This window comes from Erithacus rubecula (genome assembly GCF_903797595.1).
Source record: "Erithacus rubecula genome assembly, chromosome: 2".
Classification (NCBI taxonomy): Eukaryota; Metazoa; Chordata; class Aves; order Passeriformes; family Muscicapidae; genus Erithacus; species Erithacus rubecula.
The window spans coordinates 43,096,539-43,220,405 of record NC_136685.1 but is presented as its reverse complement, the minus strand read 5'-3'; the positions used below and the strand labels follow the sequence as shown (position 1 = coordinate 43,220,405).

The following is a 123,867-nucleotide window of genomic DNA, read 5'->3' as shown; positions in this document are numbered from 1 at the left end:
TGCTGGATTCACAAAACTTCTGGAGAAAAGAAAAGAAATGTTGCCACATAAATGTCTTTCCAGAAAACAAGCAAACAAACCAAGGATCCAAGATCTCCATCGTGGCGCCTCTCAGCTGACCTCAGCCACTTTGCACGAGGAGGGAGTGTAGCCTGGATCTGCTGTAGTTGTATCACTGCAGATGAAAAGCAAAGGCAAGGTTTCCTCCTAGCAGGGTTTTGTCAGAAAGGAAGGTTTGCTTTCTGTACACACAGGAGCAGTGCCTGAGGGATGGGGCACGTTTTATTTCCTGGTGACATGTTTGAGACATCCTTTGGGTGTGAGAAAATCAGGTAAGTTTTGAAGAAAGGAGACTAAGAGTAAAGCAGGGAATATTAACTACAAATGAAGGGGACAGTCCTTAAGAGGATAATTTTCTGCTTTTAAATCTGGTGCCCGTATTAAAATTTCCCCCAGCAGCATGTGCATGACTGATACTTATTCAGCTGATAGCGCAAAGCAACAGTGACCCTGGCACCAATGCCGAGGCAATATTTACAAAAGGATGAACTATTTTCGAACAATGTCTTCAATGTACTAAGCACAAACAAGCTTTTCTTCAGCATCAGGCATGCATGTTGACTCGTTCCAACGATTCTGTTCATGTACAAATGTATTCATTGTGGACAATGCAAGGAAAATGTCATTCTCTATTTATATCCCCGTTTCCCTTTGTCCTCTTTACAGTATCTTGGGGCAGTGATGCAGAGCAGAATCTTGTTCTAAACTCCTGCTTATTTTCCTCCCCATCTTCTTCCGAAGCGCTCACAGTAGCAGAGCTGCAGCAAGTTAAAAGGCTCCCTACAGCAGATTTTTTTTTCTTTTGAGACACAAAGATCTGTTTCTCTCCCTCCGCTTTCCAGCAGAGAAGATCTAAGTCCTGCCTCTTGCTCCATCACTCGGAGCACATAATGGTCTTGGCAGCAGAGGATGTGGTGGTAGCAGCATTTTGAGCCATGTAAGTGGATGCACCTGGCACAGCAGTGTGAATAAGTGATGTTAAGGCAATTCTCCCCCAGCAATATATGAAACCATCCACTTCATGAACAGCCTCTCTGTGATAAAGGCTGCCTTTCTGTTGACTTGGATAAGTTCCCCAGTATGGTCAAAACAGAATAATGGAGAACTTTGAAAGAAGGGCCCTTGTACAGAAAATAATTAATCTTGCAGCAGAGGGGCAGAGAGAAAGATTTTGTGACACTTGAAAACAAAAAACAAATTCCCAAGTCCTAGGACTAAACTAAAAACCACGAGTGCAGTTCTCACAGGGTGTTTTCATTGTAGAACAAATAATCTGTCCTGAAAGCATCATTCTTGGGCAGGTTGGCAACCATTTCAGGTAGGAATTAAGCACACTATTTTAAAAGACATTTCAGTAAAATTCTATTTTGCCATTCAAGCATAGTCTGATCATCTTCAAGGTGGAAATGTTCCCTTCTCTCAACTGTGGCATTCCCTTCTGATAAGCTTCACTTTACTGGTAAAATAATATGCATTGTCTTAGTACTATAATAATATCTTTACAAAAAAATCAGGTGATAAAACTCCTACAATGAAAATAATTTAAATTGAAAGCTCAACATTAAATAGATTTTGCCTTTAATAGATTTCTGCACTCTTTCCAACTGTGTGCATACAAAGAAAATAGTCACGCATGCCTCAGATGCAACACTGAAAGGAATATAACACATTCCACATGTTCTAAGAAATTGAAAAACTCACATTTCTGAAGGAAGAATATGTGGTTGTTTTCCATTGTGAGACTCCTGAGGCCTGTGCACTCACTTGAATGGATCTCCCAGTAAAGAACATCCCTTATACACAGGATTCACATCCAATTCACAGTCAAGCATCAAAACATTCACTGATGATTATAGATTTTATTAAAAAGTCACTCTTTTCTTTCCCCAGATAAAATATCTCAATCAGGTTGAAGTAATTTTATTCTCTGAAAGAAGAGTTTGAGACTTAATGAATATTACCAAATGAAAAAAATTTAACCACATAATGCATTTTAGATAAAGGGTATATATAACACCAAATAAATGAACTCTTCTTGTAATTCATACTTCTAATAATGAATGATTTCATATGCTTTAGCACATAAAAGATTAGATAGCTTGAAAATTAGAGCAGTCAAACTTTTAGCACAGTGTGAGATGAAGATAAGGAGTATTCAGTCACCAAAAACATCTTTCCTTCATCACCATCTAACTCATCCTTAAGGAATTTTTTAAATTACAATTGAGCAATTCTTAACTACTGTACAAAAATAACTTCTATTAGCTGGAAAACATTTTAAGATCTTTCAACTTTAGGGTATAGAGATAAACTGCCATGTGAAGGCTTGCCTTATCACTCCCAGGAATTGAAGTTTGACAAAGGTTGGTAATTCTGACATTTGGAGAGATGATTAAACCCCCTAAATGATTGAAAGCTAAACATAACCTTCAAGATTAAATGAAGATTAAATGATCATCTATTATGGATGTATGCAATATATATGATTTCAAAAGTTAGCTGGCAGCAATCATTCATTCTCATTTTTCATTAAATTTTTAGAAAGTAGCATTCCCCAGAGTTAATACTGGCCTCTACAACTAAGGATAGTATTGAAATATAAATAATTTGGTTGTAATTTAGTTTATTGGGTTTTGGGTTTTTTTCAAAAAATTCTATGCCACATTACCATGTTTGAAATCACTCAGACAAATAACTGATCAGTTCCTGAAAACCTTTGGAAATATTTTAATATGATGTGAGTCTTTAGTGAGCAGCAGGAAGAATATGCTCTCTCAGTAAAATCTTTTAAACTGTTTTCTCAGTATGCAATATGTGTCAATATAGAAGATCTTTTCTGCCAAAACATAATTTTATCTAAGGGCAAGCCTTGGAAAATGCCACTTATCAGGTTCTTCTAATCAGATGATGTACAATGAATGACTGCAGCTAACAATATTTTATGCTTTTGTTGGTACTGCAGCAACTGGTACTACTGCTTTTTGTAATTTCACATTTCTTAGCAACAAAAAAGTTTAACTTCTGTTGTTGGAAGCTATGCTAGGATTATTTTTCACAGCCTGCTCAATTTGCCTGCTCTTACATCTGACAATCACCATAAGCAATTGAGAAATATTTTCTGCACAAGCTACATTAAGCCTCATAACAATTATTGCTATCTTGGCTGATCCACTCAAAACTGTTTCTCCACTTAATCCAAAAACCTAAAGCTCTTTCTTTTCAGGCCTTATCCTGCCTTATGGAAAGCATGTCTTAGGGAAGACACCTATAGTCATGGTCATAATCTGGGTACAGATGCAATGAGAGTTATTGAAGGTATATAGGGTCACTGTTAGATAACAAATCCTCTGATTATTCCCCTTCAGTGCTGGGTCCCACCCCTGGACACTGTACTTGACCTACAGACAGTACTAAGCCTACAATAAAAGCATGTGGTCACCATTTTTAGAGACAAAAAATTGCATATGAGATCACTGTAACAGCAGTTCTTATGATGTCACCACATCTAGTCTGGGCACATACTGAACATAGATCTTTTTACATTCAGTGATAGTCCAGTTTAGCAAAGGAATTTAGGATTAATTGGATATGAACATAAATCCTGAAATGAGATGAAGGTTTGAGAAATGAGAGACTTCATAAGAGACATATAAGGTTCATCATCTGAGAAATCCTTTTGAAAGGGTGAGTATTTAGCACTTCTCATAGTAGTTGTGAGATCTTTGTTTTGCTCAGAATAGATTCAGTAATTTTCAGGCTGTGGTGTCAGTTCAGTGTCTGAGCCAGTGCCTTGAACCCAGAGCCATTCCTGTTATTTCTATTTGGAGTAGGATGCATCCCCAGGTAACACAAATACCCAGCACCTGGGAGACTCATTTGACACATCCACCCTTGTACTGCCTGTGGGCTGCAGGACCTTTCCAGTCCTGTGAGGGCAGAGGAGCCCTCCTGACCCAGGTGTAAACCAGCATGGAAAACCCAGCCCTGCATTTGGCCACCACATGCCCGTGCTGTCCCTGACCAGTGTGGTTCAATAAATGGATATTCTTTATTTCCTGGCTTTCATTGAATTGGAGACACATCCTATAGTTGGCTGTGATTTGTATTTCCTTCAGCACCTGTAGTCTGTAGTATGCACTTGGCCACTGTCATGTGTAAGTGTGTATAACAACTGGGCACTGTGAGAAACTTGAGCTTTGGACAGGTGACATTTTTGATGCTGTGGAACAGATGCAAACCCCCATAATACAAACTAAGTGGTTGTTTTTACTGAGGCCACGAAGTGCAAACATTTTTTATTTATTCCATAATCCAACTTGTAATTTATACTTCAAAGTCAGATAACCACAATAATTTTGCCAGAAATTTTGCCTTTCTGAGCTGGCTGGCTCTATAGATAAATGCCACACAGCTGAACTCTCTATTCATAAAGCAAAGATTTTCTTCAGCAACTGTAAGCACCTGTTGTTTGGGATCTGTGGGAGAGGCTACATGACCCCAAGCAGGGTCCATAGCTCTGCATGGGAATTGCCTGCACACCTCAGTCCCACTGCTCAACAAGCACTACATCTGCTTGGGTTTTTGTCACCCTGACACACCCACAGTCCTGGGCCAAATGTTTCTTAGACACAGGGGGATTAAGAGTTGGGGCCAGACAGGCCCTAATCCTTCAACCATTTGGGAGCATGTTCATGGGGCTGAACAGAAACATTGCACCCCACTTCTAGTCTGGCAGAGCTTGAACAGCACCACTGACTTTCTGCTCAAGTCCTCAGGTGAGCACTCCCACTCTCTCCAGGCAAAGTGTTTTAAGTGATGGATGAATTTAAAGTTTTATTTACACTACAGAAGCTAATAAAAAGGAGTGAAGTTTAGTTTTCATTTCAGTTTTAAGTGACATTTCAAAGACTGTCTAACATTTAAGCAGTAATCATCTAATGGTTAGAAGGGAGAATAAAATGCTGGTGTAAACTTTGGAAGCTGGTAGTTTTCAGAAATTTGGTAACCATCTCCAGTATTACCGTCTAGTATGGGTCAGATGTATTCATGCTGATATATTTTTTATCCAATAGCAAGATGATTTATTCATTAAATTGGTATGTATTTTGATGTATTCCTGGGAAATAAAGCCTCTAGCCCATAACAGTGACAGGTCACTGAAAGATGGCTTTCATGTACTCAGGCACTTCACATGTTCTAGGTCAAGCACCCTTGACACACGTCCTTGTGCAAAAACTCCTGTAAGATATTTAATTCACTCCTTAGACAGAGGCATTACATATGAAAGCAAAATTGCTTCCCCCCCCTCTTTATATCAGTAACTACATGAAGGTAAGTTAGAGCACATGGTTTTAATTTAGCCTTTAGTGGTTTTATTTGGCAGGGGAAAAAAAACTGTTGAGCACTAACCTTGAATTAGAAGCTGACCTCCGAATTAGTCAGCCTTTTTCTTGTAAATGCATTTTGTAGAGTATAAACATGAACCATCTATTTACATAACGTTAGTGACAGCCAAATGATTTCTTAGGAGCATTAATGCTGGAAATCCCAAACACTCCTTCCTTGCTGGAGAATGCTTTATAACTCCTGAGAATAATCTCTTCAGCAAGTAAAAAGATCTGGCAGATCTTTTTCCGACCGAATTTAGGATTTCTCTAGTATTTTACTAAGAAACCCCAGATAATAATTATAAACTGCTGTTAAATGAAGTGCAGGTCACCTCCCAGGCTGCATGTGGAAAGTTCTGGCAGCGCTGGTGGTGGTGCAGCCTGCTCCAGTACTCCAGTGGCTTTATAGGAGACACTGTGAAAAAGCAAAGAGCAGCCTGAATCCAGCTTGGCACTGGGGAGCCCTGGTGCAGAGTGCCAGTGATGGTCCTGAGGGATGTCCAAGGGCAGGGACCCCATGGTATGCCTAAGTTTCTCCACCTGTCCTGTTTCTGGTTGCTGGGAGCCGAGGGCAGTGAGGAGCAAGGAATTTCAGGCCCCTAAAGCTGAGATCCTGCTTCAACCCAAGGGAGCCTCCAGCAGACCTGCAGCCCCCCTCTGCTTCCCCAGCTGGAGCAGCACAAGAAGGCAACTCAGCAAACTGATGGGTCCTGTACATGTGCTGCTGCCTCTGACATGTATGCAAGCACTGCATCCTAACTGAGCTCACAGCAATGCCCTAGAGTTTTTAGGGGTTTTTCTCACATCCAGGTAAAATGAAAGCTATGAAATGCCATCAGGCTTTGAAGTTCCTGTGTTTCTTTGAGTGTGAGCTTTACTGGTTTTAAGAATAAAATTTTACAAAATGGATATATTAACAAGGATGGGAAACGAACCTGAAAAAGATCAAAATAATTTGTGTGAAATATTCTTCAAGCCATGAGGGCATTTAACAGGTTTTCAGAAGCAGAGAAGTAACTTGGCTCATTTTAGTTTATTTTTGCCAGCTTTAAAGAGATAGTGTTTCATGGATGTCATAGTTTTCCCTCTTATTGTTGAATAAACAGCAGAATGTCCTTTTTTTTTTTTAATTGTATTTTCAGCAGGCATTTTTATTTCTATTATTATTATCGTTATTATTATTACTGCAATAAGAGCACATACGATAGCATAGCACTTCTAGCTTGCTCCACATTTGTCAGCATGCCCTGCCATAATGTGCCATAATAAGTCTCTAAATGAAGATGGTATTTTTCATGCTTTCAGCAACAGCAGCAAGGTACTCTGCTCTTTGCTGTGTGTTGTTATTATTAGCTCTCTCATGATCGAATTCCAGCCTGGGGCACTGCTTGTGTGATGGGGCCGAGCTCCGATGGCAGGTTTCAGCCCGTGTTTTGTCTGGCTGTGCTTGCCCTATCTAATTCCTGATAGGGAACACAAAGACTGGCCTGATCAGAAGGGAAGTGCACAGCCATTTTAGGTATTCTCAAATTACTGCTTAGGACTTGTCTTCAGACTAGAGTAAAGTGGGCTGTTTAACATAAAAGGTGGGAAGGGTTCACTCCAGGCAGAGGTTTATCAGTCCCAGCACCCTCTCTAGTAAGTGAGAATAAGGAAGGAAGCATCTGAAAGCTCAGATAACCAGCAGCAGACCATTTTCCCCTGCCCAGCACTGTTTTGCTCACTGGCATCTTTCATGGGGGTGCCACCAGACCACTTGTGCTTAGCATTTGGGGGCCAGGTTGCAAGGGCCACAAGACAGTGTTCCTTTGTCAGTGTTGTGAAAAGTTCAGAGTGACCCTGCTGCCCTCTTGTGCAGCATTGAGCCTTTCCCAAAGGTTTGGCACAAATAGTGTCACTCACTGCCAGCAAAATAAGGCAAACACCTTCCTCTCCCACTGAGAGCAGGAACATTGACTCCTGCAGGTGTAGCTTGTCCTTTCTTAGCCCTCCTTCCTCTGCTGGCCTGCAGTGTGCAGCAGAAAGAATGTCCTGTGGGTAGGCCAGCTCTCTCCAGGACTGAGGGGTGACCTGCATTTATTATGCCCATTCAACAGAATCAAAGAGTCACAGAATGCTTTGAGTTGGAAAGGACCTTAAAGATGGTTTAGTTCCAACCCCCCTGCTGTGGGCAGGGGCACCTTCCACTATACCAAATTGCTCCTAGCCCCCTCCAACCTGCCCTTGGACACTTTGAGGAATGGAGCATCCATTCCATCCATTGCAAAGGGCAACCTTTTCCAGTGTCTTACCAACCTCACAATGAAAAATTTCTTCCTAATATCTAATTGAAATTTATTCTCTTCAGTTAAAAGCCATTCCCCCTTATCCTGTAACTACATTCTCTAGTAAATAGTCTCTCTCCATCTTTCCTGTAGGCTCCTTTTAGGTGATGTAATGTCACAATTAGGTCATCCCAATGCCTTCTCTTTTCCAGGTTGAAAAATCCCAATTCTTCTAGCCTTTTCTCATAGGAAAGGTGCTCCATCCCTCTAATTATCTTAGTGGTCTTCCTCTGGATGCTTTCCAACAGGTTGATATCCTTCCTGTTGATACTCATTTTGATCATTTTACTTGCTGTATTCAGTCATGAAAGCAGTCCCTTGAAAAGTGGAAAAAGCAATTTTTCCATCTCATTTTAGAATGACTTTAGGGAATACAGCACTGTGTGGCTGAGGTAGGTGTCCTGCTGAGACAGGGGGATATTTCTCATCTTCAATAAGTCCTATAGAAGTTCCCTGTCTGCCTTGTGAACTGACTGGTCCTGAGCTTAGACACACCTGAGAAATGAAGTATTGCTGCCTATTTCCCTTTAGCTGGTCAGTCTTGAGCTATACAGGGAGTCTTACAGGCTACATGCTCCTCCTCTGCTGAAAGAGCTTCTTGTCCAAACAAAAAGGATTGAATGAAAGTTTTAGTGTGATTAAAACACATTTCTCCAGGGAAAGCCTTTGCCTGGCCAATCAAGGATTTTTCTGTTCCAGAATAAATTAGGGATCGCAGCAAAAAACCCCCAAACTTTTCTAGGTAGTTATTGATATAAATAAGCAGCAGGAAAAATTCTTATCCATTGCCTGGCTTACTTTCTGTCCAAAACCAAGTGTTCTGCTTGCTCTGCTTTCCAGTAAAATCTCTTGCACTAACTATTTTCCTATGTAGGAGGGCAAAAAGAAGTGTTGGCAAGAATCTCTCAATCTGTCTCATCAGCACTATCATTAATTGAGCATTTTTGGTAGTGGATTGGTTCTTCTAAGCTCAGGAAGTGAGGTATCTTTATTGTGGCTCACATGATGAGCAGGAGCATGGCACAGTGGGGCTCAGGTGAGCTGGAATATCTCCTGCCATGTTTCTCTCTGTGGCTTTGGAGGGCAGTAACTCCTCCCAAGGACCCCAGAGCCAGGCCATGGCTGTCACCAGGCTGTCCTTTGCTTTTCTTTAGCTCCTTCAGGTTACAAAGCTTTGAATTTTCTTCCAGCTCTGTGGTGGGCGACATGGATGGCAACTTATTTATGCTCCTGTTGTCTCTAGAAAGATCCAATTGGGTTCCTCCTGGCATAGTTAACACGCCTACTGCCTGCCAAATATTTTTTTTAATCCTAAAAGCCTTTCTGTTGCTAGGTTGAAATTTTTTCTGCCTTTCAGATATAAAGTGACTAATGGGATACATTTCATAATACATCAGCAAGCATAATACTTGTTATTATCATATTTTAGTGCCCTTTAAAAATTACCAACCTGTACTGGGAGGATGGGGTAGTATGTAAATTGTACATCATAAAGACAGTAGGGCAAATTCTTTGTTCTTTGATAATCACATTTTATAATTAGGGATTAGGGAGATGGACTTAAGAAGTATTGGTGTGAGGTTTCTTAACCAATGTTTTTCAGTAGATGAGCAAATATCCAACAGTAATCATCAGATGTTAGGACTTTTGTGGAATTTAGATGCTGTAAAACTCATCCTGGTCTAGTACAAATCTCTCTCAGGTTTCCATATTCACAGGCTGGGAACACATCTTCTACTATCCTGTCTGGATAGCTGCTGTTTTTTCTCCTCCTGCTGCTTCATCTTCTGGTTCTGTATTTGTAGACAAGATAGAACTTCAACCCATAGGAGAGCAAACAAATGGAGAAGTCATGTGGACCAAACAGAGTAGTGGACACTGACTGTGGATGACATCTTGGGATAACATTGAATGTACATTCCAATGAAAAGTGATGAGGCCATTTAATCAATAGATGTTATTGCAATCTTTGTCCTTTCATCTTCTGATAACAACTCTTTGTGCCTGAGATGCAGAAACAGTCACTCTAGGTCCCTCTCAGTCACAGCTGGGATAGTTCTAGCTCCTGAAAACCCACAGGAGCCATGCTAAAAGAAACAGGCTTACAAGATTGATCTATGGCTTAATAAAGCAAACGATTTCCACTTATGCAGGTTCATGGATGTTAATAACCTCACACATGGATTCCAGAATAAATAAGACTTGTATCCTTCTTGACTCTCTGGGGAGCGTGTATGTGGAATGGTGTGTTCCCTAAGTATGGGAAAAAGGGAGAGCCCAGCTCTGGGGAGCCTGCCTCAACCTGCTCTGCCACACTTCTCTTCTTTTTGTATTCTTAAATATTCCATCGATTGATAATATCAAGTGAGAAACTAACATTACAGAGGTTTCTCCATGCAAGCACATTTAAAACACCAGGCAATTTCAGTTAGCTACAGTGCAATGGTTTTGGGCAATGAAGACGTAAGGTTTTTGTTACTGAAGCTGTTACAGAATAAAGCTTGGTTATAATATGATCTGAGATGTCTTGCTGGTTCTGTTATGCCTTCTTACACAGTAAGTGAATTAGCAGAACGGCTTGTGAAGACTCCTCTTGAGCATTTGTTCACTCTTCTTAAAGTGATACCAAGAGGTCTTGTTGTAATTTTTAATTATTTTCTAGCCCTGCAGTTGAAGGTAACAGATTTATTTATTGTAACTGATAATAACGAAAGGATAAATGAACTCTGAGCCTAGTTTGGATTTTTTTTTAAAAAAGTGTTCAAATCTGTAAGAAGTCTAAATTCACATAAGTCTAGAAAAAATATACTGGAAATTCTGAAGTTAAAATACTTTATTTTAGTAATACAGAATAATTTGGGTTGGAAGGGACCTCTGGAGCCCTCCTATGGTAAAACCCCCTGCTCATAACTAGACCAGCTTTAAACTACTTCAGGCTCCACGGTGCCTTGCTTGACTGAGTTTGAATAAAATTGAGTTGGGTTTTTTTTATGCCTTCTTTTACTCAAATAATTTGCAAAATAAAAATCCAGTCTTAATAAGAACAAGGGTTCTGAAGTATAACAAGAGTTGCCTGAAAGTGTAGGAATTTCGCTTTCAATGGCAAAATTTTGTTTGCCACACATCTCAATAGTAAAGAGAAATTTAAAAGTCTCTGTTTATAATCCTGAAGAAATAAAAGCATAGAAAAAGTCAAATCTCATCATTATTTTTAAGGCAAAATTGAAGTGATGATGACATTCTTAGCTGTGAAAAATAAATTTCTATGTATGACTTTAGTTACGTGGAAAAACTCCTATGCAAAGTCATTGGGAAAAAAATCAAACAAAAATCCTTAAAATATATTAAATGCACTGTGTACTTTCACAGGTTTGTAATTATCAATCTCACATGTGCATGGCAAAACTAAGTGCCATTCAGTGGATTCATTATGATGACTCAAATCTGCTTTAGGAAGAGGACTATACAGAAGAAAGGTTCCTTTCTTTGTGTTTTTAACAGTTTTGCCAAAGTTTTATTAAAAAAAAAAAAGTGTTGTTGAAATTTTGAGGGTTTTTATAAGACACCAACTATGTCAGACCTCTTTTCAATGCTACTTGAAGCAGACATATCTGAATTAGATTTTCCAGCTCTTTTGTTTGTTTTTATTCAAGTTCTGCAACTGTTAATATAAACATTTTTTCTCTGTTAACTAAAATATTTTCATTTTAGCTGAATGTCCTACTTCAACACTCCAACACCATATGAATGAAAGGATATTTATCAGCCAGCTTGCACATTCTGGTTGAGGAAACAGAAGCCTTAGCCAATGCTCTGGTCTTACAACTATCATTCTCGTTATTCCTTATACTTTCCTTCCTACCCTTATCTGTTATTTCTCTCACCTTTCATGACACAGAAAATGTGAAGCAAATATTGCAAGGGAGATTCTGCATTTTTTTCTGTACCATGTTGTCTTGCCCACACACATTTGGAAGGATGAATAACTAAAAAATGTTTCAACTGTCCAGGCTTCCCATCACATACACATTTATAGTATTGCCAAAAAGACAACTAACTTGTGTTTAACCTCTGAAAACCAAAGCATTGCAGCTGAAACCATCTTTCACAACATTTCTATACAGTTCACTTCTTACAAACACATCCTACGCAGAAAGCATGGAGGAATAAGTAGGTCTTGAACTAAAGACCCATCTGAAGCATTTTCAAAGCTAGAAAGAGAGAAGCAAGGCATGGGATCAGGGCCATCTCACGTGAGAGCTGAGGTTCAGTGTTGGACCAAATCCACAGCTGCTGTGAGTTGTCCCGGCTCCACTGGCTGTTTAAGCACAGCAGCTTCCACGGGGTGCGAGTGCCAGTCACCGGCGCTCTGCTTTGGGAGCTGCTAACCACAGCTCAGGCCCTGGACTGGATCATTTCAGCAAATTCAGATGCACAGCTCACTGTACATTTGGAAAGGTCTACGTGCCCACCTCCTGTTGTTTCTGCCACCTGTTTTGGCAGAAACAACAAAATAGGTTTTGTGTGTGTGTCTGTGTGTATTGCATAATTCACGATCCAAACTGAATCCAAAATATTTGGATGGCGGCCCACCCCACATTTGCTTGGTGGAGCTGGAGACAGGCATGCCAAGAGCAGCACCAGCAGCTGGTGGCCCAGGATGCTCTGACCCCTAGGCTGGAGACACAATCCAGAGACTGCAAGAAAAAGGATCCTGTTTTTTTAAATCAGCTCTATAGGCAGCTGAGGTTTGTGCTGATGAAAGCAAAGCAGGGGATCACTTTCAGCCCAGATACAGACCACCTCTCCTAGTAAAGCTCTGCAGGTCATTCATTTCTTGCAGCATTTCATTTTGGTGGGGACCAGGAAGCATTTCACAAGTCACTGCTGTTGTACAGGTGGAAGCTCAGCTTAACCACGCCTGAGAGCAGCAAGGTAAGGACTTGTAGTGTTTTAAGCACAACTGTAAATGTCCTTTTGCCTTTCAGTGCTGCTTGCAACCCAAGATTTCATTTGAGCTGGTATAATATACACTTGCATCATTAACAATTACCAGTCACTGTTCCATTTGGATTTCTCTTGCTAATTAGATTCACTCCGACAGTCTGTATGGCCCATAAACACAACCCCAAAAGGAGTATCTTCCCACAGTGAACAGAATGAAATATGAATAATCAATTTAATAATTGTATTTGACTTAGCTTCTCAACACCAACATGTTAATCAAGAGCCTGCCAGGCTCCCTGGTGGGAGAGTCCAACTCTGCTCCCGACCGCTCTCACGAGAGGAGCCCGAGCTTGCCTGACTGCTTTGCCAAGGCTGCAAATGCTTACACAAGCATTGAGAGCCACCACTTTTAATTCTTGCAGTTTTGCATGAGCACCCAGCTCTTCTCTGTCTCACTTACTCTTCCCTCACATTCTTGCCTTTCTCTCTCACCTCTCTAGAAAGGCAGCAGTGACAGCAGACAATATTAACTCCTAGAGGAGCTGAAGCAATTCCAGAATGCAACCTTGCAGTCCCAAGCACTTCTGCTCCCCTTGCTGACCTGAGTATTCAGGCAACAAACCTGGGCTGGAAGCCATTTCTTGGCCACTTGCTGGGCTGTGTCTGACAGCTCACTACAACAACAGCCCCTCTCCCAGTGCATCTCCAGCAAAGGCAGCAATGTAGCTTCCAGACCCAGGTTGCTCCATATCTGACTGGCCTGAGGCATAGCCAGAGGGTCAGGTTCTGCTCCTACCTGTTTGGTTAGGCTTCACCTGGAGCCCTCCTGCAAATTCCCTTCTCCACAACACATGTATGAAAACTCTGGTAATTGCTAGGCAGAGCAAGATATAGTTGGTTGCTTTGGGTATGAATCATGCAGACAGGCAGTTGTTTTTATTCATTGTTTCATTGCTTTTCCAAGCTTTAAGGAAAAACATTAAAACAAATGCAATTGCACGCCACTGCAACTGCTCCTCACAGAACGTCACTGTCAGAGTAGGACCCCTGATGCTACAGCTCAGCTGCCAGGGACTGGGGGTGGAAGAGCTGGCAGCTCCAGGACAGAGAGTGGAATGTTGCTCCCAGGTCCATTTGGTACCAAAGCACAGGGAGGCACCACTGAGCTTTTCTCCATCCCCCACCCTACCCCCACTTATGCTTCTTGTTCCAGGGGCTGCTCTTGACCCTAATCCAAAGAAAATAGATGTGGATATGCTAGTGGCTGGCAATAATTGGGGGCTGGCCGTAGGCTGGAGCAGGGAGCACATGGATACTTGTGACAGCAGGAGGGTGCCTGTTCCATCAAACACCATCTCCATCACCACGTGCATGTGCTCCAGTAACTTCCATGGCCTCCTGGGAAAGAGGGTCTCTGGTCTCGTGGTCTCCCTTGCAGGTCTTCTTTGCTGCTCTGCTGTTAACACATCTTCCCCAAAAGAAGGGTTAGGAAAGGAGGAGGGTTGATCTGGGTACTAATACTTCCTTGTCTTAGCTGGAAATAGGTGCAACATCAGAATCAATGTGGCAGCACAAAACTCCCCTGTAAGTATCTAATGCTGATTTTTCTTTTTCCTCAGTTCTTTTCCCAAGTGATTCACTCTCTGTTAATAGCAAAAGCCACCTCTGACATCAGTTTTCACCTGCATGACTCTTTGTCTTTTACTTGAATGTCACCCTCCTTTTATTACAGCCATTCCCAGGTGCCCTGCTCATCCTGCCTGGCCTGCAAACCTCCTCCATGCCATCAGTGCCTCATGGCTTTGTGCAGCACGTTTCATCAGCACAGTGCTCACATGGCCAGGAGCATGCCATTAACGCAAACAGTGAAACAAAATTGGTCCCAAAATTCCTGTTTGAAGAACTCTCACAGATAACTTCTGACCTGAGATCTCCAGCCTCAGCACTCATTGTCTCCTCCTTTTACCAACAACACAATTTCTCTAATAATCTATTTTGTCTCCAGCAACATCAGTGGTTTCTCACTTGACATCACAGCAAATACATTAAAGTAGTCTAGATAAAGAAAATCTGGCAGATATCACCTGTCTGAAAAATAATTGTTTTATCAAAGAGAACCATCGGGTTAGTCTGGCAGGATGTGCCTTTAGTTGCATTTCATCCCATTTCTGATGTGCCTTTGCATTTTTAATTAACTTTCAAGGCACGTTCCAAAGCCCGGCATACCAGTGAGGTCAGAGTTACAAGGACGCCGATGGTTGGCTGGATTATTTTTTAACCCTGCACAACTGAACACGTTGTAATGGATATCCTGCAGTCACGGGGTCCCTCTCTGCCTTGGCAGACCCATAAAAACAGCTGCCAGTAGATGTGCCACCTCTCACGCTGGTCCTTCCAGAACTCCTGGACAGGCATGACCTGCCTCCCTGAGAGGAACACTGCCTGCTCTTTGAGCACAGTAACAATTCTATTTCCACACCCCTGTTCCCATTAACCAGCCTCCTTTTACCCCTAGCATTTGCCTTCCTTGAACCAGAGCAGAGGTAAAATACTCCTTTGATTGCAGGCCATGCCTAAATTATCTTTAATCTCATTTACTGCACAACAGTCTTTGCTTTTCTTCCTTTGTAACATTGAAGTTTTACCCTTTTTTTTTCTTCTGGGAATGCTTTGCAAGTTTCAGTTCAGGTTTGCTTCTGATGCTTACACTAGTATTTTTTGGGCTCTAAATGATAAAGTCCTCTTTCTGCAGGGCTCTCCAGGATTAGCCAGAGAACTGAGCACCCCAGTCACATGGAGAGAGCAGGCAGGGTGCAGGATTCCTCACCTCCACACCTCTGCCCATGCCTCCCCTGCACAGAGCCTCCACTTTCTCCACTCAAATCAGCTTTGCTGAGCAACATTGCTCCACTTGTCAGCTTGCCCGCTGGCAAACCGAGCCTCAGACTCACACATATTTGTGTTTATTCTCTCCATTTGCCTCAGACAGGGAGAGCTACTTAGTTCAAAGCTCTGCTCTGTGACTAGACCTCTAGTAGCTTAATTGCACATCAAAACAACATTGCTTTGTATGACTTCACTGATGAAGATGTTAGTTGGTTGTCAAATCCAAGGATATCTGGGCCCTACCATTCCTTGCTTGAAGCATCATTGAGTAATGGAGTCTCCTCAGATTACCAAAGCACTGAACAAAGATATGAATAATCTCCAAAAGAGTTTTTATCTCAGCCAAAAACATGAACAGCAGCTAAAGGAGTGAAGAGAAAGTGTACTTGTGACCCAGCAGATTTTCTCCTGCTGAGTTTCAGAGGCCATGGGACCATCAAAAGTGCAAAAGTTACTCAGCAAAGCATTGTCAGAAACTTCTTTGCTAGTAAATTTGTGCTTATCATCCTGATGTGTTCTAAGGCATGTCAGAAAATGCTCCTCACTACCTGAACAGCAGCAGATCAAATCCAAAGTGTATCAGAGAAGGTTTTGCTTGACTGTTCTCTCCAGGGCAGATGTGTGTTTGTTTGCACGCTCTGCACTAAGGACTGTCTAGCCTTGCCTGCATGAGACTGGGATAAGTGTCAGCAGTGATTCTTTCAAGATCTGCTCTTAATTTCATCTATCCTATCAAATACTGTTGTCCTCCAAATCCTGCTGGATGTGTCAGCCTAGCAGGTAAAAATAAGATCTCCTCACAAGAGCAGACACACCACAAGTGCTGTCATGAAGAATTTAATAGAATGGTTTGGGTTGGAAGGGACCTTAAAGATCATCTGGTTCCAACCCCCTGCCATGGTCAGGGACACCTTCCACCAGACCAGATTGCTCAGAGCCCCATCCAGCCTGGTCTTGAACACTGCCAGGGATGGGGTTTTCACAACTTCTCTGGGAAACCTGTTCCAGTGTCTCACTACCTTCATACAGAAGAATTTCTTCCTGATACCTAATCTAAATCTGTCTTCTTTCCATTCAAAGCCATTTCCCCTTGTCTTTTCTCTTCATGCCCTTGAAAAAGTTCCTCTCCAGCTCTCTTTCAGCCCCTTTTAGGCACTGGAAGGCCTTGTAAGGTCTCCCCAGAGCCTTCTCTTTTCCAGACTGAACAATCCCAAGTCCCTCAGCCTGTCTCCGTAGGAGAGGTGCTCCAGATCCCTGGTCATCCAACCATACATGACTGAAGAAGTGAAGTCAGTCCATGCATCCTACAGCACATCCTCCAGGGTGCTATAGGACACATAAAACATCTGAGATGTTCCCACCTGAATCCAAGCCTTAGCAGAGACACCCTGGCATGGCCAGCTCCACGTCTCTCATTCCGCACTCAGCAGCCGGATTAGAAACAACAATTACATTGTGAAATGTCATGGGTCTACTGGGAAGCAAAAACACATCAATATTGTCTCCTGGTTGCATCGAGCCATGATGATTTTGCTTGACTGCATGCCTGGATGAAACAACAGAGGACACAAACAGAGATGGGGCCAGAGCTTGCATGTACACCACTTTTATCTCCCTGCCTTTCCAGAGCACCCATGGCAGCAGCGTCTAGGTGATAAATCCATCTCTCTGCAAAACAGGAAGACCGTGGGCTGGCTGGCTTCTGTGATGAGCAATAAATTGCAGGGGTTTTACCTGCTGCCAGCCTCGCTGTGCACTGGGTAAGGCAGGTGCTAATGCAGGGTGCTGTGCTGGCCGGCGATAGGATAATTACTGTTATTGCATTAGCAGAGAATAGCCGGGACTGAAGAGCCGCGGGGAAAAGAGTCCCGAAATTGGAGCACCGAAGGCACTGCTAGCTTTGTGCACACAGAGGAGACCGACCTATAAATAATCTGACCTCTTTGTTCCAGCAAAGCGGCACAAGAATTAAGACCCCGGTTCAGGAAGAAACTTAAAATGCATGACTAAACCCGGCATAGCTGAGCAGACCTATTGACATGGCGGGGCCCCAAGGCATTTCTGCTCTGCCAGACTTTGTGCTCACCTGTGAGAGCGGCTGCCCGAGGTGTCCCGCTGGCAGAGCTGCTTTCCAGAGGCTGTGGGGGGCCAGCTTAATTACTGCAGGTAAAGGAGCAAAAGCACCCTGCCAAATTTCAAGTGGGACTTCTCAACAGTCTCTACCCTTCCTCTGCTTTCTAAGTTACAGCTAAAGAAAGAGAACTCTGCTAACCTCGGTCACCTGATAGTAGCTGCCAATTTGAAAATTAAAAGCTGATATGTAGAGCAAAAATATGAAGTGTTAGAACATGAGTCTAAAAAATGTTAGCCCAGAATTTTTCCAGTAAAACAAAACCAAAACAAACCAGAGACTAAGAGAGATTAGCCAGCAGCAGGGCAGGTCATCTCTAGGTTAGCTCACCCTGCATGTATATCATCTCTCGACTTTTGGGAGAAAACCCTCCCAAAGATCTGCTTGTTCAAATTAAAAGGCTTGTCATTAGGCTCAGAAAGCCCTTGGAGTCCTTGATAAATTAAAACTAGAACTACTTGTGAAAAGAAAGGTTTGATGGTTGCCTGAGTTGGGAGTAGCACTATTTACAAATATTTTTCCCCTAGCTCTTGATCACAGAGACTTAGAAAAAGAATATCTGAAAATTATTAGAAAATCTATTTATATTATAAACCCTTCCCTGCTCTTTTAATCTTTTAGTAGAGAGAGAGTAAATAACTATTTTCCTCATGCTAGAGGTGGGGAGTAAGCATGGAGAAGGTGCAAGACTGACTCAGCATCGGCTACCACCAGCCTCTGGCCTGGCCCCCCAAGTCTGAGATCCACAATAAACACGTGTGTCCCAGGGAAGACACATGCAGGGTGGGTGTAAGAGCATTCTGTTCCTTGGGAGGTGAGTAACAGGGTCAGGTGGGGTATCAGACTTGATTGTGTGCTGCTGGTTCAGCAACTTAGCAGCTGGCTGGCAAAACAATAACCCAGCAGCCTTTTTCCCCAGGTGAGAAGGGAAACAATAGGGAATGCAAAGTGATCTGCCAGAAAGTTTGCAGTGGACATTTGGACAAGTGCAGGAAGTCCAGCTACTCTCATTTGTGTTGTGACAACAGGGAGCTCTCAGGTGCACACCTGTCCCTTTTGCCTGCACTGTTTTTTGTTTCATCCAGGGACAGCAAGGGTGAGGAAAGAGCCACATTCTTCTCTTATGACTTCTTATCCCAATCCACAGCACCTCTCCACCAGCCTTCCCCATGCCCCACACGTATACACAGCCCCTAAAGCAAGCACTTTGAGACTGGAAGTGTAATCCAAGTTTGCACTATAATCCTTCCTGGGTAGCTCAGTCATTAGTTACTGTGGAGCAAGAAGGAGCTCACAGGTCTAGTAGAGACATGGTGCTTTCTGGTGGCTTTTCCCAAGCTCCCAGGACCCTTTTGGCTGCTGTCCTGGGTGTCTCCCAGCCCCATCACAGTGTTACCTGACAAACTCAGTGGCCCAAGGCTCTGCAGCCACAGGTAGTGTGCTCCCTGTGGTTACACCATTCTTGCTGGCACTCATGATGTTGAAAGCTGTATTTCCCACCTGCTTCTCACACTCCTCCCATGTGCACAGCCCCAGTGTCCCAAAGAGCCACCAGGCTGCCAACAAAGGCAAGAAGCAAAGTCCATCTTTTTGTTCTGAGGCAGCGCAGTGCCTGGCACAACTATTCCTGGTCACTGACTCGGGGCACAACCATCTTTGAAATAAATAAAGTGAAGGAGAACATCTCTGGGCCTATATTTGACACTTGTATTCCCACACCACTTGGCTTTATATAAGCATATGAATTGGTATGGTGGTTATTTTGACTCATCTGCTTAGCAATCATTTTATTTTAATCAATATTTATTTAACTCACCAGCTAGACAAAAGCTCCCTAATTTCTTCATCAGATTTAATTGATGTTCCCTGACAGAATGAAGCTAGACTGGATAAGACAGTACAAGCTGTGCCAGTCCTCTTTGGTTTGCATCTCTTAACAAGTCCTGTGACTGTGGCAGAGCCAAGGTACATCTTACATCTCGCAGAGGAATTGGGACTATACATGGCTGCATACCCTGGGACAAAGAGCCAAGAAACACACCAAAACAGTGAGCTTTGACACAATAATTAGCATATTTATTCTCCATGCAAATTACCTCTTCATACATTGTGAAACACTTTGCATTGTCAGAGGACTTCTGAGGAGCCTGGGGTTTCTCACAGGCACCACAATAATTAAATACATGTCTTCAGTTGTAAGATTAAAATACAATTCAGGGTGAAGGATCATAGAAAGAAACATGCACATTGTACAGATAATTTTTATCTTCCTGATACTCCCATCCCAAAACAGGCACCATAGATTATATTCCTGAAGGAGCTTTCAGGCCATGGATACTTCAGCCTTCTTAGAAGAAGATTTTGCTTTTTATTTGAAGGAAATGATCTGTACCTTGTGTCACCTCAACCTCATGCCAAGGGTGAGGAGTGGCTCAAGATGAAGTATTGAATCACAAAGTTCAATCTCAGCCCACTGCTCCACTTGTCTGGAAAGAAAGGTTCACTTTAGCAAATGCTAAAACACACTGGCTTTCAGAGGAACTAATTTTTCAAGTGCAGTCACAAGTGCAGGGGGAAAAATGAACTCTCACACTTACAACATTAGAGTCATACAGTAACTATGATCCTGAAGTCAACACATGGAAAAGCTTAAGTGAAGCAACCTGTAACTTGCTGCCCAGATTAGTTCATGCCCAGCTCTCTCTGCCAGCATTTAAAGTCTTTGTGAAATGCTAAAGTGTAAAGGGTAGCACCATCACCCAAGGCCAAAGTCAACTGATATTAGGAATGGGTACAGTAATTTTACAACCATTAACAGCATTAATGACCCTGTGAGCCAAGAAGGAAGGCTGCCAATAAAACCCAAAGCTGCCTCTGTAAGGAGGAAAAATTGCCTTGCCTCCACAAGCATACTGCACATTGTAAAAATCATGTCAATATCTCAACTGCAGGCTGAGAGGGCAGAGCTGTCTGCAGGGACAGAGACATTCTGTCCAGAGACAAATGTGACACCATGAAGCACCACCAGGACACCTAGATCTGGGTGTAGGTCAAGATACATCAGAGCAGGTGAGCCCTACAAAGGGAGCTGCTTCACCACTGCAAAGTTTTAGGAGCAGGCCACCATCCTCTGATGAGGGTCCTGAGATTCCTTGAGGAGACCAGAGCTCATGGATGGTGCCCTTCCCTTTCCCTGTGGCAATGCCCTTTTTGAGCTCCTCCACATGCTCACACCACCACAGCCTCTTGATGAAAAACACCAGCTGCCAGCACATTCAAGGGCTTCAGGTAAGGCTGGGGGGGAAGATTGGAAAAGGTCTCAGAAAAACCCAGACCCCACTCCTAAGAGCTCCAGACAACAGGAGACAGAGAAATCTCATCTTCTCCAAAGGCACTCAGGCCTGCTCAAGATTTCTTCAGGGTTGGTTTTTCTACACAAGCAAGAGGTACAAGGTCAGACACTCCTTGTACAGCAGCTCTTGAAACCATTGCCTGGTTTTGGTCAAGCATGGCAGGACTGAGGATCTCTAATCACCCAGTTCCTGGGAGTTTTCATGCAAACATTATCCTTTCCTGGTTTGCACAGGAAGGCACGACCTGAGGAGTCAGGGTGCTGGCAGAGGACATGGAAGTGCACATAGATTCACTGGGTCTGTTCCCCGCAGCAGAGGAGCAACTGATTCCATCTGGAATTGTGGGACTTGCCTGCTCCAAGGCCAATCCTGAATCCCAAGCCTGCACATTCAGAAATGAGGGGAGATCCCAGCCCTGGGAGGTTGAGTGGCACCATGTGAAACAGCTTTCATTCTGGTCCAAGTGCAATCCAGCTCCTCCACTCTGTGTCCCAACAAGTCCTGCAAAAGCTGCCATCCTCAAAAACTGCCTGTAATTGCAGGCTGTGTTCAGAGGGAAAGGGGAGGGACTGGATAAAAAAAACCAAACCACCTTGGGTCTTTAAAACAGAGAAAACACATCCAAGTCAGCTCAATAGCCTTTCACAGACTCAGTAAAAGATTAATCAAATCATCCACAATGAAAGCAAGTTTGGCATCCTTGTCCCTGGGCTAGTGGTAGTGCAGAATCCTCATATGCAGCTTCTTACAATTGATGTTATTATTTGGGAAAGGTCTCAAGTACTGCCCTGTGAAGGGTGATAGAAAATCCACCCCGAACCCAAAAAGATGCATGGGCAGAATTGTGATAGAATTTTTCCTGCCTGTGAACAATAATTCCTCCAATTAGTGCTCTATCAGAACTAATTTAACCCAATTTTTCCTTTAAGCTACAGGAAAGTAAGTTCAAGTAGGTTTCTATGACATCAAGGACATCTTTTAACCCAACTTTTGCTCCTGCTCACCCCACTCCCACCCAATGCTAATAAATGGCTTGAAACATGACACAAAAATAAATGTCTTAGCATATCAGTTGGCTTCTCTCACTACAGCAGCCCTTATCAACATCCAGCAGCCCTATTAATGCAGTCCCCTTCAATCAGCATGAAAAAGTAACACTCCACAGATCTCTGATCTGTCCCTTCCCAGTATCATAAGCCATTTCTGGATGCCAAATAAAGAGCAGGAACTCTTTTAATGCCAGCAGTTTGCTCCTTTACATCTGCCCTGCATGCCCATGGTTGACAGCCCTCACAGCTTGCTCCATGCAGACCCCTGTCTCACATGAAGCTGGCCTTCCCTGGATGCAGCTGCTGGAACTTGTCCCACTGTGTTCCTTCCAGTGGCAAGGCTGGCACAGCCCTGTGCTTATTCCCTTTTTCCAGCACACACCTTTAGGGGAAGGTTCACCTGTGTAAGTATTACATATATTGCACTGCTAAATGCAAACTGCTCTGAAAATATCATAGATTTGCCTTAATTCTACACTACACATCCTTGAGAGATGTGCTGGAACAAAATGCAAGAAAACTATTCTCCATGAACTGCCAGGACTTTTGTAGGAAAAAAAAAAAAACAGTGGAGACCTAAACCTACAGAGCCTACTGCAAGTAGAAGTGTCTCAGGAGTCAAACAGTTCAGGAGCTGGGAAGTGGACACCTTCAATGGACATTAAATTTGGCTTACAAACCAGAGAAATCCAGGCTTTGGCAGCTGTACCTCTGCTCCTTTTAGCATGCTTACCATGTTGTAGTCCTCGTTGGATATACTGGCAAGCCCTTTACTAACATTTTCCCTTGGGTTATTTTCATTTTATAGATGGTTGTATTTAAGATTCCCAAGAAATTACAAAATAATGTAAACAAGTGTTTTGAAAATTGTTTGCATCTCTCCTTTTCCCCCCATGGAACTGGGATGCCCTTGAGATATTGTATCCCTTAGCCAACAGACTGGGAAACAGGATTGGCAAAAACAGAAGAAGGATGTTGCAACACACCAGTTGAATCTTTTCCCTTGGGGTTTTGAGTTTGATCTGGCCAGAGAGGCTGGCAGGAGGTGAAGGGGACAACCTCTCCACTTTTGCAGGCTTGCAAGGAGGAAGTCTGTTTTCTGCAAATGCCTCCTGGGCAGGGCTTACACCAGGCTTGAGAGGTTATTTGGGGTCCACAGGACACCCCAGGCCTGTGTTTTTCCCCTGAGGCTTCATGGCCCTCCTTCAGGACATGCAGGTCAGGTAGGGAGACACAATCTCTGCAGACAACTTGTGTTGCAAGACAGAAACTGCAATGCATGGTTGCTAGCTATGAAAAACTATCCAGGGAGAAGGTTTCTCTTACGAAATGCACCTCCTGATCATCCTGCAGAAATCATCCTTGCCCTTGCTGGTGCTGCCATCCCTCAGCTTTTCAGTTCTACCTTGGACTCCTTACAAGCCTTTGAGAATATCTCCACAACAGGCTGCTGAGCAGTGCCAGCTTTCCTGCTTTTCCTAAAATGAGCACTTTCAGTTGGAGGAAAGGAAACCCCAACACCTATCTCAGCTTCACAGTATTGGTGCAAATGGTGTAAGCTTTACTGAGGCTTATCAGACAATTCTAGCTAATCTAAGGTCAATTTCTATAGCCAGAGTGTTAATTTATTATTCTTTAGTTCACTGTTTGGTGACCTTGACACACAAAATGGTGAAATGAATGGTGGAATGAACTTCCCTTCAAGTATTTAGCCATGTGCACAAAGGCAGAGAAGTTTGTACTTCCCTGACAACTTTGTTTCTCTATTTCCAACATCATTCTCCAATGTCTGGAGAATGATTACAAACAAGAAAGGATCATTCCACAGCTAAATAAAAGTATAGGTACTTTTTGTAGGAAAGGAGGAAAAAGCAGGCATTTTTATATTGCCTTTAAGAAATGTTACCAGTGTAGCAACGGTCTAAATTTGGACCAGACACCTAGAGCCCAAGCATGTATTGCTAAATAGATTCCCTTTTTGTAGGCTTCTAGTTTGCAGTAGTTGAACATGAAAACAATTTCTTAATATTCTTAACATTTAACTCCCCCACTTGGTATAACTACAATTCAAAAGGTGCAAATTGCTAAAGTTTGTGGAGAGACACTTATTTAGCTGTTAATATAGGTAAAAACAGGTTCACAGTGACCTGTATGTGAAACTCTTTTGTTTCTTGCTATCTGCACACATCATCATCATCAGGGCAATTGGTGGTGATAAAGAAAACTGTAAGAGAAAACTTATTTCAGAACTTTTGGCTTTGATGTTTACAAGGTCCTGTGTCTGTCACACATGGGCATTCAGTCCACAAAACTTCATATTTATGTGAGGTGAACACCCTTTTCTTGGGGAAAAGGAGCAAACCCCTCTTGCCAGCCAACTTATTAGGGTTTTGTCATTGTTTTCATGACATGATTTAGGCATGACTGGGGAGCAGGCTCCTCAGGAGCCACACGCACCTGGATTACACAACACACAAGAAGCTTGATAGTGTCATTACCACACCTCTGTTTTTTTATCTACACTTCCTCCTGCTTTTAGGTTGGGTCCAGTTATTCATAGGGAACACCTGGCTCGGCACAAGGAAGCACTAAATCCTTTACCTTCAAAGCACACAGCGAGGAAGGTCAAGCATTACTCAGGGATTTCTCACCAGATCTTCTGATCAGATCTTATTTCTACAGTAAAATGCATCATTTTTGCACGTTCAGCTCTGGAGCTCTTGATTAAACCAGTGAAGCTAAACCACCTCCCTGAATGTCACTAGAACAGGGAAACATAAAAAGCAGCACTTAAATGTGCCATTGAGCAACTAATCCCAGTTAATCCCAACAGCCCCTTGCAGGCAGGGACCAGTCATCTCCTGCAGCCATGGGCCATGCCAACAGCTCCACAGGCAGGAATGGCCTCTCCTCACCTGGGACACAGGGTCTGCAGTCCCACAGCATGCCAGCACTCCTCAGCATCCCACCAGTGGCACCAGAGAGGAGCAGCCAGAGGGAAATTCAGGGTAGCCCTTGGCACATGGTTTTTTTGCTCCTCTCCTGAGACCCTGAGCCACCCACCCCAGCACAAGGGAGCAAGAGACTAGTTTATCATTATTTGGAAGGGATTGCTCTAGTTTTACTCATAGGTAAGGGCAGTTATAGATGAAAGAGCAGCAAGGACAAGGACAGACCCCTGGCATGTCTCTCCAGGTCTGTGCCCTGGGCAGGGCAGGCAGATATGATCAGCAGCACCATAAATCACATCATGGCAAAGGAAGAAGAGAAACAGATTGTGAAATGAACTGTAAAATAAACTTCTAATGTAAACATTGAGCAGGCAGGGGGTTGTTTTTTCTGTCTGGGAGCCCAAGTCTGGTACAGTATATTGGCTGACTGTGCTGGGACCTTGTTTGGTGAGGTTACTGCTGGCCCTATTGCAGGGCAAGGAGGCAGCCACCACTATTGTTTGCCAGCAGGAGGGGAGACTGGTGCTGCCATGAGCATCTTCTTGTCCTCTGGCATAATTTTCTTGCTCAGAGCTTTGCCCACAGCTGCCATTATCCACTGTCTGGTCCTCCTGCCCCAGAAAAGCACCCTCCCACCTGCCTTGGTGGCCTGGCAACAGTGACGGGGACACCCCAAAAGGCTTCAGGCTGCACCTTCCCCCAGGGCCTGGGTTTTCTGATAAGCAGGTGCTCACCCAAAGCTGCCTCTCCCTGAGATGTCCCTGCCCACTCCAGTCCTGCTGCTCACAGCCAGTGGGGCTTTGCTCCTTGCACCTTCTCCTGGTCTGGCCTGTTGTCCCTGCCAGGAGGGCCAACACGTGCCCTCAGCAGGGAAAACGGGACACCTCCAAAACAAACCTGACCCACTGCAGGAATATCTACATTTCTGGTCCAGAAGGAGTCAGACTCCATGATCCTGATGGGTCCCTTCCAGCTCAGCATATTCTGTGATTGTACTACATCAATGCCTCCCTGGGGTGGGGGCACACCCAGGCTCATGCGTCAGCACAGAGGGACAACATTGCTCAATACCTGTTACAGTCAAACAGCAGAAAAGATAACAGTCTGCTACTGTACATAGGGACCTGTGCCTCAGGTAGGAGAGGACAGAAGCCTCTGTGATTTTCTTTTTTTTTAATCTTGTTTTAAAGCTGCTCTAAATCCTTAAGGCAAGTCCTAGGAGCATGAGGTTAGAAGCAACCTCAGGAGATCATCCTCCTGCTCTGAGACAGGGCCATGGAAAATCCAGGCAAACTTTTTGCTCTCAAAAAGCACCCTTAATGAAGAAAAGTCCACACCTCTAGGAAATGTGTTAATTATCCTCATAGCTAAGAAAATATAACCTAAATTTCCTGAAGATGAAACACAGCTATGTCCTCTCCTTAGTGGGTATGAAGGGGGGTTTAAGTAATTTTTTACACAATATAATGCAAAGGTATTTTGTATCTTCTCTTAACTTGCTCCAATAAATTACATCAGCCTTTCCCCATTGGTCCTCATTCTCAGTGCCTCTGCTCATTCTTGCAGCTCTTCATTCTGGTTTAAACACCAGAGAGGGTTCCAGTGCCACAACTCCACAGCCAGAGCTTAGACAGCTTCTGCCTCATTCAGCCCACAACACATTTTTTCCAGGGCTGCTGCCTGGACCCCAGTTGGTGTTTGGCAGCTGATCTCTTTCCCCAGCACAGAACCTTGGTGTGCTGAATCTCACCTGGCTGATTTTCCCTCCCAGTTCCTGATGTTGGCACATCCTGGTGCCAGTCCTCATTCTGCACAAGGACCTTGCTGGGCTGCCTGGCTCACCAGCACTCAGAGGCTGATGCCAATTTTTGGGTTCCCAGGGCCTCCAGCCAAGTCCGGGTGGGGCATGTGGCAGGAGCACCAGAGGGACAAGTGTGGCACAAGATTGGGGTCACAGAAGGAGGATAAGAGGGACAGTTGGGAGGGGAGATAGCACATGAGTCCTACTTTCAGAAAGGCAAGCTGATAGTCATTGAAGTGTCTTGGTGAAAAAGCAGTTCCTACCCCCAAATTCTTTTTCTCTGGTCAAGCACCTGCTGGTTTTTGGCCAGGTGGAAGCTAGAGGGGCTGAAAACTGACAACTGGCCAAAAGGTTTGTGGGACACAGTGGAGAAATCCCCAGGATGTAGGGATTCATGCTGGGAAACAATGACCAGAGTCTGCATCCCATAATGGCCTACCCAAAATTTGGAAGTAAACTGCTTAAAGACAAAGTACTTCAACAGTTTGTCATAATTCAGGTTTCAGATAAGAAAGGTCAAAACAGTGTAACTCTGCCCCACCTTTTTCTTCAATAATTTATTTTGCCAGACTCTTATCATTATCTTATGTTTCGGGTGCCAGATTCAACCCACATCTAACATTTGTAGTACAGATTCATCCTGATACTCTCAGCACATGGGTCATGTCTGAGACAAAGCTAGACCAAAAAGAAATGTGTGTACAGATGTTAGATAAGTCACCTTTAGATGGTCTTTCCTCAACCATGAGCTCATCCAATCTGCTTGTACAGTAAATCTGACCTTTAAATTACTCTTGAAATGCTGAAGATGGGTCTACAGAGGACAGTCAGCTATAGCAGAAAAGAAACAGATAAGCCTTTTGCTAGCTCATGGATGAGGTGATCAGCATAAAACATCCAAATTCTGATAACCTTCAGTTGGAAGTTTGCAGATTCTTGGCTCACTGAAATAGAATCAAAGTTTTTCAATTTTATTTTGGGGATTATGGCCAAAGGTAGACTCACAGGTTGAGTGTGCCAGCACCGCCAGAGAGCAGACACCACTGTCAACTCCATAGCTGGTTGCTCTGGGCTGTGCCTAAATTGTACAAAATTACTTCATAATATTAATTTCTCACAGAAAAGCTTGGCAGAGCACGAGCAAAGAGATACTGTCACAGTTAAGACAGACAGGGCTGGTATCACCACCAGCCCTTGAACTGGCATTCCCACCAGTCCTCTACTCACAAACAGTGCATGCCTTTTTTTACAGGCCTTTCTCTCATGCAACTCTGATTCCTTCCTTCATAGACCTCTGACAATTCTGACTCCTTCTCTTACTGGCAGCTTCACCCAGTTCTGATTTCTTGTCTTACAGGCAGCTCCATGCAGCTCACACTCCTTTCATTCTGCATGGCTGGTTAACCCCAAGCTGCCCCTTTTCCACCTGACCCTGACTGTCCCTCACACAGCATCTTCTCACCTCACCTGTCCCTTACACAAAAACAAGTCCCTTACCTCCTCACAGCACAGCCAGCAGCCTCCTGCTCTTGCTCCAGCAGACTCTGAATTTCAAGCTCCAGCTGTTAGTGCCTACAACTGTAGCCAGCTACCCCACTCCTTTATATCCCCAAACTGATTGGGCAGACACAGATGTTTCCACTCCTTGGTAATCAGTACAGCTGCAAGCCATTGGGGAAGATTCCCTCCTGCACTATTCTTTCAGCCTAGGTCTCCACAAGGTGCTTTCTAAAAGACCAAGGCATTCATTTCTTTCCCATTTTTTCATCTGTAGGAGTTTGCTCTGAAGTGGTGGGCTTGTGTCCCTTTGAGCTGCCATACCTGCTGAGACCAGAGATCATTTGTAATTTCAGCTCTACATCTCCTTACCTCAGCAGACCTGTGAGTACAGCCACCAGACTCACTGGCTGCAAACTTGCTATTCCAAGTGAAGCAATGTTCAGGGTTTAGCCCAGGTTTGGAAAGGGTGGCTGATGCAGCTAGAGCAGCAAATTGTGGCTGCAGACTCAGGTGTAGCTTGAGGGAGCAAAGCAAGGAATGTTTCTTCCTAGTTTAGCTGGAATGGTGTTACTTGTGCTGGCAATGAGTTCTTACCAGGTAACTGTTACCTGGGCTTCTTGCTTAAATAAAAGCATCATAAAAAAACTCCACGTCTACAACTTACCCTACAAATGTTTTAATAATTGACCGTAGAAAAACAGATAATGTAAAAAAGTCATAGAATGAAGAAAAGGGGGAAAAAAGGAAGAAAAGAAATGTTTTTTTTCCAAAGAAAGATTCATGAGGATTAAAAGATAGGATCATTGCTGACAGCAATGGAAATCACTGGTGACTTTAGGTATGGATTGAAGAATAACTGAAGGGAATGAAAAAGTGGTTCAGATGCCCCCGTGCATTGCATCATTTAAAGAGTTGAATTTAATGAAACCATTTCCACTTGTTGCTTTATTTTTCATTCCTGCATGTTCACATCTCTTGCCATTTTCTCTGCACACAAGGAGAAGCCCCCTTGGGTGCATGGTCCATGAGATCTGTAGGGTGGGAGCTGGCCACCCCCCTGCTCCTTACACATCCCTTTGTGTGGGAAAACCAAACCTCAAGAGTCCCCTGCTAACAGCAACACCATGTTGTCAACCCAGAGGCCCTTTCTTTGTAAGGGAGCAAACCTTTGGCAAGGGAAGGTGAAGACATTGTGGAAAAGCAAAGATGTTCAGGTAGGGGATTCAGGAGGCTGGAAATGCAGCTGCAGAGTGTCAGCCACATCCCCAGGACCCAGCAATTCAGGGCACTTTCTGCAGGCAACTTCTCACCTTGACATGCTCTGGTGAAAAACCAAGTGAAATGGGCTCACCCTGGAGTGCTTGTTATGGGTGGGGAGAAGGGAAGAGAGCATTTGTGATGTTCCAGGGAAATTTCCCACCTGCCTGCTCCTGTCTGTCACTTGGTTAGCACTGACCCTTCGGTGACAGCCACTGTACCCAGGCTGCAGAGCAAACACAGCTCCACTGCACATCCATGCCTGGCCCTCCCCTCTGCTGCCCTCTCCAGAGGCAGAAGCTTCAGAGAAGACACCCAAAGGCAGCTGCAGTCCCCAGGAGGAGACTTAGATCCAAATCTGAAAGTCACTATAATTTTATAACCACTCAGGCAGAGTAGAATTTTAACTTGAATTGTGGCTTTTCCATGGGACTCTGCTAGGCTGAGTGACAGTGCCTGGCAAAAACTTCTGTATGAACGAGACAGTCTCTCCATAAATTTTGACTAACAGATGCACACTGAGGTTGATAACACAATTTGATATTGCAAATATGACTCTCCAGAGAAGTGTGAATGACAATGGGTTTCATTTAGTGAATAAAAATACTTTTTTTTTATTTTATGCCTTTTATGAATTGCATCATTGCTTGCTAAGCAGTGACTTTTCACCAGGACATTTATCCATTAATTAGTTAATGGTGTACAAGCCTGGTTAGCCTTAAGAGGAGCCTAATAGAGATTTAAGATAAAGCACTGGTGAAATACAAATGTTCTACTGAAACAACAAATGCAACACCAACACCAGGCCAGTCATTCACAGCAGAAGCTTGGAGAGGCTGGACCTGTCCCTCGAGGAGGGGAAGGGCTCAGATCAGCTTCCCCTGCTGCTGTCCAGGGAGCAGCTCTGAGGTGACTCTGCCCATAAACAGTTTTCCTCCATCTTTTGCTTTGGAGGTCAGAGGTAGAGTTCACCTGCATTTTTCAGCTAGCACTTTCTAACTAAAGCCATCCTTTTCCAAGGAAGGAACAGCAAAAGGAACCATTGCCCATGCAGCAGGTGAATCCTCAGAGAAGTTACCAGACGTCAGAGCAAGGTGCTGGCATCTGGGTTTGCTCCACTGATGTCCTTCTCTTCCTCCCACACTGGACCAGCCATGGCATCTTTCAGGGTTTACAGTGGCCCTCAGTGCCAATCTTCTTCTACTTCCTAAGTAGAGGCAAAGTCTGAGACATTCCTGTGGTGCCAGGGCCCACAGGTACCAGCACAGCCTCAATGCCCATTGCAGTGAGCACTGCTGGAAGGCTAATCCCCAGGGAAAGGCAACACATGGGAATTGCTCCGTGCATCAAATTTCAGCAAAAACAAAGTTTTAGGGTATTGCCTCAAAAAGAGTGAAAATGGAGGGAAAATACTCCTGATCAACATTATATTTGTCTTGGAAGTTGGAAATATTTTTATGAGATGTCATATATTTTTACAGTTTTTCCCCCATTTCACCATGTCAGTGATAGGATATAGACATCTTTAAACCTGCATAGCATAATGTAACATTAGAAGAATGTTACAACAGTTAACCTGACTTACACCAGTTGTTTCCACTGAACTGGGTCATTTTATCTCATTTTGCAGATGAAATAAGATCCTTGGTATGTCATCAAACCATCAAAAAATAAAAGCAGAAGATGCTTTGTTGTCGCAAGTAAATGTTCTGACATATGCAAAACTGCTCATGTCATGAGTATGCAAAGAAAATCCAGGTGCAAAAATAAGACTCTCCAAATTGGAGAGTCTGAATTTTGTCAGAAAATTCCAAAGTTTCTCAAAGATTTAAATCGCAGTTTAAAAAAAAACCACTTTTTTTTTTCCCTGCTGTTGTTGTTGTTGCTGTAGTGGAATTTTCTGTGCTTTGTAGTTATGTGATAAATACATTTTCATTTAAAAAAATTCTACAGGCAGAGCCAGTGGGAAAACAAGCTCTGTGGTCTGGGTTGGGCAAACAGAGATGGCATGAGACAGTGCAGAAGCCGCTGGCAGTGGGATCAGTGTGTGTACCAGCAAGAGCAGTATCTACGCCATCTGTCTTGGGCTCCACTTCATCCAGGAAGTCATCTCCACTTCCTTTTGAAGGGAGAGATTCCAGTCATGATGACTCCAACCAGTAAAAGAGGTATACTCCCAGATTTACTTATCTCAGCTTTCTTGAAAGAATCTCTAACTTCCTTGGCAGCAGTAACCAAGCAAGAGCTGTAAAATACTGTTTTCCCTGGTCAGGCTGAACTCACGACTCAGCATATGTGGTGGGGAGCTCCTAAAATAACTCTCTGTTGCCTCACTAGCCTCAGCAGCAACTTGAAAAGTCTTCTGCCTTCTGGGACAACTTGGAGAAGTTTTAAAATGTTTGGACTTATTTTGAAAGTTCTGTGAAAGATAAGAATGATCTATTCCAAGGCCAGGTGAACTGAAGGTCACAGCTAAGGTCTACACAACAGACCCCAGTAGGTCCAGCACAAGAACTCGCTCAGGATCTGATCAGCTCATCTTCATTGCTGTGGCTGCCCCTGCCTAAATTTGGGTTAAAGCTGAGTCCCTTTGACCTGGCACCTCACTGAGCCAAACAACCATAAATAATAGTTTGTCCCAAATACCAGTGGGGCAATGCCAAGGCAGGGGGCACAGGTCCTTCCCTGGCAGAGCCTTGTTGGAGAAGCCTTCTGAAAAAAGCCAGCAGAACAGCTCTGCTGCTGAGGGGAAGCTGAAGTTGCTGCAGGACAAGTGCACTCTCACTCCAGGAAATTTAAGGCACACTTTCTCCAGGTCAGAGACTATTTATTCTCTGTCTGGATCTTGTCACATTTCAGACTATCTCTAGTTAGAACAAAACCTGAACAGCTCTTGCTATATTTAACAAGGGATATCCCCAAGCTGCTCTTTATTGCTGCAGTACTTCAGCAGAGCATTCCTTGGGCTCTGCACGGACAACATTGTGGTTTGTGCCCCTGGAGTAATGAAAATCCCCTTCCTCCAGTCAGGAAAGGCTCCTCTTTGAAAATATAATTTCTTCCCGAAAAATGACTCAAAAAGACAGTATACATCTCTGGCTTCCCATCAGGGTGGGAGAAGAGTTTTTTGGTTGACATGTCTCATTTCTGAGCACGCTCTCCAGTGCCTCAGCCAGAGCCCTCAGTATAACTTTCTGCTGAGTCAGGCTGCTGGTTTATCCCAAATCCCAAATGGGTGGTTTCAAGTACTCCAGGCATTTTTCAAAGACAGTCTGAAAACCAGCCAAGCCCATGGTGGGGATGTAACCCTTCTCCCAACAGGTCTGCAGCTGGACTGGTTCTCTCCCAGGTCAGGCAGCTGCAGAGAGCAGCTGCCACCCCCAGGGACAACCCCCTTCTGTCCCCAGATTCGAGTGAACTTTGTGGTTTTTCCACAGCAGCAAATGATCCCCCTGGGGGTTATTTGACACCAAACTGCACTGGCTTGGCTGAAGGATTGAAGGGCCAAGGCCCATGTCAATATGCATTGACAGACATTAGTGGATGCAGGCTGGAGACCCCTCCCCAGCCCCAAGGTCCCCTCCAGCCATTTTCACTTGCTGCTTGAAAGTCACCCCTTCCCCAGCTCCTGTGTTTACATGTCTGTCTATGACAAAATAAAACAGAGCAAAGGCAACTGTGCAATGTAGAGATCCATTATGCTTTATTTACATGCGTCACCATCTCTTTTACAAACTAGATTACAATTTAAAATGGAATACACAAGGCAATATCTACTAACACCAAGTGGAGTAAGCACTGCGTCTCTACTTCATTTGGAAAGGGGCAGCTTTTGCTCCAAAACAAACTTCCTTCCAACCTCTGAGTAGCAAGGTAATATATTCCTCCAGGGCAGCATCTCTTTTCTTAAGATTTTTTTTGTTGTTTTTTTTTTTTTTTCTTTTTAAATATAAAATCCTCAGTAAGACTGCAACGTGAGAGTGTCTGCTTTCAAATGAAAGTACAAGATAGCCCAAATGAAAAGTATAAACTGTTCAGCTCTTCGGTATGTAAAGACGGCCATGCGCGATAAGGCTGTGGATTTAATATTCTTCCAATTTACATGGCTTGAAACAGAAACAGATAAAACAGTTTTACAGATACTGTATACATATTTTTTCCAATCATGCAACTTTTTAAAAAAAAGTTAAACATGTGAAGCCAAATGTACAATCCATTTTTTCCAACCCATAGTTACGAAATGTATCTGGTCCCCCTTCGCATCTGTTGGCAATTCCAAAGGTATATTGTGTACTTGAAACACTTACAGGACACCAATTGCCAAGCAATGATATAATTTTGGAGAAATACATGACCTAAAAGGTAACTTTTTTAAGCAATGGCACAAAAAATTCTGGAGTTGAGCAGTGTTTAACTATCCAATTACTCTTAAGAGATTTTTTTTTTAGAAAATGCGACTAGAAACTGAATGAATAAATAACACCTTTAGACATTTTGTTTAGACCAAGTGTTCAAAAGATACCCATGTAATTGTGACCTTGACCTTCATCTGTTTTACATGATTTCACAAGGAAAACTCCTAGGCATAAACATGTTCAAAGACTCAAAGGCCAAATTTTCATAAAGTAGGTTCCCCAAACTAGCTATTCAAGGCTTAATTTTGACACCTAAATAACTGGCCCTTTGAATTCAGGGAGATTTATTTAGCACCTCTGGAGTGAAGGGCCTTTGCTGGGTACCTCAGCAGGTGTAGAGGGAGATGACCTTCCCCTGGGGCTGGGGGGGACCTGTCACCTCCCCTTCCTTCAAGAAGCCATGAGGGCAGAGCAGCTTGCCCCCTGAGACCATGCTGGAGTCCCCAGTGTTTGGTGCCTGACATCAGGCACTTCTGCTTGAAAATTTTGGCCCCAAAACTGAGCAACAGAAACCAAATTAAACTGAAGAAGCTATCCAAGTCCATCCCTCTTCAGTGAGTGCTGGGATGTTCTCCAAAGCAGGGGCCCAAGCTGTCCCAGCCATGCCAATGGGAATGCTCCCCTTGACATTGCTGAGAGGCAGGTTAAGCCTTCCAGCCCTAATGCTTTTATTATTTGTTTTAAAAAAAACTTCTCTGCCATTGAAGAGCTGTCTCTAAACCAAATGTTTTTCCTCCATTTTCTGAACAGAGCAGGACATAGTTTTGTCTCTCATTTCTGCCAGTGGAAAGCAGTTCCTCTGAACCCAAGCAGGCTAAGTTGCTGGAACAGAGAAGAATTTGCAGTAATTTCATTAAAGCTTTCAACAGGCCTTCCCTTGCCTTTGACAAGAACTGAATCTGTACCAAGAAAAAAAATAAATTATGGAGTTTTGTCACTTTGGCCATACCATCAAGTCAGGTTTTACACATCTGTCAGTGATAGTGATCTGTCTTTGGGCAGCACCATGGGTCTCACTGGAGACTCATCTGTGCAGGGATCAAAAGCTGCACTTCAGCATGAGAAGCCACTGAGTGCACTCTGCTGACAGCCAAAACATGGCCCCAAAACAGGACAGCAGCTGCAGAGATGCCTCAGCAAAAGAAACATCAGAGGGAAGTCCTTCAGCATACACTCACATTTTGGGGTGTACCAGGAAGTTAATAATGGCACATGCTCAGAGGAGGCCAGTGATGAACTCTTGACCAATTTCAGTGAAAGGTGCCTGCAGCTGGACTCGGGTAAGCAGGGTACCCAGCTGTGCCACACAAGCATCCTGGGAAGCTGGACATGGGCAATGTGCACCAGCCAGCTCCAATGAATGCAAAAAACTAGGCCACATGCTAACAAACAGAACCCCTCTGTGCCAAAAGAAAAGAGAAGTTTTTTTAAAAGGCAAATGATAAATCCTTGGCTGCTTGGAAGAGTTGATATGTTACAGGCTATGCTAACCACAACTGCACAGAGCCTACACAGTCATAACTGGGGGGAGAAACCAAGAGGTGCATCTTTATGAGAGAACAGCATGGGGGCTATGGTACAAAACCAAAACTTCCATCACACTGGGAGCTGTTGTTTCACCAAAATCACCTCAGGGACCTGGAAAGCAAGGAGTGAGGAAGGGCCCATGGATGAGTGAGTGTTGGTGCATGACTGTGCATGTGCGGCGGCTGTGGCGAGAGGGAGTCACTCCACATTGCATGGGACACGGGTCGGTGGGAACTCATGCACTGAGACTTTGGGTTAAAATGCTAGTTTTGTTTTCCTAACATCCATGCATAATGATCCATTTCTGTACATAATAAAATATATTTATATATTTATATGCATAATGCTTTTATGCAAAGGAAAAAAAAAACTTCATATATCGCTTTGGAGAATTATGCATACACTGTCCTATTCAGAACCTCTTCATACCAAGTTCCTATGTACCACTGGTGTTTTCCCCTCTTTTTTGTATCCCTCCCCCCAGATACTAATAAAAAGTAATCAATCTTTCCAGATTATAGAGAGGATCTATACAGCACCATACCTTTTATTCATTATTATTATTAATTATTATTCATTTTACAAAAGAAAATCTTAGAAGCAAAATATATAAAACTGCCTTGTCTTTCAGTGCCATTTATCCTGCTACAATCTATGCTTATAGGAAAAGCCATTTGTATGATACTGTCACCTTGCCATTCCCACTCCTGCTTCTTCTGTCACAATGGATTATACATATTGAGAAGGAAAAAATAATCAAGGATATGTCCAAAACAACAACAATAAAAATAAACAGGATCACTAACGCCATAACACACCCTGCAGTGATCTGTGCCTCAGCTGCTGGCACTGTCACTGCAAGTCACCTGCCGATGCCCAGCCACTACTTTTCCTTTCATTTCTGTGTTTTCAACCACATCTCTACAGGTGACTACATCCAGCTTTTGTGGCAGCTCAGCCCATAGCTCCTCACCAGCTCTCTGGGGCAGTGAGGGCAGCTTTGCTAGGTAAGGCAGGAGGGGAGCCTGCTCCAGTGGGCAGGAAAGGGCTCCTGCCTCAGTGCACACGGGGGCGATGGCACCGGCTGTCAGTCCGTCCTCGTGAGGAAAGAGGAAAACTCACCAGCTTCCCTTGCTGTGCAACCAGCTCTGGGTTGACCCTTATGGAAAACAGGGGTGTACCATTAAACTTAAAGAATAAGAAAGAAATCAACCAACCAACCCAACAAGCAAACAGGTTACACACATCCCCTCTCTGGAATCCAGCTGGCTGACAGAACTACCAAACGCAGCATCTTCAGAAAACCCTGACACCTGAGCGGTGATGGGTTACGGTCATTCCCACACATGTGCACAGTGCCTCAGATTCCCCAGGGAAAGCAAAAATGATTAAAAATCTACTGAAATCAAACTGGAGGCTGTAGGGGGGAGGGTGGGCAGATAGGGGAAACCTCCAAAAAGAAAAGCCAACTTAAAACATCCCATAAACCATTAATATATTGAAACACCACATACTCATTGACAAGTAACTAGTGTAAAGGCTACACAGTGTGTTCTCAACAGGATGGTGCTGAACATTGTCTCCACAGCAGGTGCTTGGCCATCCCAGAAAAGGAAGATTTTGCATACTTCAGAATGAGTTCAGTTTTCAACAAAACAAGAAAAAAAAAGAAAAAGAGGGGGGAAAAAAAGTAGGTTCTTCACTCCAGTAAGGGGCCTATTAACAGTCTGCTTCATTAGGAAAATAATGCAGGGTTCACAAAGGTCGTAAGCTGTAAACAGTATCACTGTCCACTTGCTGACAGCAGATTTGGCAAAGGGTTCTCTCTCTACATCTCGTGTCAGTTTGAGGGCCTGGAAAAGAAAAAAGAAGAAAAGACAGTGAGATTATTGCATGTAGGGGAAAAAAACCCCACAACAAAAAAGGCAACCAAGCAAACCTCCAAACAAAACAGCTTACAGTGAGGAGCAATTTTAGGTGTGTTTGCACCCAGGAGCTTCAAACATATAGCAAGGAATAAGATGACCCTGCCTGAAAATACTTTTCCCTTGCCAAGGTTCAAGTGTTTCTTTGATGGCTTAGCTGCTCCCAAACAGGACAGGAAAAACCCTCTCTCTGATGAAAAATGATGGTCAAGTCTGATTTACAGAAACCCAGTGCACTGTCTATTTGTTAAGTATATTTTCAGGTAGAAGCAATGAAGGATCTTCCAGCTTTTTTCCATTTTTCACTATCACCTTTTCTCAGCATCACCAAAGAGCTGAATAAATCTTCTGTACATTTTTGACATCCACCACCACCCTTGAAGGACAGATGAAGAGGATGCTCAAGACAAACAATAAAGAGCAAAAAATTTCAGTGTGGACTTTGGAATTTTCCACTTTCCTGCTCACACAACACACCAGCAACAGTCAGGGTCCAGCTGGCTTTAAAAACTGGGTTAGGGTCTATCTTTTTCTGTAGCCAAGAAACTTCTCTGTGGAGAGAGAAGCGTGGGGAAGACACACTGGACACAGCATGGAGATGACTATGAAGTAACAGGACAAGTAGGTAAAACATTGAGTTCATTTCAACCAGGGGGACAGAGTTTTAAAGGTACTCAGTGGCTTAAAGACATAGGCAGGCACCACATGGGGTTTTGAAGTATGTACATTTAAACATTCCCATGAAATCCTCTCATATTTTCAGTAAGTCCACTTGGTAGACATCTGTGTTGCTGGGCATCTAGCTTCTGGCTCTGAAATGGCTTCTGAAAAATTATTTAGTCCCCTCACACCACTTACTACCTTTTGAGGATTTTACCCAAGGCAAAATATTGATGACTTTTTATACAGTGCAGGAACAAGGGGACACTGGCTGAAATCAAAAAGCCATTGAGTTGATTACAGGAATGTCTTTACTTTCAAAGGACCCTGCCAACAGGCACCTCCATGAAAAATGGTGAATTTAGTGGAACTACTGGTTTAACCAAGACAGGCATCTCCTGCAAGGAGGATCACTCAAAGACTGTCTCCTGTCTAAGGTGCCAAGTACTGATCCTATGATAACAATTTATTAAAATGACCTATTCTGATAATGCTAAATGATTGATGGAAATTTAATCATTTTGTCTCATGGTTATTAGAGCAACAGCGTGACAGCTGCTCCCTGCGCCATTAGGGGAGAACTTCATTCAGCACAGCTTAGGGAGCAGACAGATTGTGCATTTCACCCAAACAAAATTTGGCTTTAGCCTTAATTACGTGGAGGGGTTGGGGAAGACTGTTCTGTGAATAAAGGGATTTCCAACTGGATCAACATATTGATTTCTTCATTTTCAAAGGACAAATTAATGCTGGCCATTCATTAATGTGCCTGCCTGGCCAGGACTCCATTTGGTGTGCCCCCATGGCCCTAACAAGGTCAGCAGAAGACACCCAGACAGGCCTGGCAGCCCCCAGTAAAACCTGGCCAGTGGCTTGTAAGCAGCTCAAACAAGTGCAAGCCCATTTCTCTGCTTCTTAAAGCCTGAGCAGCAGAGTGGGCTGGAAATGAGTGACTTCCCAAAGCACAGCATCCTCTGAAGGCAAGGCTCGGGTCCTAAATGCCACAGCCCAGCAAGTCAGCTCCCACCCAGGCAGCTGCCAGTCATGCTGAGTGTGGGCTTAACTGTGGCACGTGTGAGAAGCCTTGCTGACATGAATAAAGTACTGATTAAAAATAAAAGAGTACAGAAACTCCCAATAAAGCACCAGAGTATTGCTTAACATTTAAATTAAAAATCTATGTGAAATATTATACTATGAAACTGAGTGATGAGAGAAAAACTGGAGGACAGGTTAAGTTGAGCATTTTTTGTGGAAGTGGCACTGCCAAATATTTTTTCTTCTGGGACCTGTACTTCAGACAGTGCCAACATTTTGGAGACAGATGCACAATTGAGGTGTGCATCACACAGCAGAACCAAACTATGTTCCATTTTCACAGCTCTGCTTACATGGATTTTGCAAATGGATTAAAAATGAAAAGAGCCAGATCAAAGTCTTAACCTGCCTGCCTTCGTATTACTCTGTTAAAGTCTGTAACAGACTCACACAGTCTTGCTTTCTGTCCCACCACAAAAAAGCCTGAGTTAGCAACCTGCTACCCCACAGTGATGAAAACTGTATCAAGGCAGGGAAACAAGTGCTCCAGCAACATCTCTGTTTATCACAGAATCATAGAATGGTTTGGGCTGGCAGGGACCTTACAGATTGTCTAATCCAATTCCCCTGAAGTGAGCAAGAACATCTTCAACTATATCAGGTTGCTCAGAGCCCCACCTAACCTAGCCTTGAGCAGTTTCAGGGATGGGTCATTGACCACCTCACTGCCCAGGCACCACAACCTGTTGTAGTGTTTTACCACCCTCATTGTAAAAAATGTTTTCTTTATATTTTATCTAAATCTACCCTCTTCTGGTTTAAAACCATTACTCTTGTCCTATTGCAAAAGGCCCTGCTAAAAGCTTTGCAAACAGTCATACAGGAGATGACATGCCCCTTTTTTCTGCCCTATTCTCTTCCCTCACATCCCCTACCTTGCTACTGACCAGTTACAAATGCTACTCTCATTCTACTCCACGGCCAAGTTCACTGGTTCTAATACCTCCCCAGTAACATTTCTACATCTCTGTCTCACATCATTCTACCACTTAACTGGACTCCCAAACCCCATGCCTGGACTCCCAAGCTTGTGCACCATCAGAGCAGCTCTGAAGAATCATTTGTCACCTGTTGTTTACTCCCCTTGATTGTCAACAATGAAGCACTGAAAATTTCTTCAGAACAGAAAAGTGACATGGCAATGCTCCCTAGAGTGGGGCACAGATAATGTGTCCTGATTTATCAGTGAGCCAACACAGCAACCAGCACATAAAGTTTTCTGTTGGAAGAAAAGCTGTGTGCTCCATTACACAATAATGGTATGAGCAACCCAACATGGACCTCCTGATTTGGCTGGAAGGTTTGTTGAGTGGATCTCATCTTGGAAAATATCACCCTTTAGAGGTCTGTAAAACAAGCATTCTCCCTGGGTACCACTTTGCAAAAACTCTCCAGGGATAGGAAATTCTAGTAACTCCTTTTACTGTCTAGACACTTGGGATGCAAACATTTTCAAGGAAAGTTGTGTCCTTTAGTGACAGATGTGCATTTGTTCTGGTGCCTCTGCCCTTCGATTTGTCATCGCCTCTAGCAACAGAGCTTCCACTCCAAAGTGGGAGTAGGCTCAAAAAGTAAGACTTGATTATGTGTGGTTATAAGTTAATATGCTGCCTGAGATTTCACAGCCAAAGACAGAAAAATACACAGAATTTGTTTAAAAACAAATATTACTGTGGTCTTTCCGTAACGACAAAATTACTGCATGAGATTTATATTTCAAGCACAATAAAAATTGGAAATCTCAAAGCCACAATGACACTCTACAAGCTTAGCACATGCTGCACTAGGATGGCCCTGTGCTGAGGGACAACACTGACTGAGGTGAAGGGACAAAGCCCAAAGACAAAAGAGCTAGCAACTTATTGTGACTTTACTTCCTGAACTTTCAGACATATTGCAACTTCGCTTTAAATTCTTTAAATTCTGCTCATAAAAAATAGATCTTTCCCAGCCCAGAACTGGGGGCACAGAATAAGGATTGAAGGATGCAAAGAGGAAGAATGCTAGCAGAGAACCAGGACTTATGGGAGCTAAAATGTTGCAGTGCTTGTAGCTGCACAAACATGTAAAGCACGAAAGTGTCTCTTCCTTCTGCTGCTGGTCTTCTTCCAAGGAACACTGCAAGCCATAGGAGGCAACCAAGTATTTTGGAAGTAAATGTAACTTAAGACAGCAGATCATTCTCTTATCCTGTACCAGCTTCCTGGAAAAGAAGGTCAGAACTGTAAGGAGCTGCCACAACTATTTATAAGCAGGTTATTCTGATATCCCACTGATCTACTGAATCATTTAAAGTCCAGGCTGGAAGGGATCAGCATCATTTTGGTCCAACTTTCTATTCAAGGCTAGACCTTAGGTGAGATTATTCAGGATCCTATAATGTATGGAGTATTTCCAGCACAGGAGAATTCACTGCTCCCCCGGGCAGTCCATTTTACCCACAAAAGTGGGTAAAGTCCCTTCTACCCATTTTACAGTTGAAAAGGAAACTGTGAACTCAAGCACTGTTGATATACAATTGCTGTTGAGAACCATCACATCTAGCTGGGTTTAATCCTCTGCCCTGGCCAGCACAGGAGAGCATAGATGCAGGACAACTTCTCTTCACAAGGTCATCAGGTTTGTTACTTGACAACCTTTTGATCAATTTTATCCCCTGAATCTTGTTCAGGAGTCCAATCCTGCTATTTATGGGTGACACTGCCAATGACTGAGACATCAGCCCAGGTGTTCAACACAGCCCTTTTTAGGCAGGATGCTGCTGGACTAGAGGAAGAAGGCCAAAAATACTTTCAAAATATATATATATATATATATATATATATATATACACATTTTTTAGGGGTAAAGCCCATCAGCTGGAATAACTGATCTTTCTTTAGACACTCAGGAGCACTGGGAATGAGATGTCTACTGTGGATCACAAAATGATGTGTAACTACTGCACCTGTGCAAGACCAGAGAAGGATTTTGCTCAAATTTTTGAATCTGAAGAAAAATCGTCACCTTTTAAAGTGAAAGGTACCTGCATGGCTAGAGACATCCTGAATTATGAGTCTATAGTGCTACAGAAATATGCCATGTACCTGTTATTCTGAATGTGCTCACAGACAGCTTCTTTTCCTTTGTCAGGTACCAAGCCTATTTTAAAAATATCTACCCTGCTTCCTCTGCAGTAAGTTGAAAATGAGAGACCCAATACCATGTTGATAAAAGGCCACATATCTTCTATCACAAGTGGCAGAAAAGGCAAAAGAGGAAAAGTCCTACCTCAAATCCAGATTTTATCTATATTTGTATGTAGGTAAAAGCCAGGAGATGTAGGCAGTGCAAGGAAAAAACAGGACATTCAGCTGAGTTGTAGAAGTGGATAAGCACAAGCCATTCTCCACAGCATCATCTGGGAAAAGTGTCCTTTTTCCTGAAGAAATGGCAGACAGCCATGGCTGCACAGCAGCTTCCGCTAGGCGAGCTGTGTCCCCATCCGATTCCTGCTCAGCAGATGTCCCCTCTGCCAGACTCCAATAACTGCCCCCCTGTGCAGCAATCTGAGTGGAAAAGCTGATTAAACAGCTCTGGCAGACGGGACCAGAGGGGGCATTCCCACCACCCAGCCACAGGTACATGATTTAACGGGGTCAGCGTCCCCACACACGGCTCGGGACTTGATCAGGGACAAGGATGATGGAACATCCTGCTGGAGATCCTTCACCATCGGCACCAGGAGCCCAGGGTGGCTCCTTCCTTCATCCCCTTTCCCCAGGCCAGGACAGAAAGGCTGGCTATCAACCACAGTGCTACTCAAACACGCACTCCCACTGCCCACACTGTACCTGTGCTTTTTGGCTGTCATCAACACAAGACTTAAACCTCTCCAGCTGTCAGTTCATCACCTGGGCTGAGTGCCCAATTGCTACGAAAAAAAGATCCTGACCTTTCCTCAGCTGCATGACGCTATGTTTCTAAAAAGGAGCTCTTATTACGCACTTCTTCAAGAAAATATGCTTTCATGGGGGCTATTTAAAAGTCTGGCTCAGAGGAAGGAATGAACAAAGAAAAGCCACCTGTAACCAGCCCAGTTATCAGGCAAACCACATATCGAGGGACCAACTCTGATCTGCAGCTCTAAACAATCATTATGGCTCATTCACATGAGACAGACGATTTGCAAAGACTCATTCTGTAACAAAACCTGTGCGCTGCTGATCCAAGGAGGAAAGCACTGGGGAGACCAGTTGATGCGGGCTGTTCTAAAAATATCAGTTTGTGCTGTCATCTGGTGAGAGTATGTCATCCTGTAATCTTAGCATCTGCAGGGACAGCAAGTTTCTGCCTAATTATTGCTGCTGAATCACATGACAAAGCATGAGGTTCTAAAAAATACATCTATATAAAACACCAGCAGGAGAACACCCAAACCACAGGATAAGGCCACTGTCCTGGCTTCAGCTGCTTTACACTCACAACACAACACAAGCCTGTGGAGGCAATCCTGGTTCTTACAGATCTTTTCCCTAGGTTAATAAAACCCCAAACAATAAACCCAGATTAAAAACATACCAGAACAAAAAAGCCCTACTCCCAGAAGGAGTGAACAATTCATTGTGTTTGTGTGTGAACTTCTGCTGTCTTAACACAGCAAAAGTCACAGCATCCCTGCAAGACCAGGACTGGCTGGCCTCTGTATGCAAGGGGTTTTGATGAGCTTCAGTGGGACCTCATGGGTTTGCCCAATGGGGTTTGCCCAGATTCCTCCCCTCCTCCTCCCCAGCAGCCATGAGCAGAGAGATTTTTCCTGTGCCACTGATGTGTTCCCCAGCCACTGAGGAGCCTGTTCAGGGCAGGGCTTCCTTGGAGTTGAAGGGATCCCTGTTCCCCACAAAATACATTTTCTACATAGATATTTTTGTTCAAAGACTAAACTTGGCATGTGTGGAGTTCAACTAGTCACAAAACCACCTTTCAAAATCTAGGCTGGCAGAAACAACATTTAAATGTTACAAGTGCCACCACCTTAACCACTAGCCTAGTAGAAATGGAGCAGAAGAATGTGCTGCTCTTGAATTTCCCTTAGATTTTTTACAGGCAGACAGCCTCACCTCAGCTCTATATAGGAAACTTGGCAGCCCTATCCCTAAGACCTCATTTTTGAAAATAAGAGAGAAGCAAGTGCAGCTGTGGTCCTGAGGCTGTCACAGGTCACCAGGTAAGAGGCCCAGTAACTCAGCTTTTATGGACAGAAGTTTTCTGGCAGAAAACAAAAATCATCTTCTTTGTGGTAAATTGTACAGAACTCTCTGATTCAAAACACAATCCAAATGGAAATCTCTGACTACCTACGATGGCATTGTAAACATGAAATAACCCTCAGACCTATTTGTCTTATGTATGAATTGTACACAGAAAAAGCCTGAACACCAATTAACAAACTGGCAAGTAGTCCAAGCTGATATGAACTAATGAAAGACTAACAGACCTTTTGTTAGGTTTCCTAAGATTTTTTTTTTCACCAAAGATGTTAATAATCGAGTGTGAACATTACATGATACTGCTATTTGCAGCTTGTGTATTCTGCAGTAAGAAAATGTGGGACCTAGATGATACTAGTGGAAAATGAGTGACTTTAACTGATCTGTCGAGTATTTTACATGTAATTTTCAAATAAGTCAATGTGAGTCCTGCATAGCTCTGTTACAGAGCCCAGAGGCATCCTGATAAATGACACATTGAAATCTCTATCAGAAGATGCAACTTAGGTGAGTTTTTCAGACTATGACACCAACTCAAGAAGTTCCTGTCCTGCTCATGCCGAGCCTTTCTGCACCCCATGCCCAACCCTGCCAGCATTGCTTCCTGCATGATTACACTGTAAACTGGATCACTGAAACAATCGAGGTAAAAGCAGCTTCTTGCATGGGTTTTGGTGCTGGAGAAAACATTTGCCCATGCAGCAACTGCTCCCCAGCTCCTGACCTTTCAGGCAGCAGCACAGGCCCTGAATATAGTCTTCCCTGATGCTCTGTTTTGGGGTTCCTCTTCAGCAAAAGCCAAGTCCCTTTGGACTTGTCAGGTGAGACGGACCCCAGAGCAAAGTGCAGAGCTGTGGGAATCCCAGACTAAGAGAAGGACCCATTAATCTCCAAATAAAAGGTATTCTAGAGACAGGTGAGGGAATAGTGATGTCTATTTATTGCTAAACACACTGAAATACCAAGGTGATGATTGTCTGAGTGGGTGGAGGGCATTAACCAGTGCTTTTGGAAAGCACATAGAGATGGAGGAACAGAGGTCCCAGGCAGTAAAAGAGGAAAAAATATGGTTGAGTGAACACAGCAAGAAAAATAATATATTTTCTCCATTCTGTCTTGCAAGAGACAAAAAACCAAACCAAACCAATTCATTTATATGCCTCAATGAGGGCCTCTGAAAGGCTGGGCATGGGCAGCCTCACAGGTACAGGCTGGTGGGGTGGGATTGGGCAGGATTCTTTGCAGGGACCACACACAGGCTTGTGTGCAGCAAACGTGCACTAAACCTGCAACAGTGGCATCTCCTGCAGGGTTTTTTAATTTCCCTATGAAGAAACTGTAGTTGATTTTCTTCCAAAGTAAACCTCCCTCTATGCCTAAGTATGTGTATTTGCCTTCTTTCTTTTCTTCCTGAAAATTGACTCCAATGTTTTTCTTATTTTTAATAGAAAACACAGCACTTGCTATTCCTAGGTAGGCCAATAATCCATTGTAACTGCTTTTGCCTGCCTGCAAACACACCTGGCTACCCTTGTGAAACGGATTTAGCATAAGCAATTGCCAGGTTGTTCTGCCGAAAGCGTTCCCTGGTCTTTGGGCTTGTAAAGGTTCATTACTGGGGTCATGAACATTGCTGAGAGAAGATTTTAATTCAGGGATCCTTAAGCTGCAGTGGAGAAGTAACCAAGAAAAGCAATTCAGAATGATGGTATCTGATGTCACGTGAGAAGCCGTTATCAAAATATGAGATGCTCATAGGGAGGCAAACTCTCAAACAGTGCTGCTTAACAGATGAGGAAGGGTGCATGATGAACCAGCTCAGCAGAAATCATCTGTGCCTGCACCTGATACCGCAGGCACCCCGCAGCAGCCGGTCCACTTGTCAGGGAGAGGGAGAGAGGCTTCCACAGATGACTGGACAGTAATGCGCCGAGGAGAGCTGTCTCTTTAATAAATCTGTCCTCTGCAATGAGACTCCGCTCACACAGATGTGTCAGCTCCTTTATTCGGAGGGAGCAGCCTGAAAAAGATCATGGCAGCTATGCTTTCCCTGGATGCCAGAGGCTGGGGTGAAGAGGCAGAGGGAGCATCAATGAGGATGTGGGTGCTGTGTCTCCTCCACGCTGCCCACGCAAGTCCCCCTGCGGCAGCTGCTACCTACACGCAGCACGCAAAGCTACGGAAGCAGGAGGCTGCCCTATCTGCCTGTGCCAAGCAAAACTGTCAATAATATCCATTTTTCAGGGCCCATTTGACAGATTGTACTGATGAATGTTGTACAGCAATAAAGTTCCTTTTTTTAATTGTACAAAGAAGGTTTCTAAATCTAAGAAGCTCATGCACCTGAAGGAAGAGAGAACTGGTCAGCATGACCTGCTGCAAACTTTTGCATCCTCAACCTCGAATCAATTCTCTTTTTTCTCCCCTTTCTTTTCCTAAATTCTCCATTGCTGGAACTGAAGAAACCCCAAAATTTATCTGTGGCCCTGGTATTGCCAAGCTGCTGCCTTGCTCAGGGTCCATGGAAAATGCAGTGTCCTTTACAGCTCTTCTCCACAGCCTGTCTCCTGGCTGTGCACTGCAATGCTCTCACTAAGAGTGAGAAGATGTGCAAGAACCAGAGGAAATCCTTCCACTGACAGAGAAAGGACTGTGCACACCAACCACTCCATCAGAGCACGGCAGCTTTGCAGATTGATTGAAAGGAGGATGCCTGGGCAACCCTGTTCTCCCTCACAGAGAGTAGATCACAGCACATCTCCTGAGGAGCTCCATACACACAGGAAACAGGAAAACATTCTCGAGGTTCACCACTGCTGCTTACCTACCACAAAGCTTCCCCTTGAACATCTAACTGTGAAACAGTGAATGAAAACGCAATTAAAGATGAAAGAAGAAAATTAGGCACTGTAAAGTTGGAGGACACTGACTCCTTCTTTCCGTCCTTCGCCTGGAAAATAAGAAAGCTGGAAGTAACCTGTAAACTGAATGAATGCCTCATATAACCTCACCACTGAGATGCTCTACATACTATTCTGAAGTTAATAGAACACTTTCAATAATTTATAGCTAACCTTTTATCCTACTACATTCTGAAATTTACTCCCTTATACTAACAAATAAACAAAGGAGAAAGGGCACTTTGTGTGGCACCTGCCCTATGAGTCAGGGAATATGTATGTGTGAGCAGGCAGAGGTATGGGCAGGATCCTGCAGAATCACAAAAGGATGATAGAAACAATGATTATAAGTCCCCAGCTGTGGAAAATAAGCAATGGAAAAATATATACCAATCTTGAAAAAAATTAATCTGAAGAAGCTAACATTTAAAAAACACCTATGTCAGAACCCAAATCTAAAGACATTCTCTCAGAGGAGTCCAAAAGAAAGAAGTATCTACCCCATTCAGGGGCGGTGAGAGGAGGACAACAGTTATTGCATATTTAAACATTAAGTAGGCTAGGACATCCCATCAATATATAATTCCTCCATTTGATACCTTTTATCTTGGCCAAAAAATACAATTTTATGAAAAACCAAACCCAAACAACTTACTAGTGTTGCTATGCCACAGCAGCAGCACAGCTCTGATTCTGTCCAGATCTGTCCCACACACCTGATCCCCAGTGAGGGCTCTGATCTTGCAAAGACACTCTCCCTCCTCCCCTGCAGCAACACTGCTCCACTGACTGCAGAGCCCCTTGCCCCATCCCTGTGTAACAGCTTGGCTACATGTGGCATTGGCTGCAAGAAAGAATCCATCTGTTGCGACTTCAAAGAAGGCGAGTTAGGGCTCTGCGATTCCTAAAACCACAAATATTTCACCTTGGTTTGCCTGATTTGTCATTAACATTTCTCATGCCTAAATTAAGAAGGGCGCTGAGCACCAGATGCGTGCTGACAGTGTAGCAGTCGAGCAGCTTTTATAGCTTAGCCTTGTTTCCCTCCACACGTCCACGTTTCTTGGTTGTGCCTGTTGCATACTAACACACAGCAAGCCATCACAAGCCAAATTACTATTATTAGTGTGCACTAACTATTAAGGGTTTGGTGCAAACTCCAATAAAACTAAGGAACCAATTATTTTACCACATCTATGGGGCACTGACCTGTTTGCCCGTTTTCCCTGTTCTCAAAGATCCTTCAGCCTGGTACCCAACTCTGTGATGAAGCCTGTTTAGCACCAGTGAAGTTCCCCACATTCAGACTGACAACGTTCTGAGCTGAGATGAGGGAATCAAAGTTAAAATCCAGCCCATCGGCATCCATGAGTTCACTGCGGATAATGGACTCCATGTCACACTCCAGGCTCCCGTTGAAAATGTCCAGGTCCAAGTCACTCGGGAATTTCTCATGCCCCATGACCGGGAGGTTCACACCAGAGTACAAAGAGGAGCCTGACAGCGGGTCAGAAAGTGTTTGCATAGACTGATTGACAGGTGACTGCTGATGTTTGGAGGATCCCAAGCTGTTGGAGTCACTCAAGCCTATGTTACTGATGGAATTGGACAAGGCACGGCTGCCGCTGAGAGAGGAGCTGTGGGACTGGTGCTGGTGATGGGACAGGTTCTGATTGACCAGACCGCCCTGGCTGGACTGCGCAGCAAACGACATCATGGGGTCGTTGCGGAGCATTATATTCCTGCGGGAATTCTGGGCGGACACAGCTGTGCTGGCTTGTGACATGAGTGGGTCAGACTGTGTCATCATGACATCGCTGTGACTCAGCGCGTCAGAGGTGAGGAGATCCTGCAGCGTTTGGTTGTTGTAATGAGAAATGGAAGAGAAGGTGGCCTGCTTGTTCTCCTGAATTGTCTGCATGGGTGACTGGCGGAGGGAATTCAGGGATGACGGCCCGAACACAGCATTGTTGAAACTGCTTGATGGGGAGCCCAGCCCTGAACCTTTGGAACCATAAGGAAAACTGGAGCTTCTCTGCATCATCCCTCCTGTGGGAGATTGCTGGGAGGGAGGGAGTGTTATATTGTCCAAGAGATCATCCATGAGGTTATCAGTCAGTCCATCATTCAAGTTCATTGTCCCAGCCATATCAGTCAACCTAGGCAACTCCACAGTACACGGTTTGTTTACTGATGGGGACAAGCTTGATGGACTACTGTACAGCATGGGAGAAAGTGGAGCATCATCATCTTGAACATCATCGAGCTCGGTGCTCGCCAAAATTGGTGACAAGCGGCCACTGATCGTACTGGCGTTGGAATTTGTACGGGAGCGAAAATCTGTCCATGCATCCAGCTCGTCGCTGCTGCGGGAGGTGGGGCTCCCTGGCCACTTGGAGAGCTGGGAAGGGCTGTCCTCGCTCGTCTCCTGGGCTGTCTGCAGGGCTGCCTTTTTCTTTGCCGCCCGCCCTCTGCTCTTGGTGTACTTGTTGCTGTTGTCCATTGACACAGCGCGTCTCCGGGGCGCCTTGCCGCCTTTTCCACCATCTGGATTGATCATCCACCAAGAGCTTTTCCCGGTGCCTTCATTCTGCACCCTGACGAATCGGCTGTGGAGTGACAAGTTGTGCCGGATGGAATTCTGCAGGAAAGGAACAAAATAAAACGTCAAGATTGGCACCCCACTTCTTTTAAACCCCGAATCTCAACCATTAAATCAACGTCCCATGATAAAAGCAACATGACTTAAACCACTGAACTATCCTGGACATCTCTGTGAATTTCTCTGGTGCTGGATACGAGAGGGCTGGAGTGTGACTGTGGCATGGCAGTGTCCTGCTGTAAAGCAAGCCCCAGGCTTGCACTAACTAGCTGGGCATTCCTTGTGCATATCTCTACATCCCTAAAAGTCTTATCCTAAGAAAAGGAGTATGACATTCCTGCCCCGAAAGGAGCTAGATGTTTCTCCCTTACTTTTGACTCAGGACAGACTATTACTATCAGTAATCTTGCCATCAGTTCCTTGAAATAAAAACTGCAAAGGCACAACAAAAATCTGGCTGGAGGGGTAGTCACACTCATTGCAGCCTCTGCAAACGTCTTTATAATTCTTCAGGGCACGTGTGCTGTATATTTCTTACAATAATTCCTGAGAAAACTGCAAGTGCTGTTGCTCCTCTCCCACAGGCACTCTGTGCATGACTAAGCTATACTTTCTCTCTTGATTAGAGGCACCAGAATTATGCCCATACGGCAGTAGCTGGCCAGCTGTCCCCTCACTATAGCATCCTCACAGTCTCCAAAACATGATGTGACACAGTAGGCAACGATACCCCTGTCCCCGTTAGCTGCTGGATACGGAGCTGTATAAAGCTGCTGTACTCAGATGGATACTCCATGCTGTACAGGATGCTCTGAAATACTCAGGGGAGCCTGCACACAGCCTGCTCTTGCATCCTACCTGCCTGCACTAGTCAGCAGCATCAAACTGCCCAAACACCACGTTGGCTCAAACCGATGATAATCCCCTTAGAATCAGAAAGGGCCTGAGAAAACCAGCCCAGGGTACCCCAGAGAAACAGCACCAGATTTAAACCAAAATAACTGACATGAAAATCCCACTCTGCTCATCCTGCTGATCCTGTGCTTAAAATATGGATCAAAGAAGGGAAAAGCAAATAGTATTTGTTAGTGTGAATGCTTCCAAGTTTGGTAAACCAACATTTTTTTCCCATGTGGAAGTCAAAAGATTTTTGGAGCTATCCCATATTCCTTTCAAAAAAACCCTTGTGCTACTCCTCTAAGTTTAAAGAGTGCAGAGTCATTGTTTCTTAAATTTTGGCAATTACCGGGTGTATCTATGAAGAGGATAAAATCGCATTTGTCCTATCAACATCTTTTTAAAACACAGTTAGCAAGACTGCAAAACAATCAAACCATTCAGAACAAGCATCCTTTGTTTACAAAACACTGAAGAAACTTCAGATTTAATTAGGCAAAGAATGAATCGATCTACAAATCATCTACTAGCACCTCAACATTTGCATCCTTAGGAGAAATGGACTCTTGACATAAATAAACTGGAGATACATATAAAAAGTACAGCCCAGCTTTTTTAAAAAACAATCCTTTTCAGCCTTTCTTTCCCCACTGTTGAGCATTGTGGTTTTTGTCAGATTGCGAAATGGAAAACATGCCTGAAGTTCTCGCACGCAGACAGCAGACGTGGTTGTGATTATCACTTAATGAAAAGAGAAATCATATGGACCATGCTTCAAAACAGCAACTGTTATGTTTTAAACAATTTACACAAAGCAGCTGATCAGACTTTGCTGACATACTCATGAGAAGTTTGAGTCAGTGTCTCAGCTATAAACATGTCCATTTCAAAATATGGTGAACTGAGTTGCACCATAATAGTTCTTCAGTCTAAGGAGAAAATAAGCTTTTTATTGTTTAATTGATGACATTTTAACCACATTTTGAGTCTGGCAACAGTCTAATTTCTAATAACTAGGCACCACTCCTTACTTCCTCACGTTTCTCACTGTAAAACTGGCTGAAGAACTGATGTTTGTTTTCTTTAAATAACCTTTCTTGAAATTCCAGCTTGTACTGCATCTCTGCAGGTAGCTCCCACCCTCACTCCCTGTAACTTCCATGGACAACCACTTGTGAGAACTGGATGGATTTCTACATGCAAAGTCCACACTAGGTTTCAAAAGCCATATGAACCATGCTGTTCCCCAACTAAAAATGTTTGGTGTAAAAACACATAGTATCATGACTCTGGCTAATGAAAAATAAATCTTAGAGAGGAGAAACACCTGAGGTGGCATACGCAGCATGCCATGCACAGCTTCAGATATAAAAGCACTCAGTGGAAGTGCCAGCAGCTAAGAGTTTTCAGCCTATAGTATTCTCATGAAAGGGCTTATTTCTGCTGCTGGTATCCATAGTGTGAAAGTATTTGGCATAAAACCATGAAAAATTCTAAATGGTAAAACTGTGAGACTGAGGCACCTTTCAGGATGAGGACTCCTGCATGTGTGGATATGTATGTGCACATGTGTAATTTTCTTCTTATTATATATTTTTGCTCAGTGTTGGTTTTACAAATAATAAAAGAATGTAACAATTCTGCATTGAAAATTGGTGGTTATAAAAAAACCAAGCAGTTTGTTTTCCTTTACATTAAGCACTATGCCACTTAAAATCCTGCTTCTGTTTTTCTTTGCTTTTCTTCTGCAAGAAGATTTTCTTAAGCATAATTATGGGCCAATTTATTTCTGTGTACCCCATCTCCACCCTCTGTTCAAACACTGCCTTAAAACCCACTTCTTTCACGTAACCTCCCCCACTGACCTCTTCAGCAAGAGCATCTGAGTTTTTTGGTTTCTCCTTCTGTTGGATGCCCTGCCAAATCAAATCAGGGCTGGATCCTATTATCCTTTCTCATGCATGTTTTGCTACAGAAGCCACCAGGACTGACAACTCACATCAGTAAAGGCTGTTGCACTGTGCTACCAGGTGGCAATCTGGATGGAAATAACTGTATTTTCTACCTGTTTCAAAAAATATTCCCATCTGCTTAAAAGATAGGAAAGGTATATGGGGACAATCATTCCTCTCAACCACGTGCATTACTAATATATGACCATGCAACAAACCACAAAGGAGGTGGGGAAACAAAGAAAACACAGTTTATCATTTGAACCCACTGCTGATGAAATTAATGGGGATTTGTCTTTGACTTATGCAGGAGATGAATTAAGCAACGATGATGGAAACTTAAAACATTTTTCCATGCCAAAAAGCAATGAGAAACTTTAAAAGATCCATAAAGGAACTTCCATCATCTGTCCTGGAGACCATATGCAGATGGGATAGATGCTGGCCAGACTGCAGACAGCTCAGATACCACCAATGGGTACAACATATGGACTGTACTCGAGCAGAGTAAAAAAGAAATATGATGAGCTCCTCCCTTTATTAGTGTTACTATTTATACTGGACTTGAAGCATGTCCTGCACTCTGCTGAAGCCAGAAGACTGAGGTTCAGGCAGATAACATCTAGAGCATTGTGTACTGCCATGAGGCCAGACCAGCTGGGTTGAAGTCCCCTTTGAAAGTGGTCCTGCAAGAAGAGGGACTGTCCCTGGAGACAAGCAAGACTCAGGGCAGAGGAACACAGGAGATCAGGCAGAATTGGTGTGAGCAGAGGGTGGTGCAGTGCCACAGACAAGCAGTGCTGCTGTCCTGCCTTGGCTTAGCTGATGGCACCAGGAGAACGGGTGAGCTGGGTGCCCAGAACAGCCAGGGCAGCACCAGTGCTTACTTCACTTTCCCCAAACTCAGGCTCTCAGCTTCAATAACTGTTGATTCACTGCACTGTGTTTTATTCACTTCATACTCCTTGAGGGATCCAGCTACACTTTGCTCACAAGAAAATCCCCCAAGATCAGCTACCATGTCCTAATGATCTGACTCTCTCTCAATATTTTGGTAAGAGCGGAAACAGGCAAGCTGACAGAGAGAACACTCAAACATTTCCAAAGTGCCATATCCCTAATTTGATACAAACAACTGAATCAGTCTCCCAAGGAGGCTGGGACTGCATGTTATTTCAACACTCAGACCCAGTCAGACAACAGCAGCAAATGCTTGAGCTTTTAAAATGGAGGAAATTCCCCCTCCCTGTGCCCATTTCAGCCTCTTCCAAGCCATGTTTACCTTGTGGAGCCTGTCCACTAACTCAGACACCAGCTGCAAGTGCTTCCACTGCAGTACAGAGTCTTTTTTGTCTGGAAGGAACATGTGGTATCAATTTATCATCCTCAACAACGCAACAAGGAATCCACTCGCTTTAAAAATAAAATGAGTTGTGTAACTTAACTCTTAAAAGTCCCTGCTTTTTTTTTTTTTTTTTTTTTAAGCCTAAAGATTAGCAAGATGAGGTGCAGCTGGTGGCTGATGAGTCCAAGTTACACACTGGTCTGGGTTTTTTTCAGTGTTTTGTAGCAAGCAGCAGATTTGCTATTTCAGATATGGGCTCCTAAACTGTAAAGTTAGGGCTAAAAATCAGAAACAGTAGTTTAACAAAGGGGATATTAGGACATGGTGGGAGAAAAACAAACACTATCTGCAGACCCATAATTGCTTCTAATGTTCACTTGGGAGAATTATTTTTATGCTCACTTTATTTTATCCTGTATTAACATATATAATGTTTTTCATTCACCATATGAAGTTGTCTGGTGGCCATGTAGTAGAGAAAGGCATCAGATCTAACACCACTGAAAAGAAGCCATGAAAATAATTCCAGGTTATCAGCCTTCAGCTGAACAGAGAGAGTTCAGTTCCTCCACAGCTCTCTTTGCTCACTTGAATTTCAGTTTTCAGCTTATATCACCTTGCTCAAAATATTGTCACACAAATCTCATTTGGGATGAACATCCCTAGAGACAGCTGCCACCAAAAAATTATTTTCTTTAAGAAAACCCTACTTTTTTTTGCATTCAGTGGTTGATGAAACTGGATTCTCTTAATAATTCAACACATTTTGCCCACCTGTCCAGACCAGTGCCTGTGCCTTTTCATGCAGAAATCAAAACTTGCTTCAACTACCAGTTTTCACAGGATCACAGAATCACAGAATATGCTGAGTTGGAAAGGACACATCAGAATCACCAAGTCCAATGCCCAGCCCTGCACAGAACACCTTAAGAGTCACACCATGTGCCTGAGAGTGTTGTCCAAACACTTGAACTCAGACAAGTGATGCTGTGACCACTTACCTGGGGAGCCCAACCACCCTCTAGGTGAAAAACCTTTTCCTGATATCCAACCTAATCCTCCCCTGGCACAGCTTGATGCCATTTTCTTGGGTCCTGTCACTGGTCACCACTAAGAAGAGATCAAAAGAGATCAGAAGAGATCAGAAGAAACCTCTTCCTCTCATGATGGTGTTGCAGACTGCAGTGAGTTCTCCCCTCAGTCTCTTTTTCCTCCAGGCTTAACAGACCAAATGACCTCCATGCTCCTCATATGGGTTCTCCTTAAGGCCCTTCACCATCCTTGTGGCCCTCCTTTGGACACTCTAATAGCTCAATATCTTCTTTGCACTGTGGTGCCCAAAACTGCACATAGGACTAAAGAGGATGCGGCACTAGTGCAGAGCAGAGTGGGACAATCATATTTTACATTTCACATATTTTACATTTTGTTTGCTCTAAAGTCCCCAAGGAGATTCAGTTGCAACTAAACAAGAGAACAGATGAGTGGATGAAGTTGCCAGTTGTGTGCATGTACACAGCAATTCCTGGTGAAAGGGATTTGCAAGCCTAGGGAAGTTGATCTTTAGGAAGTACCAATCTATTGGTTCCATATCATCCCTTGTTGCCTAGCTCCATAAGCTGCAGTGCTACTCTTCTCAAAGAACTTTGAAATCCCAAAGAGATCTCAGAATTTCTTCCTCTTTCCCATGAGTTTTTGCAAATCAGAAAAATGTATAAAATTTAAAGAAGTAGTCAGTGTGCTCTGCAAACACAGAAAAAGCAAGAACTATAACATAGAGTTCTCCCACAATATCTATCCAGTCATTCAGATATACCTCTTTTTCCATATTAATCCAAGTATTAAGTGCTCCCAATTGCTATATTTTCCCTAAATTATGGAAGCTGCAGTGACAAAAAAAAGCATTAGGAAAATTACACACAGAAAAAGAAATATTTTCTGACACCCAAAGTGTTTTTGATGCCTGATGCTTGATATCATCTGCATGTTCCCAAGGCAGCTCCCAAAAATCCTACCAGATGTTCAGCAGAAGCAGGGAGCCAGAGCACATCCGAGTCCTGCAGGGTACACACCTTCACACCCAGCTGGCAAAGGCACCATCCTCACATCTCTGCATACATGGGGTGACACAGGCTCAGCCCTACCCAAATATGCCCTCCTTCAGGAAAAGGGGAAAAAAATATCCCACAGATTTCAGAAAGTCAGCTCAGCATCTGAAAGGTGGCTCTGTGGTTTCCCCTCCTCATCTTCTCTTCAAAGGAGTTTTCTGACCTTGGCGGTAGGGGAAGGACACTAGAAGAGGCCTCTGCTATGATTAGCTCTGCCTGCACCTCTGCCCATTGTCCCCCACCCCAGAAGAGTAGAGCCTTGAGACATTTAAGTGCCTTGGGAGAACAGTAAGTCCAGAAAAGGTTTATCCCCTGAAATGTGCTGGCTCAGACAGGAGAGCAGTACAGGGATCTGCCTCTGTCCTGCACACAGGGCACTGGGCTGTGCCAAATTACAACAGGAGAAAGTGATTAGCCCAGGGAAAACAAACCCTCCCCGACACGCACGCCACGCTTCCCCAGCTGCGCTGGCCACCACGGCAGGCAGCAAGCAACCTGCCCACCAAGGGGGTTTATGCCCTCCTCTTTAAAAAGGAAAGCATCTCATAGCATGGGCCTATGGGAATTGAGTCATGACTTGAAAGTTTTTCCGGAAAAAAAAAATAAGGAAAGTAAAAAAAATTAATTCTAGTTAAAAGAGCCACTGCCTCGCTCTTTGCAAACAGTGATACTGCAAATTGCTACGCTGACGTAAATAAAACTTAGCTGAAAATATACACTGCCTGGAAATTGCCTCAGAGCACCATGCTTCCAGTTAGCAGAAAAATCTCCAGTTATTTTACAGTCAGACATGCTCTGACCACATGAGGACTCTAATAAATAACATTTGTTTTGCTGTGAGTAGAGCACGCTGGCGTTTACACTGGGTGTCAGGAGAAGGGAAGCAGAGTGCAAGGAAGATGCTGGTGCTTTAACACAGCTGTGTAACAGGAAGGTCAGGGTCTCCAGCAACCCCTGCCTGTGTCAGGAGCTGGGTACCTCAGCACCCTTTGCTATAGGAAGTCCCCTAAAAATAAACTGTTATCCTCTGCATGCTATGGCAATGCTTTTTGATATTAGAAAAGGATTTGGGAATCAGGAGGCAGGCACTGGCACTGAGAGGTTGCTAGGGCATCTTGTCAAGAGGAACTTTTTCAGTCCCTTCCACCTGCTTTATATTGTGGATGCCCAAAACTCAAAAACACAGTTAATTTTAATAAAAGGATTTAACTCAAGAGCAAGAATTTACTGTGAGGCATTGCTCTTGTAAGGTGAAATCCCAAGGCGACTCATCACAGGCTTAACTGGGACATGAATAGAGTCAGAATGAAAATGGGAGATGCTGCCCCTTACTGATCTTAAACCCAAGGAGTCACATACAAAAAGGCTGCAATGGACACACAGGGCTGGGTCTTTGCAGAGCCAGAGCAAACTAGCTGTAATTTCTGTCCAGGAGTGGTATCACTAGCAGATAACATCTTTCTTTTCTCCTATGGTTTCACAATGGCAAGCCCCAGCATTTCAAGTGTTTCCAATGAAGGAATTTAGAAAATAACACCATGCTTTATTCGTGGAGCTCCTTCAGCACAGCATTGCTGCATTTCTTCTCCATTCCACAGAGCCCCCAGAGAAGGGCAGGCACACACAACTAATCAACCTGAACACTGTACATAACAGTAACTCCCCAAAACAGCTACTCCTGTCAGCATAGCCCCAATCCACCAGCTGCTGAAGATACCAGAAGAGTCCTCCCCAACCTCAGTGGTCACCCAATTAGACCTCAATGAAAACAATGCAATTTTACTGCAAGGCAGACTTTCACCATGAAGGCTTTGGGTTTGTATTGCTAGAAAGAATATCTAGGAAAAAAAAAAAAATAGCAAGCCTCTGTTTTTCATTTCTTAGATGCAAAGATCCCAGCACAACTCTCACACAGCATTGTTGAAGCCAGAGTGCTCAATTCTATTTTTACTCATTCTCAGCATATGGCTGTTACTATACATTGACTATTTAGAAACATGTATGGGCGTTCTTTCATGCCTTTATAAATAAATGTGAGTGATGCTACTGCTTATAATAATTCACTAAAAATAGTAGCTTCCATAGAAGATCACAAAAGCCTCTCACTGCTGAATCACCTATTATAAATCTTTATTTTTTTGAAATCTTTTTCAGTCATGGGTTGATTTTTTTTTAACACTTTCTAATCCTACAAAATGCAACTAAACCAGTAACAACTCCCACCACACAGTGGCAGGGGAAGAGTAAAATCTGTGTGTGTGGAGACAGCATTCCAGGGCTCCTGGAACCTCAGCTCAAGGCTGCCTCTGCAAAGTGCTAGCTCTGAAATGATAGATTGTTAAACACCCAGCCTGGATTAATTGGAATTGTTGAACTGCACACGCTAAATTGCGAATCTGGTGGCAATTACAGCAAACATGTGACTGATGAGGGGAATAGATCTGGTGCTGTCGCCTGACTGAGTCTGATCAGGCCTGAGCAAGCCCTCCAAAAGCCAGCACAGGCACCTGAGACCTTCTCACGAGAAAGCCCACTAGCAACCTCCAAAGCAGCCCCCAGCATTTCTGCTCTGTCAACTAATCTGAAACAGGACCCCTCTTCTGCGCTATTTCAAGCACATAATTACTTTATTATTGAACCAGAAGATACTAGCTGATTTTTTTAAAAAACAACGGCATTTTAAAATATGATGTGCTTTAGCTAGCAGCTGAAGTGGCAAAGGGAATGGTCCTGCTCCACAGACCTGATCTCTGGGGGAAGCTGGGGATGCACCTAAGCGTGGCTCTCAGTGGGTTTGACCCACTGACTTTTACAGGCAAAAACCCCTTGGGAGCCTCCCAAAGGGCAGCTGGTGTGGGAACATGCAGCTGTGACTCCAGAAACCCACTGAGTTACTGCAGCACTGGTGTGGACAGGGTGTGAATTAGGAGACGAGGGATAAGTGAACAGAACAACTTGAAAAACAGGTATCTCCTCCTTCACGACTGGATAGCTACCAATAAATACCTGAGCACTCTTCAAAATGTAATGGCAGCTGTAAAATATTAATGCCTTTTCAAAGTAGAAAGTGATCAGTTTTCCTCCTGATGTATTCTGATGTGCAGTCTGCTTTTGTCCTGAGAATAACACGTGGGCCTTCCCGAGCCCCTTGCTTACACAGATTCCTGTATTTTCCCTCTGCACTGGGGAACATATTTTAAACACTACATTTAGGAGTATATTTGAAGAATCATATAGACTTGCTTTCTGTATACACAAACAGCTCATGTTGTGCCAGATGACATAGGTGGACAGAAATATGCATCTCCACACCATTTTTACAACAGTAGCAAGGTGAGTTTACTCCAGAAGTCTTTCTGCAGCCCATTCTTTGATCTGACTTCCACTCATACATTGCATCACGGCACTCAGTCCCAAAACCAGGTCTGCCCAGAAGCTCACCAACAAGGCACGTAGCTTTAGTTTCCATGCTGTGATGCCCTGGATGTAATCTCCAAGTTGATAGGTTTTTTTTTTTCCCTCCCTATGGAAAAAGCAGCCAATTTAAAATCTGGGCAGTTACAGGTCAGAGCTGGAGCTAGTGACACCAGCCACCCTTGGGTGTCCTGGAGAGAAATGGGCCCCTCCACCAAACAGGCCCACCAGTCTGTCTTCCTGCTCTCCTCTGAGAGCACCTGACCCTCTCTGCTGGTGGGAGCAGATCCCAGCCTCTGGCAGGGAGGTTTTGGGATGGTGCCTCCCAGGGCATGGCAACTTCAGAGAGCTCCTCCACACTCAAACTGAATCTCTATGTCTCTGCATTCAGCCCAGCCTCACCTAACCCCACTTATGAACTGTTTTAGTTTTCATTGAACCTCACCTCACTCAGACGACTTGCATGTTACTGGTTCTACTGGATTTTTAAAATTTATTTTCTGTTTACTGCTGGGGCAAAATATACCAGAGGAGCTGACAAAAAGGAATATGACACCTATTACAATGCCAATGAATCAGCCCTTTGCTACAGCAAACAGGACATTCCTGTTTCACACGTAAGTGGCAGCAGTACCATCCCAGAAACCTCACAATCCAGGTAAATGCAAAAGTATGAAAGTATTTTTTTTTAAGCTGTTTACCTAATTTGAGAAAATAAGACCACTGTCATCAATACAATCATAATCCTAAGAGCTGAATGTTGAGCCTAAAGCTAGACTGTCAAAATGCTTCAGCACTCATGCTTTGTTAAAGCCCCACCCCAACACCAGAGCCTGAATAGCAGAACGGTGAGTGGAGGAGCTTTTTCATGTTCTGCATTTGAACCTGCTCACATGAGCAATCCCTCCTGAGGCCAACACTCGGGCCATAATGGGGTCCTTGTATTGCTCCATACATGCCTTTTTCAGAGGCAGCTGTGGAGCCACAGGGCAATGGGTTTTAGCATCTTGATGGTGTAAACAGCAAGAGCTGTCACCAGGTACTATGACAAGAATTATCTGCCCTGTAAGATGCAGTCTGGTTGAGCTCCAAGTGTGGGAAGGACTACACTCCTAGAAAACACTTGCATCTGAAAGTTTACAGCCTCAACATGCAGACTAACTCAATAAAGATGCAATGGTAAATAAAATTAAGAGACCTGCTTTGCTTTCATTTGCTAGCACAAACCAGCCTTGCCTTCCCTGCCCTTCAGGATAGGCCTTGAGGCAACTTCACAGACACCATACTATATGCTGGAAAACTTTAAGTTTTGACTTGCTGAATCAAAATCTATGCATTTTAGGGTTGCAGTAGTCATATGGACTCCAAGATGGCCCTACAATTCCTTCAGATACATTCTCTCCCACATAACTTTTAGCTTCTTAGAGAAACTATCCTAGATCCCACATGGGATGGCTGGACACAGGCCACATTTGGTTTTAAGTGGAAAACTGTTGAGTTTTATTAATGGAACTACACTGCTTGAAGTAAGCTTTTTTTCAACACCTACATATTCAAGACACAGGGCAAACTTTAAAGGACATTGTCAAGAATGATGATGCCTTTGTACATCATCTTTTTCTTATGACACTGTTCACAGCATTCATAGCTCAAGAATGCAAGGCCTCCTAAGTATGCCAAGTATCATTTTAATAAGCAAAGTACACAAGAAACAATCAGCTTCAAGTTGCAGTTGAATAGATGAGGGCAAAAAGAGCAAAGAATGGAAATATTATGGGGATATTTTCCTTCCTTTGGAAAGGAAAAGACCCATACCAAGTACCCTGGAAAGTACATACATTATGAAAATTCTGCTAAATATTTTTGCAATATGGGACAATAAGCAAAATACAAAATGGGCTTACTAGCTTTGTGCTTTTTATTTCCTTCTTCTGCCCGCCCCCCCCCCCCCCCCCCCCCCCCCCCCCCCCCGCCCATGACTGAAGTTTAGAGGTGATGGGATATCTAGAAAAAAAAGAAATGAACCAGGCAGTTTTATGGTTAAGGTTAGAAAAGGGGGAAGGAAAAAAATAATGAGATGGAAGAGTCCACACTCATCTCCACTTTGACTTTTTTCAGAGCTAGTGGAAACTAATTCTGTTTATGAGGATCTGCTCAAGTGCCCATTGCAAAGTGAGATTCTCACCTGCAAAGGCTTTTTTGCATGTCTAAATGCATGTGAGCTGCTTTGTGTGCTTGAAAAGGAATGTCCTTTGCCACACTCTGCCCTGTTGACAAGGATAAATATGAGGAGACATACAGAAATTTCCAAGTTTGTTCACAGACAAGTTTCAAAGTTTGCTAAAGTTAATGAAAACCTTCTAGTACTTTTGCAACAGGCTTTTTTTCAGGTGAAAATGCACCATATTAATTATTTTCAACAGAAATGGGTTTTTGGTGCCATCCAATCACAGCTATTATACCAGCAGCCCTTCTGCAGGAGAGTGACAGCTGAGTCACTAATGCTAAAACAGGGATGAGAAAAGGAAAATGAAAAAGAAACCAGGCTACTTCCCCTGAGGAGCTAAATACAGTATTTAATGGCATCTTTTTATAAAGTTAGCAAATCAAATGCTTCAGCTGTGAATTGTTGCCATCATCGTAACTACAACAGGATGACCCTCAACAGCCTATCTCCATCTAGGCTTTTTCCTTTTGTGACACATAAATAAGGAGGAAGAGGCTGGGAGCAGCCCAGCCTTTCACCATACTCCAGTCTTCAGGGCGACAGGTTGTGATAGCCATGCAAGGATTCAGCAGGACAAACAGCCATGCTGTCAGCACAAGGGGAAGGGGGCAGGAGGGAGCAGCTGGGTACTTGTCTTTTCCTACATCTGCAGCAGCTGCCACCTTCATCAGCTGCTGCCCCCGTGGCACTCTGCCTGCACAAGCTGGAGCAGGCAGCACTTTGGCTCCTCTTGTTTAACTCACAATGAAGAGTTCTGTCCCCTCCCCACCCCACTGCCCTTAAATGAGAGTGTCAAAAGCAATTAAAGTCAGGATGGCAAGAAACCTTAAAGCTCTGTGTACAGAGGAGCATCTTTTTTTCCATCACTGCAGAAATGTTGGACATTTTGGACTCCTTGTTGCAAGGTGTATTTTAGCAAGTTGCATTTTATTTAAGTATCTAAGAAATATATAAATACTATAGAAAATATCTGTTCAGCAGAAAAGTAAGGACTGAATCTCATTCTCCAGGAAATCAACTGCAGCTACCAGAAAACGCTTTCTGTATTAGGAGACCCTATATACAGTCATAAGGTTTTACAGCACAACAGGATGAAATTTTTGCTTGTTTACCCAAGGTCATGTTTGTCAGCAATAGTCCTGGCTCAGGGCTGTACCAGGGGAGCTGCTTTTGCACCTTCAGGCCCCAACAAATGGTTCCCACTGCAAGAGTCAACAATGTAATCACAAATGCAACATGATCAGGGGGTGGTTCAGAATGCTGCCTCCTGATCTAAAAGCCAACATGGGAGTGCACAAGATACTGGCATGCAGGGAACTGGGCCACCTGGGCAGATAACTCCTGGCAAGATCATGTGCACTTGGCCTGACCTTCCTCCTTGAGGGCAATGCCAGGGAGTGCACACTGGACACTGGTGGCACTGCATTTATATATTCTTTTTAGGGAGACACTTTCCCTGAGTCCTAGAGTTTAGCCAAACCCAGCCATGCTTGCCAAACATACAAAATGTCTATTTAATTAATCCCATGCATGTCTTCAGCAGACTCCCTGCTGAGTTGGCTTAAAGCACCCCATCCACGCCTTATCACAAACTCTGACCGTGTTTTTATGACTACTTTAAGCAAAATTTGAGCATGATGCCAAATAGCAAATAAGTCGCTGCTCGTACAAAATGTCTGGCTGACCTCTGTAGGACTCTTCACATGAGAAAAAATTTGCAAGATTAGGACCAAAGCCTGGAAGCAGGGTAATCTCTTCCCTCTGCCCACACCCCCTCTCCCTTGGCTCCAACATCCAGTACATGCTGTCCTTTCATTACTCCAACACAGTCTTTAAGGCCTTAGACCTGAATGAAGAAAACGAGCAAGCTCCATGATTCAGGGTATTTAGAAGTGGATAAAAAGGGCAACTGTTAGGCAGAATCTGCTAGGAGGAGGAGAAGGAATGGGCAGAGTGCCAAGAGTCCATAGTCTTCAAATTTCAAAGGCTTTCAGGATAGATGACCTCAAGATACTTTCACAAGCTAGTCTGAACGAGTCACAGTTTGGTAGTCTGCTAGTTTTTTCCTGCTCTCTTTTTTTTTCCACCTAGTTAACTTTGGATTTTTTTCACTTGGTGAAAGACAAAATAACTTTAATAACTTCAAATAACTTTACTCCCCCGTGCCACTTAGATGTCAATTAGCTCTACATTGCTGCTATATACTGGGACAGTGTATATGCTTGGGAAAGTGTCCCTGGGAATTGTAACACCACAGAACGCCTCGGTGCTTCAACCCTACCCCATCATTCTGGTACACCAGCCAGTGAACACAGAGAGCTTTCTTCTGCTGTGTCCCTCTCTCCCCCCCACTCCCTCCATGGAATTAGGACATTGCTGGAACTCAGCACAATGCTATTTGCAGCCATGCATGTCTGAAATAAAAAATGAAGTCCAGGATTAGATCTCAGGCTGCCTGAGATTCTGCCCCCTTCTGCTGTCCAAAACCACAAAGACAGTGTTTGCATGTTTAGATAACTATAGCAAAATGAAGATCAAAACTGCAATCCCTTTTAAATGCAGACAGGGCAGGGAGTGACTGCCAAAATGCACTGGCACTAACTGGATGGAGCCTCACAAACATATGACTTGTCTTGCTCCCAAGTTTCCATCCTGAGTCCCAGGTGCATGGAAGTCATCTGGGGGCACAATTTGGTTTGTTATCAAAGAAATCCTGGATCCCCATGTGTCAAATGACAACGAGTTCTGCTCTTCTGGTGACGTATTTTCAACTTCAGCAAGTACCTAGAGAAAAGCTGGGGATTAAGTCCCATGAGCCAAGTTTTCAGGGGAGCTACTGAGGAAAAGAAAAAACTGCCTGGGAAATGTCATGGTGTCATGCTATTGTCCTATTAGATGGATTTTTGGACATAGCCACACATGCTGCAGCAAGGTTTCCATCCCACAGCCCAAGCACTGCAACAGCAGGCACTGTTGTGCTAAATGACATCAGTCCTCCAGACTTGCAGTGGTTGACAGAAATGGTCTTCTTCAGAAACGGGAAAAATTCCAAGCATACTACAGGACATGATCCATGTTTCTCCATGACTATCTCAATACATAAGAGTAAGCCTGGAACAGACATCAGCAGCTCCCAGAGGCCTGACAAGCTGCAAAGGAGAGCTTCCCAGCACCAAGAAAAGGCTGGGAGTATCACCTTCCCCTGGGTACATAGCAACAGTTGCTAGTTTTGGCAGGCAGAGAGATGCAGTGCAAGACGTGAGAGTGACATCATTTGATTATCACCTCGCTTCCCTTGGATTCAATTGGATTCCAATAAGAAATTATTTTTAGAATCGCTACAGACAAAAGCCTTAAAAACTAATTTATTACAGATTTGGGTAGAGGAGGCTGGGGATATATTAACAGCAGACATTAACAGCAGACAAAGCTTTAACAAGGCCCAAGTATTTGGATTCCAAAACCACAGCAGGAATAGCATGTACATATTAACAGCAAAGGTAATTAACCTTCTGAAAAACACACTTGAAGGTGGGGTGGACTCTCCATTGTCTTAAGTTGTTGCATTTAAGGTTGGATATTCTTTCAAAGGGTGGGATGAAGCTGAAACCGAATTTGGGATTTGTTATTGACAGATCTGATGGGAGCTCTGATACCTCTACTCAGAAGTCCTACCCTTAAACCCTAAAAGCTTGCCTGTTGGCTGTGCTTGGGAAGCTAAGTCCCAGTTTGCTGACATAGGCATTTGCAGTTTCAAAGAAAGTTAAGAATTACTAGAGGATATAATGACATACGATGTTAACGCTCCAAAGAAAGCAATACAGGAAAAAAGAAATAAAACTTCAAAATGTTAAACCTGAGGTCCATTGCTTTTGCTCTGGACATAAGAAACGAATAACATCATGTCTCGTTACTCCATGACACTGAGAGCTTGAAAGTAATTGATCCTGCCTCCGATTTCAAGTTAGCCACAGTGTTTGTTTAGGAGAAGAGGCTCACATGACAGGCTGGAGCTTCTGAAGGAGACCTTTCCCTGAAGTGGTAGCATCTCTCTGGAAATAAATAACTACAGGGATTCCCATGCAGCTGTGGAATTGTCAGCAGCAGTCCACTGCTTGGTGGTGCACAGCACTTCTTTATTATGTTTATGTAACTACAGGTATTAGTATTTACAGCAAGCGGCTTCTTTTTTACATCCCTTACTTTGAATATTTGATATCCTGTATGAATTTTAATGGACTGTTGTACTGTCTTCTGTTTTTTAGCTTGTCATTTAGTATGCTTGTACAGTGACAGACTAATGAACTACTGAGTGATGTGAGGAACCATGCAGTATGCCACAACAATCTGTTTTGTAAAATAACAGGGCAGAATTTTCTCTACTTTTATAGCAAGGACAGAGTCTCCACTCTGCTTGCCCCAAACAACAGTGAGAAAAAAGTCTTTTGAGTAACAAAGAAGGAAAACCAAAAAGCAGAACAGAAGTGAAACTGCACTGTCAGGTTTTCATTCTTTCTTGTAATCAAATCCAGGAAGGCTACCCAGTGAGGGGCCCTGGGCTATCACATCATCCCCACTGCAAAACTTCTGACTGACGTAAGCAATTGACTTGTCTGCTAATTTGATTTCTACAACTCACTGCATCGGGACGTGACTGATAAGAGCTGACTAGCAATTCCCACAGATAGGGATTTTGCAGAGCCTTGCACACTGTACAGTGTGGCCAACTCCACCCATTTCTTTCTGCACGTGCCACTGTCGCCCACAAATCTGAGGCAGACACACACGACTCTATCAGCAGGACCATATGTGTCTGCAGAGATAGCAAAAGCCAGAGACTGCCATAATTTACCCAAATAAACAACTTCCCATACAAGAAATGACATGCGGCAGAAGAGATCCAGGAAAGGACATGGTTTAAGCCTCCTAAATTCAGAAGCTGTTTGCTTCAAGTAAGAGAGCAGAGGCAAGAGGCAACCCAATCAATAGCCACAGATTCATCTGCAACACCCCAACTTATATTGGGGACAAGTCAAAGTCAAGAAGGACAAACCAAATACCCAAAGCAGAGGATACAGACTTCTTCAAAACTGATGCATCTAAATTGAGGATTTTTTTTATGTGTGAAAGGCCTTGGATAAATATTTGTGTAAGAATGACAAAATGGATAGCAAAATCAGACCAGCAAGTAACAGGAGTAATGTGAAAATATTTGGTGGGGTAAAGTGGGTAATAAATTATGAACCATCTGGCCCATAGAGATTTATGAGTGACTGTCTGCCAGTGAGGCCAAGCAACTCTTTTTTTCTGGAGTGGGATAGGAGAGGAAGCACAAGGGCAAAGACTGAGACTCTTGTTCACTGGAAAAATAGATTTTAAAAAACCCTCAGAAGAGGCAGGAGAGACTTCAAAGTGGAGTGCAAAAGCTCAGGCTTCCTGGAGCTACATGCCTTAAGCTGAAGGCTGTGCAGGTACCTGTGGCCATACCTGCCTCAAACAAGAGATGCAGCACTGCTGCTGGAGGGCTGGGAGGTGCCTGACCTGCCCAAGTCTCATTGCACCCTCCTTCTCAAGGGCCAGCAAGGATTTACTGCTTCCCCTGGGGTATGCAGGGGTCATAGAATCACAGAATACTTAAGGCTGGAAAAGACCTAAGATCATCAAGTGCAGCCACTAAACTAAATTCAGCATTAAACCATGTCTCTAAGTGCCACATCCATAGGTTTTTTAAACGCTTCCAGGAGTGGTGATTCCACCACTTACCTGGGCAGCCTGACCAACCTTTCAGTGAGCAGTAAGGGTCAGTATACAACAGAGCACAAAGACACGCTCCCCAGTGTGACTGCATCCTTTCTCCTCTCCAAAAGTGTCCACTGAGGCTTAGTGACCACAGCTCTGAGAAGCAGCACTCAGGAACCTTGAGTCCTCTTGGCCGCTGATAACAATGACCCCATGATGCAGCTTTTTCAAATCAAAATATGATTTATGAGTAACAGAAGGTAGGCAGTGTAATGTTTTCTAAAACTGACTCAAAAGAGGGTATTTGTCTCTCCCAGCTTGGTCTCATGCCAATACATGTTCCAGGAGCTGCTGAGAAGCTGAGATTCCTGCACACTTACAGGCAGGGTCTGATCCTGGTGAGTGGCTCTCGAACAACTGCCTTCTTCCTGCCTGAAAAGTTTTTTAACTCTTGGCAGTTCCTTTGATCAGTTCCTCCTTAACACTGGCAAAAACACCTGAAGCTGAGGAGGTAGCATCTTCCCAGTTAATAGCTTTGGCATTGTATCTTAATCCCTCCTGAGGCACCTTCACAAAGTTATTTTACTAGAAGCTGCTGTCTTGCCTGCCTGGTTGTTTTAAAAACTACTGTGATACCAAACCAACAAGACATGCATCACTGAAGCAACGATCCCAGTATTGGGGCATACACCCTCTCCACCCCTGGCTGGAAATGCATGCCAGGCTGGGGACAGAGGGCAAGAAGAGAGGGACAAGCCCCACTGCACACCTTTAGGCATCCTGGATGGCCAGGCTGGGAGTTGAGGCTAGTGAAGCATCCTGACATTTGAGGTTTCTTTTAGAGGTCCCAAGATGCTCATGTGAGGCACAGAGACATCTGAAGCTAGACTATAATGATTTTCTCCTCTCTTCCTGAAGATATTTTTCCTTTGAGTTTCTCCCTTTTCATTGCTGGGATTACAAGCTCCGTTCAAGCTGCTGTTCTCATCTTTGCATACCCAGAGAAATAAACCAAATCATAATAATAGCATATAAAAAAGCAGAAATTTATCTCAAGACCGTGGTGCTTGTATTAAGGTGACTGGAAGTAAACACCTATGCCCCAAATGATGGGGAAAGCAGAGAGGCAGAAAGGTATGGGGAAATTAATTAGTAGTAGAAACAACACAATAATTTATCTCTACCAACAAAAAGGTACTACAGACTTTTCTCTTGCCCTTCTCAAACAAATGACTTGTAACAAACAATTAAGCTTTGTCTAACAATAAAACAGACAAAACACTTAATATCTGTAATTTCAGCCTCAGAGAATAAACTATTTAATCCTTCATTTTTAAAATTTATTTTACTTCTAAAAAAGATCACTAGCTCCTCACTCTGGTGCTTCCACAGCAATTTAGCAAGCATCAAATGACAAGATAAGAAACTGATAAATCTCAGTCCAAAGGAGAAATCTGTCTACTCTGACTCAGAGGAGAAACTTTCATGTTCAGCTCCCTCTTGAGAAAAGCCAGCATAAATAAATACAGTGCTTTTCCTACCTTCTTCATTTAGGAAAAAACCACCATCACCACCATGTGATACAGTCTCAAGACCACAACTTTCTAGAAAGAAAGAAAGGTCAAGCAAAACTGTTCTTCCTAAAGAGCTTGCCTGACTGCAGAAACAGGATTGCACCAAGCAGTGAGCAGCAGGACAAGTGCCTTAAATCACACATCACAGGTGCTTCTCCATCCTCCATGGTGCCAGCATGGACAGCAAAGGGGGGAGGTGAGGAGGAAATACAGGGAAGCTGTCACAGTTTTTATGTGGACCATACTTTTGCCTGACAACTCCTGGAAAAGGCAAGGCCACCTGGCCACCAACAACAGCCAGGCATTGGACCAGGCCAACAAAAGTCCTGTATCTCTGTTCCACCGACGTGGAGCCATGACCAGATAGAAGAGAAGGCAGGAAACAGTGATCAGCTGGAAAACTACCACGAACAAAAACCCAGGCACTACCACAAAAACATGAAAACCCAGGGAAACAAAATTCTGTGAAGATACTGCAATAAGTTACCTTTATGTGAATGACTCTTCATGCTCGCCTAGACTGAGTCACTCTGAACTGCCTCGCGGTCCATCTGGCTGCCAACTCCTGGCTAAACTTGAACATCCTGTGACTGAAATGAATGCATCAAAGGCTAAGGCACCGCAAGGTAACAAGGTTTTCTTTGTCCAGCACTTCCAGATGCACCAGCATTCCCCTTATGCTAACTCTCACATATCCTCTGGGTCTGTGTTTGGTATATTTCTGACTTTCAGATGCTGTAAAGAAAGGATAGACTTGAACTTTGTCTCTCACCCCAATTTCATGAGCCTCCTCAATCCATCTCTGGCCATGTACCAGTGACAGTATAGTTCTGGGTGTGAAACTGTTTACAATTTTTCGTTGCTCTGGACATAACATTTTGCTACCACCTATGTAAACAACTTCCAACTGGAGGATGCAGTTGCTGCAGATGAATGCAGGCACAGAAACCACTCTGACACAATCTCACAGAAAGTGAGACTGCACTGCTGGATACTGCACTTCCACAGTCGGACTTTCAACCCACTTACAGCTGTAGTGGAAGGAGGAAGGATTAAAAAAATTCTTTAAAAAGTATTCCTTATATTCCTAGCTTTCCTCCCCGAATCATGAACACACTCCTATCTCTTAGATGGCAATATAAACTTAAATAATCTTTCCTGCCCTCACTAAAACTATTTTTAAACCAGTAGTCAGGTACAAAACAAACGTCCCAGCTAATGCAATGTGTATTACTCAGTGATGATAAACACTATACACCCACCTAGACTTTTCACTTGATGTGGTTGGAAACTGCTATGTAAGGTGGAAAAAGTAAGGCAGGCTGCTTTATTTTTGGCATTTACTTAAGAGTTTAGGCTTATTGCAGGAGTACATTTATTCTGGCTCTGTGTGCTTCTTCCAGCCAACTGTGTAAAGATATTTAGTGGCTATTTTTTTGTCGGGAAGAAAAAGGTATCACCCCCCACCCCCGTTGTGTCTCCTACTCCAACACACTGCCAGGCTGCAAGAAGAGAGCACGCTGGGAGAGGGAGACCTTCTATTTCTCGTTGGACAGAGCAGAGCTCAGCAAGGTAAAGCTCTGTCTAGCCAACAAAGCTCTTTACCACGAATATCCTTATTAAACACAGCCTTATCAGAGACCAGTTTCTGCAGTCTGAAGCAGCCAGGAATTAACTCTGTCAATATAAAATTTCAAGCCAGGATTAGAGCCCAGACCCAAGGGGATGTGAGCAAGCGTTCAAGCCACAACAGACACACCTGCCCACACTCATGCCATGTCAGAGGGCTGCCCAAGGGGCAAGGGCTCAGTTTGTGCACCCAGCACCCTGGTGCTACTCCAGCACCCCAAAGGGCAGGAGAAGGGGGATGCTGAAACTCGTCTGTCTAGTGGGATGGAAAGGAAAGGCTGTGCCAGTGCTTCCAAAGGAGGACAGGCTGGGGGAATACCCTGGTCCAGCAGCATTACTTTGTGCAAAGGGCACGAAAAGTCAGCCTGGAAGGGGCAGACAGCACTCCACAAGTGTTGCTGAGGACTGTTGCCATGGGAAGTTCACCAGCACTTCCCAAAAGGGTGCCACCATCCAGCAAGGTGCACGGCCAAGATATAAACTCATTCAGTATGCTCCTTTGTCAGCCTCTGGCTCTAATGCTGCCCACATGATCAGGCTGTGTCTCCTGCCTTACCCACAAGATGCAGTGGGAACAGCCCTCAGGGCTGCAGGACCAGCACTGCCGCCTCCACACCAGGGTGAGCCTCCTCCGCTGGCACGGCACGGCACGGCACGGCCGCCTGCCCAGCCTGCAGCAGCTGTGAGCTTCACCCCACAACTCCATGAGTCAAAGCCTTAATGGAGACCTTGCCTCCTCTGCTATGTATTGAAAGCTGCCAATGCTATTGATGGAGACTCCGTGAAACATGTTTGTAATGCCCAGCTAATAAGACAGCACTGAGGCTATTGTGCCCTGTCATTAGCGATCCCAGTGAAAGAGCCTTCATGCTGCCCTTTCCTACAGAATACCTGTCCACCTCTCAGTAAGGCTGAAGTACATTTCAGTGCATGCTTAAGCTACAGTAATTTTTAAACTCTTTCCCTGAGCTTATTTTACAGCAGTTACTAAAAGGTTAAGCTCATTACGGAGTCCAAATATGAACACGGGGAAAAAACTTCCACTGCTTTTGGCATGAATTAAGTGCAAAAGTTGCCTTTCTGCTTGACTAAAAGCCTGAAAAGCAAACAATGCACACAGCATTCATTGTTGAAGAAGGGAGTGCAAACAAGCCTAAAAGCAGATTAACTTTGAAGGTGTTGAGCGGGACCAAAGCAGGCAGCACCTACTGTTCCCAGCCCAGCACCCCAGGCAGCGGGTGCAGAATCCAGCATCAACTGGGATCCTGACCATTAATCTCCCCATCAACGCTGGGAAAGCTGAAGTTGCACCTCAGAAAACAAGCAGCTATTAAAAGAAATTAAAAAAAAAAAAAAAAGAAGAAAAAAAAAAAAAAAAAGGTACAGTCCTAAGAGCTTTACCAAGCCCTTTACCTCCACCAAAGAGCACACACTCCTTATTTTAAGACTTATTCATGCTTTTCTAAACAAAATGAAGAAGTTTTCAGCGAGCCAAAACCTGTGGGGAGATTTTCAGACACCAGAGGCAGCAGCACATACCTTGATTCCTACTCAAGTCAGCAGAAATCAGGTGCCTAACCCATCCGTGCCTCTGAAATCCCCTCAGTAACAGCTTAATGCCACAAAAGGGAGAAGCAAATGTGTTTTGTCTATAGGCTGCTTCTCAAACAAAGAATACAAATTGCATGTGACAAGCTGCTGCACAAGTTTGACTGTATGTGTCTACGTGCAAGTGGAAGAGCTAATGGAGAAGTATGCCAACTTCAGAAGGGCATACTGCTGCCAATCATTTTTTAAAAATAAAATAAAATATAATATAAAATAAAATAAAATAAAATAAAATAAAATAAAATAAAAAATAAAATAAAATATAAAATAAAGTAAAATAAAATAAAAATAAAGTAAAACAAAATAAAATAAAATAAAATAAAATAAAATAAAATAAAATCCCAGAGATCTTGTAGGCCCCATTATGTAAGACCATTTGATTTGAGCAACCTGCAATTTGGAAGTAGCATGAACCACTGCCTGCCCATGGCCATGGACCATCCAGCTCAGCCATCAGAACTGGACTTGCCAGGCACAGAGCACCAACAAGATTTTCAGCCTACTGAAAGAGCTGTTCTAGAGCTAACCTCAGTCAATTTCAAATCTTCCTCTTTTTCTTTATATCTGTTTAGAGCAGCACGGCAACTTCAAGGCTACAGCTGTCAAACAGACCTACTGCCCAGGCCTGCCTCTGGACTGTCCTCTAAATTTTTGGAGATGATTAGGTGGTTGAATGAGTGTATAGTCTTCTACCCAGCTAGCAGCTCCTTTGTCTAGGGAGCTGCCTGCCTACACACAGCTTCACCACCACCATGTGAGTGCAGGCTCATGTTGGGTGGCACTGCTCCAAACAGGGCTCCCAGAGTCCACTTGTCTCTTTTTTATTCTTCTTCACTCATCTCTGTGCTCTGCATTGTGACTCAGTGAGCAAGAGAACACCTTGGGAATTCACAGCTATGGCTTCAGATGAAATCAACCAAACACTGCAAATTCAAGTATTTTTTGAAAAAGTTTTGGTTTGTCTTTCAAAAGCAAAGAAAGAGAACAATTCAAAACTTAGACCTGCTCTTCCTGTGCGGGATGGCTGGACTTAGGCAGGGAGTGAAGTCAGGCACCTATGAATTCAAGTTCTCACCGGGCCCTGCTAGCTTTCAAAAGGCTCTTCTCATCACTTCACAGCACCACAACTGAACCATCATCCCCCCCACCCCTCCCTTTATCTTCTGCAAATCTCCCTGCGTGATAAACAGTGATGTTTGTAAACACTGGCATTTTGATGTGGATTTTCAGTTCAAAAATATTCAAAGTGACGAGCATTTGTCAGTACTGGAGAAATCATATGCAGAAGGTTCCATCCTCACACTGAGCATCTGGGGAGAAACATCCAGCAAAGTGTTAGGTGTGCTGAAGTGAAATCAGTTTGTAGGGACCAGCACCTCCCTCAGTTGTTAGCATTTAAAAGAGGCCATGGCTTTCAGAGGGACCCAAGACAGACTCATAGAATTTCAATTAGATTCATGTGCTTACTTCCTTCAGGTTCTTCTTAAATCAAACCCAGTGCTTACACCTATAATCATACCTAGGTTTTGAAATACCTTTCTCCTTTTGTGTGAGTGCAAGCCTTTATTGGGGAAAATCTTTTATGTGGATGGTTAACTACAATACTTAAGTATTTCTTGAAGTAAACACAACTTAAGCTCATTTAGATTTAAGTAGTGCTTGCCTGCTTGCTTTTCTGAAGGCAGATGAACTTAATTACATGTCTAGCTATTCTTCTAAACAAGGGCCCTTTGGACATCTAGCATTACTTTTTTCAGGTTGGTTTTTTTTGGTTTTTTTTTAAATCAAGATGTTCACACCACACTACCGAGTTTATGAACTCAGTTATATTTATATCCCTACAATATTCTCAGACTGGGATATGTGAATACAGAATATACTTACTTACTCAGAATACATTAACTTTCATCTGAATAAAACCATTTACACATACCCAGTTTCACAACAAATATAAGCAGTATACGATTAGGACTAATTGCTGGATATGTTGTTTTACTGTGTAATACACTGATCTTCTAAAACCTCGAATTGTAATGTTTAATAATCTGTCCCTAAACAGGGGTCTAAACTTGGCTTCTCCATATATTTTGTCTTACTGTATTTGACTTGTTAATTATCTGCCCAAAAGCTGCACTCAAAGGAAAGTAAAACTTAAAGATCCATGTTAAGATAGGCATATTTGGATCCATCTCATTGGAAATCAGTAATGCTAACTTTCACATTCTAATAAATGCTTAGATGAAAGACAGGCACTGTGTACTTTCCAACGAAATGTGTGGAAGTCCTTGACAGTGCCTTATATAAAATAAAATTTTAAAAAAGGCACAAGCCCAGCAGACATTGAATGACCACTCTCATACACATCTCTGTCTAACTTCTCATCTGAGGGACTTGTACCTTGAACATGTACAAGCATGCCCCTTGTCCAGAGGACTGTTGGGAGAAGCCAGGACAGGTCAAGGCAGGGACAGTGACTAAGGTCAGCTCACTGGCTCTAACACATTCTGTTAAACTTGCAGCTGCACCAGCATGGAGGTTTTATGCAGAAAGGAAGCGGCTGTGCCCTTTTGCACATCTGCACTGCAATGCACTATTAAGCAAAATTAACTGATTATGTAGCAAACATGGCAAAATGAAGCCCTGACTCCTCTGACAGCGCTATCTCCTTTTTAATGAGGCACAGAACAATCTGTTACCAGGGTTAGTGCTGCAGACAGTGTTTATGGTAATGGGTCCCAGCTCATCTATTTTTTTTATAGTTCAGTAGGTACCGCAGATGCCAGAGGTACCATACATTAACTGCAGAGCCTACAGGGGCACAATGTTTGGCCATGTCACTGGATATTAACAAACGTGTACAAAGGGCCTCCAACAGTTTAATATGTTTAATGACATCTATTCTAGTCATCCCAATCTGTTCCTCCAACTTGGCTTACTAACACTCAGTCCAACACATTCACACCTCCTCCATTACCTGGAACTTTCCTTGTCTCAAGTATGTTGTGCTGGCTATGCCTATCTTATCAGGCTTTTGTAAGCCAAGGAGCAGCTGAAGAACATTGCTAGGAAACCCTACAGGCAACCACAGAATCAGCTGAACTGTGCACCAAATAGGCCACTTCTGCATTATCAAATGCATTTAGTGCAATTACAATCACCAGAGAAATGAAAAAAATACAGTAAAGAACAGAGAAGGAAAGCAGGTCATCAACAGCAAGTGTGAAGTCCTTTTTCTTCACAAGAGAATGCCATCATAAGGTCACACTCTCTGGTAAAAGAACAGACTTAAAATTGGACACAGTTTTTATCACATAATTAAAGGTTGCAGGAGGGTATATTTAGGTTTTTCAGTGCTGTGATGAACATTGGAAGCAAGAACATGGAATAAAGCACTAAAAATCCATAACAGCAGTCTCAGGAAAGGAACCAGATAGGAGCTGCTACCTGTGCAAGAAGCCCAATGCCTTTCCACAGTGTCTCCTCATCACTTGCAACTTCTTAGAAGAGCACACTGCAAATGGGAGAATGCACTTTGCAGCCCATGAGATAGAGTGAAACGTAGTTTTCAAACCCCAGATCTTGACAGGCCATGCATGTCTTAAAGACTGTTACCAGAATCTTCTCCCCAACAACCATCAACATCAGCTCTTCTGTCTGGATATCCTGCTTAAAATTCACCAATATTCATCCTGCGTAAAACTTACACCAAACTAACTCTAATGAACAGCTCTCACTAAAGCCAGGAAGTCTTGCATTTAATGCTCCCTGACACGTGAATGTCCTGCAAAAACAGAGCAGGCTGACACAGGACACGAAGATCAAAAGTGCTTTAGTGAGGATCCCTTGCTGCACAAAGCAGTCCACAGGCTGCACTTCTTCCCCTTGCAGACAGAATCACCTGCAATCCATTACAGCCTTGAGCCTTTCCATTATTCGAAATCATAAATGTAATTTAACACCTTTAAAAGTAGTAAGGGCTCACCTTGAAGGCTGGGATTCAAACCATTTTGAGTGACATGGTGTGCCATGATGCCACAACTCATGCTGTGTAGTATGCAGACTGACGGGAAAGCATCACATTCCCTGTCACACAATTTTTTTCATGTAAATTACCAAATTATTTCATGTCAGTCAAAACCACTTTTCTCTCTGCACTTAGGACACACTCCAGACAGGCCACAAACACCATATTTGTCAAGTGAAGTCCTGAAAACAAGATACCCATTTTGTTTGCTGCATGGTTTCTTGTGCAAGGTGAATGCTTTCAACCACCTAAACAGGTAGAGGTTTCATCAGTGGAAAAAAACTAAGTGAAAATAAAACTATTCTGATTACTTGGTTGTTCTCTGTACTTGAGAAATACAGACTGAAAGATTACATACAGGATAGCACTGATGCAGAGGGATTGTGACACCACACCAAACCATAACAAGACTAATTCCCCCATCTCCTCCTAATCCCTCTGAGAATGCAGGATATTTACTTCTATTATCACCATCGTTCCACATCCCAGCCCTGACTGCTGGTTACTGTAGTACTGTATGTACTCTTCAGAGTTGCTGAGTCAAAGAAAAAACAGCCCAAGTAATTAGAAAACATACAAACAAAAATAGACTTTTCCTTCTGTCCCTCCCTTCCTCCTTAAATAAAGCAACATCACAGACTGTGAATCACATTGTGGCCATCATATGACCATATCAAAAGGCTTGTATTTGTTATTTCTTTTGCTGTGCACGCAGACAAGATAAAAATGTTTTACTGAGAGCTAGTCATCATGAAGTACCCACTGAGACAATCATTTATCTTTGCATGCAAGGGATCTCAAGATGTAGATTGCTGTTTACAGACTACAGATTTTTTGGAGGAGGGAGTATTAACTAGGGAGAAGTCATGTCATGTGTTTGATCCTAATATTTGTTGGCTTAGGAGCAGCATAGTTGTGTGGGATTTGTTCAGTTTTAAAATGTACCTGCTGATACTGAAAGTAAATGTCTATTTACAAGAAAGTCAACAAATACAATATATTATGTATATATTATGTAATAGACTCTTTCTCTCTTTGTGCCTCAGTTTAGATCTAACACATAAACTGGACCCCTTAAAGCTTCATTTGCACTGAAACTTAAAATTAACAATGTGTAAGCATCCCAAGCAGTACATGAACAACAGTCACCATTTAAATAACACCAGAAAAACTGGAATCAATTTACAGCAAGTTTTCAAAACCAGCATTTAACACAGCCCTAAAGCCTCTAAGTGACACGAGAATGCCTACTTCCAGGTACAGCTATGCTGTGGCTGTGTTGAAAAGCATGGGCAGAATGGAAAATGCACTCACTTCAGCCAAGCACTGCCACTGTATTTCTCTCTGAAGAAAGCAAATGACTGAATTATCAACTGTAAATGACTTCTGGGTCACAGAAGGAGGTGGAAGGGTTGAAACCTTGAACTACAGCTGCTGATGCCTAGTGTCTTTATCTCCCTGCTCCCTATGGCGTGTAGTTGCTGGTTATCTCAAAGGATGAACGACCTGCCTGCAATGAATTATGTCTGCTTATCTTCCAGACGGGCTATACACCAAGTCATTAAGTCATCTAAGAGTATAACCCCAAGGGAATTACCAAATGAATGTGAAATCCTGTTCTGCTCTTAGCCCTTGTGACAGACTTCTCCTTGCTTCTGGTGGAGGCAGCACAGGGAGCAAGGACGGGGCTTGAATGCCTCTCACTTGTCGGTGTGGCCACTTGCTTTCTGATATTAACATTTTCTGCTTCTAAGGCTGCAGAGTTAGATGATATCAGAATAGTAACAATAGTCATTTTCTTCAGAGGAAGGGAAAACACAGCCCCTCTCTGAACACAAGATCTCCAAACCTCCAGTTTACCAGCTGAGACAAGCAGCCAACATGAGACTAGCAGAGAGCTTATGGCTATCACATTTGTGTTGGTATATAATGGGTTTTGTCCAGATGAAAGGGTGTGCTTCTTCTGAAGAGCAGCACATTTTTTTAATTAAAAGAAATTGATTTAGTGACAGGATTTACAATTGGGTATCTGACAAGCCCACTGACCTTCACACACATACACAAATGACTGATGCTTGATGCACTCAGAGGAACAAATTCTCGCTTGAAACCACAAAACATTGAGCTCACTGACTCCTGCAGAACCTAAGGAAGCCCCTCTAAAGAAGAGTATATCAAAGGAGACTTAGGGTAAAGATTGATCTGCACAGCAAACCTTTCCAGATAACACTTCATGAAGTCAGGGGGATAAATAACATCTTCAAATAGAGAGAAAAATGCATGTGTGACAAAGGCTCATCCATGCTTTATTACAGCCTGGCAAAGCTTTAGCTCACCATTTGTCTGGGATGCTGTATTTACTGTCCCTACTCCCATTGCTCCTTGTACTGAGTAAGATGTGCAGTAGTTAAATATCTCCTTTCAAGTATTCTCAGTGCCCACACAAAAGAAAGAGGCTCAGCAGCACCCTTAATGAGAAGAGACACACTAGCACCTCCAGACAGCGCTAAACAGTTTGGCACCCAGCCTCTAAAGCTGTTTTCAAGGGCCTGTTGCTCAGGTTTGTTTTTAGTTTCCCATTATCTGCAGCCTGGGTAATGAACACCCTAGGAGGTGTTTCCTTGGAACTGGTGGTGTGACAGCCTCTGTGTTCCACCCTGGCTGAACAGCAACTGAACCTGAGTTTTACTGGGAAGGAAAGTAAGCAAAGAACGAGCCTGTCTGAATGGAAATCTGCACCTTTGCAAAAGGGCAATGACAGTCCCTAACCTTCTGCCAGGTGATGCCTAGAAAACACATGAATGAATGATGCTCAACGCCATTTCAGAATCACCTTCTAAATTTAAAATTACAGATTAAAACTAATAACAATTTTTAAAGGCTTGGTTTTCTTTAGTTGCAAGCTTTACTGAATGAAAATCCCTCCCAGCCTGGTCAACCTGAGAGGTTTCTCTGAATGTTACCAGATAAAAAATAAAACCTAATCCTTGCCTGAATGTTCATGGGACAGGGCCAGGATATTTATATCTTTCCAGGGCAAAACTCAATGTAGGCCTTATGCTGTGCCAAGAAAAGTCCTGCTAGGACAAGGAAAGAGGAAATTGCTCCCGTTTCCATGTGGACATCAGAAAACTTTGTCTGGAAAACAGAAGATGCCACACAGATGGTCAGAGAGCAACCAGACTTCCTTTAGAAAGCTACACACAACACTCCTCCCAAAACTTTCTTTTTTTTTCTTTGGAGGATGTCTCAGGCTTGTCTTTCTTCTGTGTGTGTTTTGGCTTGCTTTTTTTCTAAATCAGAACTTCTACATGAATAAAAAGTAATCTAAGTAATCTAAGTTTCTTTTTCAATCAGTACGTCACGCCCAGAGACATACTGGGCACCTCCACAAGTGTGATTTTAATCTTATCTTCCTATGCATAGTGGTTTATATAAGGACTTAGGTTTTTTCCTCTTATATAATACCTATTCAGACTGTACCTCCAGCCACTACCATAAATGAGGAATTAAACTTCATGATGGTGAAAAATTTTCACTAATAGACCAGCTTCTAAGCCTGCAAGCAGTCTACTAAAGGAAAAATAAGAGCAACAGATTTTCAGTTTTAGTGGACAAGGACAGCAAGTGTTCCCTTGTTAGCTTCTATTTATGGTCCCACAGCAGATGACCTGAATCTCCTCCATACTCATCCCCCTCTACAGAGCCTATAGCTTAGATTATTCACTTCTTAATGAAAACACCACCTGCCAGATGGACAAGAGAATAATTACATTACACTTACATTATTAAAATACATACAAGTCCTGTTTGCTGTGCACAGAGCAGTGCTATACATTTAGATCTGTGTACAGTAGAAAGACTTTCAGAAATGGGATTTTCCTTGCTGTATTTTTTGGTAATAAAGATCAGCATCTGATTCATGCAATTGCCTGATGCAAATCTACCTGATGTGGGAAAGGCATCTCTTGGAGTAATAAGCTGCCTTTCGATATCATCTGAGCTGGCTGGGTTTTGTAGGCCAGGGTTCAACTATTGCATCCACAACACATTGGCATTTCCACCTGAAACCCCAAAGAGAATGAAGGAGACACCACCAGGAACGACACAGAAGGACAGAGCTCTAATGGGAGTCAAATAAAGGTAGGGACCTTATCTGAACTTGATAATAACGCTTTGGATTTAAGTCTAGGGGTGAGCAAAAGTTCAAGCCAATTACGCTCCCGTATCCCTAATACTACCCATGGCATCAACCAACATCACGTCCTGCCCTGGTGCTGTGTCTCAGGGAGCATTTCCACCTTTCTGGTTAAAGTGCTGTTATTCATATTTCTAGAAGCCAGGGGTAGAGAATTAGAAACTAAAATGCCTGAATGGGCAGTGCAGCACAAAATAGTTTCATCATTAAAAAGATGGCCACAGAGTGAGTCACCTACTGTATGGCCACAGCTGCATCTGCATTGAACTGAGGAGCACAGAAAATTGATTTTCCCTCCCGAGAAATGTCCTCAACCTTTAATGGTGTTTATCCAGGAGGGCCAGAAGACCAGGGAACACTTTCTGCTGGTTGAACCCATTTCTCTCTTCCCCCAATAGAAGCTACATCTTTAACAAAAAAGGCCATGTTTTGTTAAAAACATGTTTTAAGTTTAGCATTCATAAACTGTGCTAACATAGACATTTGGAATACAATTTCTTTCTGTCTCTCCCACCACTTCAAATGCTACTTAGAAATACTGCTCTGGGGCTAATGAGACTTTTCCAGCCTATTCCTACTTTCTTGCCTCTTGTTCCTCAGATGAAGCAGAGCTGTAAAAGACCCTTTGGGGACTTATCAATGCATATTAGCAGACACTCGAAGAAACTACTGGTTGGTTTGGCTGAATACATAAATTCTGCCATTCGGCTCCGTGATATCAGAAATACTGGATGGTTGCAGTACTCACAGGGTGAAACAACAGAAGCACATTGTTCAGTGTACACTTGGTTCACTGCCTCTGCTACTGGGAAAAACAGTTAAGTTTCTCCTTAGGAGGACAATCATGTTTTGGGTAAGTAAATAAGATGGACAAAGTCCAGAGCTCACACTAAGCAATGCTACAAAAACCTTGCTCACAGGCCATCCCGTCTTTTTGGCCAAGGAACAAACACATATTTCCTTGAGGGAAGAAAACATCCCAATCCGTTTGCCTGAGACCCAAACTTCAGTCCCAGCCAGACAACAGTCCTAATTTCACCAGGAGCCAGACTCCAGCCCTGGATGGTTTCCATCAGGATTCCATTAAGCCTCTGCATGTGCAGCTCTCATAATTTGCAGGAGCCACGTGCGTATTCAAGAGCACATTTGGATGTTGTGCTCATTTCTGGTTTGTAATGGTTCTCATGCCCCTTAAGTAACATTCTGTTTTCTGGAAACTTAGTAATTTCTTAAACATGTTCACAAGTTTATCCTTCTTATCTGGCAAGCAAGATTGAAATTATCAAAAGTCTCTAGCTTTTGTTTTTACTTTTGAAGACAAAAGACAGTTTCCCTTAAGGAAGATGTTGGTTACACTGCATAGTTTCCAGCTCAGCAATCTTTTTCCTTTACCAATACCAATGTCTGCAGAGGCCCTGCCACATACAGCTCCTGGTTTGCCTCCTAGGTTCCACTGACTAAGTCTAAGGTGTCATAGAACTGGACTAACACCTTCTTTACAAAACCAGAAATTACCTCAAAACACGGAATACCCAAAGAAAAGAACAACTTTGTACAAGAAATAAAGAAATAGTTCAGGTAGCCCGTGATCCCAAGCAATTCCCATTGTTCTTGGCAAGAGCAGGGTATAGATCTAAATTCCCAAACGCAGCAATGTTTATTGCACTAACTTGGTGATTCACTAAGTACAGGATGTGCCCAATTATTCTGTGTGTTTTTCCAATCCTATTTCATAAACTTCAGTTGCACAAGTACAGCAATACATTCTTTCTTTCTTGTCCATTAAAATTAATTTTAAAAAAGGCCATCTGACTTGAACAATAAAATCACCAACTGGCTATACGTGTGAGGCTTTTTTGTTTTGTTGTTGTAACCATGGAATCAAAAACCTTGGCTGTTAAGTGTATATATTCTGTGATACAATCGCTTTATTTTTTGTCTCAACCTGCTGAGAAAAGTTTTGCTTTTAACTTAGGATGCTGGGTTTGTTCCAAAATCCAGAAACTAAAAACAGCAGTTCTGAAGGACATGGATATCTAAGCCAACAACATTTGACTGTCTAACATAAAAATTAGCAGAATTGTTATTACTAAAAACAAACTTTTAGATTTTTCCAAGATAAACAAAAACTTAGAATTCTGACTATCAGTCCACAAACACGGCTTCTAATTTAGTTTGTTTGAACAAAACACCACGGATAAAAGAGATACAACTTCAATTTTTGTATCTCTAAGTTAATTTCACTACCTTAAGCAAGCTGGCTGCAAACTGAAGCTTCACTCATTTTCTTTCTAAGATGTCTTATTACAAGTAAATACAAGCCTTTGAATTATCATCAAGGCTGACAACCAGGCCCCATTGCTGCACATTTGAGATTATTTTATGAATGAAGTGTGGGGCTCATTGCAAAAGTAGCAAAGGCAACGAGATACAAGAAGAATGCAGTGCAAGGTCCCCAGCTCCCACCAGCAAGGCACATGCAGCGTTTATGAGAACCCCAGCAGCCAGGATGAGCTTGGCTGTGATGAAGCAGGCTTCACCTGGAGAGCTCACATCACCCTACCTGAAGCAGATGGGGCAGCCTGAGGTACACTGGCTTCCCATAAGCCACACGGCTCCCTTTGGTACCCCAGATGCAGGGAAACCTGGGTTTCTTAAACCTCCAGCTAGGGTCACCCTGGCTGTGTCCACACAAGGGGTGTTCTGAAGCAGTTCTGAATCAACCCCCCTAGCCATCCATCCCATTGCAAGCTGGCTTCTTCACAGGGTGGCTCTGCTGAGCACAAATGAAATTCTTTTCAGAAAAAACTTAAAGGGAAATTCTGGTACAGGGATGTACCAAATGCCTTCACATCTTTGAATTAAGACTGAAGTATATGAAACAAGTAGTGCTTTGGACAGATTCCACCCACACATACAGCAGGGATATTTAGCCCAAAGGACCAGACAAAATCTAGTCTGGAATAAACGCTCAGTTTGAATATAATGTAGATACAGGAGCCCCTGTACCCACTGCTTTGATCTACTCATCCTCTCCCACAGCCACACAGCAGGTAAAGCTCCTGGCAGTCTAGCATGGCGAGCTGACAGGCCAGCCAGTGCCTCTTGCCATGCATGCAGGACTGACACCCAATACATTTTTCCTACTTGGACAGCCAAGTATTACACTAACAAACCATTTTATGCTCTAAGGTACAACCTTCACACTCCAGATCACAAATTCACAAGGCAGATCAGAGTCCTGGTCCAGTTTGTATGAGCTCTTCTCTGACAGGACCTGCACATCTGTTGAACTCCATCACAGAAAGTACATCAGAAGCAGCTGCCTGCTACAAACCTGAGGCATCTACACCACTGCACAAGGCCAAGCAACACCTGAAACATCAGTGACATGACCCATGAATGAGATCACCCACTCTTTCCAGTGGCGCTCAGACAGCTGAGCCCAAACTGCCCTGAGACACTGGGACCTGCTAAAGCAGTGCCATCCAAACCAGGTCAGCCAGTTTGAAGCTGGCTCATCCCTGCTCCTGGCAGCAGAGGTTTGCCTCCAGCAGCTGCCCAGCACTTCAAGGAAATAAGTGTCACCTCACCACTTTGTGCACGCACCCAGCAGCCACAGTCACTGGTCAGGCTCTGCAACCCCATTGGAAAGAAACACGAGAGTAAGATAGGCCAAATTAAAACCCTAAGCCCATTAATCACACCCTCATGACTTCAGATAATGCAACGTGCAATGTGCACCATATGCTTATGTAGGTCTTGCCCTTGGCCATAATCTAGGTTATGGAATAAGCTAGGAGCAGGACTATAGTAAAAAAATTAAACAACACAAGGCAGGAGCTACAGGCAAGAGTCACATGAATTCACTCCCTCGATGGAAGGCAGTTATGCAGAGTTCATACCTGAACTCAAATTGCTTAATTAACATTCCTGAAATGAAACTCATCAATTCTTCACATAAAATGAGACCAAAAGTGATGGCATGTACCCACTCTTTGACACCCTCAGTGCTTGAAGTGGAACTTAAATGGATCATTGCTGCCTTGCAAAGTTCTCTGTGAAGAACTGCCAAAAGAACAAAGTTATGTGAAATATCACTTTATCATTCCTATGGTGGAAGCAATCACAGAAATGGCAGTGGAAGAATGCAGCTGAAGTAGTTTCCTCTGACCTGCTGCAAGGCACCAAGAAAGCTCTTCAGCCTCACTGGATAATTGCAAGGATCACTGCATTTCATGCCTCTGTTTGCAGACAGTGTTGCATGATATTTGAAGGACTGCATTAGAAAGTTTTTAAATAAAAAGCACAAGTGAAAACTGGACATAAGCAATGATCTCCATGCTATGCTAAATATTAATGCTGTTTGGTATAACTTTAGACTACTTCACATGAAAAAAAAATTACTTTTGAAGGGGAAATGATCCATGTGGAGATTTACAGAAAATTGAAAATGAAACACATCAGAAAATGAGTATTCCTAGTTAGACCAATTGCTTAAAGTAATTTTTTTTTCCTAAAAGACTGTTGTATTTCCAACACATACACATCTGATATAGCAGGTTTACAGTGGAGAGATGACAAGTCCCAGAGGGAAGCCATCCCTGCAATCCTTTAACATTTAACGTTATACAGAATCACAGAATCTATTAGGTTGTAAAAGACTTTTGAGACCAAGTCCAACCTGTGACCCAACACCACCACGTCAACTAGACCATGGCACTAATTGCCACATCCAGTCTTTCCTTAAACACTCCAGGCATGGTGACTTCATCACCTCCTTCGGCAGCCCATTCCAATATCTAACCACCATTACTGTGAAGAAATTCCTTCTGATGTCCAAACTAAACCTCCCGTGGCACAGCTTGAGGCCATTTCCTCTCATGCTGTGCTCCCTGGTTGCATGGGAGAAGAGGCCAACCCCACCTGGCTGCAATCTCCTTTCACACAGTTACAGAGAGTAATAAGGTCAGCCCTGAACCTCCTTTGCTCCAGGCTAAACACCCCCAGCTCCCTCAGCTGCTCCTTGTAGGACCTGTGCTCCAGACCCTTCACCATCTTCACTGCCCTTCTCTGGACTCGCTCCAGCCCCTCAATGTCTTCTTGTAGCGAGGGGCTCTGAACTGAACACAGGATTTGAGGTGCAGCAAAACCAGAGAAAGAATGTTCTATCAACAGCCTTAGTCTCCAGATACAAATCACCTGATTTTTCATTCTATCTCCTAGGGTATTTGTTTTGCCTGCAGATAGTGAAAGATTGTTTCTAAGTGATAAAACTGTGTTAATTCCCTCAAATCCACCTGGCAGAAACAGCAGGACATCTCAAACAATGTAGTCTGCATGTAAGACATTTACCTTACAGGTGACTTTAATGCACACAATAGAAAATGTCCTTCTATCTTCATTAAAGACTTGCTATCAGCTCAAAATTCAATTAACTTAATAAAATAAAAGGAGGGAAAAAAAGGACAGAGTGAGGTTGAGAACAACAGTAGGACAGGAACTGCCCAGAATCTCTTCAGTATCTGAGTCCCCTTCGGCCCACCTGAAAGGGCTTAATTATAGCTAGGTAGAAAGCCTAGACTGATGCTAGGATTGGGAAGTATCTTTTTCTGACCTACAGAGACAAAATTTAGATACCTGTGGTACCTAAGTGCTATAATGGAAAGATAGGGAGTAGATCAAGTTTTCTGAAGACAACAATTCAACCCAGCAGGTGTGAGCTGTGCTGTGAGCTCTCCTTGCCTGCAGAGAGCACCTTGGACACACACAGCCATTGCAGGAACAACTGGAGAAGCTGATGGGGGGGAGGCAGCCCCAGGTAACACTGCTTCACCCTGAAAGGAGCCTGGAGTGCAGCAGGCACAGTAAGGAACACTGTAGAGGCAACTATTTTGCCTGAGCTTTTCAGTTTGAGTAATCTTAGATAATACGAGTGACAATAGTAGGTAATAAAACCCCACATAAATATACAACCTTAAGCCTCCTGAACTCTATTGATCCCAACAAACCATGCTGTCAATCACTTGCAATGCTGTAAACCTTGCCAGGAGGGTGGGGGGAAACATGGGAAATATACCACCAAGAATACCAAGCCTCAGTGAGAACTAATCAGTGCTATCTGCTCTGCTGAAAGGGAAGCCACAGAGCAGGGGAAAGGAGAGCTCAGCCTCCAGAGCCAGGGCTCTGCCTGGGGACAAACACCAGCTAGCATTCCTATTCCATGCAGCCCCCAGCTGCCACTGCACTGTGTGGGTGGGCATCCCAGCTGCCCAGTGGGCATGGCAAAGCCATGCTCTCTTGTGCTTGGGGCAAGCAGACCCAAAAGTCACACCCTTCTTGGACAGGGACTATAGGCACAAAATCACAAGCCGTGACTCTTACCAACAATCCCTGTGCTGGAGCAAATGCTTTCTCTAAACGTGTCGATATGCACCATTGGAAATAGACAATGCTTCTTACCCTCCCCCTCAACCATTCTTGTTGATAAAACACAAAGGCATCGTCTTTAGCAACCTTCCTCTTTTAACTCCCCCTCAAGCCAACAGTACCAACCACTAAAAATAAAGGTAAAAGCTGCTCCATGAAGGTTCTAAAGATGACAGCAGTGCTGCATGCCTCGAAGGAATCATTTGTCCCTAACATTTCAGGCATTCAGACAGAGATGGACAGAGAGACACTTGGCTTAATGCTCCTTCTCCTCTCCCCTCCACTCCTTCTTGGAAATGGTATTCTGTTTGAACAGTTTGCTCCTTGGCTTTAAATGCCTCTTTCCTCCAGGAATCATTTCAATGTAGGCCACTCTATTTATGCTGCTCTTCTGTAATCGGGGGATGAAAGAATATCGCTTGCAAGACATGCCTGCTTGGTTCACAACCTATCTCCAGGCAGTGCCAACAATAGGACTGCTTACAGCTAATCCATTTACTTGGCTTACCTGTTATATTCCCATCCCCTTAATAAGCACTACACAGCAGCTTCACCAAACTTGGAAACTGCCAAGTGACCCATAGTAACCTCCCCTGCACCACGTACTTGGAAAGCTGTGGATTTGGATTTACACAGAAGCAAACCAAAATTGTCATGGAGCTTCCAGTGGCCTGCCATTGAGAGAAGACATCTGTGCCCTTCCCTGTGTGGAGACAGTGCTGTAACCATTTGTGGATACAAGCACCTCCCTCTCCGTGGCTAACCTTCAAGGAACAGAAGCCACTCACAACACAAATAGCAGCTCCCTTTTCAATGTCTGGAAAAAAAAAAATCACATTATACTACCTTTTTCTACACCCTCACGCAGCCAGAAAAGGTTCCAAAAATGCTGCTGATCTCTGTGGTAAAAGGGCATTTAGCCTTCTGCAAGTGGCTCTGAGATGCTGGAACCCACTTTCCTTTCCTCTCTTCAAGAAGTAGCAGCTTTGGTACTGCTTCTTCCTCCAAATTGATGTGCAAGGTAACAGGCAAACAAAAAGCAGCAGAAAACAGAGACTGGAGCTCCAGTGGTTTGGAAAGAGCTGCAGCTCCTGCATCTACAAAAGCCCAAATTCTTCATCACATGCAGAACAAAATAGAGAAATTGATCAATACAGAATGGAAGACCCGCATTATTTCTACTTCAAACAAAACAACCTATTTAGGTAGTCCAAGAAAGTTAACCTTCCCTACAAAGAGGTCTAGAGTGAGAAGTGGGGATTTTGGAACTCTGGCATCAGAAATATATTCAATTACAGCACTAAACAAACAAAAATCTACAAATTAAATTCAATTAAAAGAAGAAAAAAAATCTAATCCCCAATCCCCTGACATTGACTAAAAAAACTATTAGTAGAAAAAAGCTTCTAATAGAACAGAACTTCACTGGAGACTCCAACTAGATGCTGGAGCAAATGAAGACTCAAATACTATGAATGTGTTTGCAAGCACATTTCAGGATGCACTGAAGTAGCAATACTTACACAGATTTTATTAGAAAGTGCAGGACTAGGAGAGTAAAGTCCTAAAAGATACAACTTTTAGGAGGAGCAGGAGGAGTCCAAGGATTCAGGTTATCTAAGAGAACACCTGGTCATTTGTACCTTGCCTGTGCAAAGGTCTCTGATATCAGATATCAGCGGATGTTAGCACACAAAAAATGGAATACCAAAATGTCCAAACAGTGGCTTGACAAATTCAGAGAGGAAAAGTAACAAACTTCTTATAACGAATAAAAAATAAAAAGAATAAGGTAATTAACCACTGAGAAAAAGAATTCCAAAAGTTTTATCATCTTAAGTCTTTAAATTAGAACTGGACGCCTCAAGAGTAACCTGAAGCTCAGCCAGAATTCATGTCCTTTATGCAGGTATTACTCATGAAATTTGATGTCCTGTATGTCACACAGACATCAGACCATGAGCATAATCAGTCCCTCCAGCTTTATAATCTATTAATTCTATTCTATATGGGCTAGAAACTCAATTACATTTTGTAACCATCAAAACCTATATAAATATTATCACACTGTTGCAAAAGACAAGTCAAAGAAGAAACACTTCATAAATCACAAAGCACTGTAAAATGAGGCTTCTTATTATGACAAAAGTGTATTATTAAACCAAAAATTTTTAAAAAAGGTGCTTTATAAAATTCATCTAGACCTAAGGCAATTCTTCTTCACATTAACCTACTAGTAAAACACAGGTTTTTTAGTAAAATTTCATGGTTAACAAATAGTATCAATAATCATAACAAAATGTGTTCATCTGTTTTCTGCTGCTTGACTGGAAAAGAATCAAGGAAGGGAGGGAAAATCTCTTTTCAAATCCAACATCCAGTTGATAAGAAGATCTCTCTTTACAGACACTTCATTCGAGAATGGAGAAAAAAAGAAAAAGATTCTTACAGAATAAAATACTTGGAGTTGCAACAGCAATTTCCATCATTAGCACTAAAAGAAGTTAATGTCTTTCCCATATGGATGCATCCTCCCTTGTGGCTGGCCTGGATGAGAGACTCACAGTGCTGGGTGCCACATGAACAGAGTACCAATAAATGTCTGCTCCTTCAAACAGCTTGTTTAGAGTAAGCTGCCTTTTCCCCACATCTCAAGGAAATGCAGAAGGTAAGTGAGACAACCATACTTCCTGGACAATGCAGCTGTACTTTGTGTCACTCCAACATCTCTCCATTCCCTGTTGTGCCATCACCTCCCATTCCCTCTTGCTAGGGTTCAAAAGTACATGCTTACTTAGACCTGTGAGTAGATTAATCACAGCTCCTGATACATTAAATGAAGTAGATGGGGCTCTATCATATTTCTACATTAATGCCACTTTACTTAATCCAATCTCTTTATTTCACTCAAGCATTAAGCACAGTTTTCAAATTTGCATTTTATTATTAATGGAAAGAATTTTATGGTGATTTTTCCCCTACCTAACAAAACAGAAAAAAAAGGGAAAAAAAAAAAAAAAGAGGTCTAGTCCATTTTTTTGAGAACAGGCTTTTTCTTAGTAATAAAAAGGATCATATGACAACAGTTTTGCAGTGTATCGTGCAAGCTCTGCTGGAGTCAATCCAATTCCTATACAAGTGCTGCCATTTGGACAACAAAGCCGCCTTATTGAAACAGGCGGGCTTCATCTTAATTCTGGCACTACTGAATGCAGAATACACACTAGCTGGGGAACAATGAACCAAGAAAAGAGTTACAAATCTCTCGTGACAACTGCACGCCAAGGAAGAGAAGACGCATTATGATAGTGCTGTTTGCTCTGCTTCTTCCTGAGACCACTTCCAACCAAAGATGGCTTTTTTGTGCTCCAAGTTGAAGGCTCTTCCCAGATTTCACACATGTACTTTCCAAACCCCATCACACATCCACTGAGACCCTCCCCTACTGCACCATTCCTTGGAGAAAGGTTAGGAAAAGGAGGCTTCCACCTTCCCACTCACTTTCCTCTTAGAATCTCCTCTGCTATTTTCACATTTAAAACATGTACAGCCGGACTGCTGTGTTGTTCTGGGGGAACAGTATTTGCCCTTTATTAAATTTACTTAACTTCCTTCTCAGTGAAATTTAACTTCCCAGTTCCTGAGATTTTCTGTTAGGCTTAGTTCAAAAGTGCCTTCATTGACCTCCTGAAATGAGTATTTGGCTCACACAGGTCCCCAGCTCATCTGGAGACACAAGCAGAAGCTCCCCCAAACACAATGCATTTCGATGAACCATTACATACAGCTGTATAAATAAATGCCACAGTGTATATGTGATACGATACATTGTGCAACAGTGTGCATTACAACCCTAACAGAATAGTGTGCATAAAATCCCTTACAGAAAGGTTAGAAATTGGTTACCTTACAGAAAGGTTAGAATAGCTCTCCTACCTAGTGTTTTCTCCCAACATGCATTTTTAAGTGGGAGTATAAGAAACCAGTTTAACCCCACACAGGGGGGAAAAAAATTAAATCTCAAGGTAGCAGAAGATCACCTGCACAACACTTAGTTAGTTGTGCCAGTGATTCTCAGGTGACAGCGTGTGACACTACAGGGGGAACACACACACCTGGGCAGAAAAGGCCTCCAAGCCTGGCTTTCATTTGCAGTGAAGTTTTCCTCTTTGCTTTAATTTGCACAGAAGAGACCGACATTGCATCCACAGGAGCAGACCAAACCTTTTCCTGCAATTCAATGCAATTTCACCAGTGTTTGCAGGAGTTTCAGGAAACCTGGCAAGGGGTATTTATCCCCACCACAGATGGCTACAGCTCTTGAGGCTGCTAGCTTTTTGGTAGGGTAAGAACAAGGACATATATACACCCATATAAACATGCATACACATAGAGATAGGACAAAACCTTGTGAAACCTGCGAAACAGGCCAGCTCAGTCCATAAGCTTCACTGTAATGAGGTTCTTAAAACCTTTCAGGTATTTACTCTGGCAAATACAACCTGATAATACAGGTATTTGTAATATAAATCAAATGCAGGTACGTGCATGTTTTTTTTTTAATTAAAGCAATTACAATCTTTTAAATATTTGAATATAAAGCTTTGCTTGGTAATTCTGGTAAGAAGGATCCAGGAAAATACTAGCTTCAAAGACTCCTGGAGAGAAACACCAACTCATCACAAAATGCTAGACATTTACAAAGAGATCTTTCAAGGACAACACCAGAGCTTTCTTTTCCTACCCCAGTGAAAAAAAAGTCAACAGGAGTTGAGAGACTAACTCTTCTGGTATACTTGAAAATCTCCTCATTACTGTTCAAATTGAAAACTGGAAAGCATGAATGACTTTAAATTAAAAAGCATTAAAACTAAAGCCTTTTATGACACACCTGGCTTCAGAAACTCAATGATTCTAATACTGATTTGTACAAAACATCCTGTGGAAAGGGGGAATGGAGGGTCAAAATCAGGATGAGTACCCTTCCCAAACCCATATTTCTGATATGAGAAGGAGAAAGATCTGGCACTTTCTTTTCCTTATTAATAAACAGCTTTGGATTCTCACTCAGCAAAAGGGAATTAATTTTATCTCCAGTGGATTGCAGCATCTTGGCAGGAAACACAGAACACGAGTTTAATCTTTCTAGACCAAGTCCTCAAGCTTGGTTGGTGTGAACGAAAATATGCAATGGGAGTTTTTCTCTCTGCAAATAATTGTATGGGAGGGAGATGAAGCAAGTCACAGACCTAATGAGTAGAATTGCTCAGCTCAGCCATTCTTCTGTCCTGCAAGGAAAGCACAGCTTCTACTTTCTTTGACTAATGGGACTCTTGAGACTAGGAGCCTGGGTCCACAGTCTACAACAACCACTGCTCTCTTACCTCTAATACAAATTACTGAAAGATAGGGGGAAAATAAAAACCCTAGAAGCCAGGAAATCTTGAGAATATCAGAAGAAGGTAACACAGTAAGAAGCTCAGTCACTCAAAGTACCTGGAGAAGACCCTGGAGCTAAAAGGAATGTGTCAGAGCACATGGTCCAGGCTGGGGTTGTGCTCCCCAGTTAGATGCAAAGGGACAGAGAGACAATGACAGATCTGAGCTGTGCCCAACAGGTTCTCCTACGAAAAATTAATTACAAAATACAACATGAAAGGTACCTTGAGGAGACAACCACTAATCTGCTAATAAAGGCAAAGGTTGACTGTGTTCAAAAAGAAGTGTGTACTGCCAGACCAGCTACGTGGAGATCTCAAGTCTCCACAGAACACTTCCCTTCAAGACCACAACTAAAACTGGCTTATATAAATCAGCCAAGATTTCTCCTTTCTGTCCAGAGCTGGGACTCACGATGCTTACAAACCTGCAAATATGGGTACAACACACTGTGTGGGGCATGCACTTCACAAAGACACCTGAGGCCTCCAGCAGCTGTCAGGGATCCTGGAAGTCTCAGAGCACCCTGACTTTCATTCCCAGAAAGTGCATCCATATCAAGATGATTTGGGTCCAAAGGCTTGGACTCTTCTGTGAAAAAAATAGTCCCAAATTGTCATCTCCACTGTGTCAATCTTACTAGAGAAAAAAAATGCAATGATCCAATCCATCACAAATTCTAACTGAGAAACATTGCTGATGAGAAATGATACCAGGTTACACATGAAGGATACAATGTGCTTTGTTAAAAAAAAAAAAATACTAACTTGCTCCCTAAACTTTTGATCAAAGCTCTGAGAGAGGCAATGGAGTAGTGAACAAAAGAACCTACTTCCTCACTGTTTAACACATCTAAATCCACAGGTAATAATTTGATAAAATACGCCAGATCTTAGACTCAGTTCAACTTCCTTGTTTGCAATTTCTAAAAAAACAAAAACAAAAACAAACAAACATAAAAAAAAAAACCCTCTAGCAAATAAAAAGCACCTTGCAAATCTATCATAACAAGTCCCTAGAGAAGAAGATTCAGCATACAAGGTTACAGCTGCCACCCATCCTTCATGCAAAGGAAGACAGAAGGTGTCTGGTGTCTGCCCTTTCGTCCTTATTCAGGTACCAGTGATTTAGAAATACAATGCAATTTAAAAAATTCAACAAAATGAGTTTGTGTATTTTATCTGATTATCAGGTGTTTTAAGATTACACTTGAGTAATTACATAAACAACACAATAGGAAAGATATACAGCTTTGATATAGGGTGCCTTTTTGCAATCCTTTCTGTTAAAATATTATGGAGAGCACAGATAAATTTCCAGTATTTTCTAGCACAGTAATACTGGAAATCTCCTTCATCTGAGTCAGGAATTCCAAAAAGGAAAAGAGGAGGGGAAAAAAAAAAAAAAAAACCAAAACAGAAACTAATTGTAAATAAGGAGACATTTAGAAGTGCCCAGTCTATTCAAGGGAACTTTTAAAGTTCACGAACAAGCTCTTTTAAATCTTCTGCATCTGTCTTTGTTTCCAGCATTATAAATTCAGCCCAACCAAGGGGAAATTAACACAGACTCAGAAAGAAGTGCTGGGGAAATAAGATGAGCTCCTTTATGTTTCCCAAGTGAGGAAAGGTCACTCTCTAAAACAATGTAAAATATGGTATTAATTTCAGTTGGCTTGTCATAACTCACTGAAGGTCTGAGCCACTTTTCAGCAGCCCACCAAGCCAGACTGAAATCTATAATAATAGAAGCCCGACTCCCCAGTGACATTCTTTTTGAGCCCAGAGGCTCCCAATGTAGAGTGGCAGGCGGCAGAGCCCTGTGACACCAAACAAGCCCATTTCTGTGCTGCCTTAACACAAACATTGGCCACGCATGGAGCAGCATCCAGTTTGGATGCAAAACCACTCCATGTCCCAGTGATGTCCTCTCACTTGCCCCTTTCTGTCTCAAGGAGAGGATGCTTTGGGAAGGTGTTTAACATCCTTAAAGCACAGCCCAAACCACTCCCCATGCCCACATTGATACCAAAGGACCAATTGTCACACTAAAGAAAGTGTTTGCCTAAATGTGGTAAATGGAAAAAAAAAAAAGAAACAACTCAGTCTGTACTTTCATTGTCTGGGAAAGTTTTTCGCACTGTTCCTTAAGAACTTTTCACTCTTCTGTGAAAAAAACAAAATTGTAGTCCAAATCTGATGTCACATTATGACACTAAATAAACTTTCATTCCCTCCTTTCTGAGTCAGAACACACAGAAAAATCTTGCATTAAACCAAAAATATATGGAATATTAGCTACATATAAGACTTCTCTAACATAATCTTGCAACTGTATTTTGATAAAATAAAAATTGTAAGTATGAAATTTCAAAATATTCTCTTTTTCCTGCTTAGAATCCACATAACTGCTGTTGGGTAGCACTCTATGACCACCACACAACACTGGGCTAATGAAACAACCTCCCACAAAAATAATCACCAGAGACAAAGAAAAGAGAGAGGCTACTGGAGGGTAAATAAACCTAACCACTGAGAACTACCTAAAATAAGCAAAGGATTACAAAACTGTTCTCAAGATCATTCCATTAAATATGAATTCTGAAACTATTTCTGCTGAGCAGGAATTAGTTCACCTAGCATATTATGCACCAATATAATTTTCAATACCTCTTCATCCTAGTATGGAGAAGCAGCTGAAAAGTATCCTGACAAGAACAATGATCCCATGATAACTGCAACCTTCTAATATTTGCTACGAGTAACAATGCAGAAAACACACAGTCTGTTTGTTTGTTCTGAATACACCTAACTGCCTGCAACAGAATGAAATTTTTAAGATCTTGCTAAGGAAACATTCAGGTTTTGGAGTCACCTGCCTGCACTCTGCAGTGAACAAAGAAATGGCTTTGAAATGGTTTTGATTGTCCCTGGCACTTCTCACCTGAGGGAGGACAGCTGTAAATCACACCCCACAAGACCTGGTAGGATCACCCCATACCTGGCAACACTTCCAGGAGCACACAGGCAGCTGCCTTTCAACCTTTAGGATTAAAATTTGCTGGCCCAACATGTAAGGAAGTCAGAAAAGCTCCTGAAACGCGCAGCCCCTTCATAACGAAACCACTTGCACAATGTGGAAGAGGCTGGGAGGGAGAGGAACATCTTCGGATTTTGCTCATCTTGCAAAGTACTGAACAATCTTAATTGCTTCACATATTAGAGATAATAACAAAGGATCTGAGTTGACTCTATGTGGAAACCTAGCGTTAATTTGAAATGAACTCTTGGGCTGAAAAGAATAAACATAACTCCGTCAGCAAAGTACTCACTGGAGGCAGCAAAGATGGGAAGGCTAGACAACTGTGTCCCAGAACTGTAAAGAACTATTTATTCCTAAAGAAAAAGGCTTGCTTTCCCCAGATGCTTGGGGAAGAAGAGGCAGAAGGTTCCAAAAGTGAGGTTGCCTCTGATCCTCTTAATACACTAGATTAAAACAGTTTCGTTTCTTTTTGCCAGAGGTCTTGGAAACATCTATATCTTGGCTAGCTTTAACATACTTAAAAAACAATTCAGTCCCATCTCTTGCTATTTATTTCTTTAAATGACAGCATGAGGTATGAAAGACAAGTTCTTGCAGCCAAAAGGTATTTAAACACAGACATGCTATCAGATTGAAATATCACATGCATTTACACTCTTCCCTTTATGGCTCTCTAGTTCCTGACTTGGACATCTCCTCACAGATTAATGGGAGTCCTGAGGAAAAGAAGTCCCCACCACTGCATTCCCCAAATGGCTGCAGAAGCCCTGGTGGACACAGCACCCACATCCAGAGAAACCACCCCAAGTCCAGCACAGCAGCACTGATGCTCAGGGTGGGGCACCTTTGCCCATCAAAGGGAAAGAGATAGCAGACACCAACTATCATTTTGCCATCTTAAACATTCTGGCACTGATTTGGCCCATTTTAACATTAATGCATGTTTTAAACAGGGCAGGACTCAAGTCCACCATGGTGAGCAGTAAGAGCAGTGAGAAATATTTTCTTGGCTTTGAAGAAGAAACCTGGCCTCACAAGGAACTGCATGGGCAGCGTGCCAGCCCAAGATGCCTCCTCCTCACACCCTAAAGGCTGATCATCATCTCCCCCTTACAATTCAACCCCTCCTGCAGCAAGAGACAGCCAGACCCTCAGCATTTGTGAGTGCTCCCCTAACCTTGCTAAACCTATGACTGCCAAAATATCCATATGAGAGGGTTAGCCAGGAGGCAACCAGCACAGGAGGGAAGTGCCTATGAAACTGGTAATGGGGGTGGGTATTTCATAGACCATCACAATGGAGCCCTACATACAGGAGTGAGCTGTCCCTCTCTGTGCCCCTACTCATGTTTGCAGCATCCTTTTTTTTTGGTTGCCCCTAGGAGAAGTGAGGAGACCACCAGAAGAGATGGAAAATTGCAGCATCCTGACTAAAGCTGATCTGCCTGGCCTGGCAGCCACTGGCAGCAGGGTCACCCCCAAGGTGCCACAGCTGCTCCTAAGCAGCAGAGTATTCTCCTACCTGGCACAGCACTGCCTGGGTAGCGGGGCCTGCCAGAGGCATGTGTTAAAAACAGGATGGCAAAACTGGGATCCTGGGAAAACTGGGATCTTTCTGACTCTCAGATATTAGGAAGGGAAAGGCTGCTGCCCCGAGGGACCTGGAACCACACATGGGCTGATAACCACACAAGTGCACACACACAAATGGATGCAGAGCTAAAAAAGCCAGAAGTGAAAGGGAATCATGCTAAAGATTAAAAGTAACAACAAAAATGAAAACATTTCCTTTCTCCCCACTAAATCATTAGAGGGCTTTGAACTCCTTCAGACGTTGCATTTTCACATAGATTCTCTTTAGGTAAACAAACTGCTTTTAATTAATTTTTTTAGCCCTCACAAGACATTCATTAAATGCACAGCAACTCCAGGACACTGAGGTGACAGTCTTACCTAGAACCTTTTTCATCTAGGAAGCTACTTTACTTGCTGCTCAAAAACAATTAGCATTTTGGATCAAGACCACTACTAAAAAACACTTCCTTCTTTTGGGAGGAAAAGATCACAAGATCCAAATTATGCCTTTTTCAGAACTGAAGTTCAAAAATACAGAATACAAAACTCATTAGTTAACAACTAGAAGGGTATATATTCATCAACAAATAACCACAGCTGCTTTTCCTAACCAAAGTGATCCAAATTCACCCCGTGTGGCACCAGCCCAGCTCCTTTGCCTCCTGACAGGCAGACAAACTTTAGCCTTCATATGCACCACCAACCTGTCCTGAAACCCATGGAAAGCACAGAAGCTCTCAAAAGTTCTTAAAAATGTTGCAAGCAGCTGTTTGAATTCCCCCTCCCATTACACTTATTGGAAGGAGGGGAAAACCACCACTGTGTGCAGCACAGCCTTGCAGAGCCACACCACCCTAAGGCACACAGCAATGTCTAAGGTGAGCTGGGAAGGTGCCAGATTAAACAAAGGCAAGCACGGGACGGCACAGGGGCCGAGCCCAGGTTGCTGTGCTGACCTGGCACACACCTATCTGCACACCCTGGCAAATGAGTGGGGCTCAGATCGTCTGGGCATTGCAGGGTGCAGGGAACAGACAGCAAAAACCTTCAGGCAAGCAGTCTGTGCAGGCTAACACCAAATTTCTTCAGATACACAAATAAAAAATCACATTTACCAAAAAAATAAAAGCTGCACCTGCAGCAAGCTTGGCTTTATGTGGCAGATCATCCATCTTCAGCTTTTCAGAAGACCTCAAACACCAGGGGAAATGCTTGGGTTGGGCTTGATTTTGTCAGAAACCACCCACAAAGTGTGGCAATGGACCAGTGATGGGGAAAGGTCTTTCATTTCCCCAGCATCAGACCAAAATCCTACCTGGGTCAGCTTCTGTCTGATAGCTGTCAAAAAACCTCAATGAAACAAGTTGGCTGCTTTAATCCAGTTTCAAGTGGACTGTGCAGAGATCTCAAGGTGGTAAAAGCTTTAGCAATGCAGTGGACAGGAACATAGCCTTCACATAAAGCTCAGTACAACAAGTACTAATCAGGAGCAGCCATGCAGGAGAGGAGCCAAGGACAGAGAGGAGGCTGGAAATCCAGTTACCCACTCCATTCCTAGAAATGATTCAGCTAGATTGGACTTACAGCAAATGGGCAGAAGCACAACAAGTAGCTTGTCTTTGCTCCCTACATTTTATGAATAAGTATTTCAGCTCCTGAACCCTTGATCTTTCTTCCCATAAAATGCTATTGCAAAAGCCAACTCATATTTTCCACACACATGGAAAAGTATTTGCCACCCATTCAATTCCTTAACCAAACACACACACACTTAATACACCAGCAGCTTTCTTCCTCACCCCTTTTACATATTTTTCTACAAAAAAAGCTTCAGTTTCTTCTGTTTGGGTCTTTCTTTTCAATATTACAATATTCTTTTTGACTGTGCCATCACTAACTTTTGGGTGCAGCAGAAATCTTCAGAACAATAAAAAAAACATGAATACCAAGATTTCTGCTGTTTACAACCTTACCAGAGCATGGTGTTTTCCTGTGAGATTTTCACTCTTTTAGAGCAGTTGACAAGTGAATGAAAAATCAGTAAATGCTTTGACTACACTGCAATAAAATAAATTTAGGAAAAAAATCTAAAACCCCCTAAAATATAGAATACAGGAGAGGCGAAAGGGGGTGTTTTGGAAATTGTACACGTGCAGTCACGATGTGTTACTTCCAAAAACATACTTCCAGCTGTTATGTATAAATATTGGCTTGAAAATGAAGCCCTAGACGACGTGCTGGCACTTGGCTGGATCTGCTGGCTGGTGGGGCACTCTCGGGTGACACCATGTACATGCTGTGCTGTCACAGAGTGTGCTGGTCCCTCCCGTCCTGGTGTGTCATCGGCATTGCATCACTGCCAGTGAAATAACGCAGCTGCCTCGCTGCTTTTTTTCCTTTTTTCTAAGTGACAGCAAATTTCAGCACAATAAATCTCTGAGCCTGTGCCTAGCTCTACTGTTCACACAGGCCAGCTTCTCTGCTTTGTAGGACTCTTCTTTCTCCCTCAGCATGCCTCATTTGAGGAAAATAACATTCTCACCACCTGAAAGATATCGTGATTAAGCTTAAAGTTTGGCAGCCACGTTATTGTCTGTCATTGTCCCTTAGGCTCCTGGGATTACTGCTTTCACTGACCATTATCACTGTCCTCCCAGAAGCGAGTTAGATGGTCTCTCCAATAACATCTACAATCTACCTGAACATTGCTAAAAGGCACCAGAAGTCACTGAAAAATCTCAGCAGCAAAACACACAAAACTTTCCTGGACTAAACACAGCAGCAGCAGTAGGTGTGGTAAGTACTGTCTCACCAGACTGCTGGCTTTCACTGCTGTTCAGCAGGCAGGAGGCCACAGCCAGGTTGCCCACATGGCTTTCAAAGAGCACCTCAATGCCATAACCAAGATGCAGAAAAGTTCATTTATCCAGCTTTATCCACTCCTTACCCACAAACTTGCCAGAGTGTCACAGAGCTATCTGTAGCCACTGCTTGTCATTTTAGGAGGACAACATAGTCCATCAAAACATCTACCGTATGGTTCAAGCACTGTTTTACAAAATACACTTGATTATCAGAAAAAAAAAAAAAACAAACCACCACCATAAAATAAAAATTCCTTTTTTTCTGTATTTTGACAGTGCAGGAAAACCCCACTTTGTGTAAGCTTTCAAAAGGGTTCCTAAATGATGGACACACAGAAAACACTGCTGATCCCTCCAGAGCACCCTCTTTTCACTTTGACAATTAAACACATGAGCACAGGGTTCAGCATCGTCTGCAGCTGCAAACACTCTAGCTGAAACCTGCAAGCTACGTACTTGTTCAACCAGATTCATGTTATTATCTTTTCCTTTTCCTTTCGTTGTGGCAAGAGTAACAATTTAATTAGACAGGGGAAGAAAAAAAAAAAAAAACCCGTGTTATTTATAACTAGAGCGCAATACATTATTTTTAGCTAAAGGACTCTTAAGAAAGAAACAGTGCCCAGACCGATTTTCATGTACAACTTCCTGAATTTGTTATTCATAGCCAAATTTCAGGGACAAGTTTAATTTAGGTTTTGATCCTTTTGACCTTGGCACATTAGCAAGAGCTCTAGTTTTAATGCCTGCAGCTTCGTTTCTTCTGAGCTCTACAGATACAAAGCTCAACAGGTCCACTGGCTGCAAAACTAGCAACACTTCAGAAAAGGCAGCCTTTGGAGAAACAAAGCTGTCATCCAGCTGTGGCTCTTGGGGAAATTTGGGAGGTGGGGAGCATTTAGCCAGGCACAATACCACACTGATAGGAGAGGGACTTATCCCATTACAGGGACTGTGTGTTCACAAACAAGTGCCAGAGTCACAGGCTGTTCTGTGCCACACGGCAGAGATAACACCGACAGGCTTCACGCTGCAAATCCACCCTCCCCAGCCACTTTTTTTTTTTAGCCTAAACTATATTTGACTTCACTGTCAAGTAATTCAGCACAGCTGCTATTCTCAGGTTCTCCTAAAATACACACAGTAGGTACTGTACTATTGCACATACAAACATCTACCTTCCTACCACAGCTATTTATGATTAAAATAACTTTTCTCCACTTCTGATTTCATTTCCTTTCTCTGGGACCTCTTTTACATTGCACAGGAGGTGCTTTCAAGACCAGAACCAGCCACTAGCATGAAATAAAGAAGTAAAATGTTAGCCTGGTTAGAAGTTTAGAATTTAATGTCCAGTTTCCCTTGTGGTGACCTATAAGCAGGACTTATCTCTGATGCCTCACAGTTTAGGGAACAGAAAGGACTGAAAGTCAGCAATTAGCTAGGGGGTGGTGCTAAAGAGGAGTTGCCTGTCATCTGCTGGTCCCTCAAGATATCACCAGTGCCCATTCCAGTGTCTGCTGGGTTTGTTAATATCTTACTGGGGTTTGCACATTACAAGTCCTCTGCAAAGCTCAGCCCCAACTGCAGCCATCATCATCAAAAACTGTGCAGGTGCACGACTGCAGCACTTAGCAGTGGTGGATCTTATTCTGTCTAAAAACAAACTTCTTGGATAAAGAAGACCACACATGCTTTTCAATTGCACTGAAATAGGATAAAATAGTGTCATGCAATTTAGCATACTTTTCCACCCTTCTGGGACACTTCCATGGTTCAAGGGTTCTCTGCTGATGTGATGCAAAATAAAGGCTCCTCTGCCTCTGGAAGATGACCTCTCTGCATTGAAACTCACAGCATCACCTTCTAAACTCACCCATAAAAAAAAAACCACACCTTGTTTTCATCCACCCTTGCACCAGATAAGAGTGGAGGTAAAGCATTAGCACCACAGTTTCAGTGCAGAGGAGGCTGTACACAGGAGCAGGCTAAATTTTTACTGAGCTCCAAGCAGAAGCTCTGAAAGTGGTTGGAGTGTTCCAACATATGCTCTTAGCACCTGGTTCTTATCCAAACCCTCCCTTAGAGGCACGTGTTCCACTCAAGAGGACTTTGCTTCCAGTGAATGTATTCTTCTATAATTGAATGTGTTGAAGCCCAAAGCTTCTTTTCCTCCCAAAGCTTTTGCATGATTTGTAACTTTAGAATGACATTAGCTCTGATGCTTCTGGAGGGCTAAGCAAAATCCCTCCTACTCCCTGAAATGGTACTCTGGACATAGTTGACCAGCCTCATTCCTTGTCTATGATCATCCTGTCTACTCAGCCAACTATTAAATAATTAACCCACATTGAGGCAAAGGCTCCTTTCTGCCTCACAGAATGGGGCCTCAAGTTTTCAGTGTGAAGTTTCCTTTGTACTGAATCCAGTATGTCCCAGAAATCTTTCTGTGGGCAGCTGTACTCTGTATAAACAGTAATATAAACAACAGAGATTAAAGGGGTTCATCTCTCGCTGTTAAAGAGAAACAAATACAACTGCCACAAATCATTTTGAGGTGATAAGGGATTTGGGGTGAGCAAAACTGAACCCTGACTTCATCACCCTGTGGCATGCATCCAAGCACAGTCAGAGGAAGCTCCCAGTGGCCCTGAAGCTCCCACAAGCCATCCCATAAGGGCAGAGGCACTAGTGCTACAAGACTGCACTTTGGCAGCAGTGCACTCCATTCTGCCTCCTGTTTGGAGTCACCTCCCCTCACTTAACCAGTGCCTAAAGTCAGCTGCACCAGCTGAACCTAAATCCTGGGGTTTAGCACAATCCAAGCAGTTGGATACCTTCATACATGCACACACTCTGAACCTGTCATTTCCTTACACAGTTTGGTAGTTTCCCTAAACAGCTGCTGCTTTCAAAGATCCTTATCCCTCCTTCTGCTTGCTTTTAAGTTCCCTTTTATTTAGAATTCACGCATTTACATTTCTAGGATGGGAAAAGAACATTTGTGACCAGATGTTCTAGACACCCCAATATATCAGAAATCAGGGGACAGGAGTTCAAACTAAAATACTATGCTACTACTGGTCTGTGCTGCCCCTTCCTCCTGCTCCAAAACCCACTGCTGGAGAAGTGAAGCTGCTGCTCTCCCTGTTCCAGCACTGTCGGATCCCCAAGGCACAGTAGGGTACTCTTCTTGACACCTGCTCATTTAAAACAACTGCTGGATCTGCAGTCAGTGAAAAGCCCCCCTTCTTTGTCCTGCCTTCAAGACAGACTGACAAGGAAGGCTGTTTAGAAGATTTTTTTGTCTTGACTTCTGGCATGGGATCCTCTGGATATTTCATTTAACAGACATGCTGCAACTGCAATGCCTTCAGTTTTTCCTGGTATCTGCATGCAATATATTGCTGTTGTGGCATCCATCTTGTAACTATAGGACTTTGGTTTGTCATAAGGTGACAGAAAAATAATTTATCTGACATGCTGTGGGCCAGATTTCTGAGTGACTTTGGAAAAAGATGCTCATTGGTATGGGTGACTAGACCAGGCCCATCCATTTCAGGGCCTTCATAGGCCAGAAAGGTGCACATATATTGCAAAAAAGAAAATTACCACCATGTCAGAACCCAAAGTTACATGGTTTTCTTTTAATTTTTTTACCTACTTTTCACATCTTTCTACTGAAAGAAGAGGTTTACAGCATGGAGAGTTGCATCAAACAAAACTCTGCTCAACATCCTTATCTCAATCCCACAACATGTTAATTCAAGATTGTTACCTCTTCCATCTCCTTTCCTTCCACACTAGAAAACACACAAAGTGCACAAAGGACACATGGAAAAGCCTCAGTGCAGTAGAGACAGATTTTCTGATTCAACTTCAATCTCTTCACTTTTTTTGTTTTCCACAGACACTAAGAAATATGTATAATGCTTGTATCTACATAAGCTGCCCATTTCTGACTGATGTAGGCTTCAATAGACCTGCAGCATGGAAAACAAAAGTTACTTAAACTCCTCCACTCTCCATAAACGCAAAGGAAAACCTCAGCTGGCAGCCAGCACTGACGCTGTTCCTAAAACCTACAAACCAGTCCCCAGCATGTGCTGCTGCAGACACTTATCTGCACTTTAAATGTGTACATCTGAATGTTTTTGAATGCACAGAAACCAGGCAATGTAAATAGAAAGCAGTCTGAACTCGACACAGGGTAATGCTCCCTGCACACTACACAGCTACAGCTTCAGCCGGCAGCGCCAGCTACGCGACAGAAATGCTCCATCAAGGCAGCGCCACGGCTCTGCAAAACTGTAAATGATTACAGAATAATGCCCTGCAATCAAAGAACAAAATGTGTGCTGCAGATTAATCACTTTCCAAGACGGGAAAGGAAAGATAGGCTTGAGAGATAAATCTGGCTGGGGTGTTTATGCAAGCGTATCATGCTCCTTAGTACTGAATGTCCCAGAACTTACAGAGGAAGTAAACAATGTGCTGGGGGGGTGTGTGGGGGGTGTGCGAGGGGTGTGCATGTGCCCACGCTAACAGCCCCAAATAAGACAGCTTGTGAAAAATGCTGAACTTTCAGTTATGAAACACCAGCGTCAGGAGTCACTTTATTGCCAGCTGTACTGCTCCTGCCTGGGAAAATGCAGAACAAGGAGCCCTTCAGATGCAGCCGACGCTCCTCTCTGGCATTTCAAACTTCCCTATAAAACTCCACAAGGATGCCCACAGAGTCCTGAGCCCTCAGCAGCTACAGCAGATGGGCAGTGCATTTCAAGGCAGGACTGCAGGCACTTCTGGTTGGGATTTACTTCTGGAAGCACACTCCAGCAACCTACATTTTCAGTGTCTCTCTAGCATAAAATCATGCTGCTTTTGGCTGTTTAGGCTATGCCAGCTTTCATGTATTCCTCTTTTCTCTGTAAACATATTTACATTTGTAACTCCTAACTGGCTTAACACTACACAGGCATTTCGAGGAAAACTCTACCAGCACTTGAATTAAATGCAACACTTTGACAATCAATTACAAACACAGTAAACTGACAGTGATGGGTGCAGGAGAGGCTGGTGGCATGGATGTAGATCCAGGGCTGCACAGGTCCATGGGGAAGCCTTTCTGCAAAAGCTCACCAGGGGCCTACGCCACAGTACACTGAATCACCAAAGTGACAAATTCCAAAATAGTTAGAAAATCTTCATGTTGAGAGTTTTAGCTGTCATCAGTGGCTTTGGAAGAGGTAGGGGCACCATGCTGCAATTCCTCACCTGAGGATGACAGTCTCATACTAAATCCATTTCCACAGAGGAACTAATAAAAAATTCCTAGAAACTAAAGTGGGAGACAGGGCGGGAGAATGCACTGCAACAGTGCTGCATACAGGGAAAATACTTCACAGAAACCAACTACTGAGATTCCTTCTCCCTGCAAATACTTGGCACTGTATTAAAACGAATTAACAATACGTTACTAATAACAAGACTGTGATATAGCTGTGAGGTTCCCCTAAAGCAAAATCCTACCAATGCTACTAATTGATTCAGCAATGTGCACCAGTTCAATGGCACATGCGTCTCCAATCCTTGGAAACATTACATCCACTCTAATTCTCCCTCCAAGGTCACCACAACCATCAGAAAATCCCCATAGGTCGTGACCCAGAGAGCTGTGTCTAAACAGCTGTTATCAATAGCCTGGGAAACTGAAGCACAGCACCTGAAAGGCATCAGCCACCACAAGTAAATCCCTCAGCCAACCATGCTGCCAGAGTGGCTTGGAGAGCACCTGGCAGAGAGCAAACTGCAGATTTCACTCACAGGAAAAAAAGCAGGGTGTGCTAGATTTGTCTTTGCACTATTTGTTGCAATGTGTGTTTGCATACATTTTATTGCAATGGAAAGGGAACAGGACATGCTGTTAACCTGATTAAAGTGTTGAACTTTCATCACGAAGGAACAAGGGACTCATAGATGACAAACTCTATGCCCAAGCTCTTTAATGGGTCAATACAAGGTTATTTACACCAATAAATGATTTGGTCTAGCTAGCACCACAATTCAGTATGAGTTTCTCAATCTAATTCTGATAGCAAAAACACTGTCATCAGCTTCCCTAGATGTGAAGGCATTTTACCAGAACCACTGAAGACTAGGCTTGCCGTTAGCATCGAAGGCAGAAGGTACAAGAAACCATGAAGCTATATCAGAAAAGGTCAGCTATATAATTATATTTTTAAGTCTAAATTCACCAAGTCAGAGGGTCCTTACTGGAGGACACAGAATATGCTATGACTATGGACTGAATACTGTCATGCCTTCTATTTTTTCAGTGAGGAACCTGAATGTCTCCTTTCTTTTCACAGATGAGAAATGAAAAAGAAACAGCCTCTCACGGTGGAAATAAGAGCAATTACTACCTACACCATTAAATACTTTAAGGGCTCAGTAGCCCTATGAGCTGTAGAATCTCAGATGCTATTTGGTGTCCAGGTCAGGCCACAGAGAAGTAAGACATCTAAGTCTCTCTGAGACAGGACCCTACATCTCTTACACCAATGAGCAAGCTCTCAGTACCCAGTATCAGCAGAAGGAACAGGATTATACTAATGACTAAGATTTGCACACTGACAGCACCTAAGGGTGGATCAGTAAAAAAAAATATATAAACAGTGTTCCAAATTATAGGTGGTGCTGTGTGCCCCACCTAACACTTCCTACTACAAAACCCTGTTTGTTCCTCAGCACTAATAATTTTGCAAACCTGAACTGAAATTGGAACTAGAAACAGGATAAGTGGTCCAGGATAGGAAAGCAAGGCACAGAAAATACACAGTCCTGGGGCAGAGGAGGAATATGGAGCTGGATAAAAAAAGCCAGACAAGCTGGACAAGCAGAACAGATACGAAAACCAGTGGGGGCAGGCAGAGATGTAGAAGGTCACAGGAAAAGGAAGGAGGGATACATGGAGCAAGACTGGGAATCACAGAAAAAGAGACCAGGATGACAAGCTCCTAGTAAGGAGATTGGGGTGGGCAGAAGATACTGGGTGCTGGGACAGTGCTAATCAGGGAAGCCTATGGATACTGAGAAGGCAAATGACACACACAAGCACACTGGGAAAGGCGTATTTCTTTACTCAGAGCCAAGTGCAACAACTATGGCACAGGGCCCATACAGAGAGCACAGGGGATGAGCTGAAACCCTGAATTCCCCCTTAAGGATCCAGCCCAACAAGGAGAATGGGGGTGGATGGGGCCTGTGAGCTCCTCACTAATAACAGTGTCATAGCCAGCATGAGAAGTAATTTCGAGTGTTATAGGCAACTTTATTTCTGACATTTTGTACTTCCCAAGAACTTGAATTTTATATTGATACATTTTTTCAGTGTGTATTTTAGGGCAAATAAAGAATACTCTTATTTAGTACTTCTGCTTGGTACTTCACTGAACAGTAGAACTAGCCATAGAGACACTCCAGTGATCTACAGTTTGTGGTCAAACTATGCAAAATCTCCCTGGCAGCTCCTAGGAAATGGGGAAAACCCATCTCTGGCATTGCTCAAACTCACCCACTGCACCATGGTACTTCTCTGGAGAAAGCTGCTGACCCCCACAAGTCTGTAACCACCTGGAAGAATTTGTGGTCTGATACCTGATACAGTTTCCTGCAAAAAATAAGAAAAATACCACCTCTCTGGCCATGAAAAGCTGTTTTTGTTTTTTGTTTTTGTTTTTTTTTAAAACCAAACACAACCAACAGTCACCAACAAAAATGTCAAAGCAGAAAGCAGGCACTCAAAACTGGATAAATTTAGTAAGATGTCATGATTCAACTACAATTGAAGGAAATCCATACTTAATTTCTCAAACAACTTCTATCATACAATTCAAGGAGTGTTTTTCCTTCAGGCTGAGAAGACACCAAATACAACTATGTCTCAATTTACTACTTTTTCTCCTCTTTCCTTTCTTTCAATTAGAGAACACTGTCATTCCACATGCTTAGTACAAGCCTGAATAGAAATGACACTGGAGAAGCTTTTGCCAGGGTTAAGTCCCGACACAGCTGTTGGAAGAACCCAAAATGAACATTTTATCCTGGCCAAATCAAAGTTCTTTTCACTACTTATACTCTTGGACCCAGCAGCTGCAAGTGACACAACAGGTCATGCTGTCCAAAATGGACAAGGAATCTGAAGATCCTCTCAAGTTTTGGAGGCTTGTTCCTACTTCTGTTCTCCCCCATCAGTGCTTCACTGTGCACTACCGCACCAATGCCAATTTGCTGCAACTTTAAGTAGAATACCAAAAATACCAAACTATGGTCAGGACAGATTTTTCAGCTAAACTTTCCATTCTGAGAAAAAAAAAATAAAAAAGAGTGCCTTTTTCCTCTTTTCGTTTTTAGCACCATAGGATCAACACTGGCTGCTCAGCTGATAATGCCCCTCTTTATTTGAAATTATTTTTCTCCTTTCACCACCCACATTCATCTGGGACTTATTCAGTATTATTCTGCCTGACACTGGTCCAAAACAGCAAACAATTTCTGTAAGAGCACAATAAGCAGAGAAGATGCTAACAGAGCTGCTTCGTTGTCTAAGAACCCCCTTACATACCGAAAATAAGGCTGAAAAATTTGTAAGGAGGCTAAATACAGCTGTGCCTTTAACAGCACAACCTCTCTGGTATTTTACATTTGGCATCTGGCATTTTACAAGCAGGGAAACATTTCTGCTGTACTTTGGCCTTCTGTCATCAGAGAGAGGTGGAGATTTATGCCCTTTCTCCTTCTAAATTAGACTACTTCAGTGCCCTATTTTATATTCCTCCTGACAGGTCCCTATTTTGTATAAAACAAAAAGTACTACTGCCACGGTATTGCATGGCAAAAGTCCTTTCCAGCTGAAAGAGAAAACTTCTGCCACCAAGTCAAGTGGCAAGATGTAACTTTGCAGTTAAAACTGCAAGGATAAAATAATTTTGCCCAGCAACATATTAATTTCCAGCAGGATTTGATCAAATTGTAATTTACTGTCCAGAAAAAGACTAAAACATTAAACATACTATACTGAGAAAGTCAAAATAGGTCATTCAATCAGCGTTATTCCCCCTTCATTTCACACATAATACAAAGCAGTTAAGTAGTTTCTCTTGCAATTAGCATCATCTTTGTCTCCTTGGTGTCTAAAATACACTGGAGATATGAAGCTGCTCTGACAGTTCTGCAGCCCAGGCTCTGCTTCCCACCATCGCCGACTCCTCAATAAATACAGAGGTGAAATCTTGTCTTCAGTGATTTCAACAATAATAATTTTCTTTTGTTATTCCAATTCCCTGGTCTATCATCTCAAACAATAGGCCCTTTCCCTCTGATTAGAAAGGAGTACAGGTGCACTCAGGAAGAACCCCAGCATCTCCAGCTGCTAACACACATCCCACTCCATCTTCCAACCAAGAAGACTTGTTACCTGGCAGAGCCCTGAAGAAAGTGGGCTGGAAACAGCCTTCATGAGGAACGGCAGGGTTTTAAGAGATCTTTCCTGGATGTGAGAAGTCTGACATATGCTTCAAATGCATTTTAATTTAGAAGAATGTTGGAAAGATTTTATTTATGTTTCTAATTAGGTAAACAGTATGCTTCTTCCACCTGCTTTGAGCTACCCCACCAGGCCCAGTAGACATCAGATGTCTATGAACATATATCAGGTTGATTTACACCCTACTGCTAGCTCACAGAATCCTTCCTCCTCCCAGTCCCGTATGCCACTACCTTATGGACTACACACTTAGCCTCTTTTTTGTATGGAAAATGGCCTCACTATTGATTTTCAAATACCTTCCTAAGCACCACGGCTCCCTTCCCCTTAGCTTTATATAGAACAGCTCCTCATAAAAGATTTTTCTCCTATCCCAAGCACGCAAACCTTCTAGCACATTTTAATCAGAAGTATTTTTGTTGTGCATGAATCAGGATGCAAGAGCACTGGGGCAAGAAATAAATCTCAACATGCCATGGGAAGTGAAAATCACACTGTCAACATCATGATGAACATAATACTAGGTTGGAGCTTTTGGCTGCTGCACAAACTAGGCTGGAAACCTCTGGCCCAATTCATGCAGAGCTCTGACATGACTTCCATTTGCAAATCGAAGATTTTAGATGTAGCCCGCTTATCTGGGACACATCCATGGCTGAAGCTACAAATTCAAAAAATGCTTCAGAGTTTTTACAGCTTCTCAGTGGCAGCATCATTATCAGTGCCAAAGTTCTTGTCCTACAAAGGCATAGAAGGGTCAGCAGCCTCCCATTGTAGGTCTTGATGCATACTTAAAGAAGCACCATTCACTCTGAAACCTGACATCTCACACAAATGGTTTTTAATTCCCCCACACAGTGAAACTCTTAGGCACAATAGATCGTGTTGCACAAAAACAGGGACAGCAGCTCTACATGTCTCAGCTTACAAGCATCTCAGGATAGAGTTGAACTGGCATCACCTTCTTGTACAAATTCCTGGAAAAAAACATTCTCTGAAAATTAGTCAAGGTCCAGAGCAGTTGTGCAGAACAAACAGAAAGTTACAGGCTTTCAGGAAACCATATCACTGCTCTGTGCATAAAACCAATCAGCAAAAAAGGTGATAATGTGGGAGCCTGTGAAACACTCACAATAAGACATTCTTTCTTGAGCACTGTTCTCACTTGTCAAATGCCAAATTTTATGTACTAAAGCATATCTAGAACTTAATACATGAAACTGATAAATCTCCATGAAGTATTAGCAAATATATTTACACAAGATTTGGGTTCACACAAAGTCGGAAACTTCTGATCTGGATTAAGTCCCACATTTAAAGGTATGTTTACACTGCAAATTTCATCTACGAAAGTGGAGTTAACCTTGGTCACAATGTGTCTTTGGAGAGCTGCAATAGGTGTTTGGAGAGATAGTGTGGAGAGAAAAAATCCCAGATACAGCAGGATTTAAAAGCACTGCTATGTAAGTACATATCAAGACAATTCAGTCCACATTCTACATAAAACAAATACGGCCCTGGAATTCAGCCCATGTCCTAAATTATTTATTTAGAATAATACGTTTATTCTACAGCATCCTATTTTGGAAATACCATAGAAACCCCTGTGATACAGCATGAGAAAACACTAAGTTATAATGGGAAATTGTCTCCAGAGTCAGAGGTGCTGACTGTCTAGACTAGGAGAGCAGCTTGTATTAGATATTGCTAGGTAATTAATACATTTTTAAACAAAGCTTTGTTTACTTAAGTATGACACTGTTACTAACGCTCCCTGGTCATACTCAGTCCTCACATGGGGCTCAGGCTCAGCTGCAACCAAGATTTTTGGCACTGCTGGCTTGAGTCTGTCTAGCACTAATGCAAATGTGTGCTCCTGCCTTAACACGGCCTTCAGCAGGGATGAGACTCAGACCTGCCCTCTTTACTTCATCTACCCATGAAAGTTGCACTGTCATAAACCTACACCCATGCAAACTCTTTTTCATTCCCACTCCCAGCTGAGTAGACACAGCAGCCAGGATGCAGAGGGAAGCCCCAGCAGACATATCCTGGCGATTTTGGGTGTTCCTCTATCTGTCCTCCCACAGCAGACCTACATCTGCCCTCATCAGCCTTCCGACTTATCTGCAGTCTCCCACTCCTCTAGGGCTGGATAAGCAGATGTTACCTCCCTGTTCAAGTCCTGGCAAGCAGCCCAGACCTGCCCTTTTCTGCTCACCTGACTCAGGAGCCAGTAAACCTACTGAAAACTCTTTCCTAGGACTGGGTCCCACCCACCAAGCACAATCCCAGGAGTGCCATGGCCTCCCCTGCTCCCTAGAGAGACAAAGATCTGGGAAGCCAGGGATGGGGAGACAGGCTGGCCTGGAGACACTGCAAGGCTGAGGGCTGGGTTATGAGGAGCCCCAGGCAGAACACAGAGTGTGAAGACAGCCCGAGAGGTTAAGTGTCAAAGGAGAAAAATGGCTCCTTTGGCAGCACTCCTGCCTCCTGCCCTCATTCCAGAGCTCTCAGCTGGGTTTTGGCGTGGAGATGTCAGCACAGACCCACCCTTCACCTCGGCACAGCAGTGGGTGAAGGGACGCAGAAGTGATCTAGTGACTCACCCCAGGGAAATGCACCTGACCACGGGCAGCACTCAGGTGTGCAGCAACCCCAGGCTGCACAGGCAGAGCCCTGCACCCCCAAAACAGCCTCCTGACCCCCAAAACTGGAGGCACACACTGCAAAGGCCCTGACAAGAAGCTGTCAGTGCCACACATCATCATCCCTGCTTCAAGTGGTCCTTCCTTCCTCCACCAGTTCCGCTGATGATGGTCCATGGGCTCCCTTCTAGCCTTCTGCACCAGCATGCACTGTCCTCACACCTCTCTACATGCAGCCAGTAGAAACTTCACCATCAGGGGAAAAATAATAAAGAAAAGCAAGATAATATGCTCCAAATAAACATGTTCATGTGAGAACCCAGCATTCCACAATTCAGTTCCAAAGTATGGAGCATGTTGTGAATAGAGCAAGCAATCCACTCAATTTGTTAGCACAAGTCTGTTATAAGAGCTAATTTTCACAAGGCATTTCTTACCTAGTGCAAATCCACAGAACAGCACTTCTCTGTCCATGAAATCTTAAGAAGATATTTGAAAAAGTATTTAAATAGCCTTTATTTTTAATAGGTACCAGCATACAGATAAAGAAAATTGTCTCAGTAAGCAAAGTCCAGGTAGGTCACACACATACAGAGTTATTAACACATCAATGCTGCTAACTCCCAATCTACCTCAAATTCTCTGCAAAGCAGCATTATAAGCATATCAATCCTTGAGCAAACATGCAAGGTGGGTGGCCCAAAGAAAGGACTCTGGCTTTGCAGGGCAAGAGGGGCTCCTCACAAACCTCACAGCCAAGCACACCACCAGGAGAAACCATTCTGGCAAAATGCACTGCTCTTCTCTAGCTCTACTGGAAGGTATCTCCCTTGCTATTTCACACCAGGGATGAGGCAGAGAGCTGATGCAATCACTCACTTGCTCCCAATTCCTCACACAGTGCTGGCATTGCTTTTCATCAGTCCTGTAGCCTGTGTCCATGCTGTATACCCAGTCAAAACTGCACAACATGGCTTGCACAGCTACGAGCCAGTCCTCCACCTCCCACGGAAGTGCACCATGCAACCCTCTAGCTGGTGTTACAAAGGGAAGGATGGAGAAGGTGAAGTAGGACATAATGTCCCTGGAGTCTCCCAAGACAGGAATGAGAAACTGGGATATGGCAAAGTGAGCATGGATATTTTATTTTTAAATATTGGTATCTGGAAATCAAACAATCTGGTTCTGATTCCCCTCATAAGTTTTAGACCAATGATCTGTGACCACCCTTACCCAACACACTGCTCAGGAGATAACTTAGGTAATGTAGTTGATGAACACAGCAAGACTTCTGCTGCCATTGGAGATCATGCTCTACCCCAGCGGTGGCCTGCTCTCAATGGCTGCAGGAGCCCTAAATTCCATAATCCTCATCCACACAGAGTTGAAGATGACCTGCCTGCAGGGCACCACCGTGTGTCCCAGCAACTCCTACATCTCCTTTCCAGCCTTGCACACCTGAGCTTTTCCTACTCCTTCACTCCAAAGGGGCTGGAGTCACATCCCCACAGGACTCCAGATGCCCCTGCAGCTCCTGACAGGCTGGGAAGCACAGCTCTTTGTCTACTGCCTCAAGCAGACAAGCAAGAGCTGTACCCACCACTAGCAGAAAATGCTTGGAAACATGCTAGTGTGCTTGGGAAGCTAAGCTGTTGTCAAATAAATGCCAAATACACATGGATAAGGAGTTCATGTCTGTCAGTGGTACAACTGTATCCCATACGTACAAACTGGAACATCAGGAAGCTGGTACAGCCATGCAGAGGAGCACTGGATACCCCAACCTGACTTTGTCTGAAGCAAGTTAGAACAAAACATCTCACTCTGAAGGAAAATCCCCTTCTGTAGACAAGCCACTTTTTAATAATAAGTGCTAAATGGACTATTCAAGCAGGTAATTAATGTTAATTAACATATGTCAGGCCAGAAATTGGCTAAATGCACCTCATTTTCCAAGCTTGGTGTGTGGCAATGCTCAGGAAATTGTAACAGAACATTCTAAGTTTGTAGAAGTACAAAAAAAAGAGCAAATAAAAGGTTAAGCATAATCTTCACTTAACTCACGGTGTGCTGAGCCAGCAGTCCAGAAAACTGCATGACTATGCACATTACTTGAACACTTCATTTTGCTCCTGAACCGCTGCGCTACGCACATATTGTCAGTCCCAAGAAAAGCCACGTCAAAAAACTCCTGCAGCTCCCTAAGTGCTGTGTTATCAGCCAGGCCTTTGTCGGGATCGTCGCTTTGTGCGGGACCTGGACGCACCTCCTGTTCCAGGACCTGGCCAAGCTGTGGCCCTTTCCAGAGCCAATTTGAGAATCGCAGTTTTCCATGGCAAGGGGGAACGAATCAGCAGCTGGGGGATGCTCAGAGCTTGCCCTTCCCCAGACAGAGTACCTCCAAACACAGAGGGCCCCTTGCCTTTAAAACAAACTAATATTGCCATTTTGCAATGCTGCCCTTGGGCACATTTTCTGTGACAGACATAGTAGTAAGGCTTTTTTAAAAAGTGCGAGAGAAACAAGAACATGCAGAGACTTTAGTCTAAGTAGCAACATGCATGAGGAAACACTTTCAGTTTCTCCTTTGGCAAGCTGCCACTACACCAAGACCCACTTAAATTGCATTGCAAATAAGGAACAATCTTCACAAAAGATTTTCCATACTTCCACGCAAAATAGCTGGCTGCCAAAATCTAGCAGGGCACCTTTAGGAGGCTGCCACCTAGAGAAATGCTTTGGCTGCTTATTCTCAGTTTTCCCTTATCTCCAAGGCAATCCCTTCGGCCTCCCTTTGAAGCCAGCACACCCACCGTAATTTTCTGGGGTGGTTTCACACTTGTTCACCCCGTTCACCCCAGGCAAGCTGGCTGAAACCCTCCCAGCCGCTGCAGGAGAGTGTGGGGGGCCTGCCCCAGAGCTGCCTACCTTCTACTCTGGGCTGCTACTTTGTCCACATCAGCACAAAGAGCTTTCACAAAACCACACAGCTAACCCTAATCACTCGCCTTTCTAAATGCACCAGCACGTGCCCAGCCTCCCCTAATCTCCCAGGATTACAGCAAAGTAGTGTAGCACCACCAAAATGACCCGAATACAAAATGGCCTCGAGAGTAAGACACCACTCGCTTCACCAGGACAACACCAAGCAGAGGCAGGATGTCCCAGGGCAGCAGTGCCAGGACATTTCTCCTCCAAGCCTCAGACAGTGTTTGTTCGAGCCAGTACAATACACCAGATATAGCTGCCAGTAAGGTGATTTAATTTTTATTAGTGTTAACTGTGTACTTTCAAACACAGACGTAAGAGTAGAAGCCAACCTCTGACTCTCAGGCTTCCCATTTTAAATATGCTCAAATTTTAAATACGTACAAATATTGACACTAATAAAGCTATTAAAGAACAATGTCAATTGCTGCATGTCTCTGAACAATGGAGCATTTATCACACGTGTCTACCTGGTGGTGATACTATCTGGCAATACCTCATCATCATTGACTGAAAGTTTCCCATTCACATCAGAAGTTGAGTTTATCAGAGCCTGTGATTCTTTGCAGCTGAAGACATTCACCAAGGTGTTTATGTCTGCATTTAACAAGTCCAGAGGTGCTCCTCACTGTCACACTGTGGATCAAACAATGTCAATGATTCTGGGAGAGCTACTTACTTGGTCTCTCTCTCACTGCTCTAATAGCTGTCACCTGCCTGCATGAGCTGGGGAAAAGAGAGATCTTTGATGTACGTTAGAGATATGAAATAACAATGTGTGCTGATATCTACATATGGTTTCTACTGGAAAGTTCAAAAAGTCATTTGTTACTGTGATACTAAAATATACTCCTCTTTGATGCAAGACAGTTGTTATCTAGTGGTTTCAACCACTGGAACCACACATTTCTTTACTCTGCACAGCACAAAAGTCACTTACAAATGTTTCTGAGTATTTTGTTAAAGCACAACACAGTAAGGCTTTGATCAGGTAAGATGCTTAAGCAGAAAGTTTAAGCACACAAGTAATCCCAGTGAAGTCCCAAGGATCTATTCACGTGCCTAAATCTATGCTCTCCTTGGTAGGTCAAAACTTAAAATAATCAGGCTCCAGCTTGTAATTCAAACTCTTCTGTACAGATGAATGAGGCAACACAACAATATATTTAAAAAATATAATAGGAGGCTGGAAAAAATATTCTTGCTAGCAGTTAATTGGGAAAGAGAACCTTCAAAGAAACTAATAGAGAAAAGTTTAACAGTCAGCAGAGGAAAAAAAGAAACTGATGAAGACTCCAGTTTTACGTTGTCACTCCTGATAAAGACATTGTGTGTCAGTCGGAGGGAGGAGAAATAAGGAGAGTGGTGTTACTTCCTTCTCACATCTTTGCAAGAAGATGATAAAAAGAGTGCAATACATCTTGTGTATCAGCATCTGGCTAACAGATTTAGACATCTGTCTACATCACTGGCAAATTTCTCAAGCCTTTTCAAGTCTGAGTAACTACAGAGGAGACTCGTGCATTTGCTACACTAAAGGGACTGCAGCCCTTTGGTATATACTGGCCAATAAAACATGGAAAGAAATGATGATATGTCCACGTACAAAGTTTACAAAATCCTCCCCTTCAAAGTAAATACCCTGGCAGCTAGTGTTTATCTTTTATGGGGAAGATGAATACAACAGGTGTAAAACAGAATAGGCTTTTGATATGAAAAACAAATCAAAGTAAATTGGCTACATTTAAATTTGGGAATTGCTGGTATCTCTGTATAAAGGACGAGACTTATAGTCTTGCCATACTGTTTAACAAAGAGGAAAATAGTCCCCCTAGTGTACTCTCCATGTAGAAAAGACTGTTTCACAAAATAGTGCTGCAAGAAATTACAAAATAACATTGTGGGAAGAGGTATGGAATTATTTAAGCTGTAGAGAAACTGGGTACCTCTGCTACATACACAGGACAACGAGGTTTTTTCTTATTTCAAGATTGTTGAGGGAAGTGAGTGCTTCACCCTAAATACTTGCCAGGTAAAACTCAGTTTTTAAGTCAGCACACTAGTTTTGTGACTGCAGGACTTCGATTGGGTAACAGATACCTGAATGAGGAAAGATCTAGTCATCGAGGAGCTCTGTACAAGTACCTGGAACTGTCGCCTTGTACAGTGCATTTCACAAGGGTGAAACCAGCTCACCCTGGGATCATCTTCCCCGCTCCAGTGATGACAAAGATAAATACCAACCTTCCCCAAATATTCAAGTTAGAAGCAGATATTGGAACATGCATGGAAACCATCTCCAGTGGTTTGGAAGCATACGGGATTGCACCAACTGGGGTCGCCTGTGGCACACAGGAGTGTCCAGAGCGTGGCAACTCTACAGCACTGCACCATACACTACTGCCCTAGTTAGCTTCAGGCACTATTAGGTTAGCACACGTTCCACTGGGGCCAGGGGGAGGGGGAAGCAAAGGAGATTGTTGGGGGGGTGTATTGGGCAAACCTTAACCGAATTACCGGAAACGTAATATATGCCTTCCTAACCACATCTGAAATATTCACTTCTGCTTTAATGCCCTAGGCAGGGGGGAAAAAATGAAAAAAAAAAAAAAAAAAGTGATAGTTGTAACTTTAATTTATAGCTCTTAAAATAATTGTTGGAGGAGAATAATCCCAGCTATGTTTACGGATTACGGTATTCAGCACATCTCACTGGAAACAGTATTAATATTTCATATATAATAATACATCAGGTAATAAAACCAAGTTCTCTTCTTCCCTTTGTTTAAAATAACAATTTTCCCACTCAGTGGCAGAGCAGAATATTGTTAAATGGGCTTGCTACCTTCAACGACAAATTTAGCTGTGTAAAAATATTCTAAATTAAGATAAAAGCCTTCTAACACAGAACTATCTTCTGTTCATTTAAAGTTTTGGTGTAACTAGCAATCTGAAAAACTCTAATGTGAAAAGCTGACATTAGTTCCTGAAGAATTGTATTCATTACCTGTGAAGAAAACAAAGATGATGATAATAACATATAATGTGTTTTAACATCAGGAGACTAAGATGGAGTCCCTATATAAGAGAGTTGCCTCTGCACAAACTAAGCTGTTGTCCAGTCAAGGAACTGAAGTAGTCCCCTTCTGAATGTGTACGCACCCAAAAAAGAAATCTTAGCCTTGCTAAGGATCTACATTTTCCAGTTTTAGATGCCTGGCAAATTACTATCTCCTGACCTCCCCTCTGTCCCTTCCTGTATGCCCCCACCACCCACGCACAACTGCACCCACAGTTAACGCGACCGAACGCCTTACCCTAACTTCAGAGACAGTTCACAAACATTAGAGGCAGAATTTGCTGCTACCAGTGTGCCTGCATCTCCCGAGAAAGGTCACCCTAAAGGCTTGTGAGAAACTTCTGAACTGAATTATAACAGAAGAATCTCAAGGGATCCAAGTTTTTAACATTTTAATTAGCTCCAAGTACCAGTTAATGCTGCTCAGCAAAGAAATCAATATCAAATTAACAGTATAAATTGTCAGAAAAAATTGTGATGGTATTAAGGATACTAATCAATGTAAGCACTTCATGTTACGGCCCAGATTCTGTCTCTGCTAAAGTGAAAAGGAGTTTTGCCACCAAATTCAGCCAAAATAGTGCCAGCCCTATTGTTAGGTAAGTCTTCGTTGGAATTAGATACTGAGAATTTACTGAAAATTCAAAGTACCAGACAAAAATGTTGGATTTATCATAGCAGCTGGCATCTAAAGCCACTGTTTCTGTGTGAAACCAAACAACTTATGAAGGCACAGGCTGTCATTGGAAGATGTAACCCTTCATCACACTCTGCGTCACACTTGTAAAGTCAGATCAAAATTCAACACCTAATACAGGCACAAATGCTGTGAAAAAGATGGGTGGTTTTAAAAGCCTTGTCTTCAACTAGCTATGCCAACGATAAACTTTGTGTTTGTATTTTCCCCAGCCTGAGACAAGTCTGTCAACTAAATACTTCCTCTACTCTGCTTCATTTGGAAGGTAAAAATCATGCAGCCGCACTGCAATTCCTAGCAGCAAGACCTACTCAGGCACCAAAATACAAGACAGGGCTGCTAGTACAGAAACTGCCAGAAATGTTTCATCTATACAGTATTTCTGACCGATTTGTACACTGAAAGTCATCACCTGATCCAAATCTAGATGGATTCAAAGAGAAAATTTAATTTCTCTGTAAAAGCATTGAACTTGCTGGCAAATTTACCACCAGCCATCCATTCAAAAATTCCGTGTCAAATGCATGTCAGTATCAGCCCCAAGAAGCTACTAAACCTTGCCGGGATTTCCTTCTGCAAACAGCATCGGCATCAAGCAGCACCTGCATTTCTGTACCGCTGCAAGTACATGACACTTCGGCGTCCAACAAACGCTGACAGATGAACAGGAAAAAGAGAAGGAAAAAAAGCAGTTCTGGAAATCACTTCAAATGTGCTTTACGTGCAGCTCTGGCTCCTGGTAGGCCCTGTAAGACTTTCTTAAGGGTAAAACCTTGCCTTGTCGGCAACGTGCTTTTGCACGCGCTGAGTAAACAAGCCACGACACCAGATTTTTTCCCCCCTCACTTATTAAAACGGTAGTACTCTTAGCTGCTCACTGTCGCAGTGCTGGACAGAAAATGCTGGGCTATCAGTAGACGGTGCTCTCATACACGGGCAACGCAGGAATCGCAAACCAAGCATTCCCGTGGCTGAACAGCCAATAGCTCATGCTTTGATTAACTTTATGAAGAAATGTCAAAACCGGAATTTCCCTCTACCGCCTTTGAGGAACACGTTGGCAAAAAGCTGAAGATTTTCTTGACAAAAAAAAATAAAGCCGTTCTGCATTTTAGCTTTGAGACTCAGACTGACCATGCATAAAAGCAATTCTGCTCATTTCCATCAGGAGTTACCTCTGGTGTTACCACAACTTTCAAAAAAAAAAAAAAAAAAAAAAAGGCAAAACAAAATCCACACACCTTATAAATATATTTTCATTTTTCTTTCTCTTTCTCCCTCTCGCTTTCCCTGCTTATGTGCTTGTGCATCACAAAAGCCAGCTCCGCTCCAGAGTGTACTCTGCCCCCAGAGTGCTAGCCCTCACCGCTTGTACACAGCAACAGGAAAGAGACAAAACTTTCCTTAATCCCTCCTTTAAAAAAAGCAAAGCGGACAGGGCGACCAGCACCAGCACGACCAGCACCAGCGCCCGGCGCGCTGCGGTCGGGGCCGGCCCGACACCCCGTTCCGCATCCTCCGGGGCAGCTCGCCCGTCGGGGCGGCGCGGCGGGAGCGCCGCGGCCCCGGGATCCCGCCTCACCTTCCACCCGGCCGAGCTGTTGCTGTCGCCCTTGTCCTTGAAGTAGGGCACGCAGCGGACCATCCAGTCGTAGATCTGGGAGAGAGTGAGGCGCTTCTCCGGGGAGCTCTCGATGGCGCGGGTGATGAGGTCGGCGTAGGAGAGGTTGCCCCACGCGTTGCGCCGCGACGAGCACTTCCTCGGCGCCGCCGCCGGGCCCCCGCTCAGCCCCCCGCCGCCTGCCGCCGCCGCCGCTGCCCCCGGCGAGAGGCTCGGTCCCTCCGGGCCGCCGCCGGACAGCGGGGCCAGCAGCCGCGCCGCCTCCTCCGGCACGGCGGTGGTCGCCGCCGCCGCCGCTTCTCCGCCCGCGGGGGCAGCGCTGCCGACGGTCATGGCCGAGCCGCCCCCCTCCTCTTCGTCGTCCTCCTCCTCGGGGATCATGGAGGCGGCGTCGGCGGTCGACTCGCCGGCGGGCTTGGCTGGGCTGGCCTGCAGCTCGGGCCTCTGCAGGGGCCAGGTGCAGGAGCGGGGGCGGCTCTGCGGCTCGAACTCGGGGTCCAGCTCCACGTCCAGGGGCGAGAGCGGGGCGGGGGGCGACGCCTCTGCCATCTTGGCCTCCCCCGCGGGCGGCTGCGGGGCGCTGCGACGGGGCGGGCGGGCGGCCGCCGACCCCGCTCCTCCTGCGCCGCCTCCTCGGTGCCGACGGGAGCCTAGCAGGCGGGGAGCCGCCGGGCGGGCATGCCGCGCTCCGCTAAGGGCTGGCCGGCTCTCCGATGCGCCCCGAGCCCCGCTCCCCGCGGGCGATGCGCACGCCGGAGCTGGGAGGCGGGGGGAGAAGGGGAGGGAGGGAGGGAGGGGGGAAAAAAAAAAAATCAGATTAGGAGCCGGAGCGGCCGCGCAGGGCGGCAGCACGGGCCGGGCGGTGCCGGAGGTGCCCGCGGCGCTGCCCTCCGCGCCGGTGGAGCGGCGGCTGCTCCCGCGGTGCGTGTGTGCGTTTGTTTATGTTTCACTCCATGCGGATGCAGAAGTAGCTCCAGCGGGAACCGCGCTGTATCCAGCCGGGAGAGGACCCCCCCACGCCCCCAGCGCCTCCGAGCTCGCTCTTCGTCGTTTCCGCAGATATCTTGCCTTTTGGGGTGGGGGGGAGTGGTCCTTTGCGCCCTCCGTCGGCAGGAGGGCAGGGAGAGGGGTCCTTTGGGTTACGCCGAAGACTTTTTCCTTCTTCAAAACGCCCTAAAGGGAGCCGAAGTCTTAGTACATCCAACTGCACACTAGCGTAAACCTGTCACTTTGCGGTGTCCCCAAGCTACACGGAAGCAACCCCCCAAAATCTCACAGCCGACGGAGCAGAGGGCAGGAGAAGGCCACCCCGGGGGCCGGTCGGTTAAAAAAAAAAAATTAGTAATAAATCCTCCTTCTGGCAGGGAAAAAAGCAAACACAACGGGAACAAATCAAATCGCCAGTCTTCCAACAGGTCCAGTAGCTTTAAGCCCTCCCTAGGGCTGCCAAAGAGAATAGGTTTTGTTCCAGCATCAACACCACATTCATAACCTCCTTGCTCCTGCTGCTGCCATCTTGACAGTTTTTTCCCCTTCACTTCAGTCATTTAAAAAGCGCAGGCAGACGAGGCAGGGAAAGCCACATCGGGAGGGGCGGCAGGCGGCGGGGGGGGGTGCTGGGATCGACAGCCACCTCCACAACCGGCAGCAATCGAGATCCGAATTCACCGGAGGAAGAAGCAGCGCTGCTGCATGGTTCCTGCTGCTCCTGCGCCTTCAGCTTCAGAGAGCCTTCCCTTTAAAGGCGAAGGATGGGAAAACGGCAGAGCGCCCGCTCCCCCTGCGAGCAGTCGGCGAGAGGCAAGCGATCCGCCCGCGCCCAGTCCGTCCGCCGCCGCAGCCCGCCCGAGCAGCCTGTCACCCTGCTCGCCGCCGACTTCCACATCCCTCCTCCTAACAACCACCGGCAGCAACACAAAGTTATAGACACACGCAGGGAGACTCAACCAAACCGCACGGCTCGGCACGGCCCGCCCATGGGCGGGATGCGGGCGGGCGGCGCCGCGCAGGAGCCGCCCCAACGGGGCGGGAGCTCCGGAATGGGGGGAGCCGCCGGAGCTGGGCGGGATGGAGAGGCTGCCGGCACCTGGCGAGGGCAGGGCTTCTGTGCTCGCTGTCCCTGCGGCTAAGGAGCCCTCTCTGGTCTGCTCGCTGGAAAGCGGTCGAGCTTCTCCAAGTACCCGGTAAATCCTTCCAAGGGTTGTATTAGCCCTGTTTCTTTTCTCTACCTGTTTCCACTGGTCATAAATTATTGGTGCACGAGCTGTTCTGGTAAACTTTAAAATACAGAGTCTAACTTAGTAATTCTTTGAAAACTTCTACTCTGCCTATGGGTGATGCCAGGAACGTGTTCATACAGGTCCACACGTGAATACAATCCTGCTGTACGTCTTCCTTGGAGGCCATGCCCTAGCAGAAAGCCCTCCAAACTAGCTCACTTAAAGATGTAGTTAATTATGGGTTGAATAAAGGGGTGACCCACAAAACCAAGGAACACAAAAGCTATTAATATGGATGTAGTTATAAATACTTCACATGGCAGCTTCTATGTATCAGTTCTCACTCAGCTTGATATCGACCTAGACTGTGGTCTAGATGTAGGCCAACAGTGGCATTGTCCCTGAGACAAGGTACGGACAATAGCATGGACTGAGAAGCAGGTGTTCTGAAGTTTTGCTGGATAGAATTAGCAGATAAATTAGACTATTCCTGATGTATTGCATTATAGACAAGTAGAGAGATTTGAAAACCATTCCGTTTGATTAGAAAACAGCAAGGCCCTGGTCCTGCATGCCTTACACATCCTGCTAAGGCCTAAGGCCCTAAGAGTTTAGCTAGGTTTTCAATTTAAGTGGCACTGAAGTTGGGAATAGTTTAGTGTGATTTTATGACAAGGAACATCATTTCAGCATGCATACAATTAATCCCTGGTTATCTAAATATAGCAGGAGACACTAAATTAATCAGAATGAATGCAGGTTCGACTAATCAAAATAATTTTCACTGCAACTCCATTTTTGGGTCACAATGTTGAGTGCCTTGCCATGGCTTTTGTTCTAACATGGCTGCTACAGGAATGCAAGGCAGCTCAAAAAGACACCAGCCGCTCTGCAATTGTGACACTGGCATTCATGTATATGATTTAGCAGTTGGTAGGGAGGAAAACCACAGTGGCATTGAAGAGCCAGCAACCAAATTCAGACA

At 43.6% G+C, this 123,867-nt stretch overlaps 1 protein-coding gene and 1 long non-coding RNA gene across 2 annotated transcripts; both read right to left on the bottom strand.

Annotated features, from left to right (window-relative positions):
- Positions 1–15,919: 15,919 nt before the first annotated feature.
- Positions 15,920–17,848, bottom strand: LOC306798853. Its single transcript, XR_013773486.1, has 2 exons — positions 17,691–17,848; positions 15,920–17,272 (listed from the first exon to the last, which is right to left on the bottom strand). It is a non-coding gene; the product is annotated as an uncharacterized lncRNA (long non-coding RNA).
- Positions 17,849–33,325: 15,477 nt separating this feature from the next.
- FOXO3 (forkhead box O3) lies at positions 33,326–121,597 on the bottom strand. The gene is made up of 3 exons (XM_079298716.1): positions 120,625–121,597; positions 48,630–50,061; positions 33,326–37,441 (listed from the first exon to the last, which is right to left on the bottom strand). The coding sequence occupies exons 1-2, from the start codon at positions 121,210–121,212 to the stop codon at positions 48,664–48,666; spliced, it is 1,986 nt and encodes a 661-aa protein (XP_079154842.1). The 5' UTR covers positions 121,213–121,597; the 3' UTR covers positions 33,326–37,441; positions 48,630–48,663.
- Between the last annotated feature and the right edge of the window lie 2,270 nt (positions 121,598–123,867).

Coding starts and splice junctions, on each gene's coding strand:
- FOXO3 (XM_079298716.1), bottom strand. CDS start 121,212: ATGGCAGAGGCGTCGCCCCCCGCCCCGCTCTCGCCCCTGGACGTGGAG. Junction 50,062..120,624: donor ACAGCTCGGCCGGGTGGAAG/GTGAGGCGGGAT, acceptor CCTTTCCTGCAG/AATTCCATCCGGCACAACTT.